The sequence below is a fragment of the Prionailurus viverrinus genome, chromosome B4 (genome assembly GCF_022837055.1).
Source record: "Prionailurus viverrinus isolate Anna chromosome B4, UM_Priviv_1.0, whole genome shotgun sequence".
NCBI lineage: Eukaryota > Metazoa > Chordata > Mammalia > Carnivora > Felidae > Prionailurus > Prionailurus viverrinus.
In genome coordinates this window covers 110,989,333-111,133,511 of record NC_062567.1, presented here as the reverse complement: position 1 = coordinate 111,133,511, position 144,179 = coordinate 110,989,333, and positions in this window count along the sequence as shown.

Here is a 144,179-nt window from a genome sequence, read left to right as displayed (position 1 = left end):
GTGGGACAGAAGATCTTGGCAGACGGGAGAAGGTTTGTCTGAAGTCTTTTCTGAGGTCACTGGGATGCCTAAACCACTCCCTCCAGGCATACAATAATATGACAGAGACTCAATTTGTACTATTCCTTTGACTCATGTGCCCCAATGCCCCATAAAGATCGTTTCTTGAACTGTTTATAGTTCAGGAAAAGACATGTAAAAACTTTGAATGATACAGGATAGCTTCTAGAGTTACTTAATTGAACACATATGTGTGGGATACCCCCTTTTTTTTAATGCTTATTTATTTTTGAGAGAAACAGAGTGTGAGCGGGGGAGGGGCAGAGAAAAAGGGAGACACAGAATCTGAAGCAGGCTCCAGGAGGTCAGCACAGAGCCTGACGCGGGGGCTCGAACTCACTAACGGCGAGATCATGACCTGAGCCGAGTCGGACGCTTAACCAACTGAGCCACCCAGGCGCCCCTACGGGACACCCATTTTGTATTGGTCGTTTTTTCTTCTTCTAGAAATTGGGAGGTACAGTTATGGGCTTCTCTTCCTTGAAGCTTACATTCTAGTGGTGGGTAGAGAGTGATGAAGACAGACATTCAGCAGGTAAACCAATGAACAAATAAGATGATTTCCCATGATAATGTTTTACCAATGAAATAGACCTGGGAATTATGATTGAGAGTGACGAGGGTGAGGTGGGGGCGGAGCATTCTGGGCAGAAGGAACAGATCATGCGGAAACAGAGTGAGAGACGAGGGGAGCCTCCAGCCTTTTTTGTCATCAGCATGAAAGGGCTTCTGGGAATCCCGGCAGAATCTCTGGCATCACCAGGGGGCAGAGCCCTCCAGTCAGGTGGTATTTCAAACCCAGGTAAATAAAAGACCCCTGTGCAGCACGACAGAACCTAAGGACATAGCAGGTCATTAAGCAGAAGGGTAATACACCTTGGGTCCTCTTTTCCATTGTGCTGTTTTACCTCCCTGCTCAGCCTCTCTCCACTTTTAGAAAAATCTCATCTCTAGTGGGACCTGCGTGCACACTGCCTGGGGAGATGATGGATAAAAGTGTATGAGAAACTCCCACAAGGAACTGTGAGAAAGAATACTATAATTACACTGGATTCAGGTGAAAATGCTGCACTATGAGTTGTAGTATATTATAAGCCATTGATTCTCAACTGGGGTGATCCTTCCTTACCCCACAGAGGACATTTGGCAATTTTTGGAGTGATTTTGACTGTCACAACTTGGAAGGCGGAGCATCTAGTGAGCAGAGGGCAGAGATGCCACTAAATATGCCACTGTGCCCAGGTCAGTCCCCCATACCGAAGAATTCCCCCTTGTTCAGGGTAAGTCGCTCTTCTGTTCTCTGCAGGCCTTCAACTGATTGGATGAGGCTCACTAACATTATGAAGGGCAATCTGGGTTTACTTAAAATCCACCGATTTCAATGTTCATCTCATCCAAAGACACCCTCACAGAAATACCAGAATAATGTCTGGCCACATATCTGGGCACCATGGCCCAAGCACGGCCCATGTAAAATTAACCATGACAGGGGCGCCTGGGTGGCGCAGTCGGTTAAGCGTCGGACTTCAGCCAGGTCACGATCTCGCGGCCCGTGAGTTTGAGCCCCGCGTCAGGCTCTGGGCTGACGGCTCAGAGCCTGGAGCCTGTTTCCGATTCTGTGTCTCCCTCTCTCTCTGCCCCTCCCCCGTTCATGCTCTGTCTCTCTCTGTCCCAAAAATAAATAAACGTTGAAAAAAAAATTAAAAAAAAAAAAAGAGAGATAAAATGAACCATGACAGTGAGTAAGAAAATGTGGCCCATTACTGGGCAAGGATTAGTGTTTGAAATTGGCTTGGTTCAGAAGCAGGGGTGCCTCTAAAGTGTGCTTGTCAGACGTCTGCTTAGAGCGACCGGCCAAGTGGCAAAACTTGCTTTTTAATTGCCTGTGTTACCTGGCAGAGGAAATCTTCATCACCAGGAGCAACGGTTTCCCCTTTCTAGAAGAGTTGAGAGAGTCTGCTTTTCTTACCAGAAGAGCAAGATCCTAACCTTTTATTAAATCATTCTATATGACAATTTTTTTCATGATTTTGCCATCGCTATAAAAAAATAAATCTTCTCCGTGGTTGGATGTTTTTCTTAGACTCCTGCCATGTTTTGTTTGAGGCTCGTTGATATGGGTAAGTTGAAGCCCAGTTGTCATATCTGAACCTTCTGTACTCTCACAATAGTGATTTAAGAGGTTCAACTCTTACTGGAAAATTCTCTGAGGAAATTGAGTAGAGATATGAAAAGTAAATTGTCATTTGTTTATAATCAAATTCATTCCTCTTTAATAAATTTTGTATTAGAAGCTGCCAAATCCAGTCACAGCTTCCTGTTCCTCCTGCAACCTAGATACAAAAGCATTTCATTCAACCACCCCTTCTAGAGACTGACTCCTTGCCAGGAACTCCCAGCATGCACTACCATCTGTTCACCTCTTGGCTGCTTGAAGCCACTCCCCTTTCTAAATTCATACCAAAATTTATTTTCCAAATGCCAGTCCTTTGGCTAGTCCTTTAGCTAACTCCAACCTCATTCCAAGTATCAGGATCCATCCACTATTCTCTAGGAGGAAACAGCATCAGCAAAGCAAGGAAACTATACCTAAGTGCAGGGTCCAAAGCAGCTGCTTCAAAACAGCGCTGCAATCTTAAAGTGTGTCCCAAACACAATATCTGAATTTCATTAGATTACTTGGTATCGGATTTAAACTGCAGGACCCTTTAGAGGCAAATCCTTTTTCTCCTCTCGTCTTCTTCAGCTGCTGTTGGGTCATCTAAGAACAAAAGCCCTCAGATCAAGCCTTTTGGGGAGAAAATTTCCCAGATTAACGGTTATTCTTTATTTTTCTTACTCTTCGGCCCTTGGGTAGGATTCGCCACTTACTGTTATGCTAGAAGATGCTTATGCACACTTCCCTGGAAATTAGGCTTCAAAGGTGGAGGATAAGATGAGATTCAAGGATTCAAGGATGAGAGGAAAACGGAGGGGAAACCGAGCTCTCCTCAAATACTTAATCCCTCTCTTGTTTGGAGATGCTGTGCAGATAAATGGGTAAGAGGAAAGATGTGTGGTGATAGGAGGTGACCTTGAGAAGACCTAAGTGTATTCATTTGCTATGGCTGCCATAACAAAGTACCACAAAGTGGTCAGGTTATAAAACAAAAACACACCAAGTCACAGATCTGGAGGCTAGAAGTCCAAGAGGAAGGTGTTTGCAGGTTCTGTGGCTTCTAAGAGCTGTGAAGGAAACGTTTATCCTATTCGTCTCCTAGTTTCTGAGGATTTGCTGGCAATCTTTGGCATTCCTTGGTTTGTAGAGAGGCATCGTCCTGATTTCTGTCTTCATGTTCATGTGACTTTTCCCCTGTATGCATGTCTGCCTCTGTGTCCAAATCCTCCCCTCCCTCTTTTATAAGGACACAGTCATATTGGATTAAGGTCCACCGTAATGACCTCATTTAACTTGATTATCTGCAAAGACCTCATTTGGAAATAAGGTCACATTCACAGGTACCGGAGGTTAGGATTTCAATATCTTTTGGGGAGAAATGGTTCAGCTAGTAAGACTAGGATTGCCTGGAACTGGAAAAGCCCATTTTCTTCTTCTGTATCAAACGTGAATCTGGAAGAAGTTCCAGGCTGGTTCATTGTATAGATTGCGGCATGAATGTTTTTTAGTGCTTGGCATTACCATCAAAACACCAGTGCATAGGCTGCTCTCTCCTGCATGCCTTACATTGTATTGTTTTCTTATATAAACTTAATTAATTTGTTCCTGTTAGTGTAATTTTCTCTAAGAGAATGACTGCATGTGGTTTTGTTAAAAATTAACGAAATGTAACTTTCCATTTCACTCATGAGAAATTGACTCAAATCTTAGAGTACTTAGGAATGTAGACAATGGAAATTGCTTTTGGCTCCTCACTAGCTATTGATCCAGGATCCAATCGCTCAGGTTCCCACCCCTTCCGCGCACACATCCACACAATCTGGAGTACACACATGCAAACACACACACATGCACACACTTGTGCACACACACACACAAATTTACCTTGTGCCTAAACAAGTCTACCTAAACAAGATTTTGGTTTGAATTTCTCTTACATAGCGTTACTCCCTTCATGTTCTTCATTTTTTTTTTTTTTGAAATTACTTTCCACTGGCAGATGACTGTCTACTCGATGCCCAAGCAACTACGCCAGCAGCAGAGCAAAAAGATAAAGTGTGACTGGTGTCCCGCAGACACAACCCACTTTATCTCACGGAGCTGAACTGCCAGGTGGAGTTGAGTAAACTTTGGGGGTTGCAATACAGTTGAAGCACAGAGTTCACCACCAACGTAAAACAACCAACCCAGTTCTGCTTTTCAATGTGCTCTAAACTGATGAGAAGGAGCAATGTAAACAAGGGTGAAGCAATAGGTTCAGGAGGAAAAAGGGCCACACTATATTGACAACTAATGTGTGAACTGCTCTTTTCGCATCTTTGTGTGCAGAATATATATATATATATTTTTTTTCCCTGAGAATTTACTGGGAAATCAAGGCTGAGGAGGGAAAAACAATGTGGAGATTCTAGGAGAGGAATTGTTTATTGCCTGCTAGGTCAGGTGATTCGTGGACTTACAGAGTTAGAAAGACCTTTTTGAGAGCAGCGTGTTCCGTGTTCTTGCTTTCTTAGGTAAGGGACCCAGAACTTGGGTAAATTAAATGAGGGTTGTATGTGTTTAATGAAAAGTTTCAGAACTTTGGGTTCAAGTCTCTAACTTTGTAAAGTGGAGATACTAATATATACGTTATAGGTCATTATGGGAATTAAATGAGAGAGCTTTGTCTGAACTTGTAACATGTTATGAGTTACGTTCTCTCCTTTGACCAGTATCACTCAGCTAATTAGTCCTGGAGAAGGGACAGGGCATCATTTCTCAGTTTGGTGCCTCACCTTTGTTCCTGTTATCTCAGCATTTGGAGGATGGGATTCCTGAAATCCCTAAATGAATAAACTTTATGGTTAAACTAAAAACCCCTCTTCAGATAGTTGTTTCCAATGTCCTGCCAGCAACTTTTACCAGAGCAGCTAATAGTTAACTAAAGGCAGTGAGTAGATGGAAAGTTTTCCAGGCCTCCCTAGAGCATACCTTGCCAAAAACGGTGTGAGAGGCAGCCAAAGTCAGGACGAGAAGAGAAAGCCAGGGGCCTGCAAAACACACATGCGTGACTGAAAGTCTTGGCCTTCAGACAGAGTTGTGAGACACCAAAGTTCTTTCTTCATTTGTGTGTTTACAGTTTCAGGATCTCATTTAGCATCTAAATTCAGAGGAGTGGACTAATGCTTAGGGCTCTCTCAGTGGTGTTTACTTCCTCAATAAATTCACTAGCGACTCTCTGTAGCCTTATCTGAAACAGTGTCTCTATTTTAACACATTGACCTCACTGAGGGGTTTTACAGAGTGGGTTTTGAAAGGTAATGGAGACGCATCAAATGGGGAGTTCGGATATTTGAGTATAAAACACTTCTCTGTTGGTGCTCTGCTGCATGGTGTTTCTCCATCAAGATTGGAGATGAAAGAATGTTTAAATTAGATATGAAAATAGAAGACACTAGCAACCCCTACCTTCTCTCTAAAACACTAGTGAAGAAACGATTTGTTGAGCACCAATGGTGGGCTATGGAGTGAAGCATTCTTCTGTGGCCTGTTCACTTTTGCTGGTAGAATTTCTGCGTCACTGGAAGCTGCCCCTTCCTCAGGAAGGATCGGAATCTTGCCCTACGATGTTGTCAAAGTAAGGCCAAATAACTTTCCCCACCCACTTTCAGAGCAAGAGGTCCAAACGCACTAGGGCACCACCCCAAGCTATCAAACACTTAGAGACTGTCTTGTCCACCAATGAATCCGGAGGGCATGGAACTGGGTCGAAATCATTCAGAGGTTCCTTGTGGAACAAATGAGCAATGGAAGCACCTAATTATGACGACAGTTGCCCTTGATTTAGGTGACTCATGCCAACATTGGCTTGTTGGGCAGTATTGGTTTATTTATGGTACGCTGTTAAATTGCGTCTTTTAGATGCAGGCACTAAAGAAAACAAACCAAGATCACTAAAGAAGCAAATGGGATGATTGATTTCACTTGAATTTTTCAAAAGTTTTGTCCTAAAGTTGTAGAGGAATGAGTTAGACTCTTGTTGAAAATAAGATGTTAATATTGCCACTGTAAGGTTATTGTGAGGGTTAGTAAGTCAAACATGCTTAGGACAGTGCCTATCCAATGAGAAAGAATGAAATCATGCCATTTGCAGCAATGTGGAGGGAACCGGAAGTTATTATGTTGAGTGAAATAAGTCAGTCAGAGAAGGACAGATATCATATGTTTTCACTCACATGTGGATCTTGAGAAACTTAACAGAAGACCTTGAGGGAAGGGACGGGAAGCGGAAAAAATAGTTACAAACAGAGAGGGAGGGAGGCAAACCATAAGAGACTCTTAAATACAGAGAACAAACTGAGGGTGGATGGGGGGTGGGGAAGAGGGGAAAATGGGTGATGGGCATTGAGGAGGGCACTTGTCGGGATGAGCACTGGGTATTGTGTGTAAGCGATGAACCATGGGAATTGAACCCAAAAGCCAAGAGCACACTTTACAAACTGTATGTTAGCCAATTTGACCATAAATTATACTTAAAAAAATAAAGTTATGCCCACAGATCTCAAAAATATAAATAAATAAAATAAAATCTCTGACTCAATACCCTATCACAGTGTATTGTAATGTATTCATGATACAGATCTACATAATTTAATGCTGTCTTTAAAAATAGATATAAGAAAACGTTTTGAATGATTTATGGTACAATAAAATTTGGTATATTTATATATTAAAAAAAAGGAGAGTGTCTATCAATTGTGAGGGTTATTATTAATATTATCATGATCATGTTTTGAACTTGCTGTTGAAATAGCTTCTCATTCTCTTTTGTAATTTTTCATATAAACAGTATATACGTAATTTTGCATAAATATATATATGTTATCTTACACGTGTATTTGTCTGTTGTTTAAAGTCTTGTTTTGTCTTTCACATTTACCTTCAACTTCCCTTTCTTTTCTCCTTTGCAGCCCCTCTGCACCCCTCCCCCCCATGCAGCTGTTCCCTGACTGCTCATATAATCATATCTGCACATTTCACACTTACGCTTATCTGTGAGAGAGGTAAGGTTATCGTCTGTCTCATGAGCATTGAATCATACCCATTGTTTTTGTTATTCTTCACCTAAAGTATAACTGTATAGGAATCCTTCAAAAGTGGCCTTTCAACTGTAACTCATTTATTTTTGGAATCGCTGCATGATAATCCATGGTATGGGTGAGATGTAATCTAAGTAGACATTCTCACCAATCCGCATTAACTTTGCTTCCTGTCCTTCTTTCTTTGTCTTGCTACTATGAACACTCTGATGTTAAGTGTCTTTTCACATGTGCCCCTGTGCCCTGGTGATCTGAGAGGTGTCAAGGTGATTGCAGCACTGAGTGGCACCCATATGTTTAATTTTTTTGTATATGCTGCTAAATGGCTTGCCACGGTGGTTTTAACAAGTAAATCTTTTCTCAGCAATATATGAGCACCCGTTTCCCCATATACTTACCACCAATAGAGGTTACTGAGGATTTCAATTTTTGCTAGTCCCATGGGTATGAAAGAAACAGTATTGTTACTTTAATTTGCATTTCTCTGGGTGTGATTTGTTGTGAACATATTTTCTTGTTTTAAAGAATGTTTATTTATTTTGAGAGAGTGAGAGAGAAAGAGAGAGCAGGTGAGAGGCAGAGAGAGAGAGAGGGAGATAGAGGATCCTAAGTAGGCTTTGTGCGGCCAGCCCAGAGCCTGAAACAGGGATGGGTCCCACCAAATGTGAGATCATGACCTGAGCCGAAATCAAGAGTCAGATGCCTAACTGACTGAGACACCCGCGTGCCCCATGAACATCTTTGCATTTGCTTATTGGCCATTTGGGTTTGCTTCTCTGTGAATTTCCTATTCTAATTCTTTATTCATTTTTCCATGAGTTCATTTGTCTATCTTTGTTGATTTGTAAAAAGAAAACAAAAAAATGATCATCGTCTATGTTACAAATATTTCTGAGCCTATTATTTGTCTACTAAACTTGTTATGGAATCTTTCTTTTGCCAAAGATGTTTTAAATTCTTATATGATAACGTCTATCTTTTCTTTATAGCTTCAGCATCTGGTCAAGAAATGCATCAGTCAAGAAGGTCTCCTTCCACCTGCAGATTATACCTACACATGCATGTAATATGCTGGATTTTCTTGAAAGTATTTATTTTTTTAACAGTTATTTTTAAACCAAAAGGCTTCACTTTTGTAGATGGTATGAGATTGGGGTTCAATTTTTTGAAAATTCAGTTGAATAACTCGGCCATGATCAGTTAAATATGTATATGAATATATGTGTACACACATATATGTATATATACATATACATGTGTACACACATGTATATGAATATATGTGTACACACATATATTCATATATGTAAGTGTATATATCTTCACATATATGTCTGTATATCCATACACGTATATGTGGTGCATACATATATACACACATACACGTATGTATTATACACATATCTATACATTCCATATATATTTCTATGTATCCCCACATACATGTGTGTATATATGTGTATATATATATAATAATTTTTCTATATAGTTTCATTGACTTTTACTATGACCTGCAGGCCCCATCAACCATTTGATTCAGGAGTCAAAGAGAAACTTAAATTAATTACAGAAGACAAGAAAGGTACGCTTGGGTCCACATTGATCCAACACCCTTCCCTCCCCCCAAACATTTTGATCCTGTGACACCATAACCCACAGTCTCTTCTCAAAATGAACCGCTCTTTTCTCATGGATGTTTCTCTTGCGCTCCTTATCACTATTACCATTAGGAAGTTTCTTCATATACAGGTAGACGGGAAAGATTCTGCACGTCTCCTGCCTACGTACCTTTTCTTTTGTCAGGATAAGAAAGAGTGAATATATCCATCTCTCTTTTTTCTTCATTTCTGTTACTAGTAGCACTTCGAGTTACATTAAACTTTGAATATCAGCTGTGGAGATTTATTAGCAGCAGTCATGAGAGTTAACATCTAAGCATTTCAGAAAACCTCAGTTAGAAACATTTCCTAATAATCCAAAGTCATACCCACTTGAATTATATTTAGAGTCATGGAGAAAAAGCAAGACAATTTAGTGATTTAATCTAAAATGTGACATGTGATCCCGATTCCCCTTTATCCTAGGACAATGTCTCAGGCTGGTTAGTGACTAAAGGGCAGTGTGGTTCCTTATGGGCTTTCCCTTTGGTGGCCTTTACAAAAAGGCTAAGGTAACATCTGAGTCAGTTCATTTCTCCTTTCCTCACTGGCCCTAACCAAAGTATTGGAGAAGTCTTGTTTCTACAAACCTAGTCTTGATTCAATGCCAAAAATTTTTAAGGAACAGAATTTTATGTTTTCTTTTTCTTTTCTCTATTTTTTTCTTTTCTTTTTTCTTTTCTTTCCTCTTTTCATTTTCTTCCCGTCCTCTTTCCTTTTCTTCTCTTTTCTTTTTCTTTCCCTTTCCTTTCCTTTTAGTGTTTTTCTCTGTGAATTTTTATTATATAAAGCATAGATTCCTCCCTTTCTTTTCTGTATTTAAATAAGAAACTGGATTTGCTTCTCAACATCACAGAAACTTACAGAATCATAGGATCTTAGAATTGTAAGGGACATTATAAGTCCGCCAACATTAGAAATCAGCTTCTTTAAACTCTTGCGAAATCGTCTTTTTTTTTTTTTTTTTTTTTTTTAAAGCTGCCAGTTGATTTTAAGGGAAGGCAAGATTCTGTGAATGCCCGAACTGTGTTTCAGGTCCTACTTCTGTCTTTCTCTGAACTTTATTTAAATGGCTTTGCCTGGAGGACTTTCCAGGGGTGGGGTTTTGTACTTGAACACTTGTGAGAATCCACTCATGTTCCACATTCCTGGGGGAGGTGATTTCGGCAGGGGATTTTTGCTTCACGGGGGGGGGGGGAAGGGAGTGTGAGTGCTTTTTTTTTGTTTTGTTGTTTCTACTCAGCACAGCTGGTAGTTCCCTACTGACTGCTGTTTGTTTTGAAGTCATGAGGCAAAGGGGGTTTCTGCCAATGTGTGTGTACTCATTACGTATTCAAATATGACGCCCTGACGCCCATTCACAGGATAGCTTCAGTGTTGTTATTCGATTCTCCTGCCAGAAATGGAAAGTTTATTCCCAGAGTGAAAGTTGCTTTTTTGCTAATGTAGGAGATTTCAGGCTCAACAGGCAGATTCTAGAAATATTGCTTTTTAAATATTAAATTCATTTATAAAATGTAAAAATTAATTTTACATTTTTTAAGATGACTGCTTGGCTGATTATATCTGAGCAATTTCTTTTTTTTTTTTTTCAACGTTTATTTATTTTTGGGACAGAGAGAGACAGAGCATGAACGGGGGAGGGGCAGAGAGAGAGGGAGACACAGAATTGGGAACAGGCTCCAGGCTCTGAGCCATCAGCCCAGAGCCTGACGCGGGGCTCGAACTCCCGGACCGCGAGATCGTGACCTGAGCTGAAGTCGGACGCTTAACCGACTGCGCCACCCAGGCGCCCCATATCTGAGCAATTTCTTAATCAGACGCACTTTTGCTGAAGAATAGCTTCATGGAACAAGGCAGGGAGGCTTACGACTACTCCACCCATTACTTTCCTAATATAAATTGAAACGTTTTTATTCTTGTTTGGGGCCCCTTCCTATGGAAGGTAATACATCTCCGCTATCTTGTATGTGGATCAGGCCACATGACTTGCTTTGGCCAATGAACTGAGAATGATGGTTTCTAGCAGAGGCTTTAAGAGCCAGTGAGGGGTCCACCGCTCTTGCTTGGCAGCCTGCTGTGTGAGTGGCTAAGTTCCAGGTAAAGACCACTCTGTCAGCTGCAAATACAAAGTAGGTCAAAGCCACAGCTGCCACGGAATATGAGTAAGAAATCAAGCTTTCCTACTGTGCTCCCCTGAGGTCTGAAGGCCATTTATTACTGCAACATAACCTAACTCATCCTGACCAATGCCGATGGCATACTGGAAAGAGCAGAAAGAACCCAAGTTCAAACCCTGGTTCTACCATTAAATAGAAATGGAAACTTGGACATTTCTGAAGTGCTGGTGAGCTTTACAAATGGAACCTCGGTTTCCTCGGGAATGGGTACAATAGCCATCATCTTCTAGATCTCGCAGGCTTGTTTGAGGCTAACACGGCAGGATTTATGTTACAGTACCCTGAAAAGGATCCCGCCCTATCCAAAGGTAAGACACTGTTACAATTGGATTTTCCCTCTTTTAGTGAGCTGTATGCACTGACCTTGGCCTCTTTTCAAATTCTAATAAATGAATGTCTTGAAGTATACAGTCCTCATCAAGTTTTATCAGCGGTCGCGCACAGATACATATACACTTGTCTGAGAATGGCACTGATGACCGTAGAGGACCAGTCTCTTTAAGCATCTTGCCTTGAGAAGGACCCACGAGGAATAACTCTGAGGCAAGTGAACACTTGTCGGGCCGGGGGAATTAGCCTGATTATCTTTTGCTGAGCCATGAGCGTATCATGTTCTGGCCAAACTGCTTTCACTTTCTGAAGAACATTATACATTTTACGGCTCCCTCTTACATCATTTATTTTTACCGGGAAGACTTAGATCGTAGGAAGAACATTAGCTTTCGAATCATAGCGACCTGGCACCTAGTAGCCACTCAACAAATATTTACTGAATCAATAGATGGATTGGCTCAAGTCTCATCAGTAACTCTAGCTGTGTGACCTTGTGCAAGAGAAGCAACCTCTCTGGGCTTCAGTTGCTCACTTGCAACACACAAAATAATAATCTCTAGTTCATAGGGTTTTAAAAAAAAAAGGATTAAGGGAGTGGTAGATGTAGAAGGTGTCTCAGCGTGCTTGGTAAAGATTTCCTAAGAGTGGAAGTGTAGCTTATTAACTGTGTTACGTTCTGGAGTGGGTGGCCAGCTTAGAGAAAAAGAGTGGGCTTTTGAGCTTGTTTGCAGGGTTCTATTTCGGATATCTCCAGATTCTTCTGAACACTCTTCATTCACATTTTGATAAGCCAACACCTTCTTTGCCACAGAAGGAATCCCACCTGAGTGCACCTGTGGAAAGCTTTCAGAATGCTTTTAACGCACAAAAGCTTCAAGGGCTCTGCCTTGGAAAAGCTTTGCTAACAAAAGGAATTGCACCACCTCCCGCTGCCTGGTTTCTGGATGGCTTTGCCATCTCCTCTCAACTGTCCTGTATCTGTCTCTCTGGGCCAATCCCTCTTGCAGGTCCTTGAAGGGCCCCCTCGCAGGTTTCCTTACTCTCAAACTTAGGCATTTATACCAGCAACAATATGGGAGATGACAGAACTGAATGTAATTTATGTTTTTAATTTTTTTAATGTTTATTTATTTTTTAGAGAGAGGCCAGAGACAGAGCGTGAGTCGGGGAGGGGCAGAGAGAGAGGGAGACACAGAATCTGAAGCAGGCTCCGGGCTTCTAGCTGTCAGCACAGAGCTTGATGCAGGGCTCGAACTCACAGACCAGGAGAGACCAGGAGGCCATGACCTGAGCCCAAGTCAGACACTTAACCGACTGAGGCACCCAGGCGCCCCAAGATGACAAAGCTTTGAATGATCTGCATCAACAAAGAAAGAAGGGAAGGAGGCTGTGATAAACCCTGGTGCTTTCCTAGGTGTTTCTCCTTCATTTAAGTGAGGTAAGCAGTTTTAGCCGCTTATTTTTTGAAACGGTAATTTTAAACCAGGGATTTTAAGATACAAAGAGGTTCAGGGCTTTGCCCCCAGTGATGTCAGCAGTAAGTAGTATAGCTGGGACTTGGACGCAAGTCTAATCCCAGCGCCCTGTCCGCTTCACCACACTCCCCTGCCTCACAGGTCCTTGGCTGGTCACTACCTCAGTGCACGACACAACAGAGGAGTCAACAGCTTGGCATGTCTGGAGAGAGCCTTTGGAGCCACGGGTCCTGATTCTCACACCGATCATGTCATTTACTAATTCTGTGGCCTTGGGCAGGTTACTTATCATCTCGGAACCTCAAGTGGTTCATTGGTGAAAGGAGACAAATCGCCCCTTTCGGGCACTGTCAGTCGGTGAGAGAGCTAGAGACCGTGTAAATAAAATGAGTGGCTGGCATAGAGGAGACCTTCGTGTTATTATTATTACCCTCAACAAGGGTCCCTGAATAAGATGATTAACTCTCCAGAACTATCCTCGGTAGGTGTCAAACGGGTGATAGAGATACCATATGTATCTGTATCGGGAGGGATGGTCTCCAGCTTGAATAACTGGGACAAGATTGGAGCACGGACAGACGGCCTCTGCAAGCTGATGCCACAGTGGTGGGGATGGGGCCCACTTGTCTTTCTCTCGGCATTGTCTTTCTAGGACTGAGGACAGTGGGCTTGAGCACAAAGCGGGGCTCGATAGAGTGTGTCCAATGAATGCAAGTTGGTCCTTCAGGGGTGGATTCTGAAGGCGCATAGTGGAGACTGGATGGGATGTAAAGGTGATTTAAAAGGGCGGGAGGGCCAGGAAGCTTACGGCATTTGCTGGAGAAAGGAAGTCAAATGGTAGGGCTGCAGAAGCGGCTGGCTAAGTAACTTGGAAGGTCACAGAAAACAGGAGTTGCAAACGCAGCGTGGCACTCTGTTTCTGCCGCTGCGGAGTTTGGAGAAAGGGCTAATTCAACAGCCGGGCAATGAAGAGACCGATGGTTGTCCTTGTTATCATTAGTTATGTACCGACCCGTCCGGTTGTTGTGAGAATTCAATGAAATAGAGGCAGAGAGCTTGGCCCAGTGCCGGGCACACGCTGGGCACTTAGTACATTAGTCACGATTAGTATCAAATTATTATTTATCACTTTGTGGCACTTTGGTGAGTGATGATAGATAGCCGCAGTCACATCGTAGAGGTGGGAGCCACAGACCAGAGAGACCGTGGAGGTTGATATTTAGGGAGAAACTGTAAGTACGGAGCACTGGTCAGCCCCTCCAGAGACACATGGATGAAACTGCCTTCTAGGGCTGCTCGTGACATTGAAATGTTCCTCAAGGACCTTTATTTTATTTTATTTTTTTTAAGTGTATTTATTTTGAGAGAGAGAACATGAGCAGGGGAGGGGCAGAGAGAAAGAGAGAGAGAGAATCCCAAGCAGGCTCCACACCGTCAGCACTAGGGCTCGATGCAGGGCTCAAACCCATGAACTGTGAGATCATGACCTGAGCTGAAACCAAGAGTCAGTTGCTTCACTGACTGAGCCACCCAGGAGCCCCTCCTTTAGGACCTTATTACCAGGTCCAGCGTTAACGTCTGCAGAGTGGGTATAGTATCACTGGCCAGTTTTGTAGGCTGATCTGGAGGACCCCTTCCCTGGGACATCTCCCGAAGCCCGTCAATTCCCAAATGCCATCCTGGGGGCAACAGAGATCAGGGCCAAGCCTTGTCCAAACATGGCTGAGTTACCTAAAGCGACCATTTAAATTCTATGATCAATCTGAGATTACGAGATGGGACTAGAATTTACTTTGTTTTTTTCCCTGCTTCCAGCAGTGTGGAGTCTTGGGAAGAACAGAGACGTTGGAGACCTCATAAAGAGCAGTTTTAGAACAAACGTTCTCCACATAGCTGAGGATTGCGTTAGCAATTTTATGACCCACGATGCGAGCACTTAAATAACTATCACACAAGGTAGAAAATGATAAACATAGAGTACATAAGTGCTGTGGGAATTTGGAGGAATTATTTCAGCTAATACAGGAAAGGCTTTGTGGAGAAGTTTGAGCTGGAGCTGTTTGTCTCTCCAACACCTGATTTTGAAAAAATTTCAAGCATACAGAAAGGTAGAAAGAACCATAAAATGAACACCCATATACCCTTCAATGAGAGTCAACCTTTAACAATATTTTGGTATATTTATTTTCCCTCTCTGTATAAAAATACATGCAGATGCAGGGGCATCTGGGTGGCTCAGCTGGTTAAGCATCCGACTTCAGCTCAGATCATGAGCTCACGGTTTGTGAGTTCGAGCCCCCTGTCGGGCTCTGTGCTGGCAGTTCAGAGCCTGGAGCCTGCTTCGGATTCTGTGGCTCCCTCTCTCTCTGCCCCTCCCCCACTCTCTCTCTCAAAAAATAAACATTAAAAAATATTGTAAAAAATACATGCATATGGATACGTGTATATATAATATACATATTATATTTTTGAGAACCATCTGAGAGTAAGTTACAGATATCATGACACTTCATTCCTAAGGATTTCAGGGTGCATCTCTTTAGGAATAAAGGCCAACATAACCACAACATTCTATCATGGCAGAAAATAAGGAATTGTGGCTGAGCTGGGGATTGGAGGAAAGGTGGGGTTTGGGTTTTTGCTTTTTAAGGTTTATTTATTTTTGAGAGAGGGAGGGGATCAGAAGCAGGCTGTGCGCCGACAGCAGAGAGCCCGATGCGGGGCTTGATCTCGTGAGCCATGGGATCATGACCTGAGCCAAAGTCGAACGAGCTTAACTAACTGAGCCACCCAGCCATGCCAGGGTTGGGGTTTTTGACAACCGGTGACAGGGCTCCTTAGACAGAAGTCACAGAGTCAGTCCAAACCCAGATGTAGTGACTTATTTTAACCCTTTTGTTTGACTGGGAAACTGCCCCCAGGCCAGAGAGCCACCACAAAGTCAGATCAGAGAGAGCTGGGACCAGAAGCCACATTTCCTGATCCCTCTTGCATTGGCCACACTCCTCTTCCTGGCAGGGCGCTGAATATAGAGGACAGCACTCTCGGTTTCTACATGGGGGTACCTTTAAATCAGCCTCCGCTAAAAATCTTTTTGGATGGCACCTTTCTGCGTGGGTTTCTGAGGCGTTGCCAAAATCTGAATCCTGCCAGCTCTTTGGAAGATCAAGGTTTAAACAGGTGGAGACAGAAACGAGGATGGGGAGCTGCACACGAAGTCCTGGAAGGAGCCAGGGCTAAGGTCCTGGATTCCCAGGGGAAAAGCAATGCTGTGGCCTGTGTTTGCCCCACCACCTTGACGGCCTGAGGGCCCCTTCTGCTTCTTTTGCTTCTCACAGCAGACGCCGGGAGATTGCTGGGCTGTGAATCAGGACACTTGAGCGCTGTCTTGCTTCCCCTTCTGATGATCAGCGTAACCTCAGCCAGTGGTTTGCCCCCCAGGGAAGGCTTGCTTATGTCTGGAGACATTTCTGATCTTCACGACCACGGGGGTGCTCGTGGTATACAGTAGGAAGAGCCCAGGGATGCCCTTGAACATCTTGCGAAGTGCAGGACAGCCCCCAGCAACAGGGGATTACCCAGGCCCAACCATCAGTAGCGCTGAGGTTAAGGCCCTCTGTTGTTGACAAATCGCTCGTTATCTTCAGGCCTTAATACCTTCGCTTGGGAACGGGACATTTGGGCTAGCTCCGTGGCTCTTGATCTTGAAAGTGTTTAAGAATTCCCCGAAATGCTCGTAAAATAAGGCAGTTTTCTGGCCCCATCTTTAGGGATTCCATCGTTGGTCCACAGAGCACAACTTGAGAAATGCTGTACCGGCTAGTTTCTACGATGCTTCCCCCATTTTCCAACTCTGAAAATATGGAGGACCGACAGATGTACTCAGCATGCCTGCCAGAGCACAGGAGAAACAGGGAAATGGGAAATGTTGATCTTCCTGAAAATCTCCTCACCCGTGCATAGCCCCCCACGCCCACAGGCCGCACAGAGCGGGGTCACGTGCCTGTGGTGAGACCAGAGGCCTGCTCCTTTCCGTCTTCCTAGGAAGCCTGTGAGCCTCCCAATACCGGGGGTGGGTAGTTCTGTTGACATGTGGCGAGGCCGGTTGTTCTCGAACAGCTGAAGTGACAGAACAGCAGGAGACAACACACACACACACACACACACACACACACACACACACACTTTACAGTCAGGCGTTGACTCTCCCACCATCTTGTTTTTAGAGGCTCTTTGTAGCACCAGCTGGCATTTTCACGTTTGCACGAACTCGCGTAGAGTGCCGCCAGGGAAGGTGGAGACACGTTTGTTCATTGTGGGGTTTGAACCATAGGTTATTTGAGGGAAAGGGAAGGTTTGGGTAAGTTGCTACTGCAGGCCAAGCGTGACCGCGGTGTACTCATAGCCACCGGCTGTGGAACTTCTACGCGTCAGCTGCTCACGTGACATCGTTGCCAAGGAAGAAACTACTGTTCTCATTTCTCAGGTGAGAAGACTAAGGCTCACAGGCATTTGGTAACGTGCCCACAGTCACACTGTTAGTAAGGGACAGAGTCCATTTATCAACCCGGGACTCTTTGGTTCTGAAGCTCATCCACCGTCATTATTGCTTACCCCCTCCAGTGAGGACTAGGAGCGACCCCAGAAGGGCAGAGACGGGGGAAGTAAGAGACCACCAGATGCCAACACCTCTGCACGTGGCCTGTCCCCAAACACCTCCGTCTGTACGTTCTTGGGCTTGTTGTGCTCAGAATTTTTGTACTTCCACGGGAGTGGGACGCCATGCTTATTGATTTCATCCTTTCTTGAGAATCCAAACTTCTCCCCTGACGTGAGTATCTTCTAAGATAGGAAGTTTTGTTTTTGTTTTTGTTTTTTTTCCCAGAGGTTTTCAAATATACGTGCATGTCTCTTTCTAGGGCCTCACATCAGAACTACCGATTTAGAATTTCTGGGAGTTAAGGTCTAGGGTGGTTTGGCTTGGTTGGCCAACAATTTCACTGGTGGGATCACTATTCTTTCTTTCAGTTAAGATCTTTTCTCCAGAAGGCTTCAGTTCGAATGCAAACCAGTTACCTGGAACAGTGACACAGTGAGTCTTACATCCGCCAGTGTGTGGGCGTCGGTAGGTATCAGATTATGTCTTGGGAGAAAGAAACCCGAAAATAGCTAAGAATGGTTGGGAAGATGCATTTGGGAGGAATCTATCCACCCTACCCAAAGCATGGTATTGAGACAGAGTCTGGGTAGGTTCTTCAATGGGAGGTTCAAGGTCATTCTTTTAGCGCCCTTGGTACTGAGAACACAGGAAATGGATTTTGGAAAAGCTAAGGTAAATACCGAAGGGGTTGAGTAGAGGGAGGGACCAAAGGTGAATTTCTTTTATTTCACTGAAGTAAATCGATGGTAAAGACATTACTATGTGTCTTAAAGGGATTTAACACAAAAATTATAATTATATTGACAGTTTATTCGATGCATTTAGAAAAAGAAACGGAAATTACAGCCTTTAATATGGTTTTGCCCTTAAAAGGATAATAGCGTGCTTTACATGTTTTCTCACTGGAGTGATCATCCTCTTTGCAAATAAGTGTGTGTTCACAATAGCTGTGGCACACTTTTTAGCTAAAACAGTACCTGCTGGGTCTTTGTTATTTTCTTTCTAATCATTTAGAATCTTAAAAAAAATTTTTTTAAATGTTTATTTATTTTTGAGAGAGAGAGAAAGACAGCCTCAGCAGGGAAGGAGCAGAGAGAAAGGGAGACACAGAACCCAAAGCAGGCTTCAGGCTTTTGAGCTGTCAGCACAGAGCCCAAGATGGGTCTCAAACCCACAAACTGTGAGATCATGACCTTAGCTGAAGTCGGACGCTTAAGCGACTGAGCCACACAGGTGCCCCAAAAGTTTTATTTATTTATTTATTTATTTAGAGACAGAGACAGTACGAGTGGGGAGGGGCAGAGAGAGGGAGAGAGAATCCCAAGCATGCTCCGCACTGTCAGCACAGGGCCAGACGTGGGGCTCGAACTCACGAACTGTGAGACTGTGACCCAGGCCCGAATCAAGAATTGGACGATTAACCGACTACGCTACCCAGGCACCCTAGAATCTTCTAACAGCCAGTTCATCTCTTTCCTTTTCTAGGTTCCCTGGCACTTTGCTTATATCTCTATAGTAGCATTTACCATGTTTTATTGTCATTTATCTGCCGTGCATTTGGCTCATTGTGCAATGAGAAGCACGATGGGTCCCACTCACTTTTGTGTACCCTCTGGCGGGCATGGAAGAAGCACTCAGTAAATGTATCAGATGAAACAAAATGAACATATTTTCTTTCCATCATAATCCAAATCTTGCTTTCGGAGGCTCTCATTGACAATAAACTTACTAGAAATATAGCTAAAAATAGTTTCTGCTCGTATAGGAAGGTGATACTATTGATCTGCTGTTGCTGTGAAATAACAACATGGGGTGGGTGGCTTACCGGGAGCAGTGATGGAGCAGGAGAGGTCAAACCCCACATCTCACCCAGGTTTGTTGCGGTCAAACATATTCCAGGCCAGTACCTTGCACTGTTTTTTTTTTTTTTTAATTTTTTTTTCAACGTTTTTATTTATTTTTGGGACAGAGAGAGACAGAGCACGAACGGGGGAGGGGCAGAGAGAGAGGGAGACACAGAATCGGAAACAGGCTCCAGGCTCCGAGCCATCAGCCCAGAGCCCGACGCGGGGCTCGAACTCACGGACCGCGAGATCGTGACCTGGCCGAAGTCGGACGCTTAACCGACTGCGCCACCCAGGCGCCCCTACCTTGCACTGTTTTTACTGGTACTAGATCTTTAATTTTCATTCATCACTTTATTTTTGAATACAAAGACCAAATGTGTTTTGAAAAAACACTTACAGACATTTGTAAGTTAGGGTTCTTTGGTTATACGTATCAGAAACCACCAAGAGCTAATTTAACCAAGAAAAGAAAATTTATTGAAAGGATATGAGGAAGTTTCCTGAATGGACAAGAGGCCATAGAATCAGTTTAGGAACAGAACAAGAAGAAGGGCAACTATAGGCATTAATGCACGTGGAAATTGATTGCTTACTTCCGGTGCCACTATAGGATTGAATGAAATCTGACGGTTTTCTGTCCCTGCGTAACTCAGCTGAAATGGCTTATTGGCTCATCTTGGGATGCATGCAAAGTTCTTGGCTTATATTGCTCTGGCGAACGAAAGGATTTGACCAAGCAACCTCCGTTAATTTCTCATCAAGATACACACATGAAGAAGAAGTGATTTTCCAAAAGGGAATTGGGGGCACTAGTGGAGGGTGGGAATAAATGCTGGTAGAGGAAAAACAAAACAAAACAATTAGTTAAACCACAATCATACCACCACATGAAAGTAGCCGTTGGTGTTTTATGTTTCCTTTTTAGACTTTAATCATAATGGTAAGATTAGGATCTTATTATATATAGTTTTATGCTTCACTTTTTCCCGCCATTAACCATGTTTCCAAAGCAGCTTTTCTAATACTGGCATCAAATTTCATCTTTTGACTATCCCATAATATATTGAACTACCCTCTAGAAAGACATTTTGGCTGTTTTCAGCGTTCTACTGTTACAACACAATGATAGAGTGACATCGTGGAACGATGTGGGCTTTGACGTCCAGGAGAATTGTATTTAAATTCCAGCTTTGCCATCTCCTAGTCAGGTACTTTTAGGTAAACTGTCTAACCTCCGAGTCTCCATTTCCTTATTATAAAGTCAGGGAACTGAGGGGCGCCTGGGTGGCGCAGTCGGTTAAGCGTCCGACTTCAGCCCAGGTCACGATCTCGCGGTCCGTGAGTTCGAGCCCGGCGTCGGGCTCTGTGCTGACGGCTCGGAGCCTGGAGCCTGTTTCCGATTCTGCGTCTCCCTCTCTCTCTGACCCTCCCCTGTTCATGCTCTGTCTCTCTCTGTCTCAAAAATAAATAAACATTAAAAATTTTTTTTAAATAAAAAAAATAAAGTCAGGGAACTGAGAAGTATCTTGCAAATTCAAACACGCTGAGTTTGAAGGGATTGTGGGCTACACAACTGTATATGGGGTGGGGGGAGGAGAGCTACAGACTGGAGGTGTAGATTTTTAAAAAACCTGTTCTTGGGGGGGGCGGTATTTGAAGTCTTAGGAGGAGGTGAAATCAGCCAGGAGGAGGGGGTAAAGAATGAGGAAGGCAGGGAGCCACGGATTCAAAGTGACTGAGGCACACTTGTATTTAGGGGGAGGGGTTGGGAAAGTGTAAACGCCACATGATGGAGAACAGATGGTGGAATGATGAAATAGGAGGCATGAAAATAGCGTGCAGGAGCCAAGGGAATTGTTTCAAGAAGAGAACAGAGAGGCAACGGCCAGAGAGTTCCAGCAGAAAGGAGAGACGGTTGGGGGGGTCAAGAGTGGAAGAAGAGGAGACACCGTCAGATGTGAATGTGAGGTGCACTAAGGCAAGGCCTGGTTTGGCAAGAAGGAGCTGGCCCACTCTGCATGGAGTGTAGGGTCAGAAGCTAGAGAGGGATATGCAATAATTGTAGCCTATAACAAAAGTTTGTATCAACAGGAAAGAGGAAAGATGGAGAAAAACCACAGGAGATCAAGGGAGGACTTTTCTTTTAAAGTTTATTTATTTATTTCGATAGAGAGAGAGAAAGGGAGCATGCGCAAGTTGGGGAGGGGCAGAGAGACAGAGAGAGAATCCCAAGCAGGCTCCACATTGCCAGCACAGAGCCCGATGCAGGGCTCGAACCCACGAACCGTGAGCTCGTGACCTGAGCTGAAGTCAGAGCCCAAGTCGGACCTGAGACTGACTGAACCACCCGGGTGCCCCTCTTTTTAAATGATATAAGAGACTTCAAGGTTCGATGCCGATGGGAAGAAGACAACAAGAGGGAGAGGTTTCAGGCACAGGAAAGAAGGGGAAATGGCTCGTTTATGTATTCCCTTCATTCATTTATTTAGTCACCAGATTAGAATAGAGAGTCTGTTCTGCACCGAGATCTGTTCTACGCCCTGTGGGTACAGCAATGATCAAGGCAGTGTAGGCTGCTGCTTTCACTGGGGGTGTATTCTTCTAGGAGAAAACAGACAGGGAATCGTGATGACAACACAATAGCAACACCATGGAAGTGACTCAGAGAGAAAATAGTGGAGAGTGAAAAAAATGTATGCAGAGCATCAAAATAGATGTGGTGTTTTGTAATGAATGGCTGCTTTAGATCAGTTGTTCAGAGGTGGGCTAAATGGGTGATATTTAATCTGAAGTCCATGTGACAAGAAGGAGACCAGTATACAGAGATCAGCAGGAAGGGATTCCAAGCAGCTGGAAGGGATAATCCGGTGGCTCCCAGAAGAGCTTTGCATGTCCAGGGAATGAGAAGGGGGAATAAGGGGCAGAGATGGAAATGTGATCAGAAAGGAAGGCACAGCCCAGATTTTGAAGTCCACGGTTTTATTCTAAGTGGGATTAAAAGCCACTAGAGGGGAGTAATACGATTATATTCATGTCTCAAAAGGATCATTCTGGATGTGGTGGGAATATAATTAAGGGGGAGGAACAGAGGATGGGAGCCAGTTAAGAAGTTATTGTTATAGGGGCATCTGGATAGCTCAGTCGGTTAAGCTTCTGACTTCAGCTTAGGTCAGGACAGCATGGTTCATGGGTTTGAGCCCCACATTGGGCTCTCTGCTGTCAGCACAGAGCCCACTTTGGATCCTCTGCCTCCCTCTGTCTGCGCCTCACCCGTGCTCTCGCTTTGTCTTAAAAATAAATAAACATGAAAAAAAGAGAAGTTATTGCCATAGTCAAAATAAGAGGTGGTGTGGCTTGGACGATGGTGGAGATGACAAGAAATGGATGGAATGAGGCCATGTCTCAGAGTAGAGCCAAAGGACATGCTGATGAACTGGATGTGGAGCAGTGGTGTATGAGGAAAAGGGGAATGAAAAAGGGATCATCGCTGGAGAACTTGACTGCATGGTGGATGGTTTTCTTGAGATGGAGAAGACGGGGGGCTGTGTGCAGATCAAGTCAGTTATACTTCCATAGAGCTGAAATGGAAAATAAAAGGGTTCTGGACGTGATAAGACGATGATTGCTGGGCAAATGACTTGGAGGAGCATGTGTGCCCGTCGTACTTGGAGCTCTGTGGTTGCGGTCGTGCCTCCAATGCTCCAGGTTACTGAAAGCAGGTCAAAACAACCTGCAGTGTCCACTTTTTGGCTGCACTCACTGTTCTCTTTGCTCGTGTGTCCATCCTCCTGCTCCCTGATTCCATACTCTGGCTTCGGACCCACCTGCCTGGTTCTGGAAAGTCATATATCCTTTTTCTGATTTATTAGTAAGCTCCCCATCTGCATTTCTGCTCTGTATACTTCCTTGATCTCAGGATTAACCTCATCTTCAAGATACGCCATCAGACGTTACCATGATTTCTTCACCTTGCTTACCATTCCACGGAACTGGACCAGACGGACCTTTGCCATCCGGCATCTCCTGTCCCCAAACCTGTGGGAAGTGAATTTGGCTTTTATAATCTGCTAAACTAGGTAAATTCGGCCAATAGTTTGTACATTCCCATTATTGTTATTCTTTAAAGAAATTTTTGTTTATTTATTTATTGTTGAGAAAGAGAGAAATCGAGAGCAGGGAAGTGGCAGAGAGAGAGAGGGAGAGAAGAGAGAGAATCCCAAGCAGGCTCCACACTGTCAGCACAGAGCCGACTTGGGCTCAAACCCGTGATCAGTGAGATCATGACCTGAGTTGAAATCAGGAGTCGGACACGTAACCGACTGCGCCCCCCCAGGCACCCCTCTGTTATCATGACTCTTTTTTTTTTTTTCAACGTTTATTTATTTTTGGGACAGAGAGAGACAGAGCATGAATGGGGGAGGGGCAGAGAGAGAGGGAGACACAGAATCGGAAACAGGCTCCAGGCTCTGAGCCATCAGCCCAGAGCCCGACGCGGGGCTCGAACTCACGGACCGTGAGATCGCGACCCGAGCTGAAGTCGGACGCTTAACCGACTGCGCCACCCAGGTGCCCCCGTTATCATGACTCTTAAGGACATTTTCCTCCGTGACAAGTACCAGTTTAAACCAATTCTTGTTGGGATTCTTACAAAACTGTCTGGACTCAGGTGTTAAATTAAACTGGTAGGCTGACACCACTGTATTCTAAGCCACCGTTTTCTGTTATTTGAACTGCTGAAAAATCTCGGAACCGGTGTTTCTTTGCCTACCCAACTCATTGTCCACCTTACTGCTAGGGTAATTTCTAGAACATAAACTTGATCCTAGCAGTCCCCTGCTTGCAAGGCTTTAGTGGCTCTCCATTCTCAATAGGATGAAGCCTGCCAATCCTCGACAGAGATATTAGGGATCGCCCAATGGCCCACACGTGTCCCACATTTGTCAGCATCTCTTGCAGTTCGTTGGATCTTTGTGACTAGTTCTGGACAGCAGTGGATGACTGTGTCTCTTTCGGGCCAAAGTATTTGGCTCATCACCTCTCGTAGGGCCCCTGAAAGCCACATGTTGAAGCAGCAACATCAAAAGATGGTGGGATCCAGGGTGTCCGAATCACTCCATGGAGAACTGCCCTGGAGTGTCATCTGAACCGCACTGGAAATTACTGGACAGGGAGATAAATCTTTGTTGGCTAAGCCACCGAGCTGGAGGGTTCTGTATCTGCACAGCCTAGCCCAGCGGCTTGGTGCCCATGCAGGCTCTAACACTGGCCCATCTCTCCACCCTGCTCTACTCACCGGGCAGGCAAGACACCTTTTCGCTTCCTCCACGGCACCATGCTTCCTCCTGCCTTTGGTTACTTCCCACTTGCCGGGTAATGTCTGCCTCTTCCTCTTCCTTCTCCCAACGCGTAAACTTTGGTTAAATCTTACTCATCCTTCAGGACACTAGCCAACTGCCACTTCCTCAGGGAAGCCCCCATCACTTCCCTTCTTCTTGGTCATTACACGTCATCTCAATTACGTGTATTCAAACAAATCTGCCAGCACCACCAGACTATAAACTTTGTCTTCGCTGGCCCCTACACAGCGTCTGGCATTTTGTAAGGGCTCAGGAAATAGATGTGGAATGATGGAATGATTGATTGAAAGAATTATTAGCAGGAGATAAATAAGGGTGAAGGAGATGGAGACAACAACAACAACAAAAAAAAGGAGAGTGAGAGAAAGAGATGTTGTAACACACGGGATTCGGCTTGTGCAAAAACAGGCTTTGGACCCAGGGGACGTCCTAAGTAGCCCTGTGAACTACGGATTCTAACTGAAACTTCTCATCTGGCCTCTGTGATATCACCTGAATTATTTGAGTAAAAAGGAAATCTTTCCTTGTTAGGAATCCCAGGTACCCTTCTAATGCATGGGGGATAAGGTTCAAATACCTCCGCATGGTAGAGGAGTCAATTAAAGGCTGGCCCCTACTTTTCCTCGTCTCCCACCACCTCCTGCATCCGTCCCCATGCACACTCAGCTTCAGTCAAAGCAAATGCCTCATCCTTTCTGAACTGCATGCGAAGCTCCCCCCTTGCCACCTAGTCAACTCTTGTATTTTAAGACTCCGCTTAAATGTCTCCTCCTCTGTAAAGACAGTTTTAAATCCCCTAGTCTCAGACACTCAGCACTTTGGACTTCAACAATGCTGTGTCTTTATGTGGCATTTAAACAATGATGGTTTCTTTCTGTCTGGCTCACTCTCACTAAGAGGGGAGCTCCTCTGAGTAGGGGCTCTGTGTCCCCCACTCCTTTTGTATTTGCCATGATAGCACCTCTCCAGAGGGGATGCCCTATGAATGCGTATTGAGTGAACGAACGAATGAATGAATGAACAGAACCAAAGCTGGAAATACCGTCATGGATGCAGTTTCTAGTTTCACTCTTTGTTTTGAAATATTTTCTTTTTTAAAAGATTTTTTTTTTAACACTTATTTATTTTTGAGAGACAGAGCATGAGTGGGGGAGAAGCAGAGAGAGAGGGAGACACAGCCTGAAGCAGGCTCCAGGCTCTGAGCTGTCAACACAGAGCCCGACACGGGGCTCGGGCTCACAGACCCAATCGTGAGATCATGACCTGAGCCGAAGTCGGACCCTTAACCGACTGAGCCAGCCAGGCACCTGTTTTAAAATATTTTCTTGAGTGAGTACATAGGGATGGGAGTGGAGGTTGATTGGAGGGACCTTCTTTTACAAGTCTATTTTCCACTTTCACATTTTCTCTTGGGGCTAACTAGATTTTAAAGTGCAATGTAATATGGATGCCGTGTTTCGGACTCCGTGGTTATTTATGAATTTATGAATTGGTAGCAAAATCTTTATCCAGAAAGTACATACCTTTGATTTTTATAATTTTTTTTTAAAATTTACTTTGAAAGAGAGAGAGTGGGGAGGAGCAAAGAGAGAGGGAGAGAGAGAATCCCAAGCAGGCTTTGTGCTATCAGTGCAGATCCCAAGGCAGGGCTCGAACCCAGGAACCATGAGATCGTGACCTGAGCCTAAATGAAGAGTAAGACACTTAAACAACTCAGCCACCCGGGCACCCATACCTTTGATTTTTGACAAATGAAAAATAGCGTTTCCTAATTACCTCACAATTAATGTTCTGCAGATACTTAAAATTCTGAGCTTTTCTTTGGAAAGTTTCTCTCTTATGTGGCACACACAGACTTAACATTTTTTTCTGTGTTGGGAGTGGAGGGAGTTTGATTTACTTTCTCTTTTCTTCTGATTTTAAGTGTTTTTTGAATTGCTGTTTTAAATTTTTTTTTTTTTTTTTTTTTAATAATCATTCAGCCCTGGGCCCTGGAAAATCCCATTTCCCCTTTCCCGTCGAGGATATTGTTGTGGAAAGGTTATTAGGTCTTGACAACTCTCCAAGATTGTGTCACTGGCCCCAGATACTAGACCAATAAAAAAAAATCCACGTATCCCCGTGGACTGACTAGTTAAGAAACTGTTGAAATGCTTCCCTAAACGCCCAGCGCTGGGTCTGGTCTGATCGTATCTCAGAGCCCTTCCGACTGACGGGTGAACGCCTTCTCCCACTCCTCCGCACCCTGCAGGGGCTGGGAAGGGTTTGAAAAGTAGCCGCTCGAGCAGTAGAGCAGACTGTCTAGGAGTAACTAATGCTTCAAGGCCCACCGCGTACAGCTCAGGATCTCCAGTTAAGGGAAGAGGCCTGAGGAGCTTTGAGAGATTTCTCCTCCTTTCTGATTCGTCCAGGCTTTCAGCAGGATCACAACGAAATAGACATAAAGATGTTAGTAGGCGTGGGGGTGGCTGGTTTTGGTGACGTGGGGTCCGGAGCTGTCAAAGCTGACATGTAGCACTTCAACCTGGCTAAAAGATTCCTCGCATCGTCTCCGGGGCTGTTAAGAACAATGTGCGTGTGTGTGTGTGTGTGTGTGTGTGTTCGTGTACACGTGTTTTTGTGGATAGGCACCCTCATCCTGCGGGGACAAGTGTGTTTTGGCTCACAGGTATAAAGTCCTGTTTTCCTCTGTCAGGAGACCATGAGTTTTGTCGTACTCAGCAGGCCTTTTGTCTAATGCATTGACACCTTAATGAAAAACAAAAGGTACATTCATCAAAAGAGACAAGATTACTCGAATCATAAATGGAGAACATCAGGGAGGCTAGCAACAATAATAATAATAAATTGCGGCTATTGTCCACAGAAACTTGCTTTTCTAAGGTACTTTTGATAATTACCTGTCAATGTTTCAGTTTCAACACCCCCTCCTGGAATTGATGGAGTCTATTTATACCACATAAAATTCTTGTATTTGCCTCTTGAAGTGCATTCCATTCCCAGGCATGACTAGGGCGAGAGGTTGTTTTATTTTTCCAGAAGGGGAAAGTGGCCTTGTTGAGTCTGACACATGTAAGCGGTGCTTTCGGGTTGAAGGCAAGCCAAACAAGAGAGACAAATAAACATCGGCCTTAATGGGGAAGCAAAAGGAGGGAACTGTAGCTTGGATGGTTTGGGGGCGAGCTGGGTCCTGTGTCTAGTAGGGTGGCCCTCGCCTCTCTCTCTGAGGTTGTCCAGCTCAGGCGATGTCTAACTCGCTGTCTCTGGCAGGTGATGTGTAGACGGCCTACGTGCAATATCCGTACGAGGTGCAACAGGGGAGATGGGAAGAATGGAGTCTCTAAAAATCTATGTTAGACATGTAAGAACTTCAGGGATTATAGTTTATCTTTCTTTAAAGAATGTCCTAATACGAGAGACTGAATTAAAAAAAAAAAAACTACATGCATTTCAAGATAATGACTGTCCAATTGATTCAGTTCTTCTTTGTGGTCTTTCTTCATAGACATAGAAGTGGGGAAACAGATGTCACAGGACCACGCAGCAGGGAACCCCCATAATTCCATCAAAGGAGGAAGCACCAAATCAGGAGATTTGTGTCCCGGGTGTGGTGGGGTTACCGTGTGAGTCCGGACAACTAGTTTGGCTGCTCTGGGCCTCAAATTCCTTCTTTGTTAAGTGAGAAAGTTCAGCCAGATCCTATCCAGCTTTCAGATTTATTTTTCAGGGGTGCCTGGGCGGCTCAGTTGGTTAAGCATCAGACTCTTGATTTCGGCTCGGGTCGCGATCTCACGATTTGTGAGATCAAGGCCATGTCAGGCTGCACACTGACAGGGAGGAGCCTGCTTGGGATTCTCTCTCTCTCTCTCTCTCTCTCTGCCCCTCCCTCATGAGCAATCTCTCTCTCTCAAACATAAAGAAATAAACTTAAAAAAATTATTTCTTTAAACTCTTAGTATCCTTCATTTTCCCCACAGTATCTGACATAAAACTGGGGATCAACCAGTGTTTATTAAATGAATAAACACACCATTGAGTGTTTCCCTTAGACGTCATGCACCTGTGCAGCTCTCTTGTTCAGTCCATTAGATGATGGACTTTCGGAATTACAAGGGTTCTCCAGTAAGGTTAGCACAGTTCACAAACGCTCGTTTTGTGACTTCTTCTTATGTGTGGATGGCAGCCTCTCGGACGCACTCCAGTGACCACCACCTCCTGGTACTCACATCCTCATTAACCCCTTCCTCTTGAGTATGGACTGGACATACTGACTCGCCGCCAACAAGCAGAGAATAGCAGAAGTGATGGGCCGTCACTTCTGAGATTAGGTTGCTAAGATCTGTGATTCTGTTCTGTTCAGAGCCTTTGCTCTGGAAGAAGCCAGCGGCTATGTTGGGAGCTCCCTATGAAGAGGCCCACACAGCAGACAATGGATGTCTCCAGACAACGTCCACAAGAGACCAGGGGCTGCCAATTGTCATCTGAGTGAGCTTGGAAGTGGCTCCTCCCCTGGTCGAGCATTAAGATGACTGCTGGCCTGGGGGACGCCTCAGCTGGAGCCTTAGGAGAGACTCTGAGTCCTGCCCAAAGTCGTGACTCAGAAACTGTGAGATAGTGGATGTTTGTTGTTGCAAACTAATGTTTTGCGGTAGTCTGCCACATGGTATATTAGGTGACCAATTATGTTACAAAAAGAATCTAAGTCCATCAGGTAATTTGAAATCCATATAATCTAAATAAAAGATACGACAAATATGCCAGTAACTATCATGCTCAGTTGTAATACTAACAAAACCAATTCCCATATAGAGCTTATAATGTGCCCCAAGCTGATACGTATGTATGTAAACACACACACATATATTACATACATATGTACGTACATATTAACCCTCAGAACCACACCATGAAGTACATGGCACGGCTCTCCCCATTTTACAGAAGAAAAAGTGGATGCACAGAATACGTTAAGTAAATTGTCCAAGGTCACGTAGCTCGTGAGGACAGTAAACGGTAGAACAAAAGTTGGACCCCAATGGTCCAGGTGGCTTGCTTGTTACCCCGGTGCTGTAGCATACCCCTTAATGGGACAAGGGGAGTATCACGAAATCATGAGAGGTTCAAAGGTGTGATTACAACCAGTGTAAAGGATAAGAATGGGATTTTATGGAGGACGTGAATTGTGACATGGGAGGGATTAAACACAGTGAGCTAGAAGCATGAGACAAACAGTTCCCTGTTGCCATGGACTGAATGTTTGAGTTCGCCCCAAATCCATTTTGCATTTTGCCAATATTGTGCTAATTGCCTGTAGTTATCGCTAAAATTGCCGCGGACATCCATTCATACCTTTGGTAATCCTTCCATTATTTACTTGTGCCAGCAAGGTGGACACGTTATATGCCATTCAGTTCAACTTGACCCGGCACAGATGTGAGGTCAGGCTGCAAGGTGAGTGTAGGCAGCAGCTTCCCAGTTTCTAGCGGGGTGTGGGCTGCCTCCCAGAGAGGTTTCAAGGCTTCCGATCCGCAATCTGGAATCCCAGGAGTTCAACTCAGATGCACAGTCTCATTTTCAGAGGTGTTACATCTGCATAATTATACAGCTGGGGACATTAGTAGCTCAGGTAAGTCAAATACGTTTGTACCTCTGCACAGATAAAAACTTGCTCCCTGTCCCCAGGCCCCCATCATCCTCTCACAACCATTCTGTGGGTTCTGACTCTTTCTCAGGCCTCCTGCCTGTACTGCAACTCGTGTTCAGAAGTAACTGGCTCTGTAGCTGCTTCACTCTGTGCTACCTCTGTGTGGCTTCTCTGGGGGCAGAAGGCTTAGCTATGGCAGTGGAGAAGGGCAGGAACCTCAGCCTTAGGTGACCTGGGCTCCAATCCTGCTTCTGTACCGTTGGAAGCCAAGCAACAATCTCTCCTGTCTCACATCTCCCTGCCATCTTCCCCACCTCCGATGTCTCTCCCCACACAGTGGACAGAGTATCCACTGAAAACAAGGAATTTGCTATGTTTCTAAATCTAAAACCAAGGTAAGAATATAGGTTAAATAAAGGAAGACACAAGTTCAAAAGTTTATGCAATGAAAAGTCTCTGTATTTGGTCAGCCCTCTGGTTTCCAAGGATCTCGTCTTATAAGCAACTGCATTTACCATTTCATGGTAGATTTTTCAGACGTGTGTATCAGATGCATACATGTATATATACACGTATGTTTCAGGTATATACACACGTATTTTTTGATGAAATTTTTCTTCTGGACAAGAATGTTTTTAAATATGTAGGTTTGAGCATCACGTACACTAGAAACTCTCCATTAATCTTTGGAACATGTCCCAAATTAAAAAAAAAAATTTTTTTAAATGTTTATTGCTGACAGAGAGAGAGACAGAGCACAAGTGGGGGAGGGGCAGAGATAGAAGGAGACACAGAATCCGAAGCAGGCTCCAGGCTCTGAGCTGTCAGCACAGAGCCCGAAGCAGGGCTCGAACCCACAGACCACGAGATCATGACCTAGCCGAAGTCAGATGCTCAAACGACTGAGCCACCCAGGCGCCCCTGGAATAGGTCCCAAATTTTTAACATGGCCTTCAAGCCCTGCATGACCTGGCCCATCTCTGACCGTACAACCTTGTCTCATGCCAATTTCCTCCTCATTTTCTGTTTTTCACCTGGGACTTAGATCCTCCAACATCTAATCTAACACCCTAAAGTTCTTTACACGTGTTTCTATCTTTAATTAGAATAGCTTTCTGTCTGGAATTGAAATTGTGGTTACCTCCTGAACATTTATACCATCTGTGTTTAGTGGCCGTATGATTTGGGTGGAATGGACCCACCCTAAGGTCCAAGATTACGCAAGTCCCATTCTCCTTACCAAAATGATTGGTTCGGGCAATCAGGACTTCAGTCATCCAGGAGGCATCTACTAGTCAAAAGGATTGATTTGCCATTGCCTAACCGGTATAAAGAAGGAACTCTTTCTTTCTGTGACTATGAACAAATAAACTGTCATTGTAGGCCCTGTCATGATAGAAACTGACTGAAACCAACCTATAAAATTTGGTAGGACAGTTAGACACTGAGAGAAACAAAAACCACAGTCTTGATCAAACTGTGTCTGAAGCTGTCATAATAAATACCTTGTACTGTTTTAAGCAAGTTTGCAGGGGTTTTTTTTTTTGTTTTTGTCTTGTTATTTTGTTTTGTTTCGTTTTGTTTTACTTGCAGACAACTTAAAGCGTCCTGATACACCCTTCTTTCCCTGCGCTGAGCTTCTTATATCTGGCTTACTCTTATCTAGTCCAAGCCTCTTAACTGTTACCTTTCAGAGAGGCTTTTTCCGACTTTCCCGGACGAGGCCGCATCTTCTTTTTATCTGTTTTCCTTGCATGGAGGCCTTTTCCTTCGGTACATTTGTCACAATTCTAATGAAAGATGATTTTAGAAAATCTCTTTCCCTCAGAGGACTAGAAATTCGGTGAAGTCAGGGCTCTATCTGTCTGGTTCACCGCTCTGTCCTCAGGTTCTGGCGTGCACTTCACAATCATTACCCAATAATTATTTGTTGGATATAAAACTGAATGAATGATAGAATTTATAATAGATAAGTTGTTCATTCCCAATGATTTTTATTTTTTATTTTTATTTTTTTCCCAATGATTTTTAAGTCAAAGTTAATGGTATTCCCATAGACTGAACTATAGCTTTTTATCTGGTTAAACTCGAGCAAAACCTTCTGAGACCACAGGTTATTTTACTAGCTGTAAGCCAACTCCGTGGCTGCATCTCTTGGGGAGGATGTGTGGATGTTAAGGGTCCCATTCCAGTGCAGGTCAGATTAGAAACCCAGATCTTTCACGTACTGGGTTTCTGGTCTTGGACAAGGTACCGAACCTCGTTAAGCCTCAGTTTATCTTTGACATGAGGATTATAACGGTACCTACGTGTCACGAGGATAAATGATGAAATGCAATCAATGCACTATTTCAAGAATACGTACTCGCAGACATTATTTTCTGTCACAGAGTAAATACTTATAAACGTGTCACATGATACATGGAGCTGCTTGCTAGTACTGTTATTATTTAGAGGCGGACGTCAATTTCTAGGACCGCGAATTGAGATTTCTCTGAACTCCGTCCACCCCAGCCCTGTGAGGGGCTTTACTTATGAATGGTTTAGCAGACAGAGGATTGACCAGATGCCGATTTTGGTTTTTTTTTCACTTCTGCTAGATTTAGATTCCTGTTTAACCCCGTGATTTCCAACAGCTATTGTTCTTCGAAAAAGAAAATGGATTTGAAGGGGCATTTATATTGATTTATTGTTGGTTGGCCGTTGAAATGTAAATAGGCCTCTACGCGCCACACACTGGACAGGGCAGGGCTTTTCGTAATGGACAAAATAGTCTTGTTTCATTTTAATAACCTGCTTGTGGTCACACTAGTCACGGGATTCCTTAAACACAGCAGAATGCCTGCGATTGTCATTTGCATATCAATGAGCAGACCTCTCTCTCTCTCTCTCTCTCTCTCTCTCTGTTTCTCGGCTGTTGCAGTGCTCAGTGCGGTTGGCCATCTCTCTCACACAGACACGAGTGTGCTAAGCCTAGCCCCAGCTGCTGAGAGTTACGCGACTTATCTGTCGCCTGTTTGTAGAAGTTAGTTGCAAGGGTTAGAGCAGATCGCCCACCCCCAATATCTTCTAGACATAGACACGTCTCTTCCTTTATGGAAGCTATCCCTGTGAATAATCATTCTGGGTTTTCAAAGTTGGATGCAGTAGATGAGGGAGGCTTAAATGGGAATGGCAAAGGGAGTAATAGCATTGGTACACAGGAAACTGACTCTATAATTCAGACGAAAAAATCCCCAACCTCGTTTCCTTTGTTTATCATCCCCTTCCCTCTTATGCATTTTCCCAGAGTTGGAAAGAACCCCTAAGTTTTATTGATTTGGAAACACACAGGCATTTTAATCTCTTGCCCAAGGGCCACTGCGGGGATTGAGGTTGGACACAGTTCTGGTTCTCGATTGATGCCCAGGGCGGCCTGGGAAGTGAACACGGCTAACTCAGTGTCCGTGTCTCGCCCTATGCTACAGACCCTAACATAATGCTTCTCAAAAGCTTTTTAGGTGACCTTAATCGCCACCGCAGTATTAAACAGAAGCTTCACCAGAGAGCCACGGTTTCAGCACGGATTTATCAGACCAGTTCAGAAGGAACGTAGAGCTGAGGGTCCAGTGTCTCTGTAACCTTTCTTACGAGCTGCGGCTGTACTCCACACTGTGCAAGAATCAAGTACAGCCCATATCCATGTGTTAGTAGATTTTGTTTTTATTAAAAAAATTTTTTTTTAATGTTTTTATTTTATTTTGAGAGACAGAGAGACAGAGCATGAGCAGAGGAGGGGCAGAGAGAGAGGGAGACACAGAATCGGAAGCAGGCTCCAGGCTCCGAGCTGTCAGCACAGAGCCCGATGCAGGGCTCGAACTCACGGACCGCGAGATCATGACCTGAGCCGAAGTCAGATGCTTAACCCGCTGAGCCCCCCCAGGTGCCCCAGAAGATTTTGTTTTTAATTGAAAATTGGTTATCGATATCGTGCTGACCCCTAGAAAAACGTGAGGAACACACACCCCTACAGGAAATAACAATAATCATACTTTTTCTCTGCTTGACCCTGTTCCAGACTCTGACTGGGGATGAATTCATCTAACTCCTTTCCTCAGCAGCACGAGACATATACTGCTATTATCCATTTCTGATGTTGAGCAACTGAGGCAGGGAGAGGGCCAGGACTCTGCCCATTTAGTGAGGAATAGAAGTGCAAATGCACGGCTCTCTTTCATGCACATGTACACATACCCACTGGACGGGGCAGTTGCCAAGGCCATTTGCCAGCTCCCTTATCACTGATATTTGTAGAAGCGGTAATGGTAGGAAGCAGATTGCCCACTCCCAATATCTTACTCTAGAGATAGTAGAGGATAGAGATATTATTGATAATAATAACTAACATGAATTGAGGGCTTCCTAGGCCAGGTGGGCCATTCTTTTAAGGACTTTATAGGTATTATTTAACCCTCCCAACAGCACAAAGAATGGGTTGTTATGCTCATATCACAGCACCAGAAGTTACATACTTCGTCCTAAGTCCTACCTCTAGGAAGCAGGAGAGCAGGGCTTTGAACTCCTGAACTCATGTGAAAATCACTAATTGGTAGCTCATCTTGATAGGAAGACTGCTCAGCCAAGTCTCTGGGAAAATGGTGTGGGCCTCGGTGCTGTGCTGGCTGTATGGACCCTGGACTTCCCTTCTGGGTTTCCTCTCCCTCTAGCAAACCTCAGCACCCTTCCAGGCCCTCAGTCCCATGCCCCGTTGCTTTGGCTGCACACTTTCCTCTCCGGTGTCTCATTTCTTTTCTTTTCCTTTCCTTCCTTTTCTTTTTTCTTTTCTTTTGTTTTTTCTTTTCTTTTCTTTTCTCTTCTCTCTTTCTTTTTTTCTTTCTTTCTTTCTTTCTTTCTTTCTTTCTTTCTTCTTTTTTTTTCTTAGAGAGACAGACAGACAGGGTAGGACAGAGAGAGAGGGAGAGAGAAAATCTCAAATAGGCTCCATGAACAGCATGGAGCCCAACAAGGGGCATGACCTGAGCCAAAATCTAGAGTCGGACGCTCAGGCCACTGAGCCACCCAGGCGCCCCTCCAATGTCCCACGTCTTTAAGCTCAAGTTCAGGCTGGTTATTAGCAGATGGTCAATCCGAGGACCGACTTCACAACCACATACAGTGGGCGTAAATGAGTTAATATGTTCCAGATACTTTTATATTTTTGGCATAGGCCCTAACCAATATAATCCCAGCTTATTATCCTTCTTGGGTAACAATCATTCTTTTATTCGTTCAATAAGCATTGAGTGGCTATGATGGCCTGGGCACCGTGCTAGGCCTACGTTTGTATCTGTGACAGGGGCATTTTGGAAATGCAATGCCCCATTCATTGGAATGACTTTAATGGTGGGAGCGTTAAGCACCTTGGCAGGCAGGCTTTTTGGCTCCTCTGAAGTCACATTAACTCAATGGCCATTGACTCTGCTTATCTGAAGGGCTGGTCTCACTGGCTCCACATTTGAAAAAAGTGACAGAGTTTGATTCCATTATGAAAAAAAAAAAAGAAAAAGAAAAAGAAAAAGAAAAAGAAAACGCCTTGTCTGGGGTTAGATGAATTCTTGCAGGTCTAGAGGGTGCCGTTTTCTGACCTGGAACATTCAATAATATGAAATACAGCTTAACGGACATGAAATTCAGCTTCAAAAGAGAAGTCTGCATTAGTTCCCATGATGGGATTGGGATAATGTCTCTGTAATTTTCTCCCTGTTTTTGGTTTGTTTGCTTAAATAACTGGGTTCTCTTTTGAGAATGGCATTTCTAGACCATTATAGAGACTGCTTCCTTGATGAGATCTTAACTGCTGCTGTGACATCTTAACATCATTGCTATTAGTTTTTTTCTACTAAAACTGTTTTATTTTTCTTATTTTTATTTTTTTTTACTTCATACACGATGCCCATCATCTGTAAGCACTTTGCTGGGAGCCCTCTCCGACTCTAGAACAGCCAATGTACGGTGACACGAGCAAGCCAGGGGACCCAGATTTCAAACGGGCAGGAGTTTTAGATCTAATGAAGACTCTGTCAGAACTGATTTGGATCTAGAGAATGAGGGTCTGATTGAATTTGCCATCCTCGCAGCATCAAGAGGTCTTTGGGGCCAGAAAACTATTCCCTTTATTTTTCTGCACAGAAACAAGGGTGAGGGAGAGCCGTCACAGCATTTGTGTGTCACACATTGTCAGGAGTCACGGGCTTAGTGCATGTCTTGCTAGGTCATCTTAGATAGGCTGGTTAATCTTTCTGTGTTTTCGTTTCTCCATCTGTGAAGGCGTGATAACACATGCTGGGCTTCTAAGAAAAGTGCTATTAGGAAGGTTAGGGGAGGTGCGCTACACGAGAGGCTTTTGCAAAAACCTTGGTATTATTTGCTAGAGAGATTGTGATCTGGAGGCGGATAGCAACTTGAACGGGAGGGAGTTTGAGCCAAAGTCCTTGCCAGAGAAATATCAGACCTGAAGGAAGGGAGGGTGTGATGCATTTGGAGGTGACCTCTGGCATGGGTGATGCTGGAGTTTCTCCATGGGAAAAACTGAAATGGTGAGAATATCATTAGAAAGTCCAAATGAGCTAACCACAATTTAAAAATTTCTTTTTAATGTTCATTTATTTTTGAGAGACAGTGAGAGAGAGAAAGAGCAGGGGAGGGGCAAAGGGAGAGGGAGACACAGAATCCGAAGCAGCTCCAGGCTCTGAGCTGTCTGTCAGCACAGAACCCGACATGGGGCTCGAACTCACGAGCTGAGCAGAAGTCAGACACTTAACCGCTAAACCCACTGAGCCACCCGGGCGCCCCACCCACAACTTTAAAAAAAGGCAAATCCTTATGTGCTCAGCTCCAGATCATAAATGACCAATAATACCTTGGTAGTTTTGTTCTGACGCTTCAGGGGGACTTTGGTGCCGAAAACAGTGCTGTTCCTGCTTTGTACACATGACTCACTCCCATCGGCAAGAGTATTGCTCGTCCTTGAAAATGCGGAGGTCGGCGCCTCTGACTTTGTTGTCCTCTGTGATGATCTAGCTTGCCCTACAGCTCGCAGACCAGATACGCTTTTATAAACACACACAGATCCAATCAACATTTATTTTTGGACCATTAAAGCTGTTTTAGTAAACACCTCAGTAAGACCCCTGGATGAAAATACATCTGAACTCATAGAACAGTTTTGCTTCCACACCTTCCAATTCCTGTATTTTGAAACACTGGTTTGAACCTCTTCACATAGGAGCCAACTCAGTGGAACCCCTTCTTTGCCTCTGCCTTCTCGCTCACTTTCTTACCCTTCTCCCCCCCCCCCCCCCCCGCCCACTCCACTCTACTGAAACTGCAAGACAGAGACCTGTTGCTTTCCTCTGGGTGAATTTCCCATTGGCAGGCCCCCAACTCTCAGATCGTCCTAATTCCCCAAAGGGAATCACCAGATGCTCAGTCTGTGACCAACTTGCGGTGTGCAGGTCCTCTGTAGGCTCTGCTGCGGGCTTGCCCACGTGTCCTTTGCAAAAATGTAAACAAGAGACAAGGGACTCTGCCCCAGAGTGACAGGCAGGACTTTGTCAGTCACAAACCCAGACAAAGGCAGGAAGTGTTGCTGCTTCCCCACACAGCTGCTGCTCCTTAGGAGGTGGACTCCCTCACCCAGCAGTTCCAGGGCCTTGAGTGACGGGGCTTCTACTGGGTAAAACGCCACCTTCTAAGAGCTTGGCAATTTGTCAATGCGTGTTGCTCCACACTTCAAAAATTCTCAGCAACTTCATATCCTGCAGCATCATGGGGAAATAGTTATGTGGTTAAACTTTAAAGCAACAGTTACATTCACTGGGTGTTGTTTGTAACAGCCCAAACCTGGAAGGGACCTAAATGTCCAACAAGAAGGATTTGGTTAAATAAATCAGAGTATCTATTTGTATGTCTTTTTCTTTGCCAGATATATCTATTTCCACCATTTAAAATGAGGGTATTAAACAGTATTTTTTTTTTTTTTTCATTTTAGATTGTAGATATCCTGGAGAGCTGGATGGAGGTTATCGGCCATCTCCCCAGAAAAACGCTTATATGACTCAACGTTTTCATAAAATATCAGGGGATTTCAACATAAACCCGTCTACCGTGCCAAGGTTAAGGACACCTCATAATAATAAATGGCAGAAATGATATTGAACAATTCTGACATAGGGAAGGGTGAAAGAAAGTAGCAGGTTATAAAAGACTAAAATATCTTTTCTGTTTTAAAGATTTTGTTTTGTTTTGTTTGGGAAGGACAATGTGTTTCTTGACTCAAGATGCCTGGCTCTGAAAATTAAACGGACATAGACAGATTATCAGGAAAAAAAAGCACACCCATTTATTGAATGTAAGTTTTACATGGAGCGAGAGACTATTCTGAAGGAAATGATGATCCAAAGAGACCCTCAGACCTAAGTATTTTACACTAAGTTTGATGAAGGGTGCACAGTAGTGGAGTCGTAGGAGAAGGTGAGGAGAACAAGGTAAGTGTAGTGACCTGGGGAAAACTTAGCGAGGTCTGCTTGTTTGGACTCTTCTTGGTGTCCCTTTGTCCCCCGAAATAAGGATGCACCTTTCTTCCGGGTGTAGGGAGGGTGCCTCTCATGTGAAGATTTTATGGCCTGTTTCAGGGGGAAAAAAAAAAGGGGTGAAGGGGAAAAGGCCAGAGTGACCTTCTGCTTCTGCTGTTTTTCTCAAACTTCTTCAGCTTAAAATATTCATGTTTTAGGGTAGCGTGTTCAGGTCCCCATCATAGATAATTGAACATTAAGACGCTGATAGCTTCTCTGGGGGATGATGTTATTATCTCTCTGTGCTTGTTTGTATATTCTAACTTTTCTTTTTCAAGTTTATTTATGTTGAGAGAGAAAAAGAGAGAGAGCAGGCGAGCGTGAGCAGACAAGGGGCACAGAGAGACAGAGAGAATCCCAAGTAGGAGCCATGTGGTCAGCATGGAGCCCAACATAGGGCTCGATCCCAGGAACTGCAAGATCATGACCTGAGCCAAGATCAAGAGTCAGGCGCTCAACCAACTGAGCCACCCAGGTGCCCCTGGATCTTCTAACTTTTCTAGAACTATACACAAATTGCTTCTATGAGAAGAAATGTGCCGTCCAAGTTGGTTTGAATTAAAAAAAAAAAAAAGCTGTCATTAGTTTTGGCAAGTGCGTTGGAGACCTGAGGACAGATGATGGAATCCAAGGATGAAGGAATGTTTGGATGAAGGGACACTATTTCTGAGTGAGATTTAATTGGGGCCAAAGAGAAAGGTACCATGTTGACCAACTTCTTTTCAACATGAAATACACAGGCAAAACATTTTAAGATGGCAGTGAATCAGAACCAATTAAAAAAATGCCAGGACCACACACGGTGACCATGAAAAACCAGTCTATAGGTAACCTTTAGCTTGACATGAATAGGATTTCTGCTCCTGGGATGGCCTTTAGGCACCTCAGGCAACTCAGTGCTTTCAGAGTTTATGAGTCTGACATTCCTCTTTCTTTCACCCTAAGAGACATCTTGGAAATCTCGTTCCGCTTTGGCAGACCTTGCTCTCTCAATTCGAAGGCGAAGTTTGCATTTCTTCTATTTACTGGCAAGTGTCTTTAAGGAAAGAGAATTTAACTTGGGGCGGCTTAGATATCTGCTCGGCATGCATGCTCCCTTTCTGGGGTAGCGGTCACCTTCATCTTTGCGTGGGGAAGCCCCTTCTCCCTCTCTCGGTTGCTGTGGCTTCAGTGAGGCAGGCATCACCTTGCAGCCCCAGGATGAACTCAAGCCTGATCAATTTAGAATGTTCTCTCTTTATCTGAGCCCACAGTCAGTGTCCCGTAAGGGGCAGATGGATCTCATCAACGAGATGCCAAGATGGGGCTCTTGGCAGAAATTTCTCCAACCGTGATCCCTCAGCTGGAAGAACAACGCAAGCCTGGACCTGTTGTGGAATGAGCCCGTAGAAGAATGAAGGCGAAGAGCACAGCAGAACCACAAGATGGGAGAGGGCAGAAGGGGTTGGGGTTGGGCATCCTCTTCAGTGGCTTTAGCTGAGCCTCCAGATTTATGTGTGCTTGAACCAAACTTGCCACTGGAGTTTCCAACTATGTGTGGCAACCATTTTTTATTTAGGCCGGTTTGTGTCGGGTTTGTTCCACTTACAACCAGTTGCAGCCTGATTAATAACATACTGGTTCAATAATTATGACATTTCTTGATGGGATGCCTGGGTGGCTCAGTCGGTTAAGCATCCGACTTCGGCTCAGGTCATGATCTTGCCGTTCATGAGTTCGAGCCCTGCCTCGGGCTTTCTGCTGTCCTCTCTCTCCCTCTTTCTCTGCCCCTCCCCACGTTGCACACTCTCTCCCTCTCTCAAAAATGAACAAATATTAAAAAAATTTAATAGGAAAATAATAGTGGCACTTATTGAACACTTCCTAAGTAACAGACCTTGTGGAAATCCTTTATATGCCTTCTCTTACTTAGTTCTTACACTAATTCTTTTTTGAGAAAGGAAACTGAAGCTTGGAAAGGGTAAGTAACCTGCATAAGGTCCCTCAGCAAGTATAATAAATCTATATTCAAACGCAGCTATGTCTAAAACCCTATGCTCTTAATTATCATACCACTAATTGGGCAGTGAGACTTGAAGAATGTGAGGCCTGACAGCTGGCAAATGGTTCATTTTTAATCCCAACTTAAGAAGGGATGTAGTAAGGATAATAAATGAATATCTAATAAATGATAATAAATGAGGCCATGGGAAGCATGGCCCATTGTAGGGGTTAAACTTCCTTCACCTTCAGTTTCCTTGTCAGTGCCCCTGTTATAACTCGGTTGTGTTTTCTGGCTACCACGTGGTGTTTACCAGAAAATTCTCCACCGTCTTCATCTTATGGTTGAAGAATCTGGGGGAATGGACCTGACTTACATACTCCAAATGCTCTGGGGCTCGCTATGGCTGCAAAAGAACAGAGTTGGGGAAAAACCAAGGAGGAGCTACAGGCCTCTTTTGTGATATGTTCTTATGAGAAGAAAACAAAGGAGATCTATCAGTTCGGCATTACCCCATTCTCAAGAGAGTTCTTTCTTAAAGTTTGAAGAAAACAAGGTAAACACAGGCCTGGGAAGCACTGAGCGTGGTTTTGACTCTAGCTCTGAGGTTCACGCTGTACTCATAACATCCTGTTCTTCTCTGCTGGCTGTGATGTGTAGATAGCGGTCCTCTGCAGGCTGCGAACAGCTGAGTTCATTTTTCGGAAAGATGCTGCTCCACGAGACTGAGGAAACGAGCCACTCCTGCTCTCCCTTTGTCACTTGTACGGTTAAGGATGGGTCGCTCTGAGAATGCACTTTCCCTCTGCTCTAAAATTAGGTCTTTAATTCCTTTGGGATATTTGGCAAACTGAAATTTACTGGAAGCCCAGGGGGTATTAGTGAGTGGGGCAAAAAAGTCTCCAAAAAAAAAAAAAAAAGAAATCATGTGTTCAGCATAGGAGAAATCTGCTCGGCTGAACCCTGCAGCTCTGGGCAGGAAAGGAAGGCTAGCTGTCGGGGACAGGTGTGATCAGGGCCTGGTACTGAGGAAAAACAGTGTCAGTGAAGTCACCTGCCATCCGAGGGACTGGGCCTTATGATTCTCATCCACCTGTTCCGTAGAGGGCTGGAGGGCTGAGAGATGACTTTTTGTGCAATGTATTTATCAGCTTCCGGTGAACTTGTGTCTAAAAATCGCACCTACAACAAAGACAAATGGAATGAAAAGTAACAGGCCACTTCCGTGGTCATGGAGCTGACCCCAGATTAGTTCACGGCGTGTGGAGATGCTGAAGGCATGACTGGAATCGCAGTGACTTACAAAGAAGGTGTTTCCCTTCCGTCTTCACTGAGTTGCAGAGTCACCGATCTGCCATCCGGGAGACAGACAACAACAGTGTGTGTGTGTGTGTGTGTGTGTGTGTGTGTGTGTGTGTGTCTTGAATGGCTTGCTTTCCTTAGAGAGCATAATGAGTATCCCGTGACTGTGCTTCTCTTTGGGCAGATCCCCAGCCTGCCTCAACACTGGAATCACGAAGGTGCTTTAAAAAGGCTAGAAAGATCCTTTGTCAAACCCAGACCTACAAAATAAAAAAAGAAACCATAAGAACAAGGCCATCTGTAATTTTATTTAAGTGATTCTTACCATCAGCCAGAAAAGCACCTCTCTAGTCTTCTCCACTGAGATGAATAAATCCATCAGATTAGCAACTCGCCATGTGAGATCTGTGGACACAACCAACAGGGCAGGTCAGCCTTCAATTAGGGGCAAAGAGTGGCGACGGAAGAGGAGGATTAGAGGGACGTGGCAGAAGCAAGACCCGGATGATTGGGCCGCATGGAGGCATCTCTCCGCAAGGCTCCACGTGGGCTGAAGGGGGTTCTCGGTATGGCTGTCTGAATGGTTTTGAAGATGGGTTTGTCAAAGGAACACAGTGGCAAAGCCCACTTGGCCTCTTTCAAGTGAAAACGAAAATCCTGCGTCTGGCAATAGCGTCCACCGTCTCTATGCTATTCTTCAACGCGAGAAATCAGAGCTCTCTCTTCAAACCCCATTCCTTTCAGAGACACGAAAGAGAGGAAATCTGAACCCAGACTCTTCATGCAATACATAGAGGTGATCGTTTAGCCTCCCTTTTCCACCTAGGAGAGCCCATCCAGGCTCATGTACTCATTCACTCATGCAATTAACCACCATTTATTGAGCAAACGTAAAAGGTTGAAAAAAGGCAAAATGGCCTGGTGGGTTCGTAGAAGTCTAGGTAATTTACTATGATAATGTGAGAGGAGAAAGAAGTGGAACACGATGTGGTGCTGGCAGCATCCAAATTATACAGACTCTTAAATGTCTCCACGTCTGTTGTAAGGAGAAGAACCTGGCACAACCCCAACACCTGAGCCTGTAAACACACAGTGCAAGAGAACAGAGGCTGCTGGGAGACATGGGTCCGTAGGCGGAAACCCTTGCTTTCCATACATACATACCTTGGGGTTGGGGTTGTAGGAATCTACTTCCCGGATAAGCTGGATATATCGACACGGCAACTCACAACTTTCAGAGAATTGCTATATTTTTTTTTCCATAGCCGCAGAATGTTGTTTTTCTTTTTTTTTTTTTTCCAAAAAATGAAAACCACTTCTAGCTTCAATTTTAAATGCCTTAATTTGAGAGACCATTAGTCATGAAGGTGTTTCCATAGCAAATGCGTGTGGGATGTCCTAGCTTTGTTGGCAATAGTTCAAGGGAACTTATATCATTAAATTGGGACAGGGCCTGGCATGATGGCGAGAAAGCTGGTGGCTGCGTTCCCGTAGCGTGAGGCCTCCATTTAAGGGCAAGATAAAGGAAAGGCAAAGAGCTGGAAGAGAAGCCCTGGAATGAAAACAAGTCACAAAGGAAAGATAAAAATGGAAATCCCAGTTCAGTGTGAATAATAGGAATGCAAATGGTGCTGCTAAAATAGGAAGGAGCGTTACTTGTCAAAAAGGCAAAGCACAAGAAAATTGTAGTAGCTAAAGCATTTTGCAGGGTAAAATTGTACGCTGTGTATACCTCTCAGAAGCAAAGCCACCTACTCAAATTTTTCCCAGCGCGATGCTGTGAATTTGGTGAGTCATTTTATGGAGGTTTACTACAAAGCTCCAATCTGCATATATATGTATATATATATATATATATATATATATATAATATTGTATATATAATATATAATACATTAGGATTAAATCTTTCTTTTGCCAGCAGCTGCTTACTAAGGCTGCAATTTTATAGCCGAATTTCTCACCTTGGCTACAAAAGAACATATTTTTCTTTTTTTTTTTTAATTTTTTTTCAACGTTTTTTAATTTATTTTTGGGACAGAGAGAGACAGAGCATGAACGGGGGAGGGGCAGAGAGAGAGGGAGACACAGAATCGGAAACAGGCTCCAGGCTCTGAGCCATCATCCCAGAGCCCGACGCGGGGCTCGAACTCACGGACCGCGAGATCGTGACCTGGCTGAAGTCGGACGCTTAACCGACTGCGCCACCCAGGCGCCCCAGAACATATTTTTCAAAAATTAATAAGTTTATGGAATGATCTCCAGAATTTGTTGTTAAGTTAAAAAAAAAAAACGTGGTGGAAAGAAGTGTTTATGGCATCCTGCTATTTATCCAAGAAGACGATATTCTGATTATAAATGTGGTGATATTAAAAAAAAAAAAACAACCTTTCAGTACACAGTTATTTATGGGGGAGTGAGGAAATGAGGTGGAGGGACAGAATTCGAAGTTAGGTGTCTTTGAATATATGCTGTTTTGAAGTCAAAACCAGGTAAATATTTAATGTGACTTTAGACCAAAATTAACCATGAGACAAAGCAAACTCTAAACATAGAGAGCGAAAGGTGAAACTGAGCCTTGAATTAGAGGCCTAATCACAGAGGGGAAGTATTTCAGGTGACAGTAATTTATCCATAGATACACTCTAAGAAAAAGAAATTGTCAAAAAAACTTTAAACTGTGGGGTGCCTTGAGTGGTTCAGTCAGTTAAGCATCTGACTAGGGCTCAGGTCATGATCTCACAGTTTGTGGGTTCCAGCCCTGCCTCGGGCTCTGTGCTGACAGCACAGAGCCTGGAGCCTGCTTCGGATTCTGTCTCTCTCTCTCTCTCTCTCTCTCTCTCTCTGCCCCTCCCCCACCCGCCCTTTGTGTGTGTGTGTGTGTGTGTGTGTGTGTGTGTCTCTCTCTCTCTCTCTCTCTCTCTCTGTCCCTCTGCCTTTCACGCTCTGTCTCTCTCAAAAACAAACACAAAAAAATTTTTAAAAATTTAAACTGTTTTTCTTTATTTTATTGTGATAATATTGTTACTGTTTGCTTCTTGATTTTCCTTCCTTCCTCCCTCCCTTTCCCTCTCTTCTTCTCTCCCTTCCTTCCTTCTTTCCTTCCTCCCTTCCTTTCCTCCTTCCCTGTGTGCATTTTTTGTGAGACTGTTGTGTGTACTATGACATAAAACAAATGAGAAATTATGTTCGTGTTGGGAATCAGGATTTGGGGAATGGAAGAAAGTACTTCAAATTAAGATTGAGGACGTTAAGTAAAAACCCTGTAATCCTGAATTTATAACTGTCAATAGAAATTGTGATGTGTTTCAATATAAAAAATACAGATGTCCTAGCTCTACTCACTGAAAAGGCCTGGAAACAGTGACCATTTCAGTAAAAATGAACACTCCTCGCATTCCTTAACCAGGCTCAAAACTCAGGTTGTGGTCTCTCAATACTGTTCTCTCCCAACAAGGACCAGAGGTCCTTGAGAGAGAACTGATTCCAGTTCTGGGGAAGGAAATGTGTAACAATGATCCTGGAATAATCTATTCTGCCAAAGAACAGAGAAGCTATCAATTACTTTTGGGGTTATGTCTAAAATACGCTGAAGCCAACTAGGAAAGTCTTTCTGTAACCAAAGACAGGACAATTTGAGCATCAGTTAAATTTTTTTTTTAATGTTTTTATTTATTTTTGAGATAGAGAGACAGAGTGCGAGTGGAGGAGGGGTAGAGAGAGGGGGAGACACAGAATCGGAAGCAGGCTCCAGGCTCCGAGCTGTCAGCACAGAGCCCGACGTGGGGCTCGAACTGACGAACCCTGAAATCATGATCTGAGTCAAAGCCGGACGCTCAACCGACTGAGCCACCCAGGTGCCCCTTGAACATCAGTTAAATAACTGCAGTGGCTCGAAACCCAACACACACACACACACACACACACACACACATCTCCCCAAACCCCAAAACCATTGGTCTTCTTTAAAGGACTAGGTAACCAAGTCATAAATTTGAAAACTAATAAATGAAGAGAAAGAATCAAACATTTATCCTAACTTTTCTGTACATACCATACCGCTGGGTAACCAAATGGAAAATAGCTTCCGATTCAAATCAGCAAAATGAAAATGAAACTATTAGACAACTAGGGAAATGTGAGCACTGATTTGGTTAGTTAGGAATGTCATGGAGTTACTGTTAATTATGTTTCGTTTTGAGAATGAATCCTCATTATGTTCATGAAAAGGTTTTTATTTCTGAAATACATATGTATATATATTTCACATATATGCATACCTCATTATATATTATGTATTTACAGATGAAATGTGATATCTTAGTTTTGTTTTGAAATAATCCAGTGGGTACAAGGGCAAGGAGAATTGGATGTGAGTAAAAGAAGATTGACCATGAGGTGAAAATTGTTGAAGCTGCGTACACGGGTTTTTTTTTTTTATCTCATTCTTTTTGCTTTTGTGTGTACGTGAAACTTTCCACATAAAAAGCTTTAAACAATATCAGTTGCTCTGCTCATCTCTCTCTTCCCCTAACCTGATAATCCTGCTTCCCCATGTAGTTCTATGCTCTCATAGCGAGTACCCAAGAAATGTTTAATAAGAATCCTACTGTTCTTGGCGAAGGTGTCCTTCTGCATTGTTCAAGATTTTCATTCTGGATGAAAATTGGACGGTTAGAGAAGCAAATGGTAGGCATTATTCAGGTCGGGTACTGGGTAACTGCTTTTGGGCAGTCGCGAGTTTTCAGACTTAAATATTTGATGTTTGGAGTTCTAAAAGTGAGTCGATCTTAAAGTGAAAGATATCGGCCCTCTTATCCAGAAGCGGTATTTCCTTGAACCACAAGAAAACGGCTTTTCCAACACAAGTGCTCCTGAAAAATTGACACGATGTGGTCTCATGACTGATTAAATCCTCAACTGCAGGAAGACTCATCACTAATTACTTTACCATAAAGCAGCTGAGCTCGTGACTCTCTATTCAATATGCATCCGTAGTTCTTTACTAGCGAAAACTGTGTTTCAACACTGCGTTGTTACTCTGGGATATTTGTTGTTGTTCTCACAACAACAATTAATCAAACAATCAACAATTTATTGGCACCAATAAATGAGAACAATTTGCTTACAGCACACATATATTTTTTTACAATATATACATATATACATACATACAGACATACATATATACATATATTTGTAAACAATCACAGAAGATATAGGTGTGTAATTTTTCAAGTATGATACATTTTCTTGTATTAATTTATTGATATTTTATCCTCATGTCTGTTTTATTTTCCATCCCTATTATTTCGATATAATATCTGAGCAATTTCCACTTTGTGTTCTTAATCTTTCTATTTACTTACAATTTTTCTGTTCATGCAGAAAGAATCCTTTCTTATATTTCTGATTTTTTTAAAATAGCATCCTATTCTTGTTTCATTCATGGCTACAAAATCTTTTTATATTTCTCTGAAAGTGTAATTCTTTTGAAGGTTTCTTCTGTTCCCTGAATCCCCTTTGCTTCCTCCAAGTTCTTTTTTTGTTATTATTGCTTTATTAGTAGTATTGTTTTATTTGTCTTTGCTATTCATGTTGAGGTCTTCCTTCAAATACCTGGTGACCCTTGGCTGACTATCTATGTTTAAGAAAGAGGATTTCAATAGTTGATTGAACATTCTGTGCAAGAGGCTGGATCTTTTTGACTACTAGTCTTCCTAATAACTTTATAACTAAGTAATTAATAACTATTAATTACTGTGGGATTCCAAGGGTAATATTAAAAATATTTCACAATTGATACAGCATGGGCATTATTCAATCAGAGAAGGTACCCACACACTCAGAATGTACTGGCCAAGGGGCACCTGGGTGGCTCAGTCGGTTAAGCCTCTGACTCAGGTCATGATCTCGCCGTTTGTGAGTTCGAGCCCCGCGCCGGGCTCTGTGCTGACAGCTCAGAGCCTGGAACCTGCTTCAGATTCTGTGTCTCCCTCTCTCTCTGCCCCTCCCCTGCTCACGCTTTGTCTCCCTCTGTCTCCCAATAATAAATAAACATTAAAAAAAAAAAAAAAGAATGTACTGGCCAAGAATACTCTGTGTACAAGCTGGATTCATCCATATGAGCGGGTCTTTCTCTTGGATGGGATGGTTTTCTCAGCATGTTATCTGGAGTGGGACAGGGATAATAATCCTCCTGCCATGGCTGGAAGGGTCCCAGAGTTCTTTATGTAGACTGTCGTTGAATCTATCAGCTATGCTTCGTGTCCTTAGAATGCACAGTTTCTCTGATTCAATTTCTTCACAATCTGTTACTCTCCTATCTTCTTCAGGTGGCGTAGAGGTACTCACCAAGCTGTTGGAATAGGTGAGCACACCTGGGGATCTGACTGCCCCGATCTAGATTTTCCTGTAAGATTCCTTTCTTCATTTCCATGCTTCGCCCTTACCTTCAGAGATACTTGGAACCTCAAATCCCTGAGTCATTCTGGGTTTCTTCTGCACAAATTGTCTTGTTTCCTGTTGGCATCCCCTCTCTCCAGGCATAAAATTTAGTTTTCTTTGATCTATTAAGTCAGTTACCACTTATCCAACTGTTTTATTTCCTCTCTCTCTTTTTTTATGCACCTCATTTACTATCATTCCCTCTCCAATTCTCTTTGCTATCATCGGTTTAAAGTGTGTGTACGTGTGTGTGCTTCATTTCCTTTCAAATTTTTAGTAGCCTTTCAAGTGAAAATAAAATAAATGTGTGTATTTAATCCACTGTATTTAACAGGAGTTTGAAATTATTAAGATATATCTTTTTTTTTTTTAATTTTTTTTTTCAACGTTTATTTATTTTTGGGACAGAGAGAGACAGAGCGTGAATGGGGGAGGGGCAGAGAGAGAGGGAGACACAGAGCCGGAAACAGGCTCCAGGCTCTGAGCCATCAGCCCAGAGCCCCGACGCGGGGCTCGAACTCACGGACCTCGAGATCGTGACCTGGCTGAAGTCAGACGCTTAACCGACTGCACCACCCAGGCGCCCCTATTAAGATATATCTTTAAGCACAATTAGTTTTTGACAATAGCTGGAGTTCATCAGCATTTATAAACTGGAAAACAAAATGAGAACATTCATTTTTTTTTTTTTCATTTCCTTGTGCTTCACCACCTGCCCAAATGGGATCATCTGAAATTTTAATTCCAAATTACAATAAAAAATAATTTTTATATTATTGATATCTGATACGTCAAAATGATTTAAACCTAACAACACATGATTTATCTATCGTCTAACTTTGCCTCATGCTTTCTTATGTCACGTATCTTTTCCTTACCTTGGCTTCTTAATTTTGTTGGTGACGTTGGTTCAGATTGCAGGAGTTTCTCTCCAGTGATTGTGGGGGCAGAAGAAGACATCCTTCAGGAGTGATGTTTGTACCTCCAGCTGGTCTCAAAGGTGGCTCCAGCTCTGTGACGATGAACGGCCTCATCTCTTTGGTCTTCGAGCCCACACTCATCTGTTTGAGCCTGTGGGAAAAGGCTGTTCTCTCTGGCTCAGAGCATTCAGGAGGTGGGGACTGGCTGATGGACCTGGTCTCTGTACATGCGTTGTCCCAATTAGTCAAGGTGACAATTGTTCCTTGACTCCTTTGTGCCTGAAGTTCCCTGTAGTCACTCTCATCTCCATACTGCTTCTGGCCACTATGGTGTTCTCTGGCCTAATTTCACCAAGAATATCATCCCATCTGCATTATATCTTTTCTTTGCAATTCTTCTTTTTTCTTTTTTTTTTTTTTAAGTTAATTTCCTAGAGGGAGAATCCCAAGCAGGCTTCACAATCATCATGGAACACCACTCGGGGCTCGATCCCATGACGGTGAGATCACGACCTGAGCTGAAATCAAGAGTCGGACGCTTAACCGACTGAGCACCCAGACACCCCTTTTTTTTGTAAGTCTATGTTTAATTTTTTAAGAAACCACCGTACCATTTTCCCCAGCAGCTGTAACATTCTGCATTCCCGCCAGCAAGGTACAAAGTTTCCAATTTTTCCACATCCTTGCCAACATTTGATATTCTTGTCTTGTTTTTTGTTTTTTACATATGATAGCCATCCTGATGGGTATGAAGCGGTATCTTGTGGTTTTGAATTGCATTATCGGAACAGTTAATGTACTCAAGGAGCTTTTCATGGTTTTATTGGCTGTTTATCTGCTTTGGATCAATTAAACTATATTTATTTTTATGATTATCTCACATCTTTGGTGTTGACATCGCTCTTTCTTGTTTTCCAGTTTTATATATATATATGCTGTGTGTGTATATATACATATGCTATATATATATATTACATACATATTTTATATAATTACTTTTATATGCTATTATATACACTTATTTATTTATTTAGCCTAATATTACTGCTAACCAGCTCATCTACTTTTGCTATGCTGTTTCAAAAATAATTTTTTAATGTTTGCTTAAATGCTTATTTTTGAGAGACAGAGAGAGAGAGAGACAGTGCAAGTGGAGGAGGGGCAGAGAGAGAGGGAGACACAAATTCTGAAGCAGGCTCCAGGCTCTGAGCTGTCAGCACAGAGCCTGACATGGGCTTGAACTTGTGGACTATGTGACCATGACCTGAGCTGAAGCCGGAGGCTTAACCTACTGAGTCACCCAGCTGCCCCTCAAAAATAATTTTTGATTTGGTTTTCCTCCCTTTAGTTTCATCCTTTTTTTTTTTTTTTTTTTTTTGATCTGCTTATTCTGTTTTGGTTGTTTAGTATAATCCAACCCAAAGGTAAGGGTCTATCTTTTTAGCCAGCTGTAGATAAAGCCAAAAATAAAATCTTAACTCTGATATTTATTTACTATGTGTACTCTGCCAAGAGGCAAAGAATGCATTTCCAGTATAGATGATTCCCCACTGGTATTAAGGGCATCTGTAAAGACATTAATAGGAAAGAGAACCAGAAGCCTACAATGGAAGCAGTGTTGTCCAAAACAGTTTTCTTTAAGTGTACTTGTCTTGAAAAGATTCTGTATGTCCCTTCAGGGGAATGGACGCTTTCTCTTCCCACATCTTAAATTGGCAATCACCCTGTTTTCTAGAACTACATTATCAACCTTTTTTGTTTGATATTTGAATCAACGCGAGGAATAATTTGTGTTTTATTAGGAAGTCATTGTTTTTTTTTTTATTTAAAAATGTGATTTTTTTAAAAAAATATATGTCTGTGTGCCCTAAGTAAATTGTTCTCATTTATGGATGCCAATGATTGCTTTTGCCTTGGAATGCCATCTTTGACATTATAGCACAAAACCTTGGAAAAAAGTGAGTTCGTAAAATTTCCTTTTAGGCATTTTCAGCATTAGAGTTAAGGCCAGAGTTAGTATTACTGTATAACATAATATATGCATGCTATAAAGTGCGACTTACTTAAATTAACGTAACACGCTTCAAACTCATCTCTAACGTACAATTTCTATATTGTCGTTCACGTGAATTCAGGAAAACTGATCAGTATCTAAACAGCAGCAGTTTGTTTAAAAGGAAAAGAAAAAGATCTGTTTATTGCTTTTCAGAACTTGAGGTCTGCACTTTGGGAGTATGGCTGCACCAACCTCCCCAAATGTATCTGACTTCTGCGCTCTCACTTAGACCATTTTTCTCTTCATGCACATGATTCATGTACTAAGGCCCTTGTGTGATTGATGTGCACTTTTAGAGTTTACCTGGAGCCTCCTTTGCTGTGTGTATCATCATCCTTACGCCACAGCTCTCTGTCCCTGGGAGGGGTGTTGTCTTCTTTAGATTTGGGGGCAAATAATAAAAATGAGAACCAAAAGGAACAGGGTATTTTGCTGCTGCAAGGGACTAATAAGGTAATTTTTTCCAGATTTTTCATTGTTTACACGGGGAAACTTAGACCTAGAAAAACAAGTGCCTGATGAAATTTTCACCACTGGCTAGCAGTAACGTGAAGGGATACACATCAGTAGGTGGAGTAGGTTTTCTGGCATTTCTCATTCTCGTCCTTGCTTCGAGCCAGATGATTCAAGTTAAGATGATGCCAAATTTCAGACCTAAAAATGTTTTTTAGGTCTAGAATGTGGACAATACATATCAAATTTGCACCTTGCTTTGGAAGAAACTTACACTTCAAGTTTGTGTTTTTGCATTGTCTTTTTTCCTTAATCACCTGAGGTTGTGCTGTTTGAGAAAACAAAGTACATTAAGTTGCTAAGGATAAACTCTGAATAACCATACTATGGAATGTGACATAAATGTCACCTTGGAAAAAAGTGTTTCTTGCCAAAGATGAAGTATAATAATATAATATAATATTTGTTTTGAGTCCTTGAAAGAGTTCCGGTCTGTTCAACTTAGGCTTTTATGTTTAAGTACTAAAGCGTTTTCTGTATAAAATCAAGCAAACCCACAAGTAGACAGCAAAGCATCTGGAGTAATCGACTGGGCTTTGCCTAAAAGCCTCTTTTAGGGGCTGAATTAACAAAGGATGCGTATTTTTTTTTTCTGTTGGCCATGTAACACTAGTAGTGGAAAGTTGTGTTACTATTTAGTTGATAGCTTTTGCCTTAAGCATAGCCTTTTATTGTGTGTGTGTGTGTGTGTGTGTGAGAGAGAGACAGAGAGAGAGAGAGAGAGAGAGACAGAGAGAGAGACAGAGAGAGAGAGAGGCAGAGAGAGAGAGAGAGGGAAAGAGAGAGAATGAGAGAGATTGAGGGACAGAATTTTTAAAAGCAACCTATGACCTCTTTGGGAATTAGCGCCCTTACAAAAAAAGTAAAAGGCTTATTGCAACTTGGTTTGGGGTCGAGAACACTGAATGAAGAAACCTGAATTTCACTTCCAGCTCTTATGTGCCTCCTTGTGTGATGTTGAGCAAGTTGCTTGCTTTCTCTGGGTCTTGATTTCTTCATCTGTGAAGTGAGGGAGAATAAAATTTAATTTCAAAATCCCACCCAACTGCAAAGTTTCATAATTCTCCGAAGCAAAAGGAGTTGTCTTACTTCACGGATCCTCACAAAACAAATGCATGATATGTAGTAGCCATAAGTGTCAGGATGATTTGTTATATCACTTTCTTCTTGGAAAGAAATTCGTGAGAGAGTCTCCTGCCTCAGAGGACACTGTCTACATTTAGAAATATACATTTTTTTTCTTCATTAAGAAGGCTTTGTTTTTTGGAACTTACTGGCAACGTTTTGCTTATTATAGACAAAATTTCAATTAGACCTCTTTTGTAAAATGTGCTCATTGTATAATTAGAAATTTATTTTCTCTGACAGGGATGTTAGAGTTTATGCTCACCTGTATCTTCTGTGATTGTTTGATTATCTGTTTCACACCAGACTATACGGTCTATGAGGGCAGAGATCATTACTGTTTGGCTCACCATTGAATCCTAGAATTTCGTGTAGTGCCGGGAACCTAGTATCTATTTAATGAAGGAAGAAATATGTTTGAGTAGTCCGGCAGCATGGTTCTACGTCAGATGCCATACATGATCTTAGACTCATCCAAGGAAGCTTCCAGATAGAAAACATGAGACCCACATATAGTCTTTCTGAATTCCCTAGATTATATTGCTGATAGGAAAGCATTTTCTTAGTTATTGGTTTCCCTTTTTTGGAGAGTAGAGATGACGTTGATCTTGCTTGATAAGCTTTCCACAGCCGCTAAGTGTTAGAGAATATTTGGATCCTCTTTCTTTCTTCTGTTTGTTGTTCTGTAGAGAAAGGTGGTTTGCAAACCAAGGTTAAGCAGCTAATTGATGATGCCTCCCTGCAAACTTTTATGACTCTTCATATAGATCCATAAGTTCAATTTGCTTAAACACTTGGCTAAACACTCTATCTCATCATCTTCTACAAGGGTGGTGGGGCTCAGCCGGAGCAAGGCCAAAGTCAAGACCAAACCAGCAGATGCTGGATGTGCCTACTGAGGACGCTATTGCGAGAGGAGTCAGCGGACAGAGCTTCAGTCTCTACGTGCTTGTTATGTACAAGCAACGTCACAGCTCGGTTAAGTCAGAGATGTGGATCATTTTTAGAACTTTCCTTCATCAGTCGTACCTATTACGGTTGGAGCTTGGATGCTATGCTAAAAGCAATGTGATGGGACTCGAGGAACGTGCAAAGATTAAGGTTATGTAGGGTTAAAAGAAAAATCATCTCAATCTGCCTTCCTTTCCTCCTTTTTTATTTCTCCCTCCCTCCCTCCTTCCTTCCCTCTGTCCCCCCTTCCTTTCCTCTCTTCCTTCCTTCCATTGCAGAGAGAGATACGCTAAAGCAGAAGAGCTTGGATTTTAGAGTCAGGTAGTTATTATTTAACATCTTGACTTTACCACTTTCTATCAGGTCACTTTTACCTCTCTAAGGCTCAGTTCCCTTAAGTGTTAAAAAGCCAATAATAATAGTTACATCACAGGATTGTAGTGAGGCTTAAGTAATGTAATAACATCAGGTACTCTTCATTAAACATCAAATATGTGCGTTATCCCATTTAAATGTCACAATAGCACTGTGAGCAAAATGTTTGGTATGTGGTAGGTGATTTCTAAAATAATGAGGTAATGGAAATGTTGGATGCTCCCCATAACACATTTTTTGAGTAAGTGCTAACTTCTATAATTGTCAGGTACCATTTAGTTGTCAGGTAGCCCCCACAGTCCCTGCCACCAAAGTGAAACTGGTCATCGTTCATTCATTCATTCATTCAAAATACGTTCTGTGAGTATCTGCTATTTACCAGTTTGGGGGGGGGACATAGTGAACAAAGAACAAGACAGTTCTTAACATCAAAGGGGTTAACAATTAGCAGAGGTTACAGATAAATAAACAGACAATTAGAACCAAGTGTGATGAGCCCACTGACAGCAGGAAATAGAAAGTGGATGTTTAGGAGGGATTCCCCCAAGTTCCAATTCCAACCCTACCTGCATTCAGGTACGCTTCCTTGGAGGCAACAATATCTGTGTGAGACTCGAGGGATAAATGAAAGGTGGATTGGGGGCTGGAGTATACGTAAGGGCCCTGAGAGAAGAGACACATTCGAGAAACTGAAAGCAGTATGTCCTGGAATGCAAAGGGATCATGGCGAGGGGAGGCTGGGGTAGGCGGGGCTGTTGGTCAGGGAGGGGCTCGGTGCCCATCCAGCAGCAGTTGTCTGATCTCTCAGGCTACCTTTCAGCTGGCACTGAGTTCTTGCTCCTCTCCTCCTCAGCTTGGCTCAGGAACAAGGGCCTGCTATACTGCTGACCCCTGGGACTCCTGATCTGAGAGGGCCTGTGGTTCCGTTGCTAAACCCTCATCCTTGCGTAATCTTTTAAGCAGAGTCTTCGGTTCTGAGAAAGAAAGGCTTATCTTACTACCACCATGGTAGGACATCCCTGGCCAGTTTCTATGTCTAAATATCACCCCCACCCTAATCCGAGGGGTACTGGGCTCTGAGGCAAGAAGGCTCTTATCTACGATCTCTTCTGGCTGGCATTTTACAGTGTGGGGCCCTTTTGGCAGGCCCGGGAATCTGAGGTCAGGCTGATGGAGAGTCAACTCTCTTTCCACTGGGCCTCTCTGAATCTAAATGCCTTCTGGAAAACCTGAGTAAGCCAGACTCTGTGACATGATAACCTAATTACCATTTCATTTTTCCTTAGAGTCAAGAGATAAATGATACCTAGATCAATAAGCTAGGTAGACGACTGATTTGTTTATTGACACACAGATAGTTTATCTTTGAGTTGGGACTACGGAAAGTCCTATCCCAGGGGCCAAGCCTGCCAGAGTGCTGAGAGAATCCCAAGGTATGCTCGGGATACACAGATAGGAAAGCAGACAGCCAGCTCTCAATCTTCCCCTTTCTCTTGTCCAACTGGTCAAACGCTTACATAACTCTGAGTGAGATGACCATATACTTCATTGTCCCATCTTGGACATTTTGAGAGTGAAAGAGGTTGCTAGCAATTGCTGTCCTGGGACAGCAGGCACAAACTGGGATGTTTCTAGCAAACCCAGACATAGGGTTGCCCTAACCAAGAGCTCTCTGTTCTGTTCGTCTGACAGCTGCTCTCTAGGTTACGAGTGTTGGGGATTAGGTGGAGAACCTAGGGTCAGGTCACTTCTGAGTCTTTTTATGGCATTATTTTTCATGTTCCCCAAAGCAACTTTTGAATCATTTCCCACTTTCTGAAGTCCTCATGTTTCTGAAAGGTCATTGTTAGCCGTTTTAATACAAGACAGTTGAATTCTATTCGAAGCAAAGAAATGGGGTGGTAAAAAATGGAAGACCTGAAGGGGGGATAATTCTGAAGAGAAAAACTTCGGCTGAATCTTCTGCTTTTTTATAATCCTTATTAATTAGACCGTGGAGGTAGAGACATCATTTTCTCTAAAGTGGTGGCCCATAAATTGTGTGTCATACATGATTAGTTTTGGTGATACCAGACTAGATGGGGAGGGATAGTTATTTGAATTATGATTGTTGGTCCAGAGAGGTAACAAGGAAGAAAATATCTCGCATACAACTGACAGACGAGAGACTACGGAGGCACGTTCTTGATTTATGAACTCTTTTCTTGTAAACATGTTTCTTGGCAAAATAATAAGGAAAATGTCAGTGTTCTGTGAAGCCAACACCACCTTAGCAGAAGTAATTTTCTCCACCGCAAATTAAGCAGGTTGTGGGAGACTTTGGTGACCAAGTGTTACTTTCATTTTTAATTTCTTCCTCTTTTATAATAATAATAATAATAATATTAAAAACTGTGATTTTTTACTTCTGTCTCTTGAAGCAGAAGCTCTCAACCCAGAGATATTTTGCCTCTCTGGGGATATTTGGCAATGTTTGGGCGTACTTTTGCTGGCCACAACTGGGGGTAGGGTGCTATTGGCATCTCCTGGTTAGAGGCAGGGATGCTGCTGAACATTCTACAAATCTCAGGACAGCCTCCCTCCTCAAACAGATCAATGACCTGGCTCTAAATATGAATAGTGTTAAAGTTGAGAAGCTTCTCTGCAACATCCTAATTAGTCATTCATTTATTCACTCCACAGTTATTTATTGAGTACCTACTATGTGCCAGTCTCCCCACTGCTGAGGGTGTGATATTGAACAACATAGGAAAAGTCCCTACTCTTGTCTAGTTTGCATTTTAAAAGGGAGATAGATAATAAACAAGAGACATAGAAAGTCACAAGTATCAAGAAGAAAAATAAAGCTGGCAAGGGGGTAGACAACATCAGTAGGGAGCAGTGAGATTGAACACTTGCCTTACTCGTGGAGGTAGGTGTATTTGTCATGATTATGGATAAGGAAACTGAGTCTGAGAGCGTAGAAGTATCTGTTCAAGAGGGACACTTCTCTTAAGAGATAGCAGCTGAGATCTGACGTTAGCTATGCCTGGTGCTTTACAGAGAAGTTTCCACTTGTGCTATGCTATTATCATCAGAAACTAGGGTTGTCCTTGCTTCATTTTGTTGGAAGTCCCCTTTCTCTAGCTTGCTGATAACTATCTCCTGCCCTGCCCGAATCATTCACTTTCAGCATGTGCACCACTGTTAGAACATTCCCTGATTACATCCTTTTCCCAAACTCATTATCCTCATTACCTAAACACATTCAAAGCAAGCTGTCCACTGTTTAAGTAATAAAGTGAAAGAAGTCCCCTCCTTTGTTCTACACACTTTTTTTATCATAGCCTCTCCTTTTCCTCCTTTCATGGCTAACCTTCTTAAAAAGGTGCTCCATTCATGCCGTGTCTCTCTACACTCCTCCAATTTACTTGTAACAGAACCTCCCTACCCTCACTCCATACAAACTGGTTTTCAAGGTCCGCTAATTACCCTGTAATTTCCATTTTTTATAGACCCTTTTCTCTTTGTCTGCCCTTTCTTACTTGGCCTCCTACCAACATTTGGCGTTCATTACCTTCCTTTTCCTGTGTCTGGCATACTTCTCTTGACTTCCATCTCTTTGCTTTGGGATTCCCTTCTTCCCCTTTGACTGTTCCTTCTAAGTAATCTCCATAGGATTCTCTTCTCTTCATCGCTTTATTAATTGGTGTCCTTCGGGATCTTGTCCTCAGTTTTCTTTTCCTTTTAACCATGCCTTCTACAGATTTGTCATGTAGAGCAATCCCAAAGGTATATAAACATACTCTGCAATATGCTGAGGCGTGAATGTGATTTAAATGCAGTAAGAATGTGATGTGCCAGGGTCAGGGCCGTCTCTGATTGATGATCCTGGCCAGCCACCCAGAATCCACATTGCTGCATTCAACTGAATGAGTTGCACAGCACAGACTTCCCCCAACCCCTTGACTATAACAGCTCCCTAATTGGTCTCTCTATTCCCAGCTTTAGCTCCATCCGTTATTCTCACTATATTATCTTTCCAAAGGCAAACCTGATCTAGTGTTTATGCCCTCCTATCAGTCCATCTGGACTACTATTACAAAATGGCATGGACAGCGGGCTCATTAACAATAAAAATTTACTTTGCCCGGTTCTGGAGGCTGGGAAGTCCAAGATCAAGGAACCGGCATGGTTAGGTGAGGCCCTCTTCCTGGTTCATAGATGTCTAGTCGTCTTCTTGCTCTGTTCTCATATTGTAGAAGGGATGAGGGAGCTCTCTGTGGTCTTTTTGATTAGGGCACTATCACCTCCCAAATTCCCTACCTCCAGATACCATCATAATCGATATTAGGTTTCAACATATGAATTTTTCAAATATACTTTATTGTCAAGTTAGCTAACATACAGTGTATATCTTGGCTTCAGAAGTAGATTCCTATGATTCATCACTTACATACAACCAGTGTTCATCCCAACAGGTGCCCTCCTCAATGCCCATCACCCATTTTCCCCTCTCCCTCAACCTCCTACCCATCAACCCTCAGTTTGTTCTCTGTATTTAAGAGTCTCTTGTGGTTTGCCTCCCTCTCTGTTTGAAACTATTTTTTCCCCTTCCCTTCCCCCATGGTCTTCTGTTAAGTTTCTCAAATTCTACATATGAGTGAAAACATATGATGTCTGCCTTTCTATGACTGACTTATTTCACTTAGCATAATACCCTCCAGTTCTATCCATGTTGCTGCAAATGGCAAGATTTCATTCTCTCTCATTGCCGAGTAGTATTCCATTGTGTGTGTGTGTGTGTGTGTGTGTGTGTGTGTGTATGTATACCACATCTCCTTTATCCATTCATCCCTTGATGGACGTTTGGGCTCTTTCCATGCTTTGGCTATTGTTGATAGTGCTACTATAAACATGGGGGTGGCTGTGCCCACATCTTCTTTATCTATTCATTGGTAGATGGACATTTGGGCTCTTTCCATACTTGGGCTATTGTCGATAGCACTGCTACAAACATTGAGGTACATGTGCCCTTATGAATCAGCACTCCTCTATTCTTTGGATAGATTCCTAGTAGTGCCATTGTTGGGTTGTAGGGTAATTCTATTTTTAATTTTTTGAGGAACCTCCACACTTCCAGACTGGCGGAAGAACCCCTTCATCTTTCACAACGTAACTCACCCCTGTGCATGTTTTCACACTGTTGCATAGCTGTCCTGTTTGCCTGGAATGCCCTCCCTCCACATTCTGACTCCACAGTGTTGATGTTGGGAAGTCCTACTCATTCTTCAAGGCTCACTCTTAGTACCCCTTCCCAGGTTTCTGGGCAGAGTACTGTCTTATATATGCTCCCTCCACTTCTAATTACATTGTGTATTCCTTTAGGGTATGGAGAAGAAAACTCAACAGCAAAGTTTCTGTCCTCAAGCAAGCTGTTCTACCCAGCAAATGATCTATTGTTATCTCATTGTAAACCTTCCCCACTCTCTCCATTACAAATCATTGAATTTCTGTCACTGATTTGCTGTGTGATCCTGGGTATTTCACCTAACTCCTCTGAGCTGTCATTTTATCAACTTAAATTCTGTCAAATAACGTTTTTATTACAACTCAAAGAAATGTATCAAATTCTCTGAACTCTCCAGGGGAAAAGATGTCATAAACCAAAGATGAAATAAATTGTCATAATATTTTTGTTATTAAACCCTTTATTCAAACCTCAACAAGGTGAAACTATTTCCAAAGAAGAAATGACCTCTCCTTATAGATCTTTAAAGCTTGACAACACTTGCAATACAACAAAGCTTTATCATGTAATTTTTTTCTTATGCAAGACATCATTTGCAGCCCTCCCCCATTTCTTCTTGCATTTTTGAAAAATTTAAGGTTCACCTTTGGTATGTTCCATAGCCTTTCCCTCCCCCCGCCTAAATGAAAGAAAAGTTTTATGTCAGAGAAGTGAAGAGATAAAAGTTTAAAATGATAAGTCCTTCATCATGATCCAAAACTTTCTCATACCATCAGCAGGACTTACTGTCACAACCTGGGGAGAAGAAGAGGGGCAATGAATATGAAGGAATTAGGGGGAAACAGATGTAGAGAGAATGCCAGGTACCTTTCTTCACTTTTTTACTCCAGGTTTCAGAACTAACATCATCTTTTAAAAATCTCATCTTGGGAGAGCCTGGGTGGCTCAATCAGTAGAACATCTGACTCTTGATTTTAGCTCAGGTCATGATCTCACGGTTCATGAGATCGAGCCCCATGTGGGGCTCTGCACTAACAGCATGGAGCCTGCTTTGGATTCTCTCTCCTCTCTCTCTGTCCCTCCCCTTGCTCTCACATGCTCTCTTTTTCTCAAAATAAATAAACGTTAAAGAAAAAGCTCATCTTGGTGAGATGGGTAAATGGGAGTCAATGAATAATTGTAAGAGAAAATAACGCAAGAGGAAGGTGTCAGTCGGGATGCTTTTCCATCTCAACACTTTTGTGTCCCGTTGACAATGCCTCGAAATATCTCCATGCATGGAAAACCAATGTTTAGATGCTAAAGGTGGCATGAATATGGAGAGAGAGAACTAGAATTTATTGACTGCAGCCCCTGTGCTATGTATTTAGATGATCTATTTCACTTAAACTTTCCAACCATTCTGTATAGTATATTTACCTTCTTTGGAGTTAAATTAACTGGAACTCACTATACAGTTAGCAGTAACTACAGCCAAATTGAAACCAAGGGTTTCCTAACTCAAGCACACTCTACCACCATACCATGTCCTGTTATGTAGACAATGAATGTCCTGGCCTCAAACAGTTTATAATCCAGAAAAGAAGTGGAAACATCTCTCTAAAGAGCAGAATTGAAAAATTGTGTATGTGTCCTATTGTGGGTATTCAGCATCCTTGCTCATAGAGCACCCATTTTGAGTTGTTTTCTTCCCTTGACAACAATGCAGACGTACAGAGATGCTATTTGCTGACATTTTTGTTTTCAACAGATGATCTAACAAGTCTCACAGACTTTGAAGTCCTCCAGATGTAAGGCCTTCACTTGTTACGCAAATTTGGTAAGATATTTAATCTCAGTCAGACTGTTTCCACTTATTGAATTGGGAAGATGATACCTATTTTATAGAATTGCTATAAATATCAAAGAGATGCTTGATTCATGGGTATATCTCAAAAATGATGCTTGTGACAATTTGTGACAGCAATATTGGCAGCTTGTATTTTGATACATTTTGATGCGTCCTGGAGTTGTTTGGGGGTAGGTGGGGCTACAGTCCCAGATGGGGCCTCTGGACTCCCTGACCAACAGTGTTGGTCAGCTGGATAGATGCACCAAAGTGCTAAGTACTGGGCACATGGAGGGGAAATACTAGGGTCCGGGAGATCCTGGAAGGAAGAAATCAAGAGTTTCACTAAAAGTACTTTTCAAAGTCAAGTCAAGGAAATGGTGGGGACATACGGGAAGCAAGGAGGAAAGATCGGGATGGGAGATGAGGGTTTGTTTCTCCCAAATTGAAAACCTCCAATGAGACTGTTCTTGAGCCAATGGTCACAAAATGTTCCTCTTATTAAGGAAATCTCATTTGAAGGGCTAGTCTTACGAAACACAGAATCACAAAGTGATGGCACATGTTTTTCTCCCCCTTATTCCGTTCTTTAATGTAATACATTTAAAAAAGAAGTTGTTTCCCACGAACCTGATTAACTCTGAAGAGAGTCATAATCCATCTAAACCAATCCAAATGAAGGTAAAAAGAATAATCAGGCTCCCATTATGCAAAATGGTGCTCAGTTAATTTATTGCACTGCACTGAATAATAAGCTGTTAGGCTCCACATTACTTTCTTTACGTTAGATCAAATAGCTTATTGCTGCTGGAGCTTATTTCATATCGCATAAAATTTGGATATATTACAATGGAGTAGATATTAGTCCATTATAAGAGACAGACTTAAGTACTTCATTTATAGGATCTCGCCATTTGGAAAATGGCAAGGGAGAAGAAGAAATGCAAACAAGGTAATGGACAGAGGGGGATTTATGTGCACTGCCCACCTACCAGCTCTGCTGTGGGTGACTGCTGGTTGCCGCATGGGGCCGGTGCCTTGGAGAAAAGCAGCATTTCCAGTGGGAAGAAAATCCAAAGAGAGTTTATGTTCCTTTGCAGGGAAGTGTTGACATTTTAATTACTCTCTGTTTTCTTTGGAGCTACATTTGAGAATTGGAAGCAAGTTAGAAAAATAAGGGTTGGCTTTATTAGAAATCAGAGGAATTGACGTGCAGCCATGAGCTGGAGAAAGTCCAGATTCAGCTCTTGACAAACTCAAGTCTCCAGTAGGACCCAGAAAACCAAAAAAAAAAAATAAATAAAAAAAAATAAAAAAACAAAAAAAAAAAAACCCAAAAAACAACTCAGCTATTAGAAAACTAAACAATGAGATCCTCCTCAGGTCTTATCATCTCTGAGAGCAGACTGTGCCTCTGTGCAATCTAATCTTTTCCGGCCATGGGGCCCCTGTGCCTCACTTTGGCAATTTTTTTTTTTCCTTTAAACTTTGGTCTCACAGGGGTTTGTGAGGTAAGCTAAACAGGGGTGCAAAACAAAAAAAAAAGAATGATCATGGAGAGTTGGAATGAGTTGGGGAAATTGGTGGGTTTAGAATGATTTGGTTTTGAAGATAATCTGATACTTTTGGGATTTCATAAAAGAAAACTGCCTGGGGATGTGAAGGCGGAACCAGAGTAAATTAGCTTAGGGAGATGTGATATATTCGCACCCTCTCCCCTTGCACCTGGAGGTGCCTAGAATTGAATAAATATTTAGCAAACCCAGGGTACCTACATGTGTTCCAGGATCAGCAAATTTGAAAATAGTAACTTGGTACAAGGGTGAAGAAAACAAACAAACAAACAAAAAAACCCCAACTCCGCCAGCAAGTTTGTGGTCTCTTTGTCCCTTCTCCACCCTCTTCAGCCTTACTATGCCCCAGGGACAGTATGGACACTCCATTGAGCTTTGACCAACCTATGCCCCAGGGACAGTATGGACATTCCATTGAGCTTTGACCAATCAATTCAGTAATGAATGGATCAAACTGAGTTCCTAAAATCAGATACTGAGTTCTAGTATCTACCATGTGTCAGGTACTTTAAATACACTATTTGAATTTTCAAAAAAACCCTATAAGGAGATATTATCTCTACTATAGATACTGTTATTTCTGTTTTACAAATGAAAATTGATGCTTGGGCAACTTAAGCAGATCCATAAGCTATAAAAACCTTTATCATAAAACATTTCAAATATATGCAAAAGAAGATAAAACGGTATAATGAACCTCTAGGCTTATTTCACTTCACCCGCTCAGGGTCAGTCTTCTTGATCAACATCTACTGCACCCTATTATCCTGAAGCAAACCCCAGACATCGCGTCCTTTCACCTGTATATATTTTACTACATGTCTCTAAGAGACAGGGATTCTTTAAAACAAAATAAACTACAATACCTTTCTCACACCCTGAAAACATATGCAATGTTCACTTATCCCCAATTGTCTTGCAAAAAAAAAATATATATATATATGTATATATATATATATATATATATATATACATATATATATAAAGTTTGAATCCAGATCCAAATGCAATCCATACGCTGTGATTGCTTGATGGGTCTCTAACATCTCTTTAAATCGATAGGTTCCCTCTTCCCCTCTAATGTTTTCCTTGGACTTTTTGGTTGAAGAAATGGGATTGTTTGTCCTGAAGATTTTCTAACCGTTTAAATTTTCTCGATTCCATTCCGTGAGGTGTTCTCCAATATACGTATCATCTTGTACTTTGCACTTCATATAGATTTACAGTTAGAGCTAGAAATTTTATCAGATGATGGTTGCATATTTTTAGTAAGACTAGGCCATAAGTAGTGGTAAAATTTCCACAAGTGGGCATGTATGTGTGTGTGTGTGTGTGTGTGTGTGTGTGATGTTATCAACTACTGAGGATTTTTGGCTAGATTCAGTATTTCATTAGCGATGGCAGGGTTGTGATATCCTAAATTGACGATTAACAAGATAAAATTTATTTTTTAGAGCAGTTTTAAGTTCATCACAAAACTGAGTGGAAAGTGCACGGAGTTCCTGAATACCTCTGTCTCTCCATCTATACCCTCTTCCACTATCAACAGCCAGCACCGGCAGCTATGCACGATTATAATGAAGGAAGCCACACTGACACGTCATCATCACTCAGAGTCCCTAGTTTACATCAGGGTTCACACTGGGTGGTGAACATTCTGTGGGTTTGGACACCTGCATGAAGATGATTGCTTTCTCATTTATTAACCAGGACACTTCTGTAAGGGAAAGCTTTCCCCTCGTTACATAGTTGGTTATATGAAATGAAGTTCATATAAGAAACCCAGAATAAATGCTTTTTCTTTCCCTTATCTACCAGTTTGCAGAATAATTAGTTGGTTCTCTCTGGTATCTTCTAACATAAGAACGTAAGTTCTTGCTGTGTTTTTACTGTTAGTGTCACTAAGAACTCATGTGTTTAAATGTATTTGATGAGTTTCAATGTCCTACTCTATATACAGGTACATGGGTCTCTATACACATGCATATGCTGATAACACAGTGGTAAACTTCTAGATCACTAATGTCTATAAATTTACATCATTTTGCTGCCTTGATTAAAAAAAAATTCTTAAAGTAGTTTGAAAGTTTATCTTAAAACACTCTCTTCCATTTACTGACTCTTATAAAGATTCCCCTGAGTCTCTGAGGATGGAAAATCTTGCTTTGTTGCTAGAAAAACATGAGCAGCTATTTATAGAGGCATAAAAGCAGGGACGACAGAAGGAAGGAGGGAGGAGCAAAGGAGGAATAAAAGAAAGAACAGAGTAAGCAAATGTATATAAAAGATAAGTAATTAATGGGCTATTGCGTCATGCGGGAAAATTACTGTCATGAACTGATTTACATGGTGCCGTGTGACGTTATTGCGAAAGAGTTAAGCAAGAGGCCTTGCGTCTTAGTCCGCTTGGCTCGAATCTCCAGTTCTGATCCCTCCTAGCTGGGTTGGCTTTGCACCTCACCCTTCTCATCGTGCACCAGGGCCAAAGGAGCACCGGGCCGTAGGATAACAGAAATGAATACATCTAAAGTGCGTAGATTATTCATAGTAAATGCTCAATAAATGCTGGTTGATTGTGTTGTCCTTGTGATGATGATGATGATGACAATCATGATGAAAATGATGCTAACGATGATGTGGGTGGCAAAGCAGTGGCTCTGAAGGGAAGAGCGAAACACATTTGTTGAGTAACCGTGAGGAACAGGTACTGAACGAGCATCTATATTAAGTATAGCGTATAATGATTACATATAGTACATGCAATTTGTTATCAACTTTAACATACGTTGAAGTCTGCCATCGTTAGTTATTATTTGTTCTAGCCCAGTAACCGGCACAGGGGAGAGATACAGTATACCCCTTCTGAGAACTGAGCGGTACTATTAGGTTTTGCTGAGAACCTTTCCAAGATGAGAGAGGATACAGCGCTAGCAAAGACCAGAACCTTAATATTCTCTAAGTAGAGCTTAACGGGCAAATCCCAGGAAACGTGTTCAAGCACTAATACGGGCCGTGAGGCACTAGTGAATCACACAACTCTAGCCTTGCCCGTGGCAAATCAATACCCGTATTCACCCAAGTTTTTCCACTACACAGGAAAAGGAAGAAAGAAAAGAGGAACACTTTTCGAATCGCTCCTCCAACCACGGAAATGATTTTAATTACCAATTCATCTGTTGGCAGACTCTTCTGGCAGATGTACCTGCAGCTTGGAAAGATAACAAATGAACTGATTCCTTACTCCAGAGTTGACACTGATAGTGCTTGCCGAATTTGCTCTCAGAAAAGAATCCCGGGCAACAATACATCTGGCACTCTGCTCGAGGAATTTGTCATGTCGTTGACATGTTCAGCCTCCATTGTCCACCCCACCCCGACAGCAGGTCCTTTATATTTCAAAGAAATTGCAGTCTGAATTAATATAATTAGAACGTAGCTGCTATTCACTGCAAAAACTCTTCATTTCCAGGAGTACAGATCTGATGGTGCGTCCGTGCGCAAAATCCTCCCAGTGATGGCTGGAGGGGAGCGAGCAGATAATACATTGACAGAATAGACACCAGTTCATCAGCCTTTATTAGCACCAACTCATGGAAATATAGGAGGAGAAGAAACCTGTCCTATCTTTGGCATGTCTCAATAGAAATATCCTTCAGGTTTAGCAGCCTGTAAGTACTTTCATAAAATATGCAGAATAGAGTGTCTGAAGTAAGAGAAAAAATGAAATAGGAAAGATTGCATATCTTCCAAAAGACAGTTATAGGAGGTAGAGTGGATAATTCATGGATAGAGTTACAGAATTAAAAGGTTGTTAGGTGACTTCATTTATTCTTTACCGCGTCGCTGTGTAGAGTCAAGGTCACTAACCAGGAGATGGTCACCAAGAGATGGTCACCAAGTAAAACAACTTGGGTGCTAGATTCTTGAATTTCATTGTTTGTTATTGTTTATGTTTCTGCAAACACTTGATAATTGATATGGTGGAAGCCTACATCAGCATCCTTTTTTGGAAATAAGATTGATTTATATTCTCTCAAATATGTTAGTATTCTTCCCTTGAATGACTCATTTTAGGGGAATAATGACCTGACATATCCATGTGTAGGCTGTTCCTCATGGTATCTCCTCTGAAGAATATAGAATGTATCCTTGTGCAAGTTCCTGTTCCTCCAAAATGTATATGTTGAAATCCTAACCCCCAATGTCACAATATTTGGAGCCCATCTGTGGGAGGTAATGAGTTTAGAGGAGATCATGAGGTTGACATCCCATGATGGGATTAGATCTATATATATGAAGGGCAGATACAAAGCACACTCTTTCTCTCCTCCATGTAAGGATACAACAAGAAGGCTGCCCCCTGCAAGCCAGGAAGAGACCTCTTCCTAAGAACCGAATGGACGAACATCTGTTTTTTGTTTTTTGTTTTTTTGTTTTTTAATGTTTATTTAGTTTTGAGAGTGAGAGACAGGAGAGACACAGAATCTGAGGCAGGCTCCAGGCTTTGAGCTGTCAGCACAGAGCCCGACACGGGGCTCGAACCCACGAACCGTGAGATCATGACCTGAGCCAAAGGCAGACGCCTAACCGACTGAGCCCCGCAGGTGCCCCTGAATGAGCATCTTGATCTTGGATTTCCCAGCCTCCAGAACCGTGAGAAATAACTTACTGTTGTCTGAGCTCCCCGGCCTGTGGGATTTTGTTAACGGTAGACTGAGCTGACCAGCAGTGTATAGGAGCTCCTCGGGTTAATGAGCACTGAGGAGGGATAATGGTTTCCATTTTCTCGTTTTTCATAGAAGCACATATTGATCTTCACCTGCACTTCTGTGTCAGAAATTGCAATAATAGAAATATGGAAAACGGGTAATATAGCATAAAAATAGGGCCGAGGTTTGTGAGTGGCGGAAGAATTCCAGAGATGAAGAGCAGTGCCTCTTTTGATTTTAAACCAGATACATTTTGTAATCCAAGTGCATCATGGTAAAGAGCTGTGGAGCCTTTAGGCTCTCTTGATAAAGTCTGGGCACACTTTTCCAGGCAGTATCTTGGAAAAGTCAGGAGGGATCCCTTGCCTCCCGGTTCTCCTATGGAGTGTCTTCCTCGCCTCCCCTGACTTGAAAAGATCGCTTACCATTTTCCATTAGCTAGCAAAGTGCTTTTCAGAAGTAGGTGGGCTTCAGAATCATACGTATATATGTGTGCGTGTTGTGTGCGTGTTGTGTGTGGGGGGTGGGGGGTGGGGGGGGGGAAGCGTGCCGATGCTCAGATCCCACAAATCCACTGAGTCAGATTTGCCCACTGTGGTGCCCAAATCGTGTAAGCTGAAAACCTTTCCAAGGACTTCTGGTGCATACCAAACCGGACACACACCGACCAGTGGTCTTTTTCACTGATACAAATCTGCAACTTCACAACTTAGGTGGATCTTTCTATAGGTGATACGTGCGATTAAAAAAAAAAAAACTGCAGACATTTAATTGTATAAGAGGAAATCCACTAAAGATATTTGGGGCCAGTGGGTTATCAGAACACCTGTCAGAACTTTTCTCCATTTGTGTACGTTCCCTTTGCCCTCCGCCACAGTTACTCATGTTTAGTTTCTCAGTCTGTCTGTCCTGTTTGGGTTAGAAAAAAAATGGCATCTCACAGTGTTAGGCAGTTTCTTTGCTAACAGGTACAACGGGGATTTATATTTTAATGTGAAGAGTCCCTTATTAGAGTAAATGAGTGCCTCTCTTTCCGATGCATTTGTCTTATTACTTTGGATGTTTAATAATAAGATTGTGTGTTATAAACCCATGTAGACATCCCAGTATATGCACAGATGGAGAGTATCAAGCTTGCAGGAAAGGGCAATGGAAGTGGCCTCTGTTTTCTCTATGGAATATGCAAGTCAGACTTGAGTGTGAGAGGTTTAGGGAGTTCTTGTCCCAAGCCTGTTAGTTTCTCCCAGCCACTGTTTCTGACATCACCGTTTTGAATTTTACTGACCTTACAAGAATTGCCTGGAGGGTGGGTGGGAAGTGGATTGCAGAGGAGGGCTTCCTATCTTTTGTTTGACCAATAGCTTGTGGGATAGACATGTCATGTGGAAAACAGCTCGATTTATCCAAGGAAGGTGATAGTGACTCCTAGGGCCCAGCCTGCTCACCCCAGAGGACTTTATTCTGAGGTTTACAGAATAAACTGATTGGTGAACAGGTACATGGAGTGAATACATGACTGTATTTGTTTGCCAAAACAAAAACAAAAACAAAAACATGTCTGTTTGTTTTTTAATTGTGAAAGAAGCATACGCCCATGGAAGATACTATGGGGGGGAAAGAGGAATGTAAGAAAACTGAAAGAGAAATTTGGAGCTAGAGTGCTGATTTTAGAATCAGAGATGCGGATTCAAATCCACCCTTACTAGGTGTATGCTCTTCGGGGAGTTACTTCACGCCTCTGAGCTGGTCTTCTCCTGGGGTCTAAGGGACCGATTCTCATATATTCTATGGGAATAATACCTCTCTTGCATGGTTGTCATAGGGATTTGCTAGAGCACATTCTGTAAAAGACTTCATGAAATTCTGGGAATAGAGGAGTTTTTAACACTACATCTGAGCTGAAAGCACTTTTATTGTTGGTAGCACAGTGTGGTGGTGGCTAACACATGCTTGCCAGGCAAGCAGCCTTGACTTTGAGTCCCTTCTGATTTGAGGCAGAATTACTGATATTGGCATTCTTAACGCGACAGCTAAATAACACTTAAAAGAATTTGTTGAGGGGTGGCTCAGTCACCTGCCAGGCAGCTGCCTGGGAGGCTCAGCCGGCTAAGTGTCCAACTTCGGCTCAGAACCTGATCTCGCTGTCAGCAAGTTCAAGCCCTGCATTGGGTTTTGTGCTGACAGCTCAGAGCCTGGGGCCTGCTTTGGATTCTGTCTCCCTCTCTCTCTGCCCCTCCCCCACTCAGGCTCGCGTGCTCTCTCTCTCTCTCTCTCTCTCTCTCTCAAAAGTAAATAAACATTAAAAAATTAAAAAAAAATAAATAAAAGCATTTGTTGAAATCTCTTAACCGACTAAGCCACCCAGGCGCTCCGTGTTGAGATCTCTTATACGAATACTATTATTATCAAAAATTAGATTTCAGTTATGTTTATTTTCCTAACATATGAACTGAAATTCCCTATTTCTTGCCTTAAGATTACAAACATCCTTCCTGGTTTATAAGAATTATTTTTTAAAAAACCTCAGAAACAATTAATGCTCATAAGAAAGTATCGAGTCTTTCAACAATGTTTCATTTTATTATTATATTTTCTCTTTCCTGGAAAACCAATGAAGAATGGCAGTTTTATATATAAAACAGTAGTTAGCCTTTATATGGATGGCATTTTCCTAAAAGCCTAGAAGTATTTCACATTTTGCTGAAAAGCACCCTGTTCCCAAGTTGGATCTGATTAAAATTCAAATCTATAGTAACATCTCATTACTTTCTGAAAAAAGCGAATGCCACACTTAATGGAAAATGCTCAGCGTCTGCCAGCTCTGTTTTGTGGGTTCCTGAGCAAGGCTGTCATAGGACCCAGGAGGGCTGGGTGACAGAGACATCCTTGTTAACACAGTCACCTGGCGTGAATGCTGGCCCTCGGTTTTCCTTCCTTTCCCCTGTCCCATCCCTACATTGTTTCAGCTGCCAGCCCCCTAATATTTTCCCTAAAGCAAGGGAAAGGGAAGAGCAAAAATGACTTTGAAAGAATAACATTTCTTTCTATGGACTTAAATAGAACACTCAACACAAAACATCCTGTGTTTTCTTTTAATTGATGGCATTCTAACCGTGGGTAATGGGTGATCTAAACCAGCGCCTGCTTTTCAAACAGACATTGTTTCAGTCGCATACTATCCTATCAAGGGAAAGTTGTTTGACTATTTAAAATTACAACTTGGACGCCTTCCCCTACAAGCTCTGGGTCTCCTTATCTTGCTGTGCCTTTCTCCCTTCCCCCCTCTGTTATACTTATCACCTTCTAACATGTGTTTATTATGGTTTTTGTTTATTCTCTGACTCCCCTGGCCATCCTGGAAGCAAAGACCTTCGTCTGTTTTGCTCATTGTTGATTTCTCTGTCCTAAAACCTGCCTGGCACAAAGTAGGTACTCAGTAAACATTTGCAGCATGAGTGAATGGACTCGTTCTCACAAGTGTCCTCTCCCATACAATTATGGGGAAGAAAACTGGTAAAAATATGATCCCAAAGTGCTATAAATATAATATGCTTATACTTAGGAGATATATTTGAAAGTACAGTTATGCTTGGAGTTTATATATCTTAGTTGGCAAAGAAAAGATATAAGGGTTGGATGAGAAAGAAATATCTCCTTCCCACCTTCTCCTCCTTTTCTTCAAAGCCTGGCTCCCCTACCCTACTGCCCTCCAACAAGACATATGTTTCTTTACTTATTGTCTACCCCCCTTACTAGATGCGAGCTTTCTAAGGGCAGGAACTTGTGTATTTTGTTCGCTGCTATAGCCCCTTTGCTTAGAACAGTGACTGGCTCAGAGTGAGCACCGAACACATATTTGTTGAATTAGTAAGGGTTTGGGTGAGTGTGCTTGTTGTAGATTATCCACGCCTGGCCCTGAGTCCTGTGGAGTCCACAGCATAATTGAACACTGGGACCTTGGTACTGCTGAGGTGGACGATGGGCAGGGAGAGGAGACAGGGAAAAAGATCACCAGGGTGGCATTAACATTGTACATTTTCCATTTATGGTGAAAAAGAGGCCCCTTTCGTTTTACATATATGCGGTATAGCATGAGCCAAGGGACTGTGGTTTGGACCCTGGATCAGCTACCTATTTTCAGAATAAACTAAAATAATTTCTTGATTTCTTGATGTCTCGTTTTCATTGTCCGCAAAATTAAAACGGTTACCTAATCTGTGGCTACAGAGGATAGAAAGGGCTGGACACATAATAGCTGATCAGTAAATGTTAGCTGTCTTCATCATCCTCACCATCCTCACCATCCAGGGGCTGACACCCCCCAGTAGCTTGAGGGCCAACATCCAGCCGGCGCTTGTTTTGTGAATACAGTTTTATTGGAATATAGCCACGCCCATTCATTTTCTTATTGTCCATGGCTGCTTTCTCACTCCAACAGCAGAATTAAAGAGTTCCAGGAGACTATTTCTTGCAACACCTAACACTTCACTCTCTGTCCCCTTGCAGAAAAAGTCTGTGTACCTCGATCTAGAATATAGTGTGTCAGTAGTGTCAACAGCCCGTGGGCCAGCAAGTGTGGTCCATGGATCAGTGTGATGCAAAAACTTTTACTGATCCGTGACAAGGTAAGTGCAGAAAGCAAGAGATAGGTGTCTAGAAATGTTTATAGAATTGTGATGTGCTGTTGACATCCAAGTGCATGATTTGGGCTTACACAAAAGTGTTAGTTTATGACAGATTGAAAATTAAAAAAAAAACAAAACTTCTTCTTCCCATTAGAAAAGAATCTGGTGTTTTGTAATGGGATTTTGCTATATTAGTGACTCAGTAAGATATACTTGGTGTGGTTTCAGATGGGAACATCTGGGGGTTCATCAGTGACACACAGGTCCCGAGACTGCAAGTGACCTGGGAAGGTTGATGGTGAGCCCATTAATAACGTCATGCAAATGGGGTTTATATGCAGACGGACGGGCCAGCCACAGTTCACTTATCAGCTAGTACTGTTGTAATGTGTTGCTTCATATCTGCGAGAAGGCGGCCACCTCAGGATCTCGTGTGCGTCTTGTGAACATATATAAATGAATTCCTGAAGTGTATTTTAAGTTGACAATTCATCTTCTCTGAATAGTAAGCCAACAACTTTCCTGGAAATCTAGCAAAACAACAGTTCTATGACCAGCCTTATGTTTTGTTGCATGTGCACTTAAAAAAGCAGACTGACTCTTTCCTTTTCTGTTCTAGAATCAGTTCCAAACAGTAAGGCGTGCCAGGAAAAACAGACAAACTCTCAGGAACAACAATGCCCATTATGCGTGGGGTAGGAGCTGCCAGACTTTGATTACTGGCCAGACGTTAACCCCTTTGGTGTCTTATGGGGGAAATGCCAAGTCTGAATCCAGACGCTTCCAGGATCTTACAGTCACTCGTGGTGTGAGAACGGGCGATTTGTAAAGACTCGTGCAAAAAAGGACTGTTGTGAGAAGGAAGTGCAAGTTCAAGGCCACATCTCCTTGTTTCGTGAACTGTGCCGTGACTCCTTCTGGCTAGGTTACCTCTGCTTTTCCCTCTGCAGGCCTGCTCGTTGTGGGCGACAAACACACGGCTCTTGCCACGTGCCCCACCTGGGTTCGCAGCTGGATGCCACAAGGAGAGGGCCAAGTTTGGTACTCACAGAGATAACGTGGGGATTCCTTGAGGCTACCACCTACAATAAAGTTGCTAGAAAGAATTCCTGAAAACTCTTTTATGATCAATTTCTTCCTCACTTTACGTATCCTGTAGGTAGACAGGCTGTACTCTATTTTGAAAGCTACAAAGAGCAGAGAGCGGTGCCTTTGATAGTGGGAGAGTGACAGCATGTGTATCTGTAGTGTGTGTGTGTGTGTGTGTGTGTGCATTTCATTTGTTTTTGTACTTTACTCTTTAATATATATTTACTGGTAATATACTGTGGGGTGACTGAGGATATCAGGTTAATTGCAAACATAAAGTAATTATTACCATTTATTATTTATTTTTGCAGGTTAGTCAGCATTATGTTAAGCATTTTACACACACATACTTTAATTTACTTTATCCTTAAAAAAAAAAACCAATGAAATAGCCCCGTTTTACATATTCGTAAATCGGGTTCCAGAAAACTCAAGGGCACATGGCCAGTGAATGTCAGAACTAGGATTTACATCCAGATCTGTCTGGTACAAAACCCATTCCCTTACTCATTTTGCTGAATTGCTTCCCTAAAGATGAACTTAAAAAAATGAAAGGCATTTTCCTAATTTCTTGGAATTTGCATTTTGCTTGGTGAGAGAGGCACGTGGTGCAGAATGAAAAAGGCTGTGACACAGCTACGCATAGAATACCATGATTAACGAATTCTGTTGGAAGGCAGGACAAGGTGGGAGAGGGTAGAGGAAGGTCCCACAGAGCACAGAAAAAGTAGTACTTGAACTATGCTTTTGCCGAGTGGGACATTCATGGGGTGGAGTGGGGGGGGGGGGGAAGGAGACAGAGAGAGAGAGAGAGAGAGAGAGTGAGAGAGAGATTCAGATTCAGCTGGGTGTACTTTGTGCAGAAAGAAACCTAGACTTATGCAGAGGCACAGAGACTTCTGGCTTACTGAGTGATTGTATGATACAGGACAGAGAACTTGGCAGTGGGAAATTCTTTAAGGTTGCTCCTTCACTCACTATGTCCACACCTTGTTCTTCTTTATTCTCCATTGCATTGTGATGCCTTATCAGAAGGGGACACAGGAAGAAAGTGAGTTCAGTCTGAGTAAATCAGAGATGATAATGACTGTTATGGAAACTTCAGGAAAAAGACAAAGGTAACTCCATCCCTCTGCCTTTTGCAAGGGTGGGACCCTTATGGGATAACTGTTTCAGGGATGAGGGTGTATGCCAGCCCTGGGAGTGAAGATGCAGGTTTTGGCCTTGTCTTAGTACCACACGGAGGGAAAAAGGAAATGATGTGCTTGGTTTTTTTTAATTGTATCATTTCACCCTGAAGGGCGTGGATCCCCAATTCTTTCACCAGAGAAGGAGGACAGATAAAGAAAAGAGAGTTGTATCCACAGACAAACCCTATGTGAAGATGACCATGGTAAAGGGAATGCCCCGTCTGACCATTTGGGAATAAGGAGTCATCACGTATTCAGTCCCAATCAGGGGGGCAATCCTGCTCAAATAGAAGGAGAACAATGACTTCATGGCCAGGATGTTTGTCAACCTTGCGCTGTTCTGTCTGGCACAAATGTAAGGCAGTCAGCATAAATACAAGCGATGTTGTTGGCAGTCACAACACCACAACTCTGGGGTTTCACTTTGAGAAAATGAGACTTATTTTTGAAATTTGGGAGGTTAAGACTTCAGAGCGGAATGATCACCAGAATATTTACTTGCAATGATTCTGGGTTTTCTGTATATTTTAAAAAGGGATACTGGGCTCTTCTTTATTATTACAAAGTCTTCTCGGCTTCCAAATCTTCCTATAAAATGCCTCTTCTCTTGCCTTTAAATACATTCTGTGACTGAATATGATTATGGGATATTACATGCATCCTTGTCTATTCAAAAGATCATGAAATAAAATGCCCATCATTAAAGCCCCAAAGTGATTGGATTGGCATGAGGAACGGGGATGGGGCTGGCATGGGAGAGAGGATCTGACTCTGGGATTTCATGAAATCCAAAACAATAGGACAGCTGCTTTTCTATAAACAGATTATTATTATTATTTCTACCTAGACAGCTTGATAGCAGCCATTATCTTCTTTCTGGGTGTCTTATCAAGTTCCGGTTGTGTGCAGCATGGGTGATAAGGAATGAGAAATGTCACCCATGGGATCGCCAAAGATTATTTCCACGCACTGCTGTTCATCAACAGCAAATCCCTTAGAACTGAAAAGTAGTCCTATTGTTCACGCTGGGCAGTGCTATTCTGACTACACCAAGAGAGCAGAAAGAGGATGTAGTTGCCATTGTGTGAAAGATTGAAATTTCATTACCCTCAGGTAAAGTTCAAGCAGTCTTGATTTTGAAAAGAAGAATCATCATGGAATATCTTTGAGGAGGGAGAAGACAAGTCAGGACAGAAGAATGAAATGAGCTCGGAGCTTTTCAGGACTATGAGAGAGTATAAAGAGAGAGAGAGAGAGAGAGAGAGAGAGAGAGAAAGGATAATACTTTCAATCACTGGCACTTAAAAAAGCCAGGCAGCTAAGTCTCGAAGGAATTGAGTATCCTTGCATTACCATTACTTGTGATCCAGTTGTTTAATGTAAAGAATCTACATATAACTCATCAGAAAACTGTTCGCTTTCTGAATTTCTACCTAATTGTCTCTGGTTCATACCAAGTTCTTGAATGAAATTAATCTGTTGATGTTAAAAAGTATTCCTTTATTTCTCAATGAAAAAAAATGTTTTATTACTTATGTAGATATGCTGGCTCTAAATATTTGAGGGGAAAAATACAATCTTATTTTATTTCTATTCCAGTGTCTCAGCATCTCAACTTTTTCTCTGACTAAAGCAACGATTGTGTGAGGAAAAAAAACAAAAGCAAAAACTGAAGTGTATGATTCATTTGTACTATATTCTTATAGAATTTCCTCCCAAGGTATCCAGAGATCTTTAGTCTCCCTTAGACACAGTTTTAGAGTCATGCTGGCATTATAAATAAGCTACTTGGAAGGGAGCCAAATAAAATTTTTCCAACATCTTAAATCACTCTTCTGAAATTGGAATTTCAAATGAATAAAATACTTTGCTCTTAAACCAACAACTTCTGAAATTAGATTTCAATCATGGAATCATTAAAATGAGGAATGGAAAGAGGTTGGGAAGGTAAAGAGCAAAGAGGGGGCACAGAGAAGGAAAGAGAACATAGGAACAAAGGAAGGGACTTTGATTTCCTTTTAGAGTGTGAGCTCCAGGGGGTAAGACCTGTTCTTGATGTTTCTATAACACCTGCAACTGAGTAAGTACTCAGGAGGTATTTGCTAAATGAATTAGTGCAAGATGTGTAGAAAATATGGTTTCAGTGTTAATATATCCAAAGGAACTTTCTCCTAACTAAACAAGTTTTTTGTTTTGTTTTGTTTTGTTTTAGTTTTTTCAGCTGTTAAGCATTTACTGGGAAGCCTAGAGCTTCTCCAACTTTAATACACATATGAATTATCTGGGGATCTTCTTAAAATACAGATTCTAATTCAGTAGGCTTGGGATAGGGTCTGAGATTCTGCATTTCTATCAAGCTCCCATGGGATGCCAAGTCTACTGGCCCACAGAATACTCTTTGAGTAGCAATGTGCTACAGTTAAGACATGGGGGGCTGGTTTGGCAGTCATGAGCTCTGAGTTGTCTTCTCTGACATTAACCATTTGGGTTTTTAAGCCAAGTGATTTGTTTTCTTAGCCTCAGTCTCCCATCTATATAATGGGTTGGATGCACATGATTTCTAGGGTTCTTACAGACTTAATATTTTAAAAAAAAGAAAGAGGGAAGAAAGAAAGAAAGAAAGAAAGAAAGAAAGAAAGAAAGAAAGAAAGAAAAAGAAAAGAAGGAAGGAAGGAAGGAAAGAAGGAAGGAAAGAAGGAAGGAAAGAAGGAAGGAAGAAAAAATTTAGAGAATGCCTAGTCTGTCTCTAAAAATCCCAGGGAGGCTAAATTACTCCTTTTTGAAGTTGCACAGGTAATTTGGCATAGCTGAATTGTGATTCAGCTGATTCCTGAGGTGTAATAGAGTAATTTTTCCACTACCATTTCTTTTATCATTATTAATTATTTTTGTGGGTTGCTTACAATTCGCCTGATACAATGCTAAGTGTTGGGAATACAAAGATGAGTAAATTATCATATTTTATTATCAGATCTCTTGCCTGATTAACTGAGAGTTTTCCATGCTTCAAGGTGACAGCCAACTAATAAATGCAAATGTCTAATATGTGCTAATATGCTAGTCCTTCCTTCTCAGTGATAGAACATGTTAATGGTTGCAATATAATGTAGGCAAAGATGGCCCCAATTCTTCAACTCTTCCCTATCTATTCCCTTTGCTGTGTGACTTTCCAGTTTATCATATCAAAAGGTAGAATTGCCCCTCCCCCCCTCCACTTCCTGACTTTGGGCTGGCTTGTCACTTGCTTTGAATAATAGAAGGAACAAAGTGCCAGTTCTAAGTCCTGACCACACGAACTCTTGTCCATTTTTGTTTCCTCTCTCACACTACTGCCACTAACATTAGACAAGCCTGGGACAGACTCCTGGAGGATGAAGGCTCACAAGGAGTGATCAACTGTCCCAGGTGAAGCCAACCTAGACCAGTCTCCAGCCAGCCCCCACACAGACGTGTGTCAAAGCCCAACCAGGGGCAAAAGTTGCTCACCCAGTCCACTGCTGACCACAGATGCACAAGTGAGCTCAGCAGAAACAGGAAGCACTGCCCAGTTTATCCACACTGAGCAATAATAAATGCTTACTACAGCCAGTTTTGGGGCGCTTTGTGATGTAGTACAACGTTATGTGGTGCAATGGCTTTCTGAACGCAAAGCTTTCAGTTAGATAAATGGTTCAGGTAGGGTTTTCCCAGGAAGACAATAGGTGAGAATTTATGGGGTGGCGTGGGCTTTACTACCCCTTCTACATTTTTGACTTGCTTCTCATAAAAGGGGGAGGCGTTTAGCTTGTATTGTGTTTTATTTTACTGATAACAGAAAGATGTGCACAAGGATCACAGGAAACACTAAGTTTAGAGATTGAAGCTGAAAATAATCTACATGCATATTCCCGTCCCAAAGGAAGCATAAGAGACAGAGACAACACCTAAAGTCACAAAAGAAAATGAATGTTTGAGTCCTGGTTTGGCCATGTGGCTGTGTTATCTGGAGCTTTGGTTTTCTTCTGGTAATCAGGTATAACCGTAGCTGCCTATCTTCCTTCATACAGTGTCATGAGATGTAGTAAATACAAAAGTACTCTGTCAAAGATATTTGCAAATGACATACCTGATAAAGGGTTAGTGTCCAAAATCTATAAAGAACTTATCAAACTCAACACCCCCAAAAACAAATAATCCAGTTAAGAAATGGGCAGAAGACATGGATAGACATTTTTCTAAAGGAGACATACAGACACATGAAAAGATGCTGAACATCACTCATCGTCAGGGAAATACGAATCAAAACTGCAATGAGATGTCACCTCCCACCTGTCAGAATGGCTAAAATTAGCAACACAGGAAACAACAAATGTTGGTGTGGATGCAGAGAAAGGGGAACCCTCTTACACTGCTGGTGAGAATGCAAACTGGTGCAGCCACTCTGGAAATGAGTATGGAAGTTCCTCAAAAAGCTAAAAATAGAACTACCCCATGACCCAGCAGTTGCACTAGTAGGTGTTTATCCAGAAGATACAAAAATACTGATTTGAAGGGACACATGCATGCTGATATTTATAGCAGCATTATCAACAATAGCCAAATTATGGAAAGAACCTAAATGTCCATCAAACGACTGAATAGAGAAGATGTGGTGTACACACACACACACACACACACACACACACACACACACACAATGGAATATTACTCAGCCATCAAAAAGAATGAAATCTTGCCATTTGCAATGACATGGATAGAACTAGAGTGTATAATGCTAGGAGAATTAAGTCAGTCAGAGAAAGACAAATACCATATGATCTCACTCATGTGGGCTTTAAGAAACAAAACAGATGAACATAGGGGAAAAAAGAAGAGAGAGGCAAACCGTAAAATAGACTCATAACTATAAAGAACAAACTGAGGGTTGTTGGAGGGGAGGTGGGCAGGGGGATGGGCTAAATGGGCAATGGGGATTAAGGAGGGCATTTGTGATGAGCACTGGGTGTTATATGTAAGTGATGAATCACTCAATTCTCCTGAAATGAATGTTACACTACATATTGATTAACTGGAATTTAAATAAAAACTTGAAAGAAACAACAAACCAAATAAACAAACAAACAAACAAAAAACAAGTAGTCATTTTAGGACAAAATTATTTCCTTTTCCCTCCATAAAAATGTTTCCTTTTTTACTTATTATTTATTAATTATTTATTTTAAAAATTTCCTTTTCCCTCCCGTTTCTCATATCTTTCTTACCAAAAACACATGTCTTACTTTTCTTGCTTACAGTTGTTTCTCTTAGTATTTCCAGAAGTTTTAAATATATTTATTAGAATTCTTAATGCTTAGAAACCTTAATTTCTAGTAAAAGTTCAGCTGGAGGCAATTGTGAGCCGTCTGTCACATCAGGATTTCTTAAATTTGCAAATGTATGAATAAATCTGAAAATTTTTCGAAATGTGCTTTTTTGTGATACAATCTTTAATATAATGTAAAACATGTTTACTAACAGACCCAAATTTATCTTTAGTTTCACAGTAATAAGCCACAAGTACATAAACCTAAGTTTAATAATAAAAAAATGCTTGTCAAATAGTAACTAGTATGCAAATGTTACTTATTTTGAACATCATACTCAGTTTATTTTATTTTCGCGTAACAACATCTAGTAATTATTGAGAAGTCATTAATCCCTATGTAAGTATAATAACAACTATTTTATGTATATCAGCTGGTTCTCAAATTGACTTTATCTAACTCATCACATTTTGATTCTCCAGTGATGCCTGGAAATGCATGTCTCTATTTTCTCATTTTGCAGATGGGAACCTCTGCTGTTTTCTAAATTATGTTGTTCCTAAGGCTGAGATCATGGACACGTCTGCCAAGATATGAACCCCACCATTTTGGAGGTTTTTTTTTTTTTTTTGTAAGAGTCAAAGTTGGTGAATAAATCAGATCTTCGGCTTTTATTACCTAGCAGAAGCCTCACCTAGCATTACGATTTTTTCATAACAGCTGTTGTCTATGAGGTGTCATTCTCTTTCTCCCCAAGACATTTTTAAAATGAGAAAAAGATAACGGTTCCTCTGAAATTGCATCTTGGCCTGCTGTTTGTATTCTTAAGTCATCAGATTGTCTATTTGATGATGTTAATGGACTAAACACACAATGAAATTATTATCCTCAGAGCGCCAGCCGTGAATTTTAATTTTTGATTATGTAGTTGTCTTGGCGGATAGTGTGGATCCCGGGCTCAGGCAATTTCTCTCTGAATTATGTACAAAGGCCTAAGTATAATACTACACTTATTTTGATCATATCTTACCATCATTCCGGTTGTAGCATATTTTGGTAGTATGACAGACAGTTGCTCTTGTGACATTATACTAGCTGCTCTTTGTGAAGAGCCGATGGTGTGAGAGCCAAAACTCATTTGGTTCTCACAGGAGCCTATTGAACGAGATCTGTTAAGATTCCCATTTTATAGACAAGGGGACTGAAGCACCAAGAGTTTGAGTAAGTTGCCTAAACTCACACAGTGGGTATGTGACAGGACTGGATTTTTAGCTTGGCCATGAGAGTAGACAATTCCTATATTACACATCTCTCTATTTTTTTGTACTATAGGCTTTTCTTTACGTCAGACACCAAGAAAAATGGAAAATGGTATGTGTTCACAGGCAGTTCAGGCACTGTAAAGTCCCTTGCAGAAATCTTCTAGCAATCAGCTTTTAGTAGGATCTTGCCCTGTGTGCTAGACGTGTTGGGGATAGAAAAGAAGTAGAAAAAATGCTCCCTCCTAATGCACCTGAAGATTTGTGTGAGAAGGCGATTTTTCTGTAGGGTTTGGAGGGTAGAATTGATGCTGTAAGTTTGGAAGCTTATAGTGGGGAGACAATTGATAGCAACCCACGAAATCACTTCATTTCCGGACATTGCCGTCCAGATTCCACTTGGATCTGTTAGTCCTTGCAACATGGACAGGCTCACCTTCAACCTCTCAGTTCTTCAAAACGGAAAAAGCACGAGGCTGCTCCAAATTTCTTCTTGCAGTCTTTTTGTCCACATCTTGTGGTTTCTACTTACTTCCATGTCAACCCAGACATGGATGTCAAACCTTTCACAAGTTTCCATGGGAAAGCCAACCTGTACCAGTTATAGATTGAATTGTGTACTGCAAAAATTCATGTGTTGAAATTCTAACCCCCGCAACCTCAGAAGGTGGTCTGATTTGAAGACAGAGGTGTTACAAATGTAGTTAAGTTAAGATGAGGTCATATAGAGATGCGGTGGGCCCCTGACTCATAGGTGTCCTTATAAAATGAGGACATTCCAGCGTAAATACAGATGCAGGGAGAACACTTGAGTAGATGAAGGCAGAGATGAGGGTGATGCTTCTATACATCAAGAAACACCAAAGTTTCCAGCAACCCACCAGAAACTAGCAAAGAGGCATGGGACAGAAGGACCCCGCCATGTTGACACCTTGACCTCAGACATCTAGCCTCCAGAACTGTGACAATGAATTTCTATTGCTTAGTCACTGGATCTGTGATACTTTGTTATGGCAGCCCTAGAAAATGAAGACACCAGTGTACCCCAATGTTTATAGCAGCACTCTCAACAATAGCCAAATTATGGAAAGAGCCTAAATGTCCATCAACTGACGAATGGATAAAGAAATTGTGGTTTATATACACAATGGAATACTACGTGGCAATGAGAAAGAATGAAATATGGCCTTTTGTAGCAACGTGGATGGAACTGGAGAGTGTTATGCTAAGTGAAATAAGTCATACAGAGAAGGACAGATTCCATATGTTTTCACTCTTATGTGGATCCTGAGAAACTTAACAGAAGACCATAGGGGAGGGGAAGAAAAAAAAATGGTTAGAGAGGAAGGGAGCCAAAACATAAGAGACTCCTAAAAACTGAGAACTAACTGAGGGTTGATGGGGGGTGGGAGGGAGGGGAGGGTGGGTGATGGGTATTGAAGAGGGCACCTGTTGGGATGAGCATTGGATGTTGTATGGAAACCAATTTGACAATAAATCTCATATTAAAAAAAATAATAAAAATAAATCAATAAACATTAAAAAAAAAAAGAAAATGAATACCCCACCAAACATTTCCTCACTTGAGTAGATTTTACTGAAGATATTTGGGGGGGAGGCATGTCACAGGGAGGGGTCACATCACATAGCCCACAGGATCCTCTCCGTTAAACTGCCCCACCTCTGCCCCCCCCTCCTCATCTCCCCCATCCTGGGTTAATCTCTAAACATTCAGTTTCATATTCGTCTCCCTATTTTTTTTTTTTTTCAGAGTATTTTCCCTTCCTTTGAAGTTGAAGCTACCACCAACATCTAGGTCCTGGAGCTCAGCTTCTAGCCCAACCATTCATCAAAGTACATGTCAAACACAAGCAGCTCATTCACTTAGAGGAATTCCTGTGCCAAATGTTACAGTAAGAGCATTTTCTAGATGGCCTGGTTTCAAATCTTGGCTCTGCTACCGACGAGCTATGTGAACTTGAGCAAGTTACTCCACCTCTCTGACATGAGAATAAGAATAATAGTAATGCCTCCGCATAGCATCTGTCTTGGGTTTGGTGCCTCCTACCCCCGACACAGAGGCAGATATTTATGCACAGCACACTGGGCGAGGCTCTCAGGAATAGCACTGTGAGGAAGGGAGACGAGCTGGATGGACCGAGAGAGCTGACTTGTGATGCATTACTCGCTCGTCGGCCCTTCGCACGGGGAGCTGTGCCTTCAGAACGGTCTCATGTTAAGGCAAGGGGGCTGTATCTTTGTCCAGTCTCACAACAACTAGTTAGAAGCAGGCTATACCCAGTGAGGGTTCATAACCTTTGGCAAGGCGGTTCCCTTTGGCTGAAAGCAATTTTTTGAGAGGAGCTCAGCTCTGAGCAGTCAGTCACCCACACTGTCTTGATAGCCGGGGAATGAGGGCCTTGGATGCTTTTCAAGTTTCCAAGGAGGCAGGAAAGTTTCCAGGTGACACCTCCCAGCATGAACTGCAGGATTATTGTGAGCACGAAACAAGTTACCATGTAAAATATGCTTGGAACAGAAGCTGGTGTGTGATAAGTGCTGCATACGTGAGAGCCAACATGTACTCAAGGTTCACATGAGCAAGTTGTAGCTTTATGTAGTTACATACAGTTTACAAAATGATTTCACTTGGATTTTGATTCTTACAGAGGCCCTGGAGGTGAGGGAAGTAATAGCTATCTCATCTCGCTTGTTTTCTGTGAGGAAACTGAGACTCAGAGGAGTTAAATGACTTGCCCAACGCCACTCGGGTAGTAGGGACCTTGTTCTCTGTTTTTAATTTCCTCTTCCTGATTTGTGACCACAGCTAATTTTGGAAGCCACGAGTACCCATGCGTAGGCTCAGTCTCACCAACCCTAATCTGAGGACAGACTGGTTTTAAGGATTTACAATGCCCTAGTTCAGCACCAGGATTCAGCATTCACGGTCTTGTGGCTGGCCCGGCCTTACCTTGAGCCATGCTTAAATCACAAAGGTGGCTGATAGAGACGTAGGTACTTCACCAGGGAAGGTTGGCCAGCTGGCTGTAAGAGCCCTTGTGAGGTAGCTTGACCTTAGTGGGTTCTCTGTGTTGTTGTATTGTCTGGCCGGCCACTTGAAAGACATGATTTTGTGTTGTCTGAGAGCAGAGAAGGTTTCAAGGGACGACTATACTAAATAAATACAGAAAAGACTGGTGTTTAAGCTAGACTTCTGCTTTTCAAAATTACCCAGAATATTTGAATCCCCAGAGCAAAACCTTCTTCTCCCCGCAAGCAAACGAATCAAACATTTGCTCGGAAAACATAACATAAGGGCAAAGGGAGTGGGTTGGTCTTAAGAAATATACCTCAGCTAAGATGCTGGGTGTCCCCTTTCTCTTTTGTGGGAGGGCCAGCCTAGACTTTCTTCATGCTTTTGTCTGGAGACCCGAGGTCCCGCGACCCTGGTTAGGGTTGTACATGCACGGCTAGTTTTTGTCTCTGGAACGTTCATTTTTCTGTGTTCCATGGTTGACCAACCTGCCTCTGGAGACCGTCACATTAATAACTCTAATGAGTGTACAGGGAAGGCCTACTCTGGCCAGATGGCCATTCTGACTCCTTAGAGAGATTTTGCACATCTCTGTGCTGACTTCATAGCTTACCTCTCAGCGGGCAATGCCATGCAGCAGAGTAAGCAGTGTTTAGAGCTCATGCTCTGAAAGTAGATTGCCTTGGCTTACATCAGCTTACCTTTTGCTAACAGTGTGACCTGGGACTAGTTGTTTTCAGTAGATGTGACTCTGTTCCTTCAGCCACATAACGGAGGCGACAGTAGGCCTTTATAGGGTTGTTTAAAGATTTAATAAAGCGATTGGTATAAGGCACTTGGAAGGGTGGCTGGAAAAAAGCAATGGCTAATAAATCTTAATAAATGATACCTATCTTACAGACTTTTGCTTACAAACTAATAACAGAGAGAATATTTATTGAGTGCTACTATAATCCAGACACTGTTAGAGGACTTTTACCTGAATATCATTTAAACCTTCCAAAACTCAGTAGGACGGAAAATATTTGGAGTCTATTTTATAGGGAAAAAAATGGAGACGGAGAGGGAGGTTAGAAACCATAGCCAAGGGGTGGAACTGCTAATCGAGGGGAATCAAGATTATCATCTCTATGTATTACCTACATGTTCCAATCCTGCAAATGAACTTCAACCCTGCCGTCTGTGCTGGGGTCCTCTCCTTGGTAACATTGTGTCTCAAACTTGTGCCCTACAATGCTTTTTCCCGTCCCAGAAAGACAAAAGCTAGATCTCTCATGCCACCAGGAAGCTGGAGCTCTATTACCTACTGACCCATGTCCCTGTTTCTCCAGCTCACTTGTCCCCCTATCTGAGCAGTGCTGTGTCCCGAATCCCCCTTGTCCCAGGCTACCTCTTCTGAGGGCTGTGTGGAAGTCCCCAGTAGCAACTGCTGCATGAATCTTCCCCGTCTCCCTGATGCAGTTCCTCTGGGTAACATGTTCCACCTGCCCAACTGGACTTCTTTAAACACAGGCAGTTAGGGTCCCCCCTCTTAGGCTCCAGTGCCACACTCCAAGGTGGGGGATGGTCACCGGTCTTGGGGTCCTTTGCATTGCCTGCTGGGTAGTTTGTAACCAGGGAAAGCCTATACCAGTCTTAAAATATAATTATAAAAGGAGTAACTGGAATTGAACCCTTGTCTCCTGACTCTGCACTTTTCATTGCAGGTGGGATTGAGAGATGGTGGCTGGGGCTGGTTGTTTGGTGTAGACTACATGGACAGAAGTAGGGCCTGGAGGCCCGAGGCTCCAGCAAGATGCTTCTACCCAAGTGTAAAGGATCCTGGCAGCTAAAGGACTAAGCCAAGGTCCTCTGAAAACAGAGGTGGTCCAAACCCCAGTGGTGGCTTATAAGACCACATGCTCAGAGAAGCAAGAGGTAGGGACTACTGAGACTGAATCATTCAGAGAGGACTCAGAGTTAGCTGAAGACAGTTCAGAGGGCAAGCAGGTCAAGAATGAGCAAGAGGGAGTTCCAGATGACTCTGTCAATTATCATTGCTCTTTGTACTCACATCTTCCAGATGTGTGTGCATGGGGTGCAGACACTCAAACAAGCTTAAAGGATCTGTGATTAGTGGGACAGGCTCAGATCCCTTCTCTTTTATTACCCTCCACCTCATCATCTTGTTTTTTTTTTTTTTAATTTAATTTTACATCCAAATTAGTTAGCATATAGTGCAACAATGATTTCAGGAGCAGATTCCTTAATGCCCCTTACCCATTTAGCCCATCCCCCCTCCCATCACCCCTCCAGTAACCGTCTGTTTGTTCTCCATATTTAAGAGTCTCTTATGTTTTGTCCCCCTCCCTGTTTTTGTATTATTTTTGCTTCCCTTCCCTTATGTTCATCTGTTCTGTGTCTTAAAGTCCTCATATGAGTGAAGTCAGATGATTTTTGTCTTTCTCTGACTGATTAAATTCACTTAGCATAATACCCTCCAGTTCCATCCATGTAGTTGCAAATGGCAGGGTTTCATTCTTTTTGATTGCTGGGTAATACTCCATTGTATATATATTTACCACATCTTCTTTTTATCCATTCATCCATCAATAGACATTTGGGCTTTTTCCATACTTTGGCTATTGTTGATAGTGCTGTTATAAACATGGGGGTGCATGTGTCCCTTTGAAACAACACACCTGTATCCCTTGGATAAATGCCTAGTAGTGCAATTGCTGGGTCATAGCGTAGTTCTATTTTTAGTTTTTTGAGGAACCTCCAAACTGTTTTCAAGAGTGGCTGCACCAGCTTGCATTCCCACCAACAACGCAAAAGGGTTCCTCTTTCTCCGCATCCTCGCCAACATCCGTTGTTGCCCGAGTTGTTAATGTTAGCCATTCTGATGGGTGTGAGGTGATAGCTCATTGTGGTTTTGATTTGTATTTCCCTGATGATCATCATCTTAAGTCTTAAGAGCAGGTATCTAGTTTAGCTATAGACAAGGCCTTTCAAGAGCTCACCATCTGTTAAATATCACTGAGTCTTAGTGGAGAGAGAGAAGGTAGAATTTTCTTTTTGTGATTGATGAAAGCCTGTTATGAGACTCTGATACTGTCAGGATTTTGATGTTGCTCTTGGGCAGCTTTGGATAATTGGGCACTGTATCTGTGCATCAAGCTCTGCAATTGCTCTTAAAAAGCATTGGCTTGTTTCATGTCCGTGTGCTTTTGTCTACACTGTCCCCTCCACTAGTTGTGCCCCTTCCTCTCTGCAACACTACTGAGGCTTTCTCTGACTTTGTGCTTCCTGGCATTGTGTGTTGTAGTGATAATAACCCCTGATCTTCATTGCACGTTAACTCTGTATCAGGCACAACAAATTTCTGAGCCGAATATTATTGCTATCTTCATATAGCAAATAAAAACAGACTTTAGTTAAGTTTATAATTCTCCCAAGGTAATCTGTATCCACAGAATTCAAACCCAGATGTCTGACTTCAAAATCCAGGTTTTAACCACTATGAAAGCTGTCTGCGGGTCATGCATCCATTCATTCATCCATCTTGCAAATACTCATTGAGAGTTTCCTGTGTGCAAGGAAACTCTTGGCCCTGGGAATACAACAGATAAAATTTCTACCTTCGTGGAGTTTGGGTTTTACACCCCCTTCATGGAGGAGACTGTCAATAAGAAGATGTATAAAAATATGTAATGTAATTCCAGGAAGTTGTAAGTTCAGTGAAAAAAAAAAATAACACAGGAAAGAGAATAGAGGTAAGGTGCTCTTTTAAGTAGCAGCTTAAATGGAAAGCTTAGATGGAAAGCTGCCCAGAGAAGGGGGTGTTTGGCCCAAACCTGACTGAATGGCATTATTTTCTGTACCACAAAAACTGTGATCTCCTTTTTTTTTCATTTATGTCTCCCCAACATGCTTCTAGGTTTACGGTACCCAAAAGATGATTGCATGGTGGAAAGGAGAATATGATTAAGAACATCAAACAATGGGCTAGGAAGTCATGTCTGAAGTAGCACGTGATTAATGAGAGCATTTTCCTGGGGGTTTAGTTGGAGGAGAACGCAGTGGGCGAATGTACCTCTTAACTCCTTTTATTTCAAGGCCCAGTGACTTCCTGGCCAAGAAATACATGCTAACCCCTCTCCCCAGTGTTTTCTGTGGCTTGCATTTTCATTGGCTAAGTATATTTCAACCCAGTCAGCTCGCCTTGTGTCCGTCTACTGAATATTTCTGCATCTATGTACAGCACCAAGGTTCTTGAAAGCTTCTCAAAAGGGGATTGAGTTCTGAAACTATAGTTGTCAAGGTAGCAAATTTGATACTTAAGTCAGGTACACCTTAACGATTTCATCATCTCACCAATTCTTAGAGAGAATTCGTTTTTATTCATGAATGGAAAATCATGGGGAAACAGGAGACTTTGCAGTTTCTTGATCATTGGGCGGGAAGGAAGGGCTTGGATATTCATTCAGCTTTTCATTTATAGCTTTGTCCCTTAGGTGTTAAGATACTATACACCAATAACCAACCCTGTCCAAACCAATTAAGAAAGCTAAAGGCTAACTCTGCAAATGCAGGCAGTTTCAGAAAAGCAAATCAAAATTAGACACACCTAATGAAATGACTCTAGGAGGAAAGTAAGAGAGTTATTTGCAATTTTCGTTTAATTAAACTGTTTGGATTTCACTGTTAATGTATGAACTTCATGCTGAGCCTCTGCAGATTCAAACAGGGCATAAGGGAATTGGAGAGAGAGAGTCCGGGGACCAAAGGCAGGGACGAAGGTAGGAATGGGGGAATGACATGTTAAACATTTGGACTGGTCAGATGTGTTGAATTCTGATATGGCGGCATCCATGTCAGAGATTGCCAACATTTAGCGAGCACACCCTAAATACCCTGATCATACCATTTCTCTTTCCAACATTTCTGCTTTGCCGCCCTACATACCAAAGCACACCCAGTCAGATGCCAGACTGGGGCTGTTTCAGGCTCTAAAATTACCCGATGTGCCATAGATTAAGACTATCACTCGGAGCTCATCCAGAAGTCTACCTCAGGGAGTTAGAAATAAGTACATGATTCTCTTTATAGACTGACATGTAAATTATGAATTTGCCTTTTAATGAAAGGCATTTTAATATTTTATTTCTTAGTTTGGCAAGATAGAGTACCTTCAGGATAAGAAGTGTCACTCCCCACTCCTGAAGCCATGGCAGACATTGTTAATCAATCTCTGCACTCTCTTTCTCTGGTCCTGATCTTGGCCTCAGTATAATTTACAAAACAGTGCTCCGGGCAGCAACTACCGATTGGTCCAGGTAGGATTGCAACTGAAACCTCCTTGTCATCTTTACACGACGTGGCATTCTGTTTTACTCACTCCTGTATATATAATAGCAGGGGCCTCACGTGTTGTCCTATGATACACCTTATAAATACACCTCACGTGTTGTCCTATGATACACCTTAAAAATATATTTAAAATTAATAAAAACTTTAAGACTGCATAGCTATCATTGCTTGAATGAACAAACATTCAAATGCCCCATTTAACTTACACCGGAAATCTTCATATTAGAATAGGTATCAGGAAAACCTCTTTCATGTTGAGCTCTGCCATTTTATGAGCTTTTACAAGTGTTGACTAACCAGCTTTGGAGTTTGGCAAGGGCAATGTGTAGCTCTAAGATACAAAAGCATTAAAAAAGTAGAACAAAGAAAGGCAAAGAAGTGTGTGGTGTGTGTGTGTGTGTGTGTGTGTGTGTGTGTGTGTTGGAGAGGGGAAATGTAGAAAAAGGCTTTCTCTCGCTCTCTCTCTCTCTCTCTGTCTCTCTATCCTCAACACACACACACACACACACACACACACACACACACAACCTTATTTGGTTATTTATGGCCATAAAATATGCCTTGCATATGGGGAGAGTCTTCATTCATCAGTTTTATTTGTGTCAAAATGTATTGAGGTTTAACTGAAAAAGTCAGAATGGGAAAGTCAAGAAGCTTTAGGAATCAAAGGTCTTTTGCGTGGATCTTGGGGTGCCATTGGTGCTTGCCTATGGAAATTTGGGAAAATTATTTACCATAACAAAGTCTTGGTGTCTTCTGGAAAGTGGCTGACATTGTAATAATATTTATCTTTCAGGGTTTTTATGAGGATTAAATGAGATGAACTTCTCTGGTGACGTTTTGAAGCTAATGTGCTGAGTAATACAGGCTGTTTTTGATAAATGGTATGGGGAGTACTTATTAAAACATAAGACACATAATATCTATTGCTATACATCAGCATTATGACCATTTTTCAAAAAAAAGTAACATTTATTCTTGAGAGAGAGAGTGAGCATGAGCGGGGGAGGGACACAGAAGGGGAAGCAGGCTCCAGGCTCTGAACTGTCAGCACAGAGTCCAATACGGGGCTTGAACTCACGAGCCGTGAGATCATGACCTGAGCTGAAGTCAGACACTTAACCGACTGAGACAGCCAGACGCCCCTGGTATTATGACCATTTTTAGTTTTGAGTTAAAGTTTTAAAATACAGAGCTTTCTATGTAATGTGTTTCTTATAGAAGCCAGGTCATTGCACTTAGGGAAAGCATTATCTAATTTTCTGGGTTTCAGTAACTTTGTATATGAATCAATGTAGATTCAGCAGCAGCTTCTAGTAGATCTTTACCCACAGGTGTGAGAAGCCCCATGGTTGCTATCGGGTAGCTCATGTGTCGGACAGTTACAGGTGACACTTAGTGAATTTCAGAAAACTAAGCAGTGTCATATCTTCATGTTTGTCTAAAATTAAATTTGGATTTCAGCCCAGTGCCTTTATGGTTTAGCAATAGCCAAATAAACTGCAACCGGTTTATTTTATTTATTTTTAAAGTTTATTTACTTATTTTGAGGGGGGAGGGGCAGAGAGAGAGGGAGAGAGAACCCCAAGCAGACTGCATGCTGTCAGCACAGAGCCCAACATGGGGCTCCATCCCACAACTTGTGAGATCATGACCTGAACTGAGATCAAGAGTCAGACACATAACTGACTGAGCCACCCAAGTGCCCCTGCAATTGGTTCATTTAATGCTCAGTGTATGGCAGTGAGCTGAATTCACTAAACATTGAAGATCCTCCTGTGAAAAACTGAGTCCTTCACTACACTCTTTCTCAACTATTTTTCCCTTTAGAAGATTTGTTAACACAACCAGTTTTCACTGTCTGTACTAATGAAAGCAGGGCGTAGGTACAGATCACCAAAGTGAATGAGATCAGCTGTGAAAAGTTACTTTAAAATGCAAAGCACTAGAATTGAGAAGGAGCTTTCTCAGCCCTTTAAAAGAATCCTCACCAAAATAGTCTTTCCCTGAGAATGAAGCAGGTCTGTTCTCTTGAATCTCCACCTGTAGCTTCAATTTTTTGGCTGATGGATCCATATGTATCACTGATGCCAACATTTCTTCCTCGCGATTTTTGTGGTTTGCCTGTTAATACCCCGCCTGCATTTCTTAGCCACACTGGGCCATTATCTGACTGGCTTTAGACGATGCTCCCTAGGAATGACCCCTGAGGCTTCCTGGGGTTGCATTCTACCATATCCCAGAATGTGCCCACAGAGTATTATAGCATTCACATGGATTGTGTTCATCTCAGAAGAAAAGGAAGCACTTTGAGTCTTTCTTTGCCTCTGAAGATTTCTCCTGGAAGGGAACCTTGAATGACTACAAATAGCTGGTGTGAGAGAAGTCACTGATTGCAATCAGAACTATGTTCAAAGCTTAGTGTCACTAATTAAGGAGGGTCATTGTCCATGGCTGACCTTGGCCTTGATGTTCACCCTCTGCTCTTCCAGTGCTGTTGCTAGGCTCATTTCATCGCACCCTACTCTGTGGACCTAAATTAACAGAGAATGCCTGAGATAACGTAAGTGTTGTGTTACAGCATGCTTTTGGAGACATGTTTTTCATCCGTAAGACCCAGGAGAAAATAGGAATAAGGAAAAGAGGTGGAACTTCCATCACCCATCCTCATATTCAGTTTCTTCCCTGCTCCCAAGGGCATGACGGGAATATAGAAAACATTAGTTCCCATGCTTACCAAAAATGACACCTTTGAGTTCATCAGCTGTTCCTTACACTGAGTGCATGAATTTACATCTTTCTTAGTCAAAGAGGCAACTGATTTGGACCAGTATCTACGTATTTTTTATTTTATTGTAGTAAGTGGTTACTATTCACAAAGTATAAGTAACTTCATTCTGGCACTAGAGCCATCAGCCAAGCATCGCAACAGCAATAGGAATTTGACAAAAAGATTTGTGTGTATGTGGAAAGTCTGAGTACAGACAATGGAGAAGTACAGTTCAACATTTTAGCCGTTGGTAAATTTCATATGTCATCACGTGTTACACAAGTAACTGGTATTGCTCTAAATCTTGTAAACAATATATATGGCCCCACAGGTCTTGCTGATCCCCAAATGGGCCAAGCAGACTTCTGTTGGAACCTCTTCCCTGCTCTTCCCTTGACCTGCAATATTTTCCATCAGGCTATTTTTCTGCCTAACTCCTCTCCTTTTTTTTTTTTTTTAAGGTTTCCGTTCCAATGTCGTGTTATTGGATCAGATACTTCTCAGCACCCTCTACACATTGGCATCTTTCTATCCTCCCTAACTGTTCTCTTTCCTTCTTACTCTTTCTTTTTCTTCTTGGCACCGATTTCCATCTGATATATTATACATGTACTGGATTTTTGCTTTGTTGTCTCCACCCATTAGAGTGTAACTCTCGTTCTTTGCGGAATTCCAAGAGTCTAGGACACTGCCTGGCACATCATATTTGCCAGGAATATTTGTTGAATGAATGAACAAATGCAGCCTGGAGGCATTATCTCACAGTGTCACAAGATGAGATTTATTATCTATGGCACAGTTCCAGGTCTGTCATGTTCTTTTGAAGAGATTAGTGGTAGCCTTCGCTACAACTCTTGAGTGCCTTCCATCTTCTGGTCTTTTTAAATACCATATCATTTCATCTTTATAGGAATCCTATAAAACCTATAATCCTACCTATGATAGGAATTTTCTTCCCAGTTGAGAGATGAATGAGTGGTAGCTCTGGAAGGTCTAACAACGTGGCCAAGGCCACATAGTCAATAGGAGGGGAAGTCATGACACCAAACCACATCCTGTGACTCCAGAACCAAAGCATATGCCATCTCACCAGGCTAGCTCTCAGAATAAGAACAAGCATGGCTAGATATTGCACTAATTACCGAGCAAAGCTCAGCTAGATGAGCTTTAGATAAATGCTAGCTTAGCTAGTTAGCAAAGACTTGGCTTTGGATTCTAGCTCTGACCCTCAGAAGAATAAGTCAGCTCTTTCTTTTTAAAATCAACATTACTTAGGTATCATTAATATACACTGAAATATACCCACTTTAAGTGTATGGTTGTAATGACTTTTGACAAATTTATATGCTATGTAACTACCAACACAATCAAGACAAAATATTTTATAAAATATCTAAAATATTTTCATTACCCCCCCCCAAATTCTCTTGTGTCCCTTCACGGTCAAACCCTTGAACACTATGCCCCCATGTAAGGCCCAGGCAGCTACTTACGTGCTTTGCATCTCTACGGGATTAGGTTGTATTTTCAAGAACTTCAATAAATAGAATGAGGCAGTATGTACTCTTCTGTATTGCTTTTTCTGCTCAGTGTGATGTTTTCAGATTCACCCATGTTGTTGGGTGTGCTAGGAGTTCATTCCTTTTTATTGCTGAATTCCAGTTTGGGCTGTTATGAATAAAGTTGCTGTGAACATTTATGTGCAAGTCTTTGTGTAGACATCAGTCTTTACTTCTCTTAGGTAAACCCCTAGGAATGGAATTACTAGGTTGCCCATGTTAAGTCCATGCTGAACTTTATAAAAAAAGCTGCCGCAATGTGTTCAAATGTAATTATACCAACTGAGACATTTCTTAGGGTTGGGTTGCTCATTTGTAAAACAAAGGTGTCGGACACGATGATCTCTAGATCCCTATCCAATGTTTTTTGACTTGAGGACCTGAGGACCCTACCATACATGACTTTTGACCCTTGCTGTCTTGAGGTACTAGGCTTTTTTTTTTTAACATGTATTTATTTTTGAGAGACAGAGAGAGACAGAGCAGAAGTGGGGGAGGGGCAGAGAGAGAAGGAGACACAGAATCTGAAGCAGGCTCCAGGTTCCGAGCTGTCAGCACAGAGCCCGATGCAGGACTCGAACCCACAAACCATGAGATCATGACCTGAGCTGAAGTTGGACGCCCAACTGACTGAGCCACCCAGGCACCCCTAGGTACTAGGCTTTCTTAATCCCCCCCCTTTTTTTACATATTTTAATTTATATACATTTATTTTGCTTTTGTTGGTGTCAGTGAGATGATGGTGATGATGCTGATGGGAGAAAACTATCATTTCTTGAGAAATTTTATATGTCAGGCACAAGAATCAGTGTTTAACTTGAATTCTCTCATTTAATCCTCATTTGCAGTACATACTATTTTCATAATCAATTTTTGTGATGAAGAGACTGAAGCTCAGGGAACTTGAATAACTTCCCCCAAGTTAACAAAGCTATTAAATGCTAGAGCTGGGAAGTAAAATTGGGCCTGATCACTTCCAAATTACTAATTTCTTAGCCCTTGTTCTGATTTTTTGGTTCCTACTTCTTCATCTTTTATATGACCCTGTGATCCGGCTGGCTGTATTCTGGACCTTCTTCCCCTTCTCCGTGCTGTTTACCAGTTTTTTCTTGCACACTCTAGCATGACATCAGTGTTCAATGACCCAGCAACTTTCCAGAAGGCCACAAAAAAAAGCAATTTAGAGAGTGAGGCAGGCTTAAGATCATCTTACTTATGTCAGCTCCATTAAGTTTTCATTAACAGTCAGAATGGGACTTCTTGAATCAGCATAATGCCAGTAAGCATCGCTTTGAAGAAAGAAATGCTTAACTAATAAGATATCTTGTCTACATTTTATCTGAATCTGGAGAGCCCAGTCATTTCAAAGCATCTTAGAGGTCATTGCCAATTTCGCACTGGACAATTAGCATCTCCTTTCTCATCAAGTGGTGAAATTACCATGTTAGCTCTTTGCAGGAATCAGAACATATTATTGGCTCTTCATGCTTTTCTATGCAGTCATCATTAGGCACAACACAGACTCAGATATTGAGTATTATCATTTAGATTAGTATTGTGTGAATATCCTAAGCATTTCCCATTCAATTATTTTTCAGTATAGTCTTATGAGGCAAGAGCCAAGACTTCAACAATATCGTACTTCCTATGCCCGTGCAATGTCTTTGCCATGTTATGTGGCTTGTGAGTAAACCATTTCTCGCTTCCACATTATTTATTTTATAGTGCTAATCAAGCAATACCATTAAAAAAAATGATTGACTTTAAAGAATCCTGGTGGGAGTTCTCAAATTGCTTTTCCTGAAATGACCTCTGCTCTACTCTACATCTAGAGATGTGAGGATTTACCTCAAATTCCAACTCCCCCACAAGCCTATTCTGATTACTTTATTTTTACTCTTCTCATTCTTTGAACTTCTGGATCATTTAGAGTCACCCCTGAACATTTTAAAATGTAATTATATGTTGTATATTATCACTTGGGTTTCACTCATAGAGAGACATTGTTACAGACCAGAAAAGAGTATGAACACTGAATTCAAACAAATCTCAGCTTTGCCACTTAAAAACGATGTGACTGAGCAAGTTCCATATTTTCTGCAGGACTCAATTTCCTCGTCTTAAAAAGAAGACGGTAGTGCTCACAAATTGCGGTAGTAATAGCCGTCTCACGAGTTCCTTGCAAACAATAAGTGATATAATGTATGAAAATGGGCATGTGGTAAATGCTAACTAAATTCTAGTCCCTCATCTGTCTTCACCCTACACAGATTTTGAATTCCCTGAGACTGAGCCACGTCTTATGCCTCTGAATGTACTGTATCCACTCATTCAGTTAATAAAAGTTTTTTGAGCACCTTACTATGTACTAAGCAATGCGCTCAGTACTGTGAACAGGGTCACCATCCCTTTCCTTGTGGACTTAAGGTCTAGCAAAGAATTGTAGACATCGAGTGAAGAAAAATATAATTACATGCTTTCACAACACATTTGAAACACCAAGGAGCCCTCCATACTATTAATAAAATCAAGAATCGAAAGGAATTTATTCCTAAACTTTTGCCAGAGAATAAAGAAATCACTGTAATGATGCCTCCTCTCACTCACCTTCATATTTGTACTTACTTCTTTTGTATTTGCCTCACAAATATTTTGGATTTGAATAAATAGAGGCATATTATAGACAGAATCTAGATTTTCTCCTTTTTTCCCCAGTCATGTTACAATCATAATTGTTTTGAAGTATTCTGTGGTTAAGAAGTAGCATTTTTAAGTGTCAGTGTTTTAGAGTTTTTACAGCTGTTTGGCCATTTTTGTGATCTGAAGCCAGTGGATGATTTGCCATTGCTATCTTTATAATCATTATCAAACATTACTTAAGTGTCTACCATGGGTTAAGTACCGCATTAGGCACCTGGACTGGTTTTGCACTGACGGGGGATCAACATTTACATTTAGTTGAAAAGAGAAATTGTAATATAGATCAAGTTTACTTCTAGTAAGAGAAGGCTAAAAACAACAAAAACTACTTGATAAAATACAAAATCCTTTCATTACAGCATTGACGATCTCACATGGACTAGTCAGTAATTGTTTAAGAGCTAGGATTTAGAGAGGTGAGCAAATCACCGCTTTGCCCTGAGGATATTTGCCAGTGTAGTTTACATTAAGCTGTCAAACACAGCTGCAGGTTTGAAGAGCTCAGTACAAAGGGGAGTGGAGGTGGAGATGCAGAGTTTGCCCAAACTTGCCAAATCCATCGTGGACGTGGTAGTGTTTGGCCCCTGTCCTAGGGCCCTAGATCGGGTCACCACCACACACAGTGTTGGGCAGACGGATCAGTAGAAGCCAAGGGAAGCCAGAGACCTGGAACACAGCCTAAGTTGAACATCAAAGTGTTTGTTTCAGGGAGAGAAGGAAATCGAAGGGTGAAGCAGATTAGACCAAGCACTCAGACCAGAGGAAGCAGGTTCAGAACGGAGAGTGGGACACAGACCCTAGATTTTTAGAGTTTGGAGTTTGGGCAAATGAATCTTTTAAGGCCAATGAGTCAGGCTGAACACACAGTAGGAATCAATCATGAAGGGAAAGATTATTTAATATGCGGAACTTGTAAGCAATGTTTGATGAAAAATTAAAATTGTATCTCCAACTTCATCCCCTTCCCTCAATTTCAGTTGAACTAAAGAGTTAAATGTAAAAAGTCTAGCTATTACCACACAAGGAAAGAAAGAAAGAAAAGAAAAGAAAAAAGAAAAGAAAAGAAAAGAGAAGAAAAGAGAAGGAAAGGAAGGGAAGGGAAGGGAAGGGAAGGGAAGGGAAGGGAAAGGAAAGGAAAGGAAAGGAAAGGAAAGGAAAAAAAAAGGAAAGGAAAGGAAAGGAAAGAAAAGACAAGGAAAGAAAACAAACGAGAAAAAAAAAACCTCAAACATATGTTAACATGTATTTCTGGAACAGGGAAGATTTTCTGCATATAAAAGCTATGGTAAATATCAAGAAGAAAAAATTAAAAGAATTCTACCAAAAGTAAAAAAAAAAATTAAGGGCACCTGGGTGGCTCACTGGGTTGAGCATCGCACTTTGGCTCAGGTCATGATCTCACAGTTCCGTGGGTTCCAGCCCCGCGTCGCGCTCGGTGCTAACAGGGCAGAGCCTGCTTCAGATTCTGTCTCCCTCTCTCTCTGCCCCTCCCCCACTCTCATTCTCTCTCAAAAATAAACATTAATTTTTTTTTTGAATCAAAAAATAAAAGGAAAAAACTCTTACCTTGAAAGCAAAACAAACGGTGGGAATGTATTTGCAGTAAGTATGACCAAGTTATATTCATTAATCTAAGTTAATATTTTAATACATGAAAAACATATTAAATACTGATTAAAATGCTAAGGTTTCAATAGAGATTAAACATGAAGAGGTATTCATAAAAATGAATATAGCTAGATAATAAATTAATGGAATGTGATAATATAAGAATATGAAATATATTTACTGAATTTTTACTATATGCTAAACACCGTGCTATGTGCTGTGCACAGATTATTTCATTTAGTCCCCACAATCCCATGAACAAGGCTCTATTAAAAGCCCTAGTTTGTAGATGAGTGAATAGGCAGAGAGCGACCGGGTGGCCTTGCGTCTGAATTTTATATCTTAATGCCTCTTATATTTACTGAACGTAGGCTGTCGTTATATCTCATTACCAAGGCAGGAGTCAATAAATATTTCTTGTTTATGATAATATATAAGAACAGTTTCAGACTCCTTTCACTTACACAGTATTATTGTCTTTAGTAGACTCTAGCATATTAAAGATATTATGAACGAATAAAAAGGTATTTCGAATTATTGAATTAGAGGGGCACCTGGGTGGCTCAGTCAGTTGAGTGTCACTCTGGATTTCGGCTCAGCCGTGATCCCAGGGTCGTGGGACCAAGTCCCCTGCTTATGCTCTCTCTCTCTCTCTCTCTCAAACAAACAAATAAACAAATACATAAAATATTGAATTAGCATATAAATGTGAAGCTCTATTGAATTAAATTCTAATATTGAATTAGAGTAAAATGTCAAGCTTTTCTATGTAATATATAGGATCTGATTAAAAAAAGAAAAAGTCCTACAAGATCTTAGGACTGAAATCTTACACGTTAGGCAAAAATGTTTGGAAATAATTTTAGAGAGGTTGAAACAAGAGAAAATTAGTATGTTCATGTGTTGTTTTTTCTTTTCTTTTTTGGGGGGTGGTACACTTTTTGTGCATTTTTTAAAGCCTTCGCCACTCCCTTTTTAAAAAAATTACCTTTCTTGTTTTAGTTCCTAAAGGCCAAGAGTTTGCTTTTCAATTAACTTTATAGAGGTCTATACATATTGCAAGGATTTGGTAAATGTATTTGACAGAAGATAATTTAAGAAGATTTTGTTTATTGAAGCTGACAAAAAAAAAGTAAGACTTGCAAACCAATCGATTCCAACATCTGTCATGTTTGGACACAGTGTTTAAACCACAGTTTGAATACAAATTGAGTTTTGGCTGGCGAACAGGTTCATATTTCAGCAATGGTTTACCTCAAAAACATTTTGAGGATAAATGTTTTTTACCTTTTCCAAACATTTACGCTAATTCAAGCATGGGCAGGGTTGAAAGCAGAGAGGAAAAGCCCTTGGAGAGGGCGGGAGTGGGGATTTAAGATACTGATGAGAAAATTGCACCACAATTATCCTAGCATGAAGTCTTGCATATCTGATTTCTTCTCTTCCTCCAACACTCTTATCAAATCAGCCTACTAGCCTTATAAATCCTTTCTGTACAATGTCTCCCACATTGTTCCTGGGTTTTCTCCATTTGCATTTCTAGCATCCTCATTTAGCCCTTGGCCCCCTTACTCCCAGACTATTCTAATAATTTAACATTTCATTTCCTTGTTTCCGGTCTCTCTCAGCTTCAGTCTGTCTCAAATAGCCCACCAGGCGCACTTTCATAAAAGACCACCTTCTCCATATCATTCTCTTGCACAGAATTTTTTAAAATTCCAGTATAGTTACCTTACGGTGTCAAATTAGTTTCAGGTGTACAATATAGTGATTCAACGATTCTGTACATCACTCGGTGCTCATCAAGATAAGTGTACTCTTAATTCTCCTCACCTATGTCACCCATCCTCGCACTAACCTCACCTCTAGTAACCATCAATTTGTTATCTATAGTTAAGAGTCTGTTTTTGGTTTGTCTCTTTTTCCCTTTGTTCATCTGTTTTGTTTCTTAAGTTCCACATGTGAGTGAAATCGTATGGTATTGGTCTTTCTCTGACTGACTTATTTTACTCAGCATTATACTGTCTAGATCCATCCATGTTGTTGCAAATAGCAAGATTTCATTCTGTTTTTTTGTGGGTTTTTTTGTGGCTGAATAGTATTTCATTGTGTATCTATGCCACATCTCCTTTATCCATTCCTCTATCAGAGAGCACTTGGACTGCTTCTATAATTTGGCAATTTTAAATAATGCTGCAGCAAACATACAGGTTCATATATCTTTTTGAATTAACATTTATATATTTTTCAGGTAAATATCCAGTAGTGGGCTTCCTGGATTATATGGCAATTCTATTTTCAATTTTTTGAAGAATGCCCATACTGTTTTCCACAATGGCTGTACCAGCTTACATTCCCAACAACAGTGCATGAGGGTTCCTTTTTATCCACATTCTTGCCAACACTTGTTGTTTCTTGAATTTTTTTATTTTAGCCGTTCTGACAGGTATGAGGTGATACTTCATTATGGTTTTGATTTGCATTTCCCTGATGATGAGCGATGTTGAACATCTTTTCATGTGTCTGTTGGCCATCTGTATGTCTTCTTTGAAGGAATGTCTGTTCATGTCTTTTGCCCATTCTTTAATTGGATTACTTTTTTTTTTTTCTGTTGAGTTGTATCAGTTCTTTGTATATTTTGGATACTAACCCTTTATCGAAGATGCCATTTGCAAATATCTTCTCCCATTCAGTAGGTTGTCTTTTAGTTTTGTAGGTTGTTTCCTTTGCTTTGCAGAAGCTTTTTATTTTGATGTAGTCCTGTTGAACCTCATTTTCAATTGGGGAAGCAGATTTTGCTGGAGTCATTAGTAAATACAGGTAGAATAAAAGCACCATATTCAACATTGGTATATGATAGGAATTAATCTTATTAACAAGAAAACATTTTGATGAAAATAACCTGGCTAGGGAGTGTGGAAACATTTTTTTCTAGTCCTGACTTTTAAGTAATTTGTGTCACCTTTCTGACCTTCAGTTTCCTCATCTCCAAAATGAGGGAGTAGGAATAGATTGGCTATTTTTAAAAAGTGTTTATTTATTTATTTTAAGAGAAAGCATGTGCATGCATGCAAGCACAGGTGGGACAGAGAGAGAGGGAGAGAAAGAATCCCAAGCAGGCTCCACATTATCAGCACAGAGACGACTTGGGGCTCAATGCCACAACCATGAGATCATGACCTGAGCAGAAATCAAATGTCAGATGCCTAACTGACTGAGTCACCCAGGAGTCCCTAGATTAGCTATTTGAATATTTTTATAGCAACCATACCCTTTGCATAAATCAAATCTTAGACATAAGGTCAGTGTTTGCAAGTGATAAAAGTAGAACTTGTGGGGTTGAACTAAAGGAGAAGAACATGAGCCAACCCCTCAACCTCCCGCTCACCACCTCCTAGGGCTGCCTGAGGCTCCTCCTGGGATGTCCCAGACTCAGAAGAGCGTAGGAATAGATGACTACCAAGATGCTTTGGAATAAAACTTTCTGTTCTATTGATGTTTGCACAATGTACCAACGAGGTGATTTTTTATTAAATCAATTGTTCATTGGGTCTTTCTCAGAATAGGTCCAAATGTAGTCTTTATAATCAAAGACTGACCCCACTTGTTTCAATGATGAAATTAATGTAGTACTCAGTCCATTGCTCAGAACTGTCTATATGGAAGATTGAATCAATATACCATAAATGCTCCACATATATATGTATATATGTATATACATATATGTATGTATATATATACGTGTATATATGTATATATATACGTATATATACATACATATGTGTATATATAGGTATATATGTATATATATACGTATATATACGTATATATGTATATATATACGTGTATATACGTATATATATACATATATACGTATATATACATATATATGTATATATATACGTATATATACATACATATATATGTATATATATACGTATATATATATATGTACATATATATGTATATATATACGTATATATACGTATATACATATATATGTACATATATATGTGTGTATATATATATATACATACATATATATATATGAATCTTCTAATTAGGTCCTATACAGCATGGCTATCATAACTAGAAATGTGGAGGGAATACATGTTTTTTTAACCTGTCATTTCATTTCCATCAGAAAGTTGTCATCAGCTTCATACAGGTCAATATAGAGTCCCCAAAGTGAATAAGATTAATTAAAGCTTTTGTGGAATATCCTCAATTCTAAATCAGATTTTAATTAACTGTATACTAGACTCTGTTCTCATTTTTTCTTCAAATAACCCATTGGAGGAGGTGTCATTATTGTCATTTTATATATGTGAACATGTAAATCATCTCTGGGGAGTTTATGTGAAGTCACATTGGCTATTAAGTGGCAAGGCCAATATGTGAGCCCAGTTTCTTAATTCTGTATTCAGTCCACTTATTGTTTTAAATGTTTACTTATTTATTTTGAGAGAGGGGGAGAGAGGGAGAGAATCCTGAGCAGGCTCTGTGCTCAATTCCGTGAACCACGAGATCATGACCTGAGCCAAAGTCAAGAGTCGGACACTTAACTGACTGAGTCACCCAGGTGCCCCTACTTCTTCTTACTAAGCCGTAGAGCCAGTGAGAATTCAGACAGAATAATGCACAGAATTTTCTTTCTGGAGAATGTGTTCTTGTTGTTCTGCTTGACAATTCTAAGTTGTTCAGAGAAACTTTCTGACTCCTATGATGACGCATAGTTCGTAAGTATTCAGGACATCATGGAGTTTTCAAAGACATAATGGGTAAATATTCTTCATGTTTCAAATTATCATGCAAACATTGTTTCCTGGTATTAATAATTGTTGATTTTTTTGCAGTTCAATTAATAGTTCCCATGAGAATTCCTAAATCTCCAGAAAAAGCTTGAATTTTAAACAACAAATTGTGTTACTATCCACATCTGTTCTCATTTTCTATAGGCTTAAAAATTCTCTACTTACTCTGAGAGCCAAAATAAATGGCTACTCACCGAAGTCTCTATTGAATTCTGGCTCATTTTCTCGCTTAATTCTTTATTTGAGAATGAAATGCTTATCCAAAATAAATAAGGGATCTACTAAACTGCAATGATTAACAGGCCATGAGTTTTAGATTCCATTTACTTATGGAAATCAAGTAAAATCCAACATTTTAGTAATACTGTTGTGATGTCAGCTGCCCGATTGAGCTGTTATAACTGCAGGGGTTACTACTTTAATATCACATTAGCACATCATTAACTTGAACCATGCCAAAGCAGTATGGAAATGAGCAATTTTCATTTTTTAGAATAGACAATATGAACTTTTCCTGCTGCTAAAATTTGTCTTACGTGTGTGTGCTGCAGTGGGCGTAGTAATGGAGGAAATGTGGTATGGAGTTATATTTTAAATGAATAACAAGTTGCTTTTGCAAAGTCTGTGTATATTTAGAAATTAAATCTAACGTATTTTTAAAAATAAAAATAAGATAAATCCCTTTATATTATTTTTTGTTGCTTTTTTCATTTTTTTGTTTTGTTTTATTTTTATGTATGTATGTATGTATGTATGCATGTATGTATGTATTTTTGTATACCCTTGAGCTGCCTGAAAATTTTTTTTTGGGTTAGAGATAAGACGGGTTAGACATCAGCAAGCAAACAAATAAATAAGTGAAACCTGCTACTTTGTGTATAATTTGCAACTTATAATTACTTACTGAAGCCATATTAAAAATATATTTTGCATAGATGAATGGCTATCATCCATTAGCTATGTGGCCAAACTCCCTTTTTAAAATTTGGCACATATGTTGTTTTATTATCGTTTCAAATTGTAGAATATTTGACAACTTCTAAGGCATTTTAACACATATTAGTATTATTTTCACATAACCTTGTAATATGGTCAGAGCAAACATTTGTATCTTCGTTGCATAGATGAGAAAATTGGGTTTTGACCCTGTAACACTAAATGACTTTTCTTGGGTTGCATAAATCCTTTTCATTGTTTGCTATCTATATGATGTTGGAAAAATTACTTCTCCATGCCTCAGTCTCAACATCTCTAAAATGGGAATAATGAGTAGATATACCTTGCAAGATTGTTCTAAGAAATGAATAAGATAATCCATAAAAAATCACTATAGTGCCTGGAACATGGCAAACATCTATAATTATTAACTCTTGTGACTTTTATTGCTTTTGAAAAAAGCCTAGTAATTGCATTACACAAAGGTATTCAAAGTCCTATAATACTAAATATCATGGACATAATATCATAACATTAAGTGTTAACGTATTTTCTTTAGATTGATTTATTTGCTTATAATCGCTTCTTGTTCCCTTTGTTAATGGAATTCATTCATTTTCTTTCTTGCCAATGTGTATTCTTCAGTCATTCTTTCATGAGGGTCTGTGAATAGCCAAGCTGTCTGTATATTATGCATCTAAGAAACTCTATTTTTGCCTTTGTTCCTAAATGATGGTTTAGATGGAGGGAGACTGTTGACAGTGAGAAAGCTAATGTCCGCCTGATTGTCATTCTTTAGTTGGCCATCCGTCTTCTCTCTTTGGTAGCTTTTAGGAACAGATAAAGGATTCTCTCCTTATCCTTGCTGCTCTGTATTTTCACTATTATGCCCTATTACAGGGATTTATCTTTATTTATTAGTTTGATATTAGACAGCCACTTTGAATGGACACACATATATCTCAAACTTAATAGTACTGAAAATATTCTTTCCCACCATTCTCTTATCTTCTTCTGGAACTATTTAGTATATGTTAGAACTTCATGTCTTTGAACTTCTCAATAATATTTCTTCAACACTTCATTTTTCAATGAAATATTTCACCTGCATTCTGGCGATGTTTGCAGATCCATTTTCATGTATTCTCTTTTTCGCTGGGCCTTGTCTAATTCTTATTTCTAGAGTTTCTGTTTGGGTCTTTAAAAAAAAAATTTTTTTTTTTTACCTTATTTTATGTGCCTGTCTTTATCTCCTTGAATATTTAAACCCTCAATTTAGAAGCTGCCTTGTTTGCTCTATTCATTGTTTGCTACTCAATGCTCTATCCGGTTGTTTGTTTCTTCCGGTTTTCTTCCATTCGATTTCCTTTTGGCGCAGTGGCTTTTGTCTGTGAGCACATTTTGTCATGGATAATGCTACGTGGACATTCTATGTGTGCCCTGAGTTGTGCAGAGTTTCTGCAGGGACGATGTCATAACAGCCTCCGTGGGGGCCCAGGGAAGACAGCATCTCAGACCAGTGTTGGATCAAGTTTTGAGCCTGGAATGTCTACACCTTTTGGATCATGTGGGAATTCAGGTCTCACGGGTGGTACAACGTCAGGACTGCAGAGTCTGGTGGTGTATTCTGTTTTTATCCATGGTCTTAAATGGGCCTTGGTCCTACTTGCTCTGGGGAAGCTTGCTTGATATGGCATAGCGAGTCATAGTGCTTCGCACAAAATTGGTGCCAAATGAATGCTGGTTGAACGAAAGTTTGTAGAATTAGGCTTCGTAAACATTTTTACGGGTCCGAGCTTACCCTCAGAACTTACTGGCTCTGGTTGTTTACGATTATTTACATTCTGTGTGTCCTTAAAAAATTGTGTTTGTTATATGAAAGATTTTGTTAATACAGTTATATCCTTTGTTGAATTATTTTTATGTATTTATTAAAAAAATTTTAATGCTTATTTATTTTTGAGAACGAAAGAGACAAAGCAGAAGTGGGGGAGGGGCAGAGAGAGAGGGAGACACAGAATCTGAAGCAGGCTCCAGGCTCTGAGCCCTCAGCACGGAGCCCAATGCGGGGCTCAAACCCATGACCTGTGAGATCATGACCTGAGCTGAAGTCAGAAGTTTAACCAACGGAGCTACCCAAGTGCCCCAAATTATTTTTAAATTACAACAAATTGAAGCTGAAACCTAACACTCTAGGAATTTAGGTCCAAAGACCCATCTGTTAGCTCTTCTCCTTACCCATCCCCATCCCTTCAAAAACAATTTACACAGTTTCAGAACCATGAGGTTTGCTATTTTTAAGCTATGTGGTTAAACAATTCAAATATGTAGCATTGCCTTGTACCAAATTGCTGAAAATCAGGACTGATCCTAAATTAGAAAATAAATAGTCTGGAAAAATAGCCTGAATATCCTGACCAATTTTTAATAATAGTTTGCTGAAGATCATGAAGGGACAGAATAAAGGAGTCGATTTTGCAAGGGGAAATTACACACGGAAACTTCTTTTCATTGAGGGCAACTTTAATGTTTCAACATAATTATGGCTGCTAGTACAAGGTATAGGTAAAAAGCAGCTGAAAAAAAAAAGCCAGTATAACTACAGAAAATTTAATTGTCTATGAAAGCAGCTGTTTCAATGCTCTCTTTAAGCTGGGAGCACTTGCACTCTGATATAAAAGCACATTAAACATAAGCAAATAGTTTTGAGTTCTACTCTTAGTAGTATAAAAACATAACAGCCCTTTGTTCATAGAGTGTAGCAACATTTTGATTAGCTATCATTATTAAACAATACGGAATTAGCAATATGCCCTTAACTCTTTGCTTCCGTCAGGTTCTGATAGATACAGATCATCATCCTACACCAAACAGCTAGGGGGTAGGGGAAAAGATGGAACTTGACAATATCAGAACCAAACTGCTGTCTCAGTTTTACTGGTTAGAAGCTTTAAGAGTTTGGGTGTGAAAGCTCTTTAGTCCTTTGCTTCCTGTCCTGAAAAATGGAGTTAATAGGTCCTCCCCCCAAAGAGTTACGGTAAACATTAAATGAGATAATATCTGGGAAGATGCTTTGCCACCTCTAATGCAGTGGATCTCAAAGGGAAGTCCTTGGATCAGCAGCCTGGGCATCACATGGGGACTTATTAGAAATGCAAATTCTTGACCTTCCCTAGTGCCTGGCTCCAGCTCCTTCCCGAAGCCCTTCTTCTTAGGACCCCCTTATATCTATGTCATAAATTTCCTCTTTCCCACTCAAGCTAGGTTCGTTGGTTTTCAGTTGGTTGCAATCAATCACTTCTTTGGTTGATAGAAAACATCTGCAGGCAGCTCAGCAACTCTCATCTAAGATTGTTGTACTCACGACCGATTTCTCTGGCTGCGCAGGATCCTTTCGTATCCTGTCAACTTCATTTCTTTATCCTTTCCTCTTCGCTAAACTTGGTTGTTTGGATGCTGGATTAGATATTTGCTTATTTCTTCACCCTTTTTTTCTCCATCTCTGTATATGTCACCCTCCCCACTCCATTCCTGCACACTGTGCAGGTCTTATCTAGAAGTTGTTTTGTTTGGTTTGGTTTGGTTTTTTACATTTTGTAAAGTTTCAGGTCCTGAAACTTTCAGTCGTCCTCCTCAATCGCCACTGCTACAGGCTGGAATTCATTGCTCTGAAGCACTAAATTACCTTTTTAGTGGCTCATGCACTTAAACCAAATGTAAAATTCAGTGCCAAATCCCCATAATGTAAACCTTAAACATTCCAGTTTTATCTGCTTTCCTGTTCCAATGCATTCAGCATCCCATTGGATACTAAGAATGATATGCTCCATATCTCATTCCATAACCTCTCAAAAATGGGTAAGTGATGTTTAAAAACAGAGTTATGGAAACTTAACATTGGATGATATTTACGTTTTGCCAGCTGCAGTGGGCCTCCTACAACCTTCTTGCTTTTTGGTCATCTGACCTCTTACACACTTGCAGTGATGACGAATTGTATGGCTTTATAAAGGAGTGCTTCCTTCTCTTAAAATAATATCTACCTCGGGGCGCTTGGGTTACTCAGTCGGTTAGGCATCCGACTTCAGCTCAGGTCATGATCTCATAGCTCTTGGGTTCGAGCCCTGTGTCGGGCGCTGTGCTGACAGCTCAGAGCCTGGAGGCTGCTTTGGATTCTGTGTCTCCCCCTCTATCTTCCCCTTCCCCACTCGTGCTCTGTCTCACTCTCTCAAAAATAAAGAAACATTAAAAAATTTTTTTAAATAAATAAAATAAAATAAAACCTACCTCTTTGTCACATCCAGAGTCTGCTCCATGGAGCACTTTAGAGAGAATATATTTCCTGTGCTCTATGATAGTTTCATCTCTAAATTTTCCTTTCTAGGGTAAATATCAACCTCCTTTACCTGTTTTTTGTTAATAGATTTATGGGGTTATGGTCATTTAATATCCTTCTTCTGAAATGATCTTATTTCACAATGTCTTTCTTTAATATGATCCTCTAAAATTGAACATAATAATTGGAATGTGACCTAGATGTCTGTTTCTATTTATATTGGGACCCTGGTTGTTTCCCTAACGTTACTGTCATCTTGTAGCGTCCTAGGATCTTTTTCACGTGTTATATGGTCAAGTCAGGGCTCCTGAATCCTCGCTTAATATGGTTTAAATAACAACAACAAAAAGGAAATGTAGGACTTAAGAACTACGACCAACTGCCACCAGCACAATAATACATCAGTGAGAAAATTGGTCATCTTTAACTTTCCATGGAGCCCTAGGCTTTGACTTGGCCGCAGCTTACCTTCATTCCATCCCTACTCCTGCCCCATCTTTTACAGGATATGAAGACCCTCTTTTTATCAAAACTAACCTCTCCACCCACATAATTCACTCTTTTCTTTCTCCTTTGGACCTTGCCTTATCTCTCTCTGTCTCTCTCTCTCTCTCTTTTTTCTTCTTTTCTCTTTCCTTGGCTTCTCCACCTTTGCTTTGCAACTGCTTCAAGTCCCTTCCATTACAAATGAAACAGAGTCTCTCTTGTAGCTACTACCTCACCTCTTTCTTTTCTCTTCTTACCAAGCTTCTTAAAGAAAGTGCAAGCTACACTTACTCATCTTTCATTTATTACTTTTCTGAAATATACTTTAATGTGTCTCCCATCCCAACCACTCTACTGAAATTATTCCTATTAAGTCTAACAATAGGTCTGACTGTGAAATATGAAGGCCATTTGATAGTCCTTCTCTTATGGGTAAGATTTAACACTGTAAATCGCTTCTTTCTTTTTAAAACTCTCCATTGCTATGGCTTCTGTGACCCAGGACTCTTGTAGCTTTCCTTGTATCTCTTGGACCATCTCATCATCCTCTATATTACTTCCTGCATGATCCACATGAAATGCAGTCTGAGCATACTGCTTCCTGGTTATATATCTTTGCTTTAGCTCTTCACGCCTATGTGACAAAGTCCTGTTCCTTTGCATAACTTGGTGTCTCCATGGCTTATTCTGCTTCTCTGGCATCACCTCTCGCCATTTCCTGCTCTGCATTTTAGTGCTCAAAATTTTCTGTAAACACCATACGAGCTTTCATCTGTGTGTCTTTCTTAGACGGTGTCCCTGGATGGAATAAAACCCTTCTCCGTCAAGAGCTTATTTCACTGGCCTTTATCCCTTTGCTCTCCATCGGGTGAGTTTGCTGTTCCTTCCCGGCACTTGTATGAATATGCCCATCACTGCGCTTTCCTTTTTATGGTTCCCTCTCCTCAATTAGACTGAATACATGTTGTGAGGAATGTATCTGTATCACCTATCAAAGGACTTGGATGAATGATTAACTATTGTATGAAACTCTTGCTATTTACATGATTCTACACTTTCATAAATATCATTCAACATTCATCTTTTATTATAGCTAGTTTGTTTTGGTCCAACATTTCAGCCCGCCCTGCTCTTTTTTAATTCCCCAGTTGACCATCAATGCTATTCATTATCTTGCCACTCTCTGTGGTCCTGGCAGATTAGATATTCGTGCCACCTCAGTCTCTATCCAAATCATTAACAGAAAATGTTGAATACATCCTATGCTAGACTTTTAGAGCTACTGAGTGGTATCCTAGCACCTAACAACTCATTCTTCTTTTTTTCTCACGAATTGCCAAAATAAAGTTATCTTTGGCAAATAGCTCAGTTTCAGATGGAACTTATATATCAGATTCCAGCTACTGTCTTACAAGCTTCACACATGCTTTACCTGATGTCTTCCTTAAAAGACAATGTGAAATAAATCTGTAATGTTACAGTACGACCCTCATTCTTTCCTTATTGAACAGCAAAAACTGATCAGGAGAAGGGGTTAAACAGTTAAATGCATTTAATTTTTACTGAGGAATTTAAGAAAATCACCACTTTTCATTGGTTATACCAGAGGCCCTGTATTAATAATTATGAAGCAAAATTTCTGTTTATCATTTCTCCAAGGAAAAAATATTCCATTCTTTGTAGTGAGGAGAAATATATAATTATATCATCTGGAATCTCATGAAAGATGATTTTAATGCTGATCGTGGGAAAAATATTAATAATTAATATGAATTGAGTTCTTATGTGTGTCAGGCACTCTTCTATGTGTTTTTTATATATTAATTTATTCTTCAGAACAACTCTATCCAGGAGGTATTATTATTTATGTGTTCTAAGGATAAGATACAGAATCACAGAGAGATTAAGTAAAGTGTAGGGTGACCAGTTAGTAAATTGTAAGGCTAATCTGGCTTGGTTCTAGAAAGTTCTCAAGTGTATACTTGTTGCCACAAATCGTAATCATCACTGTCTTATCTAACATATAGCCATATCCTTCTTAGGAAGGATCATCATCTCCTTCAACACAATACACCCAGTTGTTTTTGTGTGCATATCTGTGGGTCGGTGGGTAGAGTCCTTCCATTTACAGTAATCATGATGGAAACGCTGGTGAGTGGAGAAGCAAAAAATAGTGCTCTCTGCCCATCTTCTGTACTCTGATTTATTTCTGATAAGCCTAGAGGGGAATTGGGATTGGAAAAAGGCTCATCTTTATCGTCTTTAAAAAATTTTTTCTTAATGTTTATTTATTTTTGAGAGAGAGAGACAGAGCATGAGCAGGGAAGGGGACGGAAAGAAAGGGAGACACAGAATCTAAAGCAGGTTCCAGATTCTGAGCTGTCAGCACAGAGCCCGATGCAGGGCTCGAGCCCACAAACCGTGAGATCATGACCTGAGCTGAAGTCAGATGCTTGACTGACTGAGCCACCCAGGCACCCCTTTTTCTTCTTTATTATAGTCATCATCATAATCTTCATTGTGGTAGGAAATGTTCTGTTCCTTTCCTAGTATTATTCCCTTAGCTCACAGGTGGGAATTTGGCCTTCTTGGGTATTAGGAAGATAACATGGGTGTTTTCTTCCACCACCACCCACCCTTTGCTGGAGAGGAGTGAATTATGCCTGGAGGATGGCTGGGCCCAATGGAGAGTCCTGTGAGACCTGCTTTTCTTTAGTTTGAGATCTCGTCTATTGTCCTAATCTTATTGCCATGTAATACATGAATAAAAGAGCCATGGCATCCCCATCCTGCCCCTGGGTGGGGGGTAACATTGTTTTAGGGAGAGGAATATAGACTTTCTTTTGTTCAGGGTGCTAAGCTGAATGTGGAAATTCAGAGTCAAAGGTGGCCCTGTGAACCATTTGATTCTTCTTTCAACAATGAATATTTATTGTGTACCTGCTATGTGCCACTATTCTAGGTGCTGGGGATTTCCCCAGTGAACAAAATGGCCCCCAAGGGAGCTTGCATTCTAGTCAGAGAGGACAGACAAAAAAGTATATAACATGTCAGATAGTGCTCAAGGATTGGAAGAAAAAGAATGCAAGTGAAGGGGAATACAGGGTGCATAGTATAGGTGGGATGGTGCCAGTCCATATGGAGTGGTCAAAGAAAGCTGCTCTGATCATGTGACATTTGATCAGAGAGTGAGGAAGTGAGATGGCTGGCTGCCTGGGGGAAGAGTTTGTAGGCAAAGAGAAAAAACAAGTTCAAAGACCTTGCGGTAGGCTTACACTTTTTTTTTTTTTAATTTTCCCTGAAAGATACAGGGAAGCCAGTGTGACTGGAGCAGAGTGAGTGAAAGGGGAGAATGTGGGAGGTAAGTTCAGAGAGGAAGTGGAAAACAAGTTCATTCCAATCCTCAAAACCCAAGGTAAAGAATCTGAAGTTTACTTTGCAAGAGATGGGAAATCAGAGGATTTTGAGCAGTAGAATAACATGACCTAACTTGTGTATTAAAAAAAATGGTTCTGAATTTAGCGCAGAATATAAACTCCATTGGGTAACTGTGGACATAGGGAGACTGGTCTACAGGCTACAGAAATAGTTCAGCTGAGAGATGGAGGTTGCTTAACTCTGGAAGTAACAGTGTGTGTATGGTGGGGGGAGGAGGTGCCGGGGGTCGTAAGACTGGTGTATTCTGAATGCATTTTCAAGTCAGGGACCATAGAATTTGCTGTTGGATTGAGTATAGGGTTTGATACTATCCACGTGGTAATTTGATTTTCGGTAAAGCGTTCTTGTAACATCAATTTTTATTTTGAAAATTTAAATATATACATCACTAGAGAGCATAGTAAAATGAACTCCTACACACCCCTCACCCAGATTCCATACATCAATATTTTGACACACTTGCTTTAAATATCTCCTTTTGAATCATTTTCATATTTGATGAATTGTTTTAAAGCAATCTAGATATCATATCATTTCACACATATATTCTTTGGTACATATCTCTAAATATTATGAACACGTTTTTACATAATGCTATCATCATACTGTAATAAAACTGAAAAGAAAAATTCATCGGTATCAACTAAACCAAGATGATATTCAAATTTTCCTGAAATGTTTTTCCTTAACTGAGATAAAGTTTACTTGGAGTGAAACACACCAATCGTAAGGGTACAAAACAATGACTTTTGAAAAACTATATAAACCTGTAAAACCAGTAACCTAATCGAATATATAAAATATTTCCGGGGTGCCTGGGGGGCTCCGTGAGTTCCAGTGTCTAACTTCAGCTCAGGTCATGATCTCGCGGTTTGTGAGTTTGAGCCCCGCATCAGGTTCTGTGCTGACAGCTCAGAGCCTGGAGCCTGCTTCAGGTTCTGTGCCTTCCTCTCTCTCTGCCCTTTCCCTGCTCATGCTCTGTCTCTCTCTGTCTCTCAAAAATGAATAAACGTATAAAATATATGTAAAATATTTCCACGACTCTAAAAATTGTACACCCTTCTAGCCGAATCCTGCTTCTACAGGAAACCACTGTTCTGATTTCCATCAACATAGATGAACTTTTACTGTTTGTGGATTTCATAATATGAAATCATACAATATACATTCTTCCATGCTTGGCTGCTTTCTTCAACATATTTTTGAGATTAATTTACATAGTTTACATGAACCACTAGTTTATTTATTTTTATTTCTGTGTATTATTCCATTTTATGAACATAAAAGAGAAACCATTAAAAATCTTTCCATACTCAAAATTATTTTCCACGTTTTCCCAGTAACACATGTACCACACTTTGGGAATTATTGCTTAATATCATCTCTCTTTAGACCACCTTAATCCTGGGCAATATTCAGAAATGTCACACATGGAAATAGGCACAGAGGAATTTGTTGAACATCACCATATCGGGTATTATGAAAAATACAGAGGTGAGTGGAACATGATTTCTCAAAGCACTTACATACCGTGGGGAAACAAACACGTAAGCACTTACAACAAAAAGCAGAAATAAAGATAATATTTTGTGCCAGCAAAGAAGTGATGGATTGCTGGGTGTGGGTGGAGTATAAGACAGGGTATTTGGGAACAGGTAAGCTTTGAGGGAAGGCTGGGCTAGCTACAGGAGGTACATGAGGGATGGATAGTTGAGGAAGGAAGGGCTTTACAAAGTCACAAAAGTATGAAGATATCTGATCGTCGTCCATTCAATCAGTGGGGTGAGAACCCTTGGGGATTATCTTCAAATCCTCCTCCCCCTTGCCCCTATGACATCTGTCACCAAGTGCTGTTGGTAACAATTTCAGAGTCTCTCAAATCATCTACCCCCTTCTGTTCTCATTGCCACTTTCTCCGTTCAAGCCCACTTTACCTGGTTTTCTCTTTACCAAACAATTGCAACTGATTTCTCACTGGTTTGTCTGCTTCCAGTCTGTCTTCATTCTAACCGCTTGCAAACATTGTCACCAGAAATGTCTTTGCCATACCCCAAACTGATTGCGCTGTTTTCCTGCTCAGAGTATGGATTGTAAACTGGAGTTTACATTCCTCCCCCCGCCCCGATTCCTCAAGGCCCTTTAAGCCTCTCCTCTCAAGCATCCTCATACTCTGAGCCTCCATGTATTCCCTCACCATGCCTTACTTTTTCCCCTGACTCTGCATCTCTGTTGAAATTACCAGTCCCCGTCTTCGGGAGCTTTTCCCTTCTCTCTGCTTAATTGATCCTCTGAGGCCAAATTCAGTGTTTCTTCCTTCTGGGAAGCTTTCCTCAACCCCCACCCCTGTCAAAATTAATCACTCTTTAGACATTGTTTTTGCCACGTAGACCATGCTTTATATCATAATGATTTATATTCACCCCCATTCCTCCAGTGCCCTGTAACTTCCTTGGAAAAAAAAAGGCCATGTTTTTGGCTACTATTGGCCTAACAGAGTGCCCTTTCCATTTCTGGCTCTCATTAATATTGTATAAAATCATTCTCTTTTGCTTATAAGGTACACTGTTTTCTAAAGCAAACTTTAATAAATTTTAAACTATCCTTGGCAGGACGTATATAGTCTGACATAGTGCTGAAAGGCACTGAACATGGCTAATTATATGATGAGTTATAAAAATGAGACCCTAGCATGCCCCAGCAGGTAACGGGTTTATCGTTCGTGAGAGTCATAGCCTTGACTTCCTTGTAGACATGTGGGATTTTTTTTTCTCTTTTCTTGCTACACCTATTTTTGCAAATGGTTTCCTTTGTAACTTGAGGGAAGCATGCCATACTTAGGAATAAATTATCTGACTCAGGCAAAAATACAAGATTAGGCCAAAGATATTTTCAGCATGCAGAAATAGGACACACTGAGGTCTTGGGAACTGTAACATTAAATTTGGGTGGAGATATATTAAATAGACCAAAAAATAGTCTTATGATTGAGTGCATATCTAGTATCTGGTCCTGTGAAGTGTTCAGCCCGGACCAAGATTCTCATTATAGCTTAACCGAAATAATGAGCTGAATGTTGAATTAGGAATAGGTGAGTAAATCATCATGTTCCCAAGTTTAGCCTGATTCATTCAGCTCCTAGGAGAGTTTTTTCCTGTGTCGTTAAGACAAAACAATAATTGGGCATTATATATATATGAACAATGAGACTAGTAATAAAATCGTTAGCTGTTTTAGTCATGTGACTTCATGCTCTGAATGACCTTTTAAAAACCTACTCTGTTGTAACTCCTGATGTGAAATATATAAAATATTTAAATAAGCATTGAAACTGGTATCAGACCCAGGCTTGTGCCTTAACAGGGAAAATTTCTAAGCCTTTTTCCATATTCATGTTATTCAGAAATACTTACACGATTTTCAGGTACACCTCCATCCGTCCTCCCCGTTCCATCCCCAAACTTGGACCGCCGCCTGCCACAACAGACATTAAACAATACAGAAGATATAGTTAATTCCATGGAAAGACTATGCATATACATTCAGAGTACACATCTTCAAACATTAAGAGCTACTTTGAACAAATAAATACTTAAAGGCACAGAAGTATATCTGCAAAGATGTTCTAGTCAAAACTCAGAATTACTCTTGTTTCAGAAAAAAAAAGTTTTTTTTTACAGTAGCACAAAGCATAGTTTAATTCTTATAATAAAAGTATAAATCGTGAGAGAAAGACAAATACCATATGATCTCACTTATATGTGAAATCTAACCAACAAAAACAAAAATAAATCCAAAAGAACCCCAAACTCACAGGTATGGAGAACAGATTCACTGTTGCCCAAGGCAGGGTATGGGAGGTGGACAAAACGGGTGAAGTGGTGAAAAGGTACAAACTTCCATTTAGAAAAGAAATAAGTCCTGGGTATGTGACGTGCAGCACAGCATGGCGACTACAGTTAACTGTATTGGATTTCTGAAAGTTGCTAAGACAGTGGATCTTAGAAGTTCTCATGACAAGAAAAAAAAATTGTAACTGTATGGTGATGGATGTTAACTAGAGTTATTATGGTTTTCATTTCACAATAAATACAAATATCGAATTATATTGTATGTGTAAAGCTGATAAAATGTTACATGTCAATATATCTCAATTTTTAAAAAGGTATAAATATGGGGCACTTGGTGGCTCAGTCGGTCAAGTGACTGATTCTTGATTTGGCTCAGGTTATGATCTCATATTTTGTGAGTTCAAGCCCCACATCAGGCTCTGTGCTGACAGCTTGGAGCCTACTTGGGATTCTCTCTCTCTCTCTCTCTCTCTGTCTCTCTCCCTCGACCCCTTCCCTGATCTCTCTCTTTCTCTCTATCAAGATAAATAAACTTGAAAAAAAAGTTTAAATGGTAGAAGTATCTCAGAAAACACAATCAGGGTGTATTTATATATAAAAAGGAATTACATGGTAATCCATTACATGGACATTCTTTATAATGTGATGCTCTTGGAAGTACTTTCTTTCTCCTTTTTAAAAATGCTTGCTTATTTTTGAGAGAGAGAGAGAGACATCAGGGAGGCACAGAGAAAGAGAGAGAGACAGAAACAGAGGATCAGAAGCAGGCTCTATACTGACAGCAGAGAGCCCAATGTGGGGCTTGAACTCACGACCGTCAGATCATGACCTGAGCTGGTCGGATGCTTAACCAGCTGAGCCATCCAGGTGCCCCATTTTGGAAGTATTTTCTATCCTAATTTTTCTGAATTTTCTCTTATGTAAATGTAGTTAGGGTTTTCTCCATTGTTTACTGGGACTAAACCAAAGCATAAAGGAAAACCTTATATCAAAAATACCGAGAATAAATGAAGAGTTTTTGAAAAGGAATGCTCCATCTCTTTGGTTTCTGAAATAATAGCTATGAAATTAAACTAATTTTTATAGAAAGAACATGCATCAATGTACAACATGGAAAGTAAATAAAAGGCAAGGTAAATTTTGCTTTAAATGTTAAATTACATTGTGTGAAAATGGGAAGCCAAAAGGTGTTATTTCTAGAAATCCTGTCTGATAAAGACCACTTAAAGGAACCTTGTCCTGAGAAAATCAAGTCTAAAGAGAGAAAGAAAAGCTTCAAATATTTATTTATTTTATTTATTTTTTAAATGTTTATCTATTTTTGAGAGAGAGAGAAGGAGACAGAGGGTATGCAGGGAGGGCAGAGAGAGAGAGAAAAATACAGAATCCGAAGCAGGCTCCAGGCTCTGAGCTGTCAGCACAGAGCCCAACACGGGGCTCAAACCCACGAACCGTGAGATCATGACCCGAGCCAAAGTCAGATGCTCAACTGACTGAGCCACCCAGGCACCCCCAAAGCTTCAAGTACTTAAAGACTTCTCAGGAAAATGACAAACAGGGCTGCTTTGGATTACTCAGACTGGCTCCTGATTATTGTAGTTTCTCAGCATTCCCCTCCCTGCTGATTTGGGGATGTGCTGGGAATCAGGGGGAAACCAAGCCTGGGGGAGGATGAAGGAGTGACCAGGAAGGTGGCTGAGGGCTGCAAAATCACAGCAGGAGTATTAATGATGGTCTTGCCCTCTATTCCAGTGTTTCTACAGAATCTTATTAACAGCAGTGGTGGTAATAATAACAGAACGGTAATCCATTCTTCCAAGTACATTATGGACCATGTGTATTTTAAAATAAATGTACCATGGCAGTAACGCTGCAGCCGTTCTTACATTATTTTTCTTAGCTACTTAAAAATATTTTACCTACAAACACAAATACATTTTTATATAAAAAGAAAGATCATTCTAAGATACCGATATAACTGCAACGATCCACAGCCTTTGGAACAAAGGTGTGATTTCAGAGACTAGATTGAGACAGGCATTAATTGAGTCTCACCAGTAAGTTGAGATTTTAATGGGATTCATTATTGTTCAACTGAAATTTAAAAACCTGAGTTTTTTAAATCCCTTCTCATTTCTGGCTGTTCTTGTCGTGCTCTCTGTCGTGTTCTTTTGCCTCTTCTGAGTGAGGCTGATACATGAAGCCAAACCCATTCTTGACTGAGTTTTGTTTGAGAAAATGCAAGAAGAGTTACTAAATACATAAATAAAAAAATAACAAATACGCATTTAGTAAATAATACAAATAAATATATATTCTAATGAAACTAGAAGTGACATAAATATATGATCTTTCAGTGCAAAATATTCAACAGTGGCAGTGATCACGAAATTATTCACAATACTGTGCTCATAGATCTTTCTATAAATAGAAGTATATAGGAAATCCTTTAGGGGAAGATCACACTTATTGCCAATTGATTTCTCCAGATGTTACTTATGAATGTTCTTAGTTTGTAGCAAAAGAAAAACTTGTAAAGCTTTTTTTTTTAAGTAGGCTCCACACCCAATGTGGGGCTTGAACTCACGACCCGGAGATCAAGTGCTTTCCCGACGGAGCCAGTCAGGCACCCCACATTATTTTTTGGTAAGGGCTTTGTAGTTGCTCAGGTACAGGTCCTGTCCAATTTTGCAGTTATGTCCTTAGTGGGGAGTTATTACTAGTTGTATAAATGTATATAAATGTATATTGATACTTTCATTAAAATTCATTTGAATTTGACCTAACTCTACCTCTATCCTACTGTCCCTTTCCCTATCCTACAAGCAAACAACAGACCCTTTCCCTTCCTTCCTTTCCTTCTTTTTTTCTTCAATACTTTGGTATGGAATTACATTTTGAGATCACTTATTTACTGATATTTTACTCTGGGTGAATACCCTGCTGCATGGTACAGGGGATTCGGGGAAGAACAAGATGTGGTCAAGGAACACCTCATTTAGAAGGATGGTTATGATGTGGACACAGGTACACACATGTATACACATGACCATAACACAATGTCTAACATGGTATGAGGAGAGTGCTGTAAGAGGTTGATAAGGTGGTGTCTCTTTCTATAAGGGTGGTAATTTTTTTTTAAGTTTATTTATTGATTGATTTTGAGAGACAGAGAGAGCGCAAGCAGGGGAGGGGCAGAGAGAGAAAAAGACTCCCAAGCAGGATCTGCACAGTGTGGAGCCTTAAGCGGGGCTCGAACCCACAAACTCTTAGATCATGACCTGAGCCGAAATCAAGAATTGGCCACTTAACTGACTGAGCCACCCAGGAGCCCCTCCATAGGGGTGGTAATAAAAGGCTTCATGAAGAAGGTTATATCTGAGCTCCACCTTGAAGTATGGGTAATCTGTCAAAAGGAAATGATAGGGAGGAGAAACCTTTAGGTGAAAGGAACCTAAAAAAAAGGGTTTTTTTCCTTTTTTTTTTTTCCTAGCTTTATAGTTACAGTTTTCATCTTGAGCTGTATGGTCCATCGCAAATAAATTTTTGTGTGTGGTATGTTTATTTTTTCCCACATATTTATCTAGTCCTCTAGAACACTTGTTGGATAGATGTTCCCGTATCCTTTAAATTGTCTTGGCTCCCTCGTCAAAAATCAACTGACCTTGTACATGTGGGTCTACTTCACGATCTCATTCTCTTCCACTGACCTATTGGCCAATCCTTACACAAACACAATTTTGCTGTCTTGATTACTAGAAAATTTGGTAGAAAAATTTGAAATTATGCAGTTTTTGTCCTCTATTTTGCTTTTCCTTTTTAAGGTAATTTTTTGATATTCTAAATCCTTTCTACTTTCATATAACTTTTAGAATCAGCCTGTTAATTTCTATAAAAAGCATCAGAATTTATACCTACTTAAGTAGGCAAAGATATCGTAGAGAGATTCCAGAAAGCGCAACCATTCAAAGAAAAAGTACGATAAACTGGACTTTGTCTAATGAAAAATTTCTGCTAATCATAAGGCGTGTTAAAAAGCTGAAAAGGCAAAATTTGTAAAAAATTACATAAAAGAGAAAATATTTGTAATCCATATATCTGGTAAAGATTTGTATCTAGAATACATAAAGAGCCACTACAAATCAATAATAAAAAGGTATAAACCCAATAAAAATTGGGAAAAAAATCCTTGAAGGGTATTTCACAAAATAAGATAGACAAATTGATTATAAGCATATGAAAGGTGGTAAGCATCATTAGTCATCAGGGAAATGCACATTAAATCACACTGAGTTACCAATTAGAATGGCTGAAATTAAGAAGACTTACAATAGCAAATATGAGACAATATGGAGAAAGTAGAACTCTCATTCATTGATGGTTAGAGGGTAAAGTGACAAAACCATTCGGGAACACTGTATAGCAATCTCTTATAAACTTAAACATATGCATATCATAGAACCCCAAAATTCTATTCCTGAGTTTTTATCCAAAAGAAATGAAAACATGTTTCCACAAAGAGACTTGTATGTCAATGTTCATGGCAACTGTATTCATAATAGTCTCAAAGTGGAAACAGTCCAAATGTTTATCAACAGGAAACTGAATAAACAAATTGTGGTATATTCACTTCATGGTATTCTACTCAGCAATAAAAAAGGAATGGGCCACTGACACGTGAAAAAACACGGACAAATTCTGTAGACATTATGTCTAACTAAAGAAACTAGACCAAAAAAAAGTATATTACAGATGATTCTATTTATAGAGAATTCAAGAAAAGGCAAAACTAATCTATATTGATAGAAATCAGAACAGTATTCGCCCATGGCTGGGGTTGGAGTTGATCGGAAAGGAGCATGAGGGAAATTTTTGGGTACTGGAAATATTCTATATCTTGATTTGGGTGGTATGGGTTTCATGATTGTATTCATTTGTCAAAACTATATGCATAAGCTCTTTTCACTTTTATGCATATAAATTGTATTTTACTACAAAAAAAGATATATTCAGCAAATTAATAAGACACAGAAAGCTGGGGGAAAGCCAAGTATGCTTGGCCAAGTATGAAAGAACTATGAAAGTTCTTTCATAGAGAGTTGGATGGAGAGCAGGCATTAGTAAGAGATAAGGGTTCGAGGTCATCAGGGTTGGTTGAGGAGTTGGTAGTTTTCTTTACTTGTAATTGTGTTACCGAAGATGGTTTTTAAGGGAGGAAGGAAGATGATCAGAGCTGTGTTTTAGGGTGATTCGTCTTGCTCAGATGAGAGGAGTAAGGAATGCGGTGATGCTACAGATGAGACGTAAAACACCTGCTGGGGAGACTAGCCAATATGAGGGCAGCAACAGGAACAAAAAGGGGAAAGGAGGTAATAACTTTGAGAGGTTATCACAAAGAGAAAATTCACAAGATTTTATAGTAGAGTCAATACAGGGAAAGTGACGAGGGAACAAAACTTTAGGGCCCAGCACAGTGCCTGGAAAGTGGCAGATGCTCTATAAATATTTGTTGAAAACACACACACACACACACACACACACACACACAAATAAATGATGGAAGTGATAGCCCAATAAATTCAGGTGGGTTTGGTAGCGTGAATGGGAGTAGGAAATAAGAAGTTGTCTGGAAGAAACGAGAGGCTGTGATTTAATGTTAGCCACGTTTTAATGTTTTGTGTCTGTTGGACATAGACATGCAAATGCAGAGTAGACAGTGGGAACCATTGGCCTGAACATCTGGAAAGAGGTCGCGGTTGGATAGAGATTTTGGAATGATTAATGTGGAGGAAATAGGTGAATTATGTAAAAGAAGAGATCACCTAGGAACACCTATAGAAAGAAGAGAAGAGGGCTGAGAACAGAAGTTGGACAAGGTGGGTGTGGGGCTGGGCAGCATATTGAGGAAATAGAGACAACAGAGCCGGAACTGTCAGGGAGGTAAGAGGAAGCCAATGTTAGGAAATCTAAGGGAGACAGAGGGCTTCGAAAGGATGGGTGGTCAGATCTCACACACCAGGAAGAAAAGATAGAACAGACAATTAACACGTAAATATAAGAGACACAAATGGCCAACAAGTATATGGACAAACGTTTTGCCTCGTTAGTAATTAAAAATATATAATAAGATATGTTATATTTCATTTCTCATGATTTTCATTTCTCATATTAGCAAAGATTAAAAAAAAATAAGTGTATAGCGTTGACTCAGTTGGGCTGGGTCGCACAACCCTGTAGGAACGAAGGGGTGAATGCATACCAGATTTCCTATAGGGTGGACGCTGGGTTTGCCAGTGCAGCAAAATGTCCAGGTGCCATAGCCTTCCTCTTGACGTAGAAGTTACTCTTGACTCCTGTTCCCCTTGTACACATTCTGTGCCACCAACAGGTTTGATAGATTTTACTACTAAACACATTCTGAAACTCTTATTCACATGAATTATATGATGTCAGTTTTTCTGCAGGGTCTTTTACCCGTGCTGAGAAGAAATCCAAGACTTCAAGGTTTACGTTACTGGCTCCTGCCCACCTCCCACACGCATATCGATTTTTCCTGCTGACAGCTGGCCTGGTTCTAACTTAAAAACTAGTGCTCTTAACCATCACCTTGGGGGGAGAGGAAGCTACACTTTCCTTTGCAACCCACAGGTCGGTTTTTGCAGGTTTCTGCTTTGGCAAACTGTCCCGACAAGTTGTCACCAGATGGACGGACATCTCTTGTTTTGAATTCCAGACGTTTTGCATTTTTCAGTCGGTTCCCTTGCACTGTCACAGATGCCTGCTTGAGACATTTCCTTGCCCAAATGACTCCGCTTTCAGAGAAGCCACCATTTTGTCAATTTTGAAATTTAGAGCAAGCCCTAATTCTAGGTCTCTGCCTTGTGTTCGTGGAACACCTCAAGCTAAATTTATGTCTTCGTGACTTTTCTTCCTTTTCTGGACTCTGTCTCGTCTCCAAATTGTTAGTGGTTTTCGGTGTTCTCATTCGAGTGGCCGCATGATTATGGGAACCTACAAACTGGGAAAAGAACTAGTTATTAAGACGGGGCATGTAGAGTTCCGAACAACTTATTAACTGCTGGGTGTGGCCCACAGGAACCTGGCAAGCTCAGACTCATAGCGCTTCTCCCCGAATTTACCCCAGGGAAGAGGCTTAGCTAGCAATTCTTTAGAGAGCCCAGGATTTGATGCTAGGTGTTTTCCTTGTAAAACAGCTGACCGGCTTTCCTTGGTGCAGTCAGAGTCTTGGGTTGCCTCCCACAAGGAAAAACTGGTGACCCATTTCAGGCAGTGCGGCAGAAAACTTTCCTTGAGACCTAAAATGGTTTGGGGAAAACAAGACGAGTACCTCTTGAGCTTGGGAGATTGTGTTTTGTTTTGTTTTGTTTTGCATGTGGTAAAACACACATTAACAAAATTTACCATTTAAATCATTTTAAAGTGTACCATTCAGAGGCATGAAGTGCATCCATGATGCTGTATGCTCATCACCACTATCTAATTCCAGAATGTTCTCATTCCCCTGAAGGAAACTCCATACCTGTCAGGAGTCGCCCCTGTTCCTCCCACCCCACAGCCCCTGGAAACCACAAATCTGCTTCCTTTCTCTAGGGACTTGTCTATTCTAGATATTTCAAATAGATGAAATCGTACACTATGTGCCCTTTTGTGTCTATTTTTTTTTTTCACTTAGCGTGTTTTCAAGCTTCATCTATGATGTAGCATTTATTTTAGCACTTGATTCCTTTTTGTGGCTGAATAATATCCCACTGTATGGATATACCACATCTTATCTACCTATTCTTCTGTGGATGGATTTCTGGGTTGTTTCCAGTTTTAGGCTGTGAGTTGTGTTGCTATGATATTTGTATACAAGCATTTGTTTGAACACCTGTTTCTAATCCTTTCAGGTATACCTAGGAGTGGAATTGCTGGATTACCTAGGAGGTAATTCTGTGTGTACCTTATTGAGGAACTGCTAAACCGGGCTCCAGAGTGGCTAAATAATTTTACATTGCCAGTAGTCATATATGAAGAGGAGTTTTGGAGAATTCTAGGAGCTTTTTTAAAAATGTTTATTGGGGCGCCTGGGTGGCCCAGTCGGTTAAGCGTCCGACTTCAGCCAGGTCACGATCTCGCGGTCCGTGAGTTCCAGACCCGCGTCAGGCTCTGGGCTGATGGCTCAGAGACTGGAGCCTGTTTCCGATTCTGTGTCTCCCTCTCTCTCTGCCCCTCCCCCGTTCATGCTCTGTCTCTCTCTGTCCCAAAAATAAATAAACGTTGAAAAAAAAATTTAAAAAAATGTTTATTTTTGAGAGAGAAAGAGAGAGTGGGGAAAGGGCAGAGAGAGACAGAGGAGGACACGGGATCTGAAGCAGGCTCTGTGCTGACAGCAGAGAGCCCGATGCAGGGCTCGAACTCACCGTCTGTGAGATCATGACCCAAACGGCAGTCAGACACTTCACCGACTGAGCCATCCAGGCGCCCCAGGAGTGTTTTGTAAAGGTGTCTGAACCTGTAAGTGAATCATTAAATGGCATTTGGGTGGTGGCGTAAAACAAAAAACTGATTCGTGTTTTTAAAATGAGATGAATTTATTTCCTCCTTCTTGTTTAAATTCTTCCTCCCCTAGGGATGAGAAGGATCATGATGGATAATCCTGAGTTGGATCCCAGGAAATTCTGAAAGCTGCTTGTCAGCACACCCGCCTGTAAGATTACATGTGTAGTGTTCTGAAATTGTCACAGCTCCACCATGCAGAAGTACAACTTTACCCATTCTGTTACTGAGCTCAACTTAGCTCTGGTGTCCCCATTTCTGCTCCTGGTAAAAGCCTCTTAATCTTGCCACTGAAAAGCAATCTGGTTTCTTCTGGTTTAAATAGTGCCAAGTAATTAAAACTTATTAATTCCACCCAGGATTTAAACTCACTAATTCAAAGGTCAAAGTGCCTGCTAGGTAGGGTTGTTCTGGATCTTGCTCTCCCCACTGTTCTCCATCTCAGGAAGTTACAAACATCACGACCCTGGGGGAGATGTGGTTGGTCCATATACCCTTTTCAGCTTCCCACTACCTCTGCTTGGTCTTTTGACACAAAATTTGCCCTTGCTATATCTACCTGAACTACACTGGCAAGGCATTTGGAAATGTACCAGAATTTTCTGCTAATATTCACAGCCTTACCCATGCCTTACAGTATAAAATATGGGCCCACTGAACATTCTTTTCTTAGACCCTAGGATCTAAGATTCCCTCAATCCCCTGGATCACTCAGCATTTATATCACTCTCTTAGGCCTGTAGCCTGGGGGTGATGTGTTTTGGGATCCAGTGGATCCCATATTTGTCCATCATACCATAGTATTTTTTATAAAGTGGGTTGCCTGGTTGGCTCAGTTGGTTAGGTGTCCAACTTCAGCTCAGGTCATGATCTTGCAGTTCGTGAGTTAGAACCCCAGGTTGGGCTCTGTGCTGACAGCTCAAAGCCTGGAGCCTGCTTCAGATTCTGTGTCTCCCTGTCTCTCTGCCCCTCCCCTCTCATGCTCTGTCTCTCTGTCTCTCTCTTTCAAAAATAAATAAACATTAAAAAAATTATAAGGTGGGTTGCTTGAACTGATGAAGTGTTATGTGGGAAATCCATTTGGGTGGTCTCTACTCTGTAAGAGCTCAAATAATGGTGCTAATTGAGGCCCTGTGGATAAGTCAAACTCACACCTGGAATGTGTTGTGAAGTCAAAATAAATCTTTGTCCCTGCCAATATAGAAGGGGTCTAATGGAGGCAACTTATACCACTAATGGATTGTTGGTATCCTTGAGGTAAGTTCCTTTCTAAGGAACTAAGAGATAAGCATTAGTCAATGTTGCTGGCAGGTTGGACATTTAACGGCAGCTTTAATGAGTAGAAACCCATGATTGTGGGCCATGTATAGACTCTTTCCATCCTACCATGTTCTATGTTTACAAAACCATTGTATCAGCATTGGAATAGCTAATGATAGAAACTGACCAATGTCAGCCGGCCAAGTCATTCTCTCTACTTGGTTGTTTAGTGTCTCTTCCTTGGAATGGAATGTGTAATGCAAACACAAAGATCTGTCTTCAAGCCTGAAAGTCTACCCACGTAGTTCTATTCTTTGTCCCTGATCTAATATTTTTTTCTTCCAGGGTCTGGCTAATCAGCTAAAGTATTTGTTGAGTCCATGCACATTTAAATTAGGACACTTATTTTTCCACATAAAGAGGATTGGGTGTGTTGCCTAAAGACCTCCCCATTGGGTGAATTTCACCTAATGGACCTCACCTTCAAGATCATCACTGAATATGGGTACCTGGATGGCTCAGTTGGTTAAGTATCTGACTTTTGATTTTGGCTCAAGTCATGATCTCACTGTTCGTGGGTTCAAGATCCATATTGAGCTCCATGCTGACAGTGTGGAGTCTGCTTGGGGTTCTCCCTCTCCCCTCTCTTCCCCTCCCATGCTCTCTCTCTGTCTCTTAAAATAAAATAAAATAAAATAAAATAAAATAAAATAAAATAAAAACCATCCCTCAATACGGATGCATTGTCGCCAAAGTCCATTTTTGGCTCTGCCCATATACTGATCCACTTTCAAGGTCATGAGATAGCCCAGATTTTACTTTCTGTGAACCAAACTTTACTTTCTTCCTCCTCCATCAGCTTGCCACTAATAAGATAATGATAGGTGACATGTGTCCACCTCTTTGTGCCTCACATTTGTGCCTCTGGGCATGCTTCAGCTTTTATCCCAATATTTCACTTCCCGCTATGACTGGTCTCTTCTTGGCCTGCCCAGCTTGGTGTATTGGGTGGAACCACCTTCTGCTGGGAACTTTTAGATTCGTGGTCACTTTGTGCCTTGTAGTCATGCACTTAGTCTTTACCAGGGCCAAGTAGCACATTTAAGCAAGTTTAGAAAGGTATATAGCTTTATGGTTAGATGACCTTGCCTTGTTTCAGAACTCTAATGGTGATTCTTCTATTTTGGCTTGCCTTAAACTTCACAATGTACTTTCTCTTACCTGTGGTGCATCTAATAATTTAGGGTCTGCTGAGTCAAATGGCCCGAATGGCAAGACCATCGTCACCACAGTCATTTCCTGCTGTAGCCCATCCTCAACTCTGGTGGCCTCTCCTGTCACCTGGTTTAGGGCTCAGAATAATATTCAGAAATAGGCAGCCTCTAAAAGTGGGTGTGAACTTACCAGAGGTGGGTCTCCTCAGTTGAGAGCAATTTCCAGCAAGGTTGAGATCCATAAGCTGTCAGTTGGTAACAACTTCAGCATCTGAGGGTAAGATCCCTTCTATCCCCAAAAGGGATTTTGGTAGCACACAACAGGGTCCTCTGTGGCTCAGGTCAGTGAGGCTAACAACTGACTTATCCATAACCACAATGGAGGTCAAAAACAGTGGGATAATACCACAAAAGTGCTGAAAAAATAATTGCCAAATTATTCTAATCCATTCATTATGTCTCATGAATGAATGTGAAACAAAAACATTTTCAGGCAAAAACAGGAAAAGAAAGAAAAAAAGAGAATTTTCCCCCAGCAACTGAGACAATTAATTCTAAAGAACATATTTCTGGCAAAAGGAAAATGGTCTGAAATGAAAACAAAAAGAAGTGAAGGACAAAGAACAAATGTGAGTAATATGTGGGTAAATTTATATGAACATTGGCTATATAAAACATAAATAATAATTCCTGGAATTATTGCTAATATATGAATTATAGATAACACTTAAAAATATAATTCAACACTCCCTAGAGAAGTCCAGAGTAACATGGGTATAAATTTGGGCAAAAACCGTGCTTTCAACACATATAGCGCTTCCTCTTTAAGAAAACAAAGAGAAAACCAAGAATATGCAAACAAAAACTACCCAATCACATGAAAATAAACATCTTTAAATATGGACCATTGCATAGGATTTCACACCCCAACATGTGGTTTTTGTGGTAGTTATTTAATAACAGATGCTAAAAAATCAAATAAGACACCATGGTTAAATTGCAGTTTTGTTGTTGTTGTTTTCTTCCCTAAAGAGATAATTCTCATCCACGTGTCTGTCTAGTATATATTGATTGAAAACCATTTGGAAATTCCTCCATCTGTCAATGAAATGCAAACACCTCTGGAGTGAAATCAAACAGCTGTTTAAATGCTCAGAGCTTTGCTAACAAAGAAATCTTCTTCCTTAACACTGGCTCTGTTTACACTATTCCAAAGCAATGACTCATTCAGGGTAAAATCCAGTAGTTCCAGGTTGTGTAAACATAACCATTATTTATAAGGAGATTTATATAAAGACCCAAGACTAACTGCTTCCCAGTTGGAGAATTGCTGAGTCCTACTAAAGTTAGTAGTTAGACTCTTGTGTGTGTGTGTGTGTGTGTGTGTGTGTGTGTGAGCACGTGGATGTGTGTGCGTGTGTGCGTGTGTGTGTGTGTGTGCGTGTATTTGGTGAATTATTTGTACTCATGAGCCACACTTGAAATTCACAAAAGCTCTGGTTCCCTTTATTGCACAAAATCAACTAAGAAGCTTGGAATAAATAGAAGTCTTATAAGCAGTCCTATAATTTAGAATTTGAAAGAGGTCATTTATACTATAAATAAATTAGTAAATATTTTTCATTTTTTCTGAGTTATCTTCTCATCAACTAAGGAAAAAATTGAGTAGAATGTAGATTCTGGATTCTGGTGGCCTGGGTTTGAATGCCAGCTCCATCAGTGGCTGCCTTCATAGCATTGGGTGAGGGACTTCTTAAGCCTCAGTCTCCACACCTGTCAAATGGCAAAAAATAATATATCTCACACAATTATTGTGTGACCTAAAATAACTTAAATTTTGTAAAAATTAATTTGTACGAATTAAAAAAATGTAAATCATTTGATGCCGGGCTTGTCACAGAGCACTTAACGCAAGTTACGTATTATTTTATCTCATGAAGCATTTTGCTGGGTTTAATATTGATGACCCTCAATTAATTAATATTCAGGTCTTGTAGCTTTTGGCAATGAACGATTGTTCACATAGATCTTCTAGAAATGAAAAACTGCTGCCAGTCACTAAGTTTCATTAGAATACCGACTAGATGATTCGATAGTCCATTGTTTTTAAGTACTCGTGACCATATTTCGCAGTTAACGTCCACCTGCCGAAAGTCTGGAAGGCTAAACTGTTTAAGACCAGCCACTTCACTGTAGCTATCAGTTAGGGTGCTGGCAGGAAACAGGTGACACATTAAAGTTGGGTATGGAGAAGAGTTTGATAAAGGATTATTTACAAAGTCGTGGGTGGACCTTAGGGGGAAAAAAGTGATAATCAAGCACTTGGAGTTAATAAATATGGGAGAGCAGATAGCACTTCTAAGCCTGAATGGGCAGGGGGACGGTGTGGCTTCAGGAACCTGGAGGGGATCCTTTGGGGAAAGGACCTGTGGCGTTAGATACAGCGAATGCTGTGATCTGGTAATACCCCAACCTCACTCTCTTCCTGCCCTTTTAGTTCCCTCCCAGTGCTTCCAACTGGCCAGACCTTACATGAGAAGCCTGAGATCAAGGGAGCCTGCTGCTCAAGTACATGCAGGTCAGTTTTCTAGAGCACAGAACTCTTAAGTGTGGATTTGTAAAAGAAAACAGAAAGCAGCCAGCATCCCTGTGACTGACTTTTCCCATAGCTGATGAGGGACCTGTTAAAATCGACTTTGAATATGCTGCAAGTCCAGACTGTCTCTGGTCAACTAGATGGTGCGGATTCTGGACCTGCCAGGCAGCTTTAGAGCTGTGAAGTGGCTCCACGAGGAAAATCCTGGCTTTACTGCAGGTCATTTCCGCATGGAGACAGGGTAGACTTCCACCAGTTAAAAATACCATTAGGCTCTGTAAACTTCAAACCATGAAGTTCTCAAATTAGAAGAACAATGTGATCCAAATCTGGGCATTTTCTGCTAAGGTGGGAAAAGCCAGACTGTAGACCCACACGGAGTAAATCAATAAGCCTCTGATAACCATGGTTTGGAGTCAAACAGCTTGCTTATGCTACCTTGCTTTTGCAAAAGACCTGCATTAGTACAGTAATGTTTTTTTGTTGTTTTTGTTTTTGTTTTAAATAAAAGTGAAAATCGTCTTTGGGTTTTTTTCAGTTAGTGAAAACAGATATCAATGTAGGTCTTTCATAAAAGGGAGGCTTCGTAAGGCATACTTTCTGAAAGCAGGTGGACACCCTTCACTTTGCAACATTTTGGCTTACTGGAGGTTTCATGGGAACTCTCTGCTTTGGGAGAGCAGGACACACATGTGCTGTTTCGCATCCTCTAGTCTCCAGGAGCCTTGAGATGCCCATCAATTGTTTGAAACTCTGTAGGAACTGCCCAGCTAAGATGCTCCTGGCTTCCTGCCCCTCAGAAACTATAGGAGGTAATAATGTTTATTGGTATTCATCAATGAACAACTCCTATAATAAAATACACTTTGTGGAAGTCCAGGGACATTTACTGAAAACTGATCAAGGAGTAATCTTTTTTTTTTTTTGATGTTTATTCATTTTTGAGAGAGAGAGAGAGAGAGAGAGTGCAATTGGGGGAGGGGCAGGAGAGCAGGAGACATAAGAATCCAAAGCAGGCTCCAGGCTCTAAGCTGTCAGCACAGAGCCCAACATGGAATTTGAACCCGTGAACTGTGAGATCATGATCTGAGCCGAAGTTGGACGCTTGACTTACTGAGCCACCCAGACGCCCCTGATTATAGAGTAATCTTAAACAGAGTAAGCATGAAACCTAGGAGAATGGATGCAGAGGCGGCTGGGAAGGGTAGACTTAGCTGGTATGGACAGCTAGAGGAAGGTGTAACTGAATCCATGTTCAAATAAAATACAGCTACTAACAGAGAGAGATAAAGAAATGGTCATTTTCTGAGCATTTACTCTATATCTTATTTATCCTTTGTGAAAATTCTGTGGTTCTCTGATATACATCGTTAGCTTTATTTCATAGGCGAAGACACTCAGAACAAAAGGAGAAACTCCTGCTCAAAGTCCCACAGATAGTAGATACTAGAGCTTGGGTTAGAGCCCAAGCAACTTCTATTTCAAGGTTCTCTTTCTTTCTGCGCCTCGGTGTGCTGGAGTAAAGAAACGAAATATTGAACAAGGGAGGTCATGTTGGGATATGGAGTAAGATAAAAAAAAAAGAAAACTGTCAAGGGAAAATGCTTCAGTCTTCTGGAAGAGGGGAGAGGGGGTTAGAAATTGCCTGTGGTAAAATCAAAACAAAGTGCAGCGAAAACATATGGCTGATTAAAGGAGAAAGCTGTCCTCAGTACAGAACAGAAGATATTTGGGGTATAATAGAGCTTAGAGTGAAGGAAGCCCCATCTGTAGTCATGTCTTCAAGGCCAGATCTAAATGTGCAGAATTCGGGTGGCTCTACTCTTCTGCAGATTGATTCTCTTCACCCACCCCTAACCCACATAAGTATAATACCTATAGTAACATGCAAACTGACGAACACAGAAGAGACAATACTCCCTGGATCAGAGCAGAGAGAGAGGAGAGCTTGTCTTGGAAAGTCCCTCTAGCAGAAGAGTGCAAGAAGATAAGGAAGGATTTTGCCAAGAATGTGCCACGTGGTGCCATCATTTTTCTGTTTATGAGTGTCTGGCAATATTGTCCCCCTGATATAAAAGCCACGCTGATGGGGCATCTGGGTGGCTCAGTCGGTTAAGCATCTGGCTTTGGCTCAGGTCATGATCTCACAATTCGTAAGTTTGAGCCCCGCATTGGACTTTTCTGCTGTCATCACAGAGCCTGCTTCGGATCCTGTGTCCCCCTCTCTCTCTGCCCTTCACCCACTGGGTCTCTCTTTCTCTCTCTCTAAATAAGTAAATAAACTTAAAAAAAAAGCCATACCGCATACAATTTTGGGGAGGAAATATTCTTGTTTTATAGGGGGCAGTGAAAGAGGATGTTGTAGGAAATAGATTTGGGGAGCTTGCGTTTGAGAGCAAATCTTTAAGCTATGTGATATCGTGGGTAAGGTGGTTGAGCAGGAGTCAGAGTGAATTCTACTAGAATAGAGGTGGAGTGTCACATTGGAAGGATCATGACTCCACATTTGGCACAAAGGCTAATCTGTTTCAGACCCCAGTAGAAGTGGAGTATCAGCCCTATCCCACCAGAGTGGCCTATCAACTTCTCTCACAGAGGAACAAAAAGCATAGGGAGAAAAAAACCAGACAACGTATCCTAGAGATACAATAGACACTCGAGCAAAGCGTAGCCATTCTTGCTGTCGTTTGTAAGCTCAGGCACTCAGCTTACAATTGCTTTGCTAATTGTTTGGCCTCGGTGATTCTACCTGAGAAAGGCGAGTCTAAGACTCATCGTTTGTGAAGGTAGTTTACTCGAAGAAGTCATCTTAGGGAGCCGTGAGTGGAGACCGGGAAGAGTGAAAGGGGGAAGAAGGGATTGCCGAAATAAGGATGCATCTTCGAGCTGGTCATAGTGGTGAGCAGCTGAGGCTCAGCTGCCCTGGGACGTTCTGAGGGTCGTGTGGGATACACATCTGAATCGTCAGTAGGAGAGGCAGGAGAGCGGTAGTTAGCTGCTGTCTTCAACTCTGCGTATCCATGGGATGCCAATCTTCCAGATTTGTGTATGCCTTGGGGCCAATCAGGTTTCCAGAGGCATCTGGAATCAGGTGTCAGGGAAGTCTGGGGCAGCAGTAAGAGAACTGGGTGCAGCTGCGGCAGGGTGCTGACAGGTTTGACCTGCCCAAAGTTGGCTGTGGCAGCCAGGGATAGGGTCAAATATTTGAGGTGCGGTCCAAAGAGCACTTGCTACAAATAGCATCTTAAAAATTTGCTTGAACAAAGATGCAAAATTTCAGAACAGTATTGAGGCTTTAGGTCAAGAAAACACCATCCTGCTTATATAGGACAGGAATGCAGGACACCCAAAATACCAAGCAGAATATGAAAAGAGACATATTTAGTGGGAGTATTTTTTAGATTATCGTTGTCCAGTCTTACGAATTCCTCTTTAGGGATGAAAGTGGAAATGACTCTGAATTCCCGGATAACTTATTATTTGTCATTTGTTTTAAGTAAGTAGATTTAAATGAATTGTTTAAACATTCCTGTGTACCTTTCATTCGGTTGAGTGGGTACAGTAATTTTCATCAAATTTTATTTGCGTTCTTTTAAAATTCTATCTCCCCCCCAACATGATAACACATTCACCTATGTGTAGGTTTTCCTTTGCTAATTGGAATGTTGAATTCAGGTAGATTTTCTGATTCAAGATTCCAGTGACTTGAGAATAAGCCACATAAGTATCATCCTTTCACAGACTGGGTTTTCAGTGTCTGTTTCATGTTATAAAAACCACTGCAAAAAGATTGCTGACCTTCATACATATCATAGCAGGTGAACTCCTAGTTCAAAATACATGCCATTCAGGAGGAAGCTTAGGAGAAGTCTTGCTTTCATTTTGCATAACAAATTCTATAAAAGCAAATGTCTCACTGTGCATCTTCTATTTGCTAGGTACCTTGTATACATATTACTCAAATTTCTCATAAGCACATGAAGAAGGTATTATCATCTTCATAATTATTATTTATTCGTAATTTTCTTTTTCGAGAGAGGTGTGTACACATGCATGAGCAAGGGAGGGGCAGAGGGACAGAGAGAGAGAGAGAATCTTCAGCAGGCTCTATGTCCAGTGCAGAACCCCATGCAGGACTCAATCCCACCACCATGAGATCGAGATCATGACCCGAGCCAAAATTAATAGTTGGACGCTTAACTGACTGAGCCACCTCAGCACATCACATCTCCACTTTTGAAGACGAGAAAATTGAGGCCAAATGAGCCGAACTGCCGAAGTTCTCATCATCAGAAGCAAGCAGAGTCAGAATTTCAACCCAGACGTGCCTGACTTTGAAGTTCTGTTCTTCCCTGCACACTTGGGGCCTTGTCACAGGCATTCTTCTGGTCGTCCTGGAAAACATACCACATCCACTGCGCCTCACCTACTTATGTAATAACCTGCAAAGGAGGGAGAGCCATCTGTTTCAAAAGCAACATATTTGAGTCCATAAGCAAATAGGTTGGCAGAGAACAGAAGGATTGTGACATTGCCATTTGGCATTCCTGACTTACTCTGCATTTATAAGATAGAAATACATGGTTCAACATGTTGATTTCACAAGCTTATCATTATCATCCATTCTGAAATAAGCATAGTCAGGGACATCATGTACAAAATAAGGGATCCTTGTTTTGGAGGATGATGTCAGGCAGGAGGAGTTTTTGTTTAACTCCTATCTCCTAAAGCACTAGCTTACAAGAGACTTCATGAAATATACTTTAATACTGAGGCCAGCGAAGGAGAAAAACAACTAAGAGGGGAAAAAAAAAACTTTGGATTTATTTTAAGAGCACAAGATAACAAGATTACTTAAAAAGGAGTACAAACCAAAGGTTCCAAAATAAGGCTGATCATCCAAATTCATTTGAAGAACTTTAAATGTATATAGATACCTGAGCCAACTTCAGGCAGAGTCTCTAGGAATAAGCCTCAGGCATGTGTGTGTTAAAAATATCCTGTAGTTATTCTGATGAGTGGCCTCAACTTACAGCCACTACTTGAAAAATAGTTTATAAACTAATACACAAGGAGCCTACTTTTGTATTTTATTTTATTTTAAATGTTTGTTTATTTGTTTGTTTGTTTATTTATTTATTTATTTATTTATTTATTTAGAGATAGAGACAGTGTATGAGCAATGTGAGCAGGGAAGGGGCAGAAAGAGAGGGAGAGAGAGAATCCCAAGCAGGCTCTGAGCTGTCAGCACAGAGCCCGACGTGGGGCTCAAACTCACAAACTGTGAGATCATGACCTGAGCTGAAATCAGGAGTCAGATGCCTAACTGACTGAGCTCCCAGGCACCCTACCTGGGTACGTTAATTTGTATGTGTAATCTTGAGGAATCAACTCATAAGTTTTCTTTAGTATGCAACCTAAATGCTCAAAACAACCCGGATATTCAGGAGACTTCCTTCTGGTCAACAGCCATTTAGAAATCCCTCACTGTTAAGAAGTTGATGAATAGAGACAAAGTAAAACAAATGTCAATTGGTTTATCTAATACCTGGCACATTGTACCATGGAAACATTTTGGAAAATAACAACAGAATAAGCTAAAAGAAAGTATAGGGCAGAAACAATAAAGGAAATAGCAGAACCATATAAAATAGGACATGAACACTTGATGGAGAAGACCAACAACATAAACTTCTGATTCTCTGGGAAAACTAAAATAAAACTCTAGCTAAAGCTCAAATAAGAAAGGAGAGAAAGAAGACACAGTACTATAAATGAAAACCATGTAACTAAAAATGGGCAAAAATGACAAATGTAATAAAAATATGAACAACTCTACCTCAATGAGTTTAGAAACTTTTAACAGGTATATAATGGAAAATGTAATTATTAAAGCTGACACATAAAGATATAGAAACAGAAATGTTCCTAAAAGATCAATAAATTGAAATAGTAGTTGACAATATTCTCATACACCAAAAGGATTTAAAACTCTAAGTTCAAACTCTTTATTTATTTTTTTAATTTTTTAAATGTGTATTTATTTTTGGCCGGGGGGGGGGGGAGAGTGCAAGTGGGGGAGGGGCAGAAAGAGAGGGAGACACAGAATCCGAAGCAGGCTCCAGACTCTGAACTGTCAGCACAGAACCAGATGCAGGACTTGAACTCACAAATAGTGAGATCATGACCTGAGCCGAAGTTAGATGCTTAACCGACTGAGCCACCCAGGCGCCCCTAAATTCAAATCCTTTAAAAAAAAAAAGATAATCCTGTTGTTTGCTTGTGTGTGTGTGTGTGTGTGTGTGTGTGTGTGTGTGTATGTGTGAAGTTCTCACAGATATAGTAGGAATAGATCAGAGAAATACTGCATATTGTGAGCCTGCAATCTGCTGTGGCCCTGGGTTCTTGGGTTTTACAAATTGCATATAAATAATAGCCCCGATTCCCCTTTAGTCTTGAGAGCATGCTTAAAATCTTTGCTTTCCTATAGGGTCAACTCCAGTTGTCTTTTTCTCTTGTGTTTCAATTTTATATTCTTCTCTTTGGTTGCCCAGTAACATACCAGGGGGAAGTAATTTACAAAATGGAGCCATGGAATTTAGAAACATTAATTCCACTCTTGTGGGGAACAATTTATTCCCAGGGTGTGTGGTTTTTATCACCATAGGATCAGACCCATTGGGATAGCAACATAGCAAAGATATCTGTTAAAATTCTTATCTATGGGTCAGGATATTAAAATGCCATGTAATTGGAGCTCCCGTTTAAAAATATTAATAAGCATTGCATTGAAAATGAATGTAGTAGTAAATGAGAAAACAGCAAGCCAGGAGGGTTTGTATAATTTCGCTCAATTCGATGTTCTACCCAATTTACCAGGCAAAAAATAAATTATGTTTGGAAATCAGTCATGCAAGGTTTCTGGCCACTTTTCATAAAAATGGATTATCTGTCACAGTTCTCTGAAGCTTTAACCCCGTGTGACATAGTAACATTTTAGGACAGTGCTGTGAGGCATTAGCCAGTCAGGCATGTTTCCGGGGCCCTAAGGGCTGCTCACCTAAAAATAATAACTCTACCTACTATCTTTCTGTTATCATTTGAAAGTTGGATTCGCTACCCAAATATCTTCTGGAATTGAAATATTTTTTTTGTCTTTGTTGTTTGCTTTTCAATAATCTGTTCTTTTTTTTTTTATCAGTGAGGAATGTAGAGTTTACAATCAGAAGAGAGTGTTTTCTGATTAGCATTTCCTGTTAACATGTGGCAGACAATCTAATTCTGAATGACTTTGCTACATGAAAGGGTAATCATAATAATAGCAGTGATGGGTGCTGTTGTTGCTTGAACTGAGATAGACCTGGGTAAAGTGAAACAGTGTTCAGTTTTTACATGTGTGCACACCCAAGAAACCACCACCCTCTTCCTTTTCAGTCAATACCCAGGTCTGTCTTCCCTCCCCCACACACCAAAAGGTAAACACTATTCTGACGTTTATCACCACAGCTTGGTCTTTCCTACTTTAGAACCTTTTATAAATAGAATCATTCACTATGCACTCTGGTGTCTGGCTTTTCCAACTTCACATTATAGTGATGAGATTCATTCATGTTGTTGTACTTGTCAGTGGCTTGCTCTTTTCCATTGCTTCTACTCTTCTATGGATATGCCACAGTTTGTCTGTGCTACTGTTGGGAGACATTTGGGTTGCTTCTGGTGTTTGCTTCTTATAAAGGAAGCTGCTCTGAACACTTCTGTACATGGCAGCATGGTGGACGCATGCTCTCATTTCCCTTAGACATCTACTACGGAGAAGAATTGCTGCATTGTAGGGTATACACATGTTTAGCTTTGGTAGAAAATGCCCAAACTGTTTCACTGGGAGGGTGGTTTTGGTGGGAGGTGCATTGGCACTTCTCTGTTTGCCTCTCTAGATCCATTTTCTGTTTTTCTCTCTCCTACTCTGTACCCTGAGTCATCCTAGTTCCCAGTTTCCTTATACTCTGGCTCTTGGTTGGATTCAGCCTACAGAAGGCCCAGCAGTTGCTTGGAGAATGGGGAGTGGGAGAGAAAACTGGACAGCCCCTCTTCCGAGGCTCCAACTCTCACTGGTTCCGTTGACACCATCCTTGTCCCCGTCCTCTGTAGGCTCAGCAGGTGACTATGGATACCTGTTGTTGCTAGTTCCTGGGCATGTCTCCACCTAATGTGGTGCTTTTAGCCCTACTCACACCCTTGAAAAAGTAATTATTCTAAAACCTTTGAGGATATCTTTTGTCATAGGATTTTGACTGTTATGGGAAGAAATAAAGGAGATTTTGAGAGACATTAGAATGCACTGGAACACATAGAAGTTTCTGTTCAGCATGAGAGAATAAGAAAGAGATTGTACTGAAAGTAGTTATTTAGGACAATTCATGTTAACAAATATACTGATATGACCTGGAAATCAGACTGACATAACGATGAGGTTCCTATCCTCAAATAGTTTTGTTGACAAGTAGAACTTGACTTTGATCCTGACTGCACATGACTCTACTAAGCTTCATTAAGCTTCATTTTTTTTAATCTACAAACTATAAATAATGATTATACCCATAGCTCAACCACTACCACACCTCCAAAGCAGTCAGAGAGTGAAGAAAATCAAACTAAACACAAGCCCAAGGTGAGATGGAGGTTTTGTGATTTCATTCAAGGGATTAATCTAGCAGTGGTGATGTTACCTAAGAGGAAGTGTTGAACTACTCAGAATCTTGGAGGCAAAGTCCCACATATTCTGTAACTTCAAGGAAGCTAACAATCAACCACAAACAGAGAGGCTTGCTTCAAGGGTAAGAGTCTAACAGAGTGGTTAAGACAAGGCAAAGGTGTGGGAATCTAGGCAAAGGTTGGGGAATCTTGGCAAAGGTTCAGTTCTAAGAAGGAATCTAGACTTTGTCTTTTATTGACTATATCCCCTTGATGCAGAGATTAAAATGTCTTAGTTCTGTACATTGTAAAATGGGAATAATCGTTCTCATACCTTTTATGGGAACTGTTCTTAATGCATTCTTCCCCCTGCAAAAAGATAGGTAAAAATAGTGTGAACATAGTCATTCCTACCTCAGCTAAATGCTGGCAGAAGCTGTCAAGATATACAAGCTTGCAAGACAAGGTAGGATCTATGGGTAATACTGCTGAAAGGACAAAACTGAGAGAGAGCACACCGGGGGCAGGGAGGGAGATGCATGGGAAGGTAGGACACCAAAGTTAAATACACATAAAGTCTGAGAATGGTGGTGCTGAAGAGGCCATGTGTGTATCTTGAATTAGATCCTGATTCTGGGATAGAAAATTAGAATCTGCTATGCAAAGTGGAAGATCTGAGAGGCAGAATACTGAAGTATGTAACTGCATTGAGTCGGTCTGCCGGGATTTGTTTGTTCATTTGTTTTTTTTTGTTTTGTTTTGTTTTTTAAGGAACAGTTATTTGAATAAGTTCTCCTTTTGAAGTTCTACTGTTTTCATGTCCATTTTAGAGACACGAAGTCAAGGTCAACCAGTCTCTCTCTGTCTCTGTCTCTCTGTGCGTATGTGTCTTTCTTACACACACACACACACACACACACACACACACACACGATGACATATTCTCAGTAACTATATATTTCAAAACAAGATCTGACATTAATTAGTGAAAGTATAAGCAAGGACACATAAAGGGCTTTTTGAGAAAGCAAATTCCGGTGTGTTTGTGGGCATGCAAGCCAAAGCACAAAAGTTTAGAAGGCAGCTAAGGCTTTGGGCAAATTCTGATAACACTAAAGGATGAGGAAATAGTCAAGGAAGCAAACAATGTGCTTCTGGCATCCTGCTGGTGATTCAGAAAATTCTGATTCAAAAACAAGAATTATTTTCAAAGGTCTTTTGACAGAGCCGACAGCTTCTCAGCTGTCAGCCACTCTCCAGAGACCCTAATGAGCTCTTCCTTGTCAGGCCTTTCTGTCTAAACAAGAAATTGCTAGTCTCTGTGTCTGTCACCCCACAGTGAATGCACCTACCTTTGCTTATGCATAGTATAAATTATTATTTAATGCAAACACTTGTTCAGGTTGATCAGTAAGTTGTTTCCGTCAACCTACATCAATGTGGTCTTTAATGTGTCAATGACTCAACAGCAGACTATGTGTATAAACAGGTGGTCGCCAGAAAGTGTTTTTCCGTTGATAAACTAATAGGTTTTCCTGAAGAAGTTACTGCAGTTACCTTTCACACTAAACGTTCCTGATGCTCTTGTAGATGGTCAGAATACTCTATCTTATTTGTCACAATAATAGTGAGTCATAGGGACAATAAAAATGACATCCAAGAGAAAGAATTCTTCTTTAAATATATTTAATATATCTCATTGTTCCTTCTCTACAATACTCAATATCCTTACCTAATGCTACCTGAAGAGACTGCCATTTTGATTTTAGAACTCAGAAACCCCCTTGTAGTTTCGTTTTTGTTATTATAGATGACACAAACACCATTTTCTAAAATAATTCTTTTTGCTAATTTCATCATGCTCTTGAAAAAAATTCTGCAGTGGCTTTCCCTGTCTCCTCTATATTAAATGGTGTTTTCCCATTTTTTTTCTGTTTTAATATTCTTCCTCAGTACAGTATGCATGGGTGGTCAAGAGCATCAACCTTGGAGTGGTTCAACCAACTAGTGTGTTTTGAGTAGTGTGTTCTGGCCAAATTCTTCTTGGTCCTCTTTTCCTACATCCATACTTCTCTATGACCTGATGTGTCGTCACCCTAGAGAAGCGAAGTTTCCTTTTCTTTGACTAAAATCTTTCCAGACACCAGAATTCTCTTAGTGAATTTCCCTTACATGTTTGAGGAGAGAAGCTATCCTCTTCATAAAAAAAGAAGTAAAACAACTAAAGTAATAATCAAAACGAAAAACATCCTCAAACAATGTTCTTCAAAGCTTCTTTCTATAATCAAATAAAGCAATGGGGAGAAAAAAACTGAGAAGAAATAACAAAATGAATCAGTGTCTACCTCTTATAACTTCAAGTTTGACTTCTGGTATGGCCAAGTAACCTCTTATTGGACCAATTCTGTTATAGATAATAATTATAACTCCAGACAAAACAAACAAACAAACAAACAAACAAAAAAACCCAAAACTACAGCACTGACAAGTGAAGAAAATTCTGCACATTCTGGGTGGAAGCTGATGCTTGGCTGGACGGAATGACATAGGTAAGCATCTTATTTTTACAGGTGGCACCAGTCTTCCTAGCATGAAAAATGAGAAGTCAGGGATGAGAGAGATCATAACTGCTAGGAGAGTAAAGAGGGAATCCAGGAAAGGAGAGAGCCAGAGATGAGAAAAAGCTCCAAATTCTGTATATAAATTCTGCCTGAGTCTTAGACTGACAACTGGACCATACATTTGTGGGTCAGACTTAAATCAGTACATCTAAGGATAAAATAATAAAACATATTTTAATTGCCACTCAAAAGCCAGATTTTTCAGCTTGAGAGGAACAAAATTAATTGCTTGCTAAATTAAGAACAACAGAAATTATTCTTGGATCTCCCACTGTACTCAGTACACAATTAAAAATTACTCGATGTACATGGATTTGGGAGAAAAGATAATCAGAAGCACCTGGGGGCTCATCGGTTAAGTGTCCGACCTCAGCTGAGGTCATGATCTCACGGTTTGTGAGTTCGAGCCCTGCGTTGGGCTCTGGGCTGATAGCTCAGAGCCTGGAGTCTGTTTAAATAAAACATAACAGAGTGAAAAGATAAACAAGCAAGACCAAACCAAAGAACAGTTAGCAGACTAAGCAGTTTAAAGCAACCAATGAAACTCAGCACAATAAAATAAAGGAAAATATGCTCACAAGAAATGAAAATGGAAAACTCAGCAGAGGAATTGAAACTATATCAAAGAACCGTATGTGAATTCTACAACTGAAAACTTCAAATCTGAAATTTAATACACTGGGTAGGCTAACAGGAGAAAAGAGATGACACAGCAATAAATTAGTAAATTTTAATATAGATTGTCTTATCTGAGGAACAATGAAAAAAAATACCATCCTGGAGGCTTGTGGAACAATGTTAAAAAGGTATAGCATACGTGTAATCGAAGATATAGAAGGAGAGGGAAGAAAGAATTAGGCAGCAAACATGTTCTAAAAGTTAATGGCCAAAATGTCACCAATTTGGTGAAAACCAACAAATTTCAGATGTAAGAACTTCAGTGAATCCAAAAAGGGAAAATGAAAACCACACCCACGTACACCATGGTCAATTTGGTAGAAAATCAAAGTTGGGAAGAAAGTCCTGAAGGTGGTTAAAGAAAAATAACACACTATATATAGTGAAACAATGATAAAATGCTACTAACCTCTCAAGAAAAACTGTGAAGTCCGGAAGACAGTATAACAATTTGCTCACAGTGCTGCAAAAGTGAAATTTCAAACCAGAACGCTATACTACCACTAACCACCCAAATATCCTTCAAGAAACAGGCAAAATAAAAACATGTGCAGATGAAAGAAAACAAAGAGAATCAATTACCAGCAGACCTGTGCTACAAAAAAATGCTGAAAGACATTCTTGACAATCAGGGGAAATGATAACAGATAGAAACTCAGATCCTCAGGCAGGAATTAAGAGCATTAGAAAAGGTCTGCATAAACTGGTTTTTATTCTTAATTTCTTGAAAAACATTTGGTTGTTTAAAGGAAAATATATAATATTGTTGATGACATTTTTACTGGATAAAGATGTAGCAAGAGTGATAATTGTAATATAAGGGACAGGGAAATGAAGTGAATGGGCCTATTTGGTTGAAAATGATTGTATTTTATGTGAAATAGCACAATGTATATTAACTCTAAGGAAATTGTGTAAAGTTAAAGTTGTATACTGTCATTAAGAAGCAATCACCCAAATATATAGCAAAGAAGCATTGCTAAAAAGCCAATAAACACACTCAAGGTTTTTTTTGGGGGGGAAGGGGGGTTCTCAGACACTTGAAAATACCTGATGCAGTACCGTTTAATTATGTTTTCAAATTGTATATGTACACATCATCCTAGAAAGAGATGTGCATTGGAGAAAGACTTAGGATAGGTGCTGTTGACTTTGATTTAAGACCAGAGTATTCCTGATGAAGACTTCTGTGGTGGGGTTAAAAGAATTTGTGGCCCAGGATTTTGGTTGTAACTATTAAAACCAAAACGGTCTGCTCTTTCCCATGAAAATCTCTTTGACCCTTTTTCCTTTTCCCCATATTTAGTGTGCCCTTGGGAAAACGTTCCTGTCTTCCCTTTGTTCCCGTTCACACACGAGGAGCAAATCTAGAAGCTTGTGTGTGGGAAGTGTATCACTGGGAAAGTAAACAAATGGCCTGAAATCCTTGGAACTGCCATTTATTAATTTCTTTTCATAAAAATAGATGAAAATAGATGAACATACTAAATACTAATATCTCACCTGTGAGATATCTGCCTCTCTCATTTAGCAGTGATGAAAGTACGCAAAATATACAAATTCCTTTTTTGTTTAAGATTTTTTTTATCTATCTGTATGTTCATACATACATATTTATATACACATATTAAGGAGAAATATGCCCATTTTTATTCAAAATAAAGCAAAAGGAAGCTGTAATATGATTTCCCCATGGATGGAAATCATAGTGGTTAGAGGTTGGAAGCACAGATCCATCTGGGCTTATAATATATCCAGAATACTCTTCCCCTCTTATGGAGTAAGAAAAGAAGAAAGGTCGGAAATGTATTCCCCTCTTATGGAGTAGTTCCTTGGTGTTTCCTGCAGAGAATTAATTATAGTGTTGGCATAACTCTCTATCCGCTTCTCCCTGCTGCTTTTCTCCCTGTCCATGAATGAGAAATTCCAGCTCTAGACCTCAGAGCAATTGACACAGCTACAGTACAAGCAGTATCTAAATGCTGTGTGTGCATTATATTAACCAGGAAATAAACATATAAGACTTTTTTTTCAACTGGTTTGGGGGTTTTTATAAACTGACTTTAATTCTATCTGTATCTCCTATTGTTTTTCCTATGTCTCTCTTCTCATCTTAGGCTTAAAAGAATTTGGTTCAGGGAGAGAAATTTCAGAGCCATTA